The following is a 144,179-nucleotide window of genomic DNA, read 5'->3' as shown; positions in this document are numbered from 1 at the left end:
TCCTATGTATCCTTTCCCTTTGCCAGCCCATTAGAAAATATAGGGGTTATGCTGTATTCCAATAAGACTAGTCACACAATTTAAAACTTGGCTTGGATAAAAAAATTCCTCTTAGATGGTGTCTGACAAATGGTACAATTTATTTACTGATCAACAAAAAAAGTAAAACTAATTGTGCTGAAAAATTAACCTGGAAATCACAGAAATGTCTCTGTCCACAAAGGATAATGACTTTACTTTCACCAAAGATATCCAAGAACATCCAATGCTTCTATCTAATGTGATTAAAAACACAAAGAAAGCACAGACAAAAGCCCTCAATACCCAGGTATCTCACTTTCCTTCATTTGGGGGCAGTGTGGGGAGCCATATCTCCAACAATGCCCAACAGAATATAACCAGCCACATACAAGTAAAAAGTAACTTTTAAGAATGACTCTATGGCCTGTGCCCAGTTCTTGTCTTCTAATACCACTCTCCAATTTCTCCTTGAAGAAATAGCTGATAGTAGGTGGGACAAGATGAGCCTGCAGCATCTTGAAGTGCCAGAAAGTGTGCAAAAGACAAAAGGACACAGGAGCCCACTGAAGGAGCTCCAAATGGCCAAAGTTGGAAAAATTGGAGCAGCAAAAAATAACATACTATTTCATTATTACTCAAAGTACAAAATAAATATCCAAGAATCCATAGTGAGGTAAATAAGTCATTGAATAAATATATAAATAAATGGGAGATAGAAGACAAGTCTCCCCTACAGGTAAATTCCAAATAAATTATATAAGTAATTATGTAGATACCCCCACCCCCAGGGAGATGAAGCTTAATTCCTCACCCTTTACTTGTGGGCTATGCTTAGTGATTTCTTTCCAAATATTACGTACAGTATGGAATGGGCAGTGGAAGGAACAAGTCACTTTACAGTGGAGAAGACTGGCAAATGCTACCTTTTCTAGGTGATGAAGGTTCACATCACGTGGATCATATGTACCTCTCATTTATAATGTTGAGAATGGCACTTCGCCTCTGTGGTCTTCCTCCCAAAAATCCATAACCCACTTCACCTGAGAAAAACATCAGACAAGCCCAGATTGAGGGACATTCTACAAAATACCTGATCAGCACCCTGCAAAACTGTCAAGGTCATAAAAAGACAAGGGAAGTTTGAGAAACTGTCACAGCCCAGAGGAGCCTAAGGAGACATGAGGATGAAATATAATCTGGTATTCTAGATGAGACTTGGGAACAGAAATAAGAACAATAAAGAAAAACTAATAAAAAATAAAGTATGGAGTTGAGCTAATAATAATACATCAATATTAGTTTATTAGTTGTGACCCATCTGTAATAGTGTAAGATGGTAACAATAGGGAAACTCAGTGTCGTATATATGGAAACTTTATGTGCTCTTTGCAACTTCTCAGGAAATCTAAAATTTTCTCAAATAAAAATTTTATTTAGATATAAAAACGATTGTAACTACTTAAAAAAAGTCCTCATCTTTTAATTGTGAGATAGCTGAGTCAAGACTTGGGTCTTTCATATCCTAAATAAACTCCTAGAAATTTTCCTGACCAGCTTCCTCGGAGGATGACTATGTCAAGTAAGGAAGGCTTCCTTCCTGAAGACAGTATGTGAGCCTTCAGTCTGGTGAGATTTTCTGGTGTTCAGAATGACACTGCACGTAGTTGTCTCAATTAAGCTTGAAAATTCTCTGAAATCCTGAGTTGTTAGAAATTCAGAATACGATTAATAAAATTTGAACAGATAAAAAAAACTGTTACTCTCACCCATTCGGTTCATCTGACCCCTTCAGCTTTGAGTGGTCCTGGATTTAATCACTTTTGAACAAGAAATTTACTGATTTCTATGTGGAGGAATGAGTTTCAATCCATGACTCGGAATAAATTGGATGATGGAAATGATTCCACTCAAAGTCCCTATTAACTGATTGGTAACATACCTACAGTGTGGAAGCCAGGAATGGGATATGGGTTAGGATTTCAGATTTAATCCCCAGTTGTTCTCACATAACCAAATTCAAATTTTAAACGAAAAATATTTTACTCTCTTTTGTTTTTTCTTTGCCTTCTTTCCCCCACTCCCTGCCTCTCTCTCTTAATTTTGGCATTTTTTTTTTCATAGTTCTCCATGTCCTAGAGAGAAACCTGAGGATAGGAGATTTCCACCTAAGCCTGGGTGCCTACTGCTGGCGGGGGTATAGAATGGAATGTGTAAACATGCTCCTGTAGCCCCATGCGATGCAGGGCCAGCCAAGGGACAGCATTACCTGCATTGTGTACTCACACAGCTGCAGAGTCATTGAAATGACCTATGGGCCCTATCACTGCACATATTCAATTAGAACCCTTTATTAATGGGCCAAAGAGGAACAGGGAAATGGGAAAATTACCGTGCAAATTGCTTTAATCCATTCAGTCCTCCTTGGCTGTGCCTTCCCTGATTAGTCTCTAAATTTTTTCTCTTTACTTATCCTCTGTCTATAAAATCTATATCCCTTACTTTGTGGTGTTCCACATTTATTTTTCTTCTATTTACCATGCACACACGTGTGCACACACAGCCCAGAGGTGCACTAATGTTCCCCTCCCTGTGAAGAGTTTCTTGACTATACTAAACTACTCACTCCTCCCTGTGTATAATTTCTTGAACAATACTGGTTAACATAATGTTCTAAATCTCAACAAATGAATAAAGATATGCCCTAAGGTGAGAATTCAGCATTTGACTACAGTTTTGCAGGAATTATATAGTGCTACTTACTTCTAGATAAGAAATTAAAAGCACTTAGTCAAATAGTTCTCTACATATATCCCAACCATGTCCATTTAGAAAATCGCACTGGGTTCAAATTATCATACATCTTAAAGTTCAGAATGGCAAATCAGAGGTCATCTTTTAAAGTAAAATAACTAGACAGAAAAACATACCTACCGATTATTATTTAAAATCTACTTTTTCTGATAAGGTTAAAGTGAATCATCCAGACATTCGTTCAGACCCAAACAATTCTTTCTGGTTGTATAAAAGCAGAATAAATCTCCCAAAAATGTTACTCACATCTAAACTATGGATTAAAGATTGTGAGTCAATGATTTCTGCATTTGACTTTACAGCTATCTGCCTTTAGCCCTGCATAATTTTTTTGTTTTGGTCAACAATTATTTATTTGTCCAAATCTACCATATGCACATATTATTCTATTGGATTAAGTGTAATGGAAGACACAGAGGATTGTAAAATGCAATTTCTACCCTCCAGGAAATTATCATTCATTTATCATATTATTATAATATAAAAAGAACACAATTCTGCCATCATTAATGTGAAGACATACAGGTAGACTGAAAGAGTAAATGTTACTATGACATTCTTCATTGGCACCCTTGCCCCTTCCCATCTGCCCATATGTAAAGAAATATCATATTAAACAAAAAATACTGAGGTTATTTAAAATGTTTTCTAATATTTATGTTTTCCCCCCTTTCCTCTGAAACGCTGTGTGTATCACCTCTCCTAGTCTTTGACCCCTCTATTTTTTAAAAGGTTTTATTTATTTATTTATTTGAAAGAGAAAGAGCACAAGCAAGGAGGAGAGGCAGAGGGAGAAGCAGACTCCCCACTGAGCAGGGAGCCCGTTGTGGGGCTCGATCCCAGGACCCTGGGCTCATGACCTGAGCTGAAGGCAGACACTTAAGGACTGAGCCCCCCAGGTGCCCCTGACCCACTCTATTAAGCTGAAACTGGTGATGAGGAGCAAAGGCCCTGGAATATGCCTGGCTCTGTCTCTTGGGAAGCTTTGTACCCTTGAACAAGTAATTTACTCACTTGGCAACTCAGCTTCCTGGTAATGATGTTAATAATAGAACTCACAGCATTTTCGTGAGGGTTAAATAAATAAACAACAGTATTAAATGTTTGATATTAGATTACAGTGTTTGATATATAACAAGCATTTAATAAATGTTGACTATTATTACTGATCTAGTGGTTTGCTGCTTCTATTAATTGCTTCCTTGGACTCAGGAACTAAATCACCAGCAAGATGCACCACGCTCCTGCAGCCAGATGATGCCGTCGTAAGGAGGCAACAACCAGACCCCTATCACTATGCTCTGGTAAATGGGACAGATAGCCATGCAGAGGGCTATATGTAGGAGAGTCAGATAAAGCTTCACAGCAACATAAAATTTGTGACTTTCCCACACAAATATATAATTATATTGAAATTCTCTTTACAATGCCTCCTTCAAAAATTCAAAATAGAATTGGTTTTCAATATGGGTTGAAAGGACAATGTGTTGTATTGGTCCATGATTCCTCTGTTGGAAATAATTCTGATACATGACCAAATTTTATACCTTAAAATTTGGGTGAAATTTAACTTCATCTTGTTCTTTTATAGCTCATTTTAAATATTACATTTGGTTAACTCTTTGCTCTGAGAGCCTTAGGTTGGCATTTAAAGGCAACTTCAAGTTCTCAACCAGGGAAAGGTCTCACAGCAGATGAGAAATTTGAACTCACAAGAATTCTTATCTCTTGAAGCACAGCCATCATCAGCAGACCATGCATAAAAATATAAAAGGATATTATTCTACTTGTAAAGAATTTAAGCATTTCCACCATCTAAAATAAAGAAAAGCTACATACACAAAGAAGAGCCCAGGCTTCTCCAAAGGGACAGCAATCATTTGGCTTTAAGTGACAAGGATAATTTACATCAATTTACAAATTAACCACCAGTATGACAAACATGAAGCCAGTTGGTATTTGACGTGGAGATATTATTAAATAACTGTCATCTTGCAGTATGTTTAAATTAATTTGTTTCAATTCATTAATTTTTAAATTAATCAGTTCTATATGTTCTTTTGCACAAAACTGGAAGGATTTTCCTGCAGCTCAACATTGCCCTCCTATGGACTAAAAGCCATAATATGATATTTCGGATATTTAAAAAAGAAATAGGAAAATCATACTCCTATAGCACAGGTTTTAAAATAAGCAGTCAGTCTCAGAAATCTGAATAGCAGCATCGCTAAGTGATCATTATCAGACTTGAACTCCTCCTTCCATTGATCAGTTCTGCCCTGGAAAGATTTCCCAGCTTTAGACGACCAGTGGTCTTGTGGGTGGGCAATCATTGCAGAGAAATGAGCAACATCATGACAAATCAGTTATTTCACTGAATCTGGCCAGTAATTACAGGGACATTCCAAGGTGATTTTCCTTACTGGGTAGCAGGTTTTTCCTAAGCTAACAATTTATAAAACCTGGTAGACTTCTGGGAGGTGCGGTGAGCTTCCATATAAAGGATACTTTCCACCAATTAGGATAAGAATAAAAGTGCTTGCCAGTTTGGTAGTCTAGACTGCCTAAGAGAAATAAGCCCGATTCTGTGAGGAACTCAACTGGACTTCTGGACTGAATTTGTGTAAGTGGGAGAGTCCAGTGATTGGGTATGCTAGAAACAACCAGCGAGTCATCAGATGAGATCAAGCTGGATCAAGAAAAAGAAAACAGGAGGGGGTGGGATGATGATATTTTTAAAATAAAAACCATAAAAATAAAAAATCATTATACAGTCCTTTTTTGAAATTACAATATTAAGGAAATGTTTTATGCATATGCAGATGATGGTGGAAAAAGTGGTCCAACAGCAGTCACTTTCATACAAAGTGCATGAAAAGAATATTCCTAAATGATTGTGAAATAATTACAAGTAAGTCCAGGAGAAGTTGTTTTAACCCCTCAGTTTTCTCATCTGTAAAATAGTATTTTCATTCCTGTTTTGCAAGTTTGAGGGTAGAGATAAGAAGTAACCCAGGGAAAATCCCTCACTTAGCACATATATTGGTATAGAGTAGCCGTTGTATAAAGGGCAGCTGATTAATCAACAGTATCCATAATTGTCACCTTAGCTTTTAGAATTTATCATGCTCTTTTACATATATTAACTAATCTTATTAAATATATTACCATTATTGCAGTCACTACTCAGTGGCATAGCTTCCTTCAGAGTAGAGAACAGAGAGATCAATCTAGCTTGGGAAATTTTAAAGAACTTAATGAGAGTAAGCAACAGATTCATCATCTCAAATGCAATTCACAGGAGCAGAAACTTTAACCAAAGTTTTATTATAAAAACTCACACCCACAACTGAACATAATTGACTAACCTTCTCATCACCTTTACAAATCCGCACTCCAAAAAAAAGTGGTAGGAGCCGTTTGCAGGAGAAGCTGGAGAAATGAGTCCAGGCCCTTCATCTTCAGGCCAAAGTGTTCTCAGATGTCTTTTCTGGAAATCGTATCTTTTTCCTGTGTGTTCTTGGTGTGCCAGGATATGAAGCTTCAGCCACTCACTCTACAAAGCCTCCCTTGAGGGATGCCTGGGTGGCTCAGTCAGTTAAGCGTCTGCCTTCGGCTCAGGTCATGATTCCAGGGTCCTGGGATCGAGCCCTGCGTCGGGCTCCTTGCTCGGTGGGAAGCCTGCTTCTCCCTCTGCCTCTTGCTTCCCCTGCTTGTGCACTCTCTCTCTCTCTCTCTCTGACAAATAAATAAATAAAATCTTAAAGAAAAAAAAAAACAAAAACAAAGCCTTTCTTGGGCTTAATAGGCTCCAATCATCTTGGTCCCAAGGACTATTTATGCCATATGCATCCTCTTCAACATCCAGTATGTTTAGGAATTCAAATACTAGCTACAAGCAAAGATGGGGAGGGAAAGGTTCCACTATTTAATTACACTCCAATCACAGAAAGGAGCTGAGCAAGTCTTCTGAGGCAAAAGAAGCTACTTGCAGCACTCACCAAAGATACATTCAAAATATTAGTAGGCATTAACCATCTAAAAGGACATTATCAAAGAACATAGAAAGGAAATGTAAGCCAAGCCATAAAGTGGTTTGAAATAACAAGAGTTAGTATTTAATTAATGCTAAGGCACTGTTCTAAGTCCTTCACATGAAGTGACACATTTAATCACTACAGCAAACCTATGAAATATGAATGTACTATTATACACATTTTACAAGTTTGGAAACGGAGGTCCACAAAGGATAGGTTCCTTACTCAAGATTACACGTGTTCAGTAGGTATACCCATATTAAAACCACGGATAGGGGCTCCTGGGTGGCTCATTTGGTTAAGTATCTGACTCTTGATTTTGGTTCAGCTCATGATCTCAGGGTCCTGAGATGGAGCCCAAGTCAGGCTCTGTGCTGAGCCTGCTTGAGATTCGCTCTCTCCCTCTCCCTCTGCCCTCCCCCACCACCACCACTCGCATGAGGGCACATGTGCGTGCATTCTCTCTCTCTAAAAAAAAAGCAGCAGCAACAACAAAGATAAACCCAATATTCAAATTAAAGGTGTCTGATTCCAGAGCTTGAGCTCTTACCACTCCCTGATACTGCCTTTTTAAATTAGTAAAATTATTGATACATATTTTTTTCTCATAAAACACTCTACAAATCAGATATCTTTGTACTGGTTAGGAGACCTAGTAAGATTTATTTAATGTTTCTCCTTCTATGAGGTAAAGCTCTGAGCCAATGTAATTAGACTTGTACCTTATCAAGAAATGAGGCAATGAAAAATCATGTCTTCTGCTTGGGTGAGGGAAGCTTGTGAACAGTTTGTTTTCTTTTGATGGGTGTAGTCTTTGTGGGAGCAATATGGAATGCCTGATCCTGAGTCACAGACCAGGGTTGCTTTGGATGACATTACATCGTCCCGAATTAGATGCCGGTCAGGGATCCAAATCTACTCTGCTTATCTCTCTGAGATATGAAAAGGTAACTCTATGTCCCTGAACTGTGGTAAGAGGGCATCACTTTCAGCAGCTACAGAAATCAATACTTGTTCCAAGGGAAAGAATGCCTGCCCCTAAAATTAATGCATGCTAGGATAAAGACAATGAAACGATTATAGTTAATGGCAATTTTTTCTTTGTTTATAACCCCCCAATACATAGGCCTCTTTCCTTTTAGTAAGTGCCTGATGTAAAAGTAATTAATTGAGTTGATCCTTTTGTTTGGGGATGGAACAATTTGCAGGAGCTGCTGGAAAACTCGTCAAGCTGGCCTGGAAAGTATTCTGGAACAGCCCCTTAAACTGAGTCTCCCTAACAAAATGCTTAAGCAGAGTGGGACTTGTCAGGGGTCAGACGAGTTAATTTTAGAACTGACTTTCCACAAGTAGAAAGTTAAAGTCAGTTATGGCATACATAAATGAGAATAAAATGAGACTCAATTTTGTTCAAAAGAAAAGGAGTAAAGCATAAGAAAACAGCCTTTCAAAATCTCGAAGATCTGGCTTTTATGGAGGAACTCGAAACCCTAGCAGAAACTTAACCAATTTTAATATAAATTTCTTATTAAAGACAATTATTGATGTCAGAACAGTAATGAAGATTAATCAACTGTAATCACAAATTTTGTTCAGGAAGAGAGCACATTGCTAGAGAAGGAAACAAGGCAGTAAATTAGAAATAATAGTAAAATTCAGGTCCTATTAGCTTTGAAAAAGACACATCTATTTCAAAGATCAGCAAAGGACTGAATTATAAAGGGGAGGGGGGATGTCACAAGGTAAGTATTGCATAATAATAAAGAGGAACACTGAAAATAGTCATCTATCTCAGAAGAGGAAATAGACAATTTTCACAAGGCCAAGTATGACCATTCAGAAACAAAGAAAAGCCAGTTAAAGGGTTTGAGCCTAAAACACATTTATTTTAAAAAGTTCCCACAAGAGGGCGCCTGGGTGGCTCAGTTGGTTAAGCTACTGCCTTCGGCTCAGGTCATGATCCTGGAGTCCTGGGATCAAGTCCCACATCGGGCTCCCTGCTCAGCGGGGGGTCTGCTTCTCCCTCTGACCCTCTTCCCTCTCATGCTCTCTGTCTCTCATTCTCTCTCTCTCAAATAAATAAATAAAATCTTTAAAAAAAAAAAAAAAAAGTTCCCACAAGATTCACAATCCCAAACACTAATCCTGCCTCCAGAGACCAACTTTATATCATGGTCATGCAGATTCCTTCTATAAGGCATATTCGAAAAAAGTTAACAGAAAACTTTTCATGTTCAATAATATTAATTTCAATTAGATATATAAATGTTGTGGGACGCTTTGTCTGGTTTAAAAAAAAGTGAAACAAATTAAATATACCAATGGCCCTGAACTTAACAGAAAACATGGAAAATGATTTGGAAACAGGCTCCAGGTGCCTGCCTTACCTCTGTCTCCTTGCTCTGCTCTCCTCCTTCATGCAGGGAGGTGAGACAGAATGGAGAAGGGAGGGGCAGACAGTGCTGAGGGAGATATTTGGGGGATGAAAGGAGGAACAAGGAACAAAAGGAAGAAGTGTATATTGAGTGGAAAACTGGGGGTGGAGGAAGAGGAGTAGATGGGAAATGGGGATGGAATAAGGAAAAGGACTCTTGATCTATTATTTCCCTAAAAGATGAGATCATTTGAGGAGTTACCTGAGCTGGAGTTGGTTACATTTTCAGGCAATGGCATTGTAAGTTTTAAAGTTGCATACTTTGTAGTTCAAAAAAAGAATCAGTTCTAAAAGAGGAGGCCATTTTTTTTTATTGCATCATCTTGTTATGAGGATATGGTGGTTAAAGGGAAAGTCAGTGTCTTCAAAAGATGTGGAAAGCTACATGGTATAGAAAGTCTGCCACTACCAAGGAAAATCTGGAGGAGAACAAATTTCTGGTTAGGTCAGTTAAGTCCAGTCTTGTACTAAGGTTTTCCAGCTTATTGGCCAGGCTGCTGAAATGGCAATACAAATAAGACACGATTGTTGGTTTGCCATTGAGAATTACAGACTTTCTGAGATGAAAGGAAAACATCAGAGAGATCACAAACCTAAAATCCCCTAGGTCACAAACCAACGTGTGTACTGAGGTCAGGGCCGGGAGTGTCCGAAGGGGGCCCAGTGGGGAGCACGGTGAGCAACAAAGGGGGGAAGAGGGGCAGGTAGCCCCACTTAGCCCCACCTTGTCTTGCCATGTGCAACCCAGGCTCTGCATGGCCAGAACTTCTAATCTCTCACGAGAAACTAGAAACAGATTTATATGTAAAATAACCTAGTTTTCTTTTTGTATCTGCTTATTTATTTTAATCGACTGCTTTTTGAGCAGTTTTTTGTTCATGACAAAATTGAACAGAAGGTACAGAGATTTCCCATACACCCCCACACACATATAGCTGCAAATCATGTTTGTCTGATTCCAAATGCCATGTTATTTCCAACGTGTCAAATGAATTCTCAATTCCAAATGCCCACCAACAACTTGTTAAATTAATAAACTTGATTTTTTAAAGCAATCTTAGATAAATGGTAACTGATCAGAAATGGAGTGGAAAGTAAGAGTTCTGTGTGCCCTCCTCCCCCACACATGCCCAGCCTCCCCCACTACCAACACTGCCCACCAGAGTGGTACATTTGTTACAACTCATAAACCAACATTAACTCATCATTACCCCCCCAGAGTCCACAGTTTCCACCGAGGTGCACTCTTGGTGCTGTACATTCTATGGGTTTGGACGAATGCCTAATGACATACTGTATAGTATCACAGAGAAGTTTCACTGCCCTACACACATCCTCTGCTCTTTGCTTATTCATTCTTCCCTCCCTCCAACCCTGACAACCCCTGATATTTTTATTGTCTCCATAGTTGTACCTTTTCCAGAACGTCATCTAAGTCTCCAACCATACAGTATGTAGCCTTTTCAGATTAGCTTCTTTCACTTAGTAATATGTGTTTAAGATTCCTCCATGTCTTTTCATGACTTCATAGCTCATTTTGTTTAGCACTGAATAATATTCCATTGTCTGGAATGGACTGCAGTTTATTTATCCATTCACCTACTGAAGGACATCTTTTTGCTTCCAACTGTGGGGAATTATAAATAAAGCTGCTTAAACATCTGTGTGTAGGTTTTTGTGTGGACATAAGTCTTTAATTCCTTTGGGTAAATACCAAGGAATCCAACTGCTGGATGGTATGTTAAGAGTATATTAGGTTTTGTAAGAAACCACAAAACTGTCTTCCAAATTGGCTGTACGATTTTGCATCCCAGCAGCAATGAATTAGAGTTCCTGTGACTCTACATCCTCACCAGCATTTGGTGTTGTCAGTGTTTTGGAATTCGGCCATTCTCATGAGTAGAGGTATCTCCTTGTTGTTATGAGGAGTTTTTAAGTGCTCAAGAATCTTTGGGGCACCTGGGTGGCTCAGTCTGTTAAGCATCCAACTCTTGATTTTGGCTAAGGTCCTGATTTCAGGGTTGAGAGAGTGAGCCCCACCTCGGACTCTGCACTCAGAGGGGAGTCTGACTGAGGTTGTCTCTCCCTCTCCCTCTGCCACTCCTCCATGCTCTCTAAACAAACAAACAAACAAACAAACAAATAAAATTTTTAACAAAAAATAAATGCTCAAGAATCTTTGATTAAAAGCAAGAAGGTAGGAAGGGTGGGAGGGAGGGAGGTAGAGAGGAAGGAAGAGCACTATGTGAATCAAATAAATCACATCTATGGGCTACCAGAGTTCTGATTCCACGCAGCACTTCAGAGACAAGGAAACAAAGAGCTTGATCGATGAGAAGGGAAGGGCTCGGTCAAAATCACACAGTTAGTTATTGGAAGAGCAGAGATCATCTTAGGATGCAGGTCTCCCTTTTCCCAGCTCAGTGCTTGTCTAGTTTGTGCAGATTCAGATATTTTCACAAATTCACACTGAAATTCTTAAGTTTCTTCAGAGCTTGGCAGTGGCCTTGCTTGTGTGCTTCCCTCAATTTAGCAGTTTGGTTGAAAAGTTTCCGGATAAACTCCAGCTCCACAGCCAACGTTGCTCTGGTCCATCAAGTAAATCTTCTCTCAGTCTGGGAGGCAAGTTGGAAGAGAAGGTTAAACACTAATGTTTTATGGAGGATCTAAGAGTTGGAGTCAGTGTAATTGAAACCTTCACTCCATGCTGGGCCTAATGTTTTGAAATCTATGTCTTTTCTTTCTACTAAGCATTTCCAATGTGTTGGTGCTGAGGTGAATATAAAAGCTGTTCCAGGAATAAGTATTTAACAAAAGTTTTAGTTTAGTTTTGTTTTGTTTTGAAGTACTCCGACTTACCTTATGCAGATAAACCTTGGGGACAAAGATTCCATGAGAGAAACAAAGTTCTAAGTTGTCAGAAGCATAAAGATGGTACATAAATGATGATTATAAAAGACCAAAAGGACAGAAAGATGACAAGAGATGAGAAGGAAAAGTTGTGTGCTCAGAATGAATAGGAAGTTAACGCTATTAGGGAACAATATCATTTTATTAACATAAATATGACTCAAAAGGTATTTTTTAGGAAAAGGACCCTTCAATACACCTTCAATGATATACAGGAAAAAGAAATTTTAGGGCAGTATTTGAAAAGTAATTATGTAAAATAAGTGTCTACAGCTTATAGCCCCTTCACTATCAGAACACTTACAATTACTCAGCACCACATGTGTCTGTTTTTTCACTCTAAAATTGGCTCTGCACAGAAACTTAGTAGATTTCTAGAGATTCTAATATAATCATGATTATTTTAGGAATCAGGAGTACTGTGAATTATAAATATTTATATCATATCTGCCTTTATACCAAAGATGTTTACCATTTTAATGTGTGAGAGATTTGAGGACGGCAATATTTTATAATACTGGAAAAGATTTGGTGATCCCTGGAACCCAGAGCACTATTTTCCTCTAGGGAGCTGATGTTGTTATTGTCATTAGAAGTCTCCTTCAAAGACCTGGAGATTTTGATAAAAGCAATACAGAGCTACACATAAATGGGAAATTCTTTCATGAGCATTCAACCAAAAGAATTTAATAAGATATAGTTCCTGTGTTTTGTATTTTTTTTATCCAAATCTTCAGAGTTGTCTATTATTGTTGACAGGTTTAATCAACAAAACAAACATTCTGGGTGGGAAGAGATGTAGGCATAGTATTTACCGTTAAAATTAAGAAAGGGAGGAAAATAAAGGTCAAGGTAATTTGGGTTTGAATTCTTTTTCTCTACCAGTATTAGTAAAGACACAACTTTACGATAATCAAATTCATTTCCAGAAATGTCATTACAAAATTCAGAATACCTTTTATCATACCTCTATAGTGAAGTCTTTTCCTTCTGCTTTGCTTTCCTATCGAGGTGGCCTGTAGTCAGCCTGTGTGGGAGGGACAGAACCTCCTAGGATAACTATAAACATGGAGCTCTCCCCTCAGTTGGCACCTCTTTGAGAAACTTGACCCCCCATCCCACAATTCCTTGGATTGTGTCACTACCCCTGAACCCAGAGACTGCTTTATCTTATGCCCTAATCATCTTCTTGGGGTTAGAAGGGGGGTGGTTCTCACCTAACGGCATGATGAGAAATACTACCTTTATCCTGAAGATTCCTCCAGTCTTCTTTTTTTTTAGGCAAAGTCTCTTTCCTGAACTTAGGCTCATATATCTAACTGTCTTAAAGGTACCTCGAATTCAACATATCCAAATGAGCTCATTATCTTTCCCCGAATACAAACATGCTTTTGTCCCAGGAGAAAGAACTATCCACCCAATTGCCCAAGACAAAAAAATCTGGTTATAAGTATTGGCTCTTTTTTCTCATTCTTTTCCCTGTATCCAACCAATTAGGCATTTTTGTTTTATTCAGCATTCCCATTTGCTTATAATCTGCCGAACTTTCTACATACTTACATTGAAGGACACCATGATATATTTCCTGGATTATTGCCATATCTTCTTAGCTGGGATCTGCTTCTCCATTTTTTAAAATGCCCTACAAATAATTAATTTCTGTAGGCAGATTGACCTTTTTTTTTTTTTTTAAAGATTTTATTTATTTGACAGAGAGAGACACAACAAGAGAGGGAATACAAGCAGGGGGAGTGGGAGAGAGAGAAGCCTTGCAAGACAAGAAGTCTTGCAGCCGAGCATGGAGCCCGATGTGGGGCTCGATCCCAGGACCCCGGGATCATGACCTGAGCCGAAGGTAGACACTTAACAACTGAGCCACCCAGGTGCCCCCTGCATGACCTTTAAAAAATATAATGCAGACCACACTCATCTGCTAAAACACCTCAGTAGTTCCCCATTGCTCTTAAGGTAAAGTCTAAGACACACAAGGCTTACATGGTCTATGTGATCTTCAGCATCCCTTGAACTATTTTTCCCCATTCCACTTCATTCGGTCTCTCCTCCTGACCTAAGTTGTCTAATTTATCATTCTTCACAATTCTGCTTAGATATTGCTTCCCTTGAAAGCTTCCCTGGATATTTCTTATGTGCTTTACTAGCATACTGGACTTCCCTTATCTTAAAATTTACAATACTGTAATGCAATTATGTATTTCTTTATTCAAAAAATGGCTTATTGAGTGTCCACTCTATGCCAAGGGCTATTCTAGATACTCTTAGTAGTGAACGAAACAAACAAATTCTCATTCTCATGGGTTATATTTCAATGGAAGCTATTAAATTAACAAATACATGTCAGAGAGTAGAAAGTGCCATGAAAAGGAACAAGGCAGAGTAACAAATAGGTAGTGTAATTGGAGCAAGAAGAAATATATAGTTAATGAAAACTAGGTAAGGCTTCTCTGATAAGCCAGCAGAGTAGCAGAGACATGAAAAAGAGGGAGCAAGTCATACGGATTTCTGAGGAAGAGGATTCCAGAGAGCAGAACAATACACACAGAGGTACTAAGACAGGAGCTGAGCATAATCTAGGACAAGGAAAGACCCCGGAGGCAAGAGGAGAAAATAAGGGTGAGCGTAGACAAGAGGGAGTAAGGGCAGACAGCACAATCATTACGCCATTGACAGCCCTCACGTACACTCTGGGTTTTATTTTCCCTAGCGTGGAAGCTATAGAGCTTTGAACAGAGGAGCAACATGACCTGACTTAGAAGGATTACTGACTGCTGTTTGGAGAAAAGGGTGGGAAAGAAGAGACAAGGGTGGGAGAAAGAGAATATTTGGAAGACTATTGCAGTCAGTAGTCTTGGCAAGAGCTGATAGTAGCTTAGACTGCCATGTAGTGTTGGAAGCAGTAGGAAGTGGATGTTCTTGGAACAAATTTTGAAGGTAAAGTCAAGAGAATTTGCAGATGTCTGGGACACAAGATGTGAGGGAAAGAGAGGAGTCAAGGGTTACACCCACAGTTTTTATCTGAGCAACTAGCAGAGTAGAGTTACCGTTGTGTGGAGATGGAGAAATCTATGGCAGGGCCAAAGTTAGGAGGGGGAAATCAAGAATTCAGTGTTGTGTGTGGTAGGTTTGAGATGCCCATGAGAGATCAAAGTGAAGATGTAGAGGGCTGGTTGGATATATTAACCAGAATAGATGCAGTTGTCCCGGCTTAATCACAACCTGAAATTGAACTATGTGAGGATGGGGACCTGGTTTTTATTTTTTGTTTTTTAACTTCTAAATTCCTATCCTTAAAATGTGCTTGTTACAGAGTAGGCATTCCATAAGTAATTGATATTTGATTAATAAATGTAGAGGGGCACCTGGGTGGCTCAGGTGGTTAAGCATCTGCCTTCAGCTCAGATCACGATCTCCAGGTCCTGGGATCGAGCCCTGCATTGGGCTCCCTGCTCCGCGGGGAGTCTGCTTCTCCCTCTCTCTCTGCTTCCTCCCCCCGTTCATGCTCTGTCTCTCTCTCTCAAGTAAATAAATATATATCAAAAAATAAATGTATAAATGAATTTCTAGTTTCATGATTTGGAAAGGGCCTCAGGCATTTTTGGTGATTTCAGAGCCACCACCAAAGATTCTATGATTTCATTTGTTTAATGAGAAACAATGCAGATAGGGAATGAGGAAACATTCACTCCAGAAAAGTGTACTCTAAAACAATATAAACAAGACAAAACAATTCTTTTTCACTGGGCAAACCAGCTGGGGAATTGTTTACTTGACAAAGTTCACCTATTCAAGGTCTAAGGGTCTATGGCCTTGTATCCAAGAGATACTAGGCTCTGTTTGCAGAGTACACCTGTGATAGCCTAACCACTTCTTTATAACTATGACGAAGTAGAGACAACTGCCTTCAGTCAGCAGTCACTACCATGTCTGGACAGAAGCTTGCAAACCACCCCCCCAATCGAGGTCTGACTTCATTCAGTGTTGGCCTAGAGAGAGTGATAAAAGACAACTAATTGCCAACTAATAATAAATGATGAGAGAATTTTACTTATATTTGGATTTCTGCTTTTTTAAAAATAACAAAAAATGATAATATTGAACCACACGGGGCCAGCTTTCTCGCACTGCATTAACAGGCTGGCACTGAGTGGCTGCATGCTCTAGGAGGGCTGTGCGCTCATCTGAGACTCCACTCCAGCAAGTGATCGATTTAGCATTATATTAGGTTGACTACAACCCAGAAATTATCTTTCTTAAAAGTAAATAGTTAAAAAAAAAAAAGAATCAGTATTGTCTCCATATTGTCTGGGGGAAAAAAAAGAGCTTCAACCCATACCTCACACCAGACAGAAAAATTAGTTTGAGATGGATCGTAGACCTAAATGTAGAGAGAATATTTTCATAAATTAGGGGGAGGCAAAAATTTTCTAGGCAGAATCTAAAATTAACTATTCTAAACTATTTAAAATAGACTATTTTTAACTATCATTTACTGAAGTAATAAAAATTAATGCAATAGATTATCAAAATTTTAAATTTCTACTCATTAAAACGTTAAATTTCTGTTCATCAGGCTACCACCATTGTGTTCTATTTATTAATAAATTGAATGGGAAAGTCATGGACTGAGAGAAAATATTTCCTATACGTATAAGCAACTCTAACTCAATAAGAGAAAATAACCTAATTTAAAAATGGGCAAAAGGATTTTACAAGCAGTTCACCAAGGAAGAAATACCAGTGGCCAAAGAACACATGAAAAGATGTTCAACACCCTTAGTCATTGGAGAAATGCACATTAAAGTCACAATGAGAAAGCATTACATGCCCACCAGAATGGCTAAGATAAAAAAGACTGATTCCACCAAATATTAGCAAGGATATGGAGCACACGAACTCTCCTACATTGCTGGAGTGTAAGTTGGTAAATTAGTTGGGAAGTTAGTCCGGCAACTTCTTATACAGTTGAACATGAAGCTGTTCTGTGATAAAGAAATTCCATTTCTAGGTATTTACCCAAGAAGAATGAAAAATATATCTCCACAAAACAACATGTACTAGAATGTTTACAGCGGCTTTATTCTTAGTAGCTAAAAACTGAAAATTATCAAATGTCCATCAGCTGCGAATAAAGAAATTATGGTGTAGTCATACAACAGACTAGTACTCAGTAGCTGGTAATATTTAGTGATTGACTGAGAAGAATTTCTAGGGTGATGAAAATGTTTTATATCTTGATTATATGGGTATATGCAAATATCTAAACTCTACAAATTTTATATTTAAATCTGTGGATTTCTCTGTATATTAATTTTACCTCAATTAAATATTTTTCTTTTTTTATTACCAAAAAAACATTGTATTCAATTAACTAAATGCAGTTATCTATACCAAGCACCAAATTAAACATAAATACCCAGTAAGTAAATATTCAAAGAAAACAACAGGGGCACCTGGGTGGCTCAGTAGGTTAAGCGTCTGCCTTCGGCTCAGGTCATGATCCCAGGGGCCTGGGATCGAGCCCCAAATCAGAATCTGGGCTCCCTGCTCAGTGGGGAGTCTGCTCCTCCCTCTCTCTCTGCCCCTCCCCCAGCTTGGGCTCTCTTCTCTCTCCCTATCTCTCTGCCAAATAAATAAATAAAATCTTTAAAAAAAAAGAACCACACAGTTGTTTTCTTCACTTAGTATCACTACCTCAGATATCAGTTTAACTAATAAAACCTCTTAGTGAATTTTGATTAAACTATTATGTTGTTTTTATCAGCTTATACTTTGTACATCTTAGCTGTGTATGAAACCCAAACTCTGACTGGTCCAGGGGTTACTGCAGCTAAACACAGCTTCAAAAAAGTCTAAGCAGAATCCTCCTTCAGCAACAGAGGCCCCAAGGAGCAAGTGAAAGCACATACTTTTTTTTTTTAAGATTTTATTTATTTATTTGTCAGAGAGAGAGAGCACAAGCAGGGGGAACAGCAGGCAGAGGGAGAAGCAGACAACCCGCTGAGCAGGGAGCCCAACGTGGGACTCCATCCCAGGACCCTGAGATCGTGACCTGAGCCGAAGGCAGACCCTTAACTGACTGAGCCACCCAGGCGTCCCGAAATCACATACTTTTGCTAAACATCAGAAGTTCTGCCTCCATCAGTATTTCTAATCCACAACTCCCCCCTCTTCCCTTCCCAATTGGCAGAAATTGACAGAAAATAATTAGGATTATTCAGTTACTGTTTAGTAACTCCCCCCAAGTGTCTTCATCCATTTGGGCTGATTTAACAAAATACTAATGCCTGGGTGGCTTATAAACAACAAACGTTTATTTCTCACAGTCCTGGAAACAGGGGACTCCGGAGATCAGGGTGTTAGCAGATTCCGTGTCTGGTAAGAGCCTGCTTCCTGGTTCTTAGCCAGCTGTATTTTCTGTGTCCTCACGGGTACAAGGGATCAACTGTTGTCTCTTCAGCTGTTGACTTTTGAGATTTTCCTGCTTGCTTGCTTGCTTGCTTTTTTTAAGATTTTATTTATTTATTTGACAGAGAGCCGGAGAGAGCCAGAGAGCACAAGGGGGCGGGAGAGGGGGAGTGACAGAGGCAGAGGGAGAAGCAGACTCCCTGCTGAGCAGGGAGCCCAATGCGGGGCTGGATCCCAGGAGCCCGGGATCATGACCTGAGCCAAAGGCAGCCGCTTAACTGAGCCATCCAGGCGCCCTTTTCCTGCTGTTTTCTAAAGAGGGCACAGTCTTCTCTAGCCTCACTCAGATTTTTGATTCCTCAGGAAGCCTCTGAACTAAACCAGCACTTTTCCTCGGCTTCCCTGAAGAGTGAGTGTAACAGCTTCTGACTCTTCATGGCTCACTTCCTGATGCGGGCACTTTCTGAAACAGCTTGGGTCTCTTATCACAGATGATTACCTTCTGAACAACAGTTTCAAACTAAAACTAAATGAGATTTTAAAAGGATATATGAAATGATTCTGTTTTAAAAAATTGCTATACTGACTACCCAAAGAAAATAAAATCTTTTCTTGCTTACTTTAACTCAGACACTAAAACCCCATATATTTTGTTCCATAAGAGAGGTGCAATTTTACTGGAATCCAGGGCATCTCCACAATCTTTTCAAATTCCATTTTTCCACAATATAAATTTTTCCTCCAGAGGCCAGTAGCCTAGGGTTGATGTGGTGTCCCACCCAGGGAAGGTTGAGAAATTGAATATTTCCACTTTCCAGCCGTGACAGTGACGGGAGATGAGAATTCTGAATGGTTCAGAGGCAGCCAAAGCTTACATCTGCTCATAAACGGAAATTCTGATGATGACACAAAAGAGGCACCAAAACTTAAAATCTATGAATGAAATTCTTCTGTGCAACTATGGAGTGCACTAGCCTTTTGTAATATAGCCTCTCACAAAAGTTTTGACCCTTATCAAGAAAGAGATGAGATATGTACATTGTTTAAATAAAAATAAACTGGAGTGTTGCAGACTGCCTTAAGCTAGGGTCCATCCGATGTTGTTCTTTGGAGAGTACAGCTGATCTCTCAATAACACAAGACAGATGTTGGTCAGATGCTAGATATAGCTAGACTTGACCCCAAATGTGACTTTGCTGTTACTGTGGTAAGTTTCAATTACTGTTCTCTGTGCTTTATTTATCCTAGGCTTGTAAACTAGCAAGTCATGGTAGTCTGTACTCTCAAAATGCATGCATGGAAAGCCTCAGTATTGTCTGCGTGGCACAGACTAAAAGCACATCGGACTGATAAATGTCTCTAGGGAGAAGTAGTGGTAAACTAGGGCCATAATTAGAGCTGGATTACAATGTGACAAAATGCATAATGATTACCTTTTAAAAAGATGATTCTTGATCAAAGTTCAGGTCTTTAGTAAATATAAGTTCCTCTACTTACTAGCTTTTCAAGTATACATATAAATCAATAGACTGATATTTTAATGACCCTTTTCTAGAATTAGATCTCTTTATAGTGAATTTGAGATTTTAAATAGATTCATAAATTAACATCCACACTTTACTTTCAAAATATCAAATTCCTCTTTGTCTAAAGCCATACTATCTTCATTTTCTCTTTTAATAAATATCGATTCTGGGGCGCCTGGGTGACTCAGTTGATTAGGCGACTGCCTTCAGCTCAGGTCATGATCCCAGGGTCCTGGGATCTAGCCCCACATCAGGCTCCCTGCTCAGTGGGAAGCCTGCTTCTCCCTCTCCGGCTTCCCCTCCTTGTGTTCCCTCTCACGCTGTCTCTCTCTTTCTCTGTCAATTAAATAAATAAATAAAATCTTTAAAAAAAATAAAAAAAATAAATATCGATTCTGCTTGCATTTTTTTGTTTATATAAACTTATTTACACAAAAATCTAAAGTGGAAGAGAAAAATGATTTTGAATTGTGTCCAGTTTTGACCACTAAAGATAGGAAACAATAGGAGTCCAACAAGAAAAATGAGGTTACATACATAAAATTTACTATTGTGTTATGTTCCTAAATTCTTAAAATTATTTTTTAACTGAAAGAAGCAAGAGTTGTAAATAAAGATTCAGATAACACTTTTCTAAACACCTGGGTTTTATCTCTAGTATAACAAATAGTACAAGAACACGGTCTGGATTTTCATGGCAGTCCCAAATTTTAAGAGGGCCTTCTAATTACTCTCACATAATAGAGCATGGTTTGAAAAATAAAGCCTTGAATGAAACTTCAGAAAGATAGCCCAATACACATTATTTTATTTTGTGTCTGTGCTTCTTTAAAGCCTTGTGATCTCCACAAATATCTTTTCTTTCCATAGCCACATGTCTGTCACTGAGCAAGGTTTTCCATTTGACAGGTATTTAAAAGCAGGAAAGGTTTTGCCAAAGCTTACAACACTCTTATTCAATGTTAAAGACACCATAGAGAAGAGTTTTCTAGAATGTGCTTATAATACATAGTTCTGCATTTATTTCTGTTTAAAAGACCTATAGCAAGGAAAATAGCTGACAGGCAAGTCCCTAAACCTATTCAATGTTTTCTTGGGAGTTCAAAATGTACAGTAACCTCTCAGAGACTCTAGGAAGTCCTGCTGTAGGGAGACCTGTTTAGCTTTGTTTAACAGGGCTTCCCAACTTTTCAGGCACTGTAATACTTATTAACATGGCCGTGTATGTTTAGGGAATCGCCAAAAGTGATAAAGTTGAAACGGGATGAAATTTTTTCAAATTGCATGTAAATATTCAAAAGTCAATATATCACCATCATCACAATCCTAAAGTACTTTACAGTTTACAAAACACTTTCAAATATGCCATTTCATTTTATTTCTGTAAATACCTTGGGAGAGAGAAAGGACAAGTATTAATCACACCCACTTTGAAGATGAAATAACTAAAGCTTACAAAACTTAAGTGAGGGTTCCTGTTCTGGTGAAGATGAGGTAAGCAACTCTACTCTATCTCACCATCTGAATAGGACCCGAACTCCCTCCCAGAATGCATGGAGTGAATGCTTGATGACAACTCTAAGTAAATGGGAGCACGTGACTTGGGGAAGAAAACCAGAACTCAAAGTACAAGAAATCAGTGGAAAGTTTCCTTGTTTTGTTCTTTTTCTACCCATATCTTTTTGTCTTGGAGTCAGCACAAGTCCCAGAATAGTAGAGGGTAGCAGGCATGGACAAAAAGAGCTCCAAGAGAAAAACAACAATTTTTTTTTTTTGGTCTTTGTACTGAAAAGTGGAGCCTGTAAAAGGAGGACAGAGTGTGGAGAAATTCATGGTCTTTTTTCCTGCTTTCTCAGCTTTATCGCCAGCAAGCCCCACTCCTGAAGCTGCAACCATATGGTGGGGCGGCATTGGCAATGAGGTAGATACAACGAGGCAAGGAGGAGAATCCTCTCTAAACAGAGAAACTGTGTGATCCAAGGACCACGGAGGATAATCTTCATTTTTCCCTTCCATCCTCCTGCCATTTGCATTTGGAAGCAGAGGCAGGCTCAGGACATGTATGCAGTGTAAGCAGGCTGTCAGGGGACCAGGAAGGAAGAACACTGGGAGCCAGTCTAGGGAAGACAGTGGAGAAAGAAAAGGACCCCAAAACATTTTAAATGAACCCTTTGGCTTAATCCTGAGCTGAGTAGTAGATGTGACCCTAGACAGTATACCAAAAGCCTTGAGGACTGAAGTAGGAGGTAGACAACCACCCAGGCCTCAGACTGGCCCCCAGCTGGGACACATGCAGGAGAATGCTGAATAACACAGCAAAAGCTTTAAACAGTATATGGACATTTGAACTACAGTCCACATAAGCATTTCAGACATTGCAGCCAGGACCTAACTGACTCAATTGCCTACTAAAACAAAACAAAACAACAACAAAACATTCTCCATAGGATTTGATCAAGACCCAGATCCTCATAACTTAATATTCAAAATGCCCAGCATCTAACCCCAAACCCCAACTTATAAAAGAATCAAGAAAATCTGACAAATTACCAATGGAAAAGAAACAACAGATATCAATTAATGTGAATCAGATGGTAAATTACCAAAGACTTTAAAGAAGTTATCATAAAACACTCAAAAATGTAACAACATTCTTAAAACAAATGGAAAGATAGAAAGTGTCATCAGAGAAATAGAAGTTTTAAAGGAGAAACAAACAGAAATGTTAGAACTGAAAAATACAATCACTAAAATAAAAAAAAAAAAAGAATCACTGAACAAGCTACACAGCAGAATGGAGAAAATAGAGGAAAAAATTAATGAACCTGGAGCTAGATCAATAGAAGTTATCCAGTTTGAACAATAGAGAGGACAAAGTTTAAAGAAAAAATGAACAGTCTTAAGACCTGAGGAGAACATCAATAGGTCTAACATTTTTGTCTTTGGAGTTCCAGGAAAATAAGAGAAAGGTAATTGTGCAGAAAAAAAAAAAAAAAATATATATATATATATATATATTTGGAGAAATCAAGTCTGAAAACTTTCTAATTTGGGTAAAGATATAAACTTACAGATACAAGTTTAGCAAACCCCAAACAGGATACACTTAAAACACAAATAATACATTATATGTTAAAAAAAAAGAAGAAGAAGATAGCAGGAAGGGAAGAATGAAGAGGGGGAGGAAATCAGAGGGGAAGACGAACCATGAGAAACTATGGACTCTGAGAAACAAACTGAGGGTTCATGGTGGGGGATGGGTTAGCCTGGTGATGGGTATTACAGAGGGCACATATTGAATGGGGCACTGGGTGTTATACGCAAACAATGAATCATGGAACACTACATCAAAAACTAATGATGTAATGTATGGTGATTAATATAGTAATAAAAAAAGAAAGAATAAATACACATGGTCTCTTAAAAAAATTCATGCCCATATACATCATAATCAAACTAATAAAAATCAAAGATAAAGAAAAATCTTGAAAGCAGAGAAAAATAATGTATTACATATAGAAGAGTAACTATGTAAATGATTGTAGATTTGTCATCACAAAGAAAGCAGTGGAGCAAAAATGATATTGTACTAAAAGAAGAGATCTGTCAACCTAGATGTCTCTATCCAGTAAAAATAACTTTCATTCACAAAATAAAATAAATTCATTATCAAGTGAATGAAAACTAAGAGGATTTATCACCAGCAAAAATCTGCTATGAAAGAATTGCAAAAGGAGTTTCTTTAGGTGAAAGGAAAAAATACCAGAGGGAAACAGATTTGGGAATAAAAGAAGAGCAACACAAATGGTAAAAATCTGCATAAGTAGACTGTACATTCTTTGAATTGTTGAAAGTAAAAATTATAACATTTTCTGGTGGGTTTTCCAATAAACATAAAGTTAATGAATATTACAATCGAAACATAAAGGGAGATATGGTGGTAAGGTTTCTACATTCAACTAGAAAGAGTGAAATATTCTAAGTAGACTCTGAAAACTTAAGCATGAGTATTGTAATACTTGGAGCAAGACTGGAAAAATATTCAAAAGGATATATTCAAAACTTAATTGATAAATGGGACACTTAAAATATTGAATTAATCCAAAAGAAGGCACAGTGGAATGAAAAAGGGGACAACAGAAAACAGACAATAAAATGGTAACCTAACTCTAAACATATCAATAACTACTTTAAAGATGAATGGTTTAAACATACTAATTAAAAGGCAGAGTTGTCAGATTGAGAGGAGAGAAATATATGTGGTCTATAAGAAACCCACTTTTTAAAATATAATGATATAGGTAGACAAAAAAGGATGGTAAAAGCTATAATATACTAGTACACTAATTAGAGGAAAACTGGAATGATTATATTATTATCAAAGTAAACTTCGAAGCCAGGAAAATTACCAGAAATGAGACATTACATCATGATAAAAGGGTCAAAACATCAGGAAAACATCCGTGCTAAATGTATGCAACTAACAACCGAGCTTCAAATACATGAAGCAAAAATGGTAATAACTGACAAAAGAAACATGTCAATCCACAATTGTACTTGGAGATCTCAACGCTCCTTTCTCAGTAATCAATAGAACTAGTGGATAAAAAATCATAAGGTATAGAACTGAATGACGCCATCAAACAATTGGGCCAAAAGAACACCCACCAATAGCAGAATACTCATTCTTTTCACATGTACATGGAACGTTCACCTTGAGAGACCACATCATGGGTCATAACACAAACCTTAACACATTTAAAAGAATGGTAATCATACAAATCATGTACTCTGGTCACAAACATATTATATACTTACCACATAATACAGCCATCCCACTCTTAGCTATTGCTCCAGAGAAATGTAAACTTGTGGTTATGCAAAACATGCACATAAATATTTATAGGTGTTTTATTCATAGTCACCTAAAACTAGAAACAACCCAAATGACCTGCAATAAGTAAATGGGTTAGAAAACTGTAATTCATCCATACAGTAGATTACTACTCAGCAATAAAAAGGAACTATTTATATACACAACAGTACTGATGAATCCCAAAGGCAATACACTGAAGGAAAGAAGCCAGTCTCCAGAGGTTACACGCTGTACGATTCCACTTAAAAGCAAAAACTATGTGGAAGGGGAAGAGATTAGTTGGTGTCAGCGTTTCGAAGCAGGGGGAAAGTGAAACTAAAAGGATTGTTTGGTGTGATGCTGCTATTTTATATTCTGATTATGGTGGTGGTTACAGAAATTTACACATATGTTAAAAAGTGCAGAACTATACATCAGAACCAGAAAAGGTTAAACAACAACAATACAACAAAACCTTTAAGTGAGTTGCCCAAGATTATGTGACTTTTATGTGGTGAGTTAGAAGAAAAAGCAGAAGCATTTGTACTGGGCCCTCAAATATTTGTTGAAAGAAATGAACTGATAAATGAACCAGCACTTCACTCTCAAAATAGTAATTTGGCAATATATTAATTCATTGCAAAAACTGAAATCACAATTTTTAGTGTATTTAAATAATGCTTTATACCTTTTAACAATCCTTCCTGCTTCAACAGTCTCTGCCATGTGACTTTGCAGTTTTTCTTCCTAAGGGTTCCACGTATATGTCTCCAACCCTCAGTCTGGGTTCAGCTACGTGACTTGCTTTGGCGAAAGTATAAGGCAGAAGTGGTGATGGGCCAGTTCAAAACCTAGACCCTGAAAGGCCTTCTATGTTTCCATTTGCGCTCTTATGCCTCTATCGGTGCCGTGAGGAACACATGCTGGGATTAGCCCACTAGGCCTGCGAGGGAAATAAGATATTTATAGAGAAAATCCCATTAAACTGAGCCCAGGGGACTCACAGAGCCATGAGTCTTTTGTGTGGCAAAGGCTAACTGCTATCTTTCTAAAGCACAAATTGACCCCTAGTCCCTCACAGGATCCCAGTCTTAGGGTAATAGCAATGAGAATCAAGATATCTAGGAAAGTATTCAGACAAAGGGAACAAGACAAATCCAGTTCTAGCAAATGGAGTGTATGATTTCTCCACAGGCTCAAAATAAAACGTGGTTAACAGATCTGAAAGGAAAAAGTCAAAGGAAAATAAGCATCAATGTTAGCTTGTTACTTGATCTACTTGGGGCCCCCTTAAGCACAGACAAGAATAGAATTGAGTTAAAATCAAGCAAGACTGAATCTCTAGGTGAAAGCCTAATAAATACAGAAATAGGAAAAAAAACAGATGGGTAGCTGAGGAGAGAGGAATGCTTTTATGGCAATATAAAGAGGCCACCACGTAGATAAGCACTGTGTTTCTTCTTTTGACTTGGCTATCAAGGGAGCCGAATGATAAGTTTTACGTGCAATTACCGTAAACTTCTCCACCACTTCCTACAAATGTTTTCTGACCTTTCTTATCTTCAATTTAATGGTATTAACACTATTCCTTTGAATAAAACCCAAAACCAAAACAAAACACTATTCCTTCAGACTATCTATAATTCATTTTACAGATAGGTATGACAGATATTATAAATATCATATGATGCCTTAGCCTATGAACTAATGCCTTCAAAATTGTACATTATGATCATCATCAAGAATGTACTCAATATACCAAGAATTATGGGGGTTACTACATGAGGGCTGCTCCTGGCCTTTTAAATAAAGGGCCAATACCATTGACTTTTGTGAAATTCTCATTCACTACACTGCAATATTCAGGCAATCTTAACAACTTTGAAAAAAAAATTGCCTTTTCCAAATGCCCCAGAGATGCAAATTTAAGTAATTACAGTTGTTCCTCTTAACTCTTACTCAATACTGTGATTAATTTCAGATGTGCCAGACTGAAAGCTTTCTGCTGCCAAACTTTCTGAAGGAACGCTTTTAACAGCTGAAAGATACCAAAAGTCAAAGGACTAAAAAGAAGTTTAATTTGGATATGCCTTACAACCCAGTGTTTTAAATAAAAAGAGAGCCAACTAGCATAGCATTAATGCTTGTTTTGTTTGGAAAGACCTTGAATTTGAAAACCTTTCTTTTATCCCATGCTTACTGGGCCATGTCATTTGCTATTGATGATCCTCCAAGTTTATTCATACTATGATGGCAGGATGCTTTTATATACAATACAAATTATGTTGTGCATAAATTCAATAAGATAAGAAATATTCAATTGAAGTGAATTAATCTTTATGCTTTTTTAAAATCCTTTCCAAACTTTTCTAAACATTTTATGGACATCAATAGCAATTTTAATATTCTAATTTAGTTAAAAATTGACCTTATAAAATTACATTTGGATATTCTGTGAATCCCATTACTAGAGATAAATTACACTGGAACAGAACAAAATCTGATATTTACATTCAAATTTAAAAATTGCATTTAAATATAACTGGAGAGAAACCTCATTTAAAAGCAAAACACATTTTGTTACATATTAGAATCACTGAAACTTTTAAAAAATACCTATACATGGGCCTTCCCTCCAGAGATTCTGGTTTATTTGGTTAGGGCCAGAACATTAAGCATCAGTATTTTTTTTTACTTTTTTTAAAAGATTTATTTATTTTAGAGACTGAGAGAGTGTGTGAGGGAAGAGGCAGAGGGAGAGGGAGAATCTCTTCTGGCAGATTCCCCTCTGAGTGCGGAGCTCAACATCTCAAGGACCTGAGATCATGACCTGGGCCGAAATCAAGGGTCAGATACTTAACTGATTGAGCCCCTCAGGTGCCCCATGCATCAGTATTTTTTAAAAGCTTCACCGGGTGATTTTAATTTGCAGTCTGGTTTGAAAACCACTGACCTAGTATTTTCTTTTAAGTCATTGTGGGATGACCCCTATAAGAACTAATAACCATCTTAGGTGTTCTTTCTAGAAGTACAGTGACTAGACCAAAGGAGGCAACTGGAGCCACTGCAGTAGTCTGTGCCCTACTCAGATGATACACTGGAAGTGTGATGTTGGCAAAGGAGAAAGAAGCAGGGAGTCACAGAGGACAGGATGATGGGATGGTAGCGAAACCTAAAATGTTTACTTTGGAGAGCAGACTTAGGAACATTACAATCCATTTGCATTGCTAACACATGGAAAAGGCATTCAACTTAATCTATGTTCCTCCAGAAAGCAGAACTAGAGCCAACAGGAAGAAGTTAAGAAGGTAACTTGTATCAGCTCAATATATGGAAAATTCTGATAACAAAAGCATTCATCCACCGATGAGCAACCTACAAAATCCTCAAGTAGAGGCCAAATGATCTGTCATCAACATGAGAAGGCGGTTGAACTAAATGATCTTTTCTTTATCGTTGTGCTAATAACCTGAGAGAATATCTTGAAGTTTCATGAACTCTCTCAAACTGTGTTCTAGTGTTTTGGGAACTAAAACAGAAGAAACAATTGACTGCGGGAACTCGGCCGGAACCAAGGCCGTCTATAGTCATGAACTGTTTTTTTATGTGATCACACTAGGTCCAACATGGCCGCCTTAGCACTGGTCAGGTCTCCGGATGTAGTAACCTAGGGAGAAGTTGGTGATTTTGTCTTCCAATATAGAAACCTTGAGATTTTGTTTAGATTGCCATTTGATGATTGATTAGACATTTTCCATTTAACACAGTCCCAATAATTAGCTGAAGATCCTCCTGCAGTAAGCTAAACATAGGTTATAAGTATTGTGTGGTGATAGAAATAACATCTTTGTTAAAGAAAAATTATTGAATGACACCATTAAAGTACAGTAAGGCAAACTTTATTCAGGACCATTGCAATAGGTATAGGGACCACTGCAGGGGGATGCGGCAATGAGGGGGAGAGATTGGGCTCAACATGGAACACAGCATGGGCAGTGGGAATTTATAGCTGAGGAGCAGGGTGGAGGTCAGCTGATGGAAAATTCCTAAGAGGCAACATCGGGGAAAGGGGGAATTCTGGCTAAACCAACCTAACAGGATTCTTGCCGAAGGCAGGCCAGAGGGATCAAACGTCCATGGACATATTGACAGATCATTCCAACTAGAAGGGAGAGTGCCTTCAGTGATATTAACACTTGGCAAAATCAGCAAGCCACCCGGACCTGGAGGGAGGTCCAGAGGGGGTCATACAAGGACTAGTGGAGAATATGATATTTTAAGTGTGGAAAAGATAATCTGGTAAAGCGAAGGGCGTGAAGGGGAGAGAGGAAATATTGGTGATTACTGCTTTAAATAACTGAAAGATAAGCCCATATTAAAAGGCATTTTTTCCTACCATTCGCAAATGCACAAATATAAACTTTAAGCAGAAATTACAAAAGACAGATTTTAGCACAGTTAAGAAAAAGCTTTGTTGTCTCTGTGTCAGAATTCAGGGACGAGCCCATCACTGGATTGTAAAGCAAGGATGATACTGAAGTCATGTCTATAATTTCAGGTAGCATGATGGGCATGTAACCGATACCTAACAAACATTCACTAAACAAAGTTTTCAAGTATAGTCTGGATAATCATCAACCAAGGAAGCTTGAAATGGATTTATTTAGGGTGGGAGCAGGGCAGAGATTGGACTACCTAGCTTTTAAGACTGCTTCCAATTTTGAGATTCTGTTGTCAGATGAGCAAATTAAATCACTAAACCCTACAATAACTCTAGGTTTTTATTATTTTAAAATCAATACATACCTCAATCGATCTTCTCCAAACAAAATATGTATCATTTTCTCAAACATGTGATTGGTTTTATTAGTCAGGTAAAAATAAGCTATCTTGAAAGCCTTGAAACCATAACATATAAAGCTTCATTTCTTTCTCACACACACCTGTTGTGGGCCTGGCACCTGTTAAGGCAAACTCCCTTCCAGATAGTGACTCAGGACCCAGACGTCTCAATATATATATGCTTCAAGGGTCACTACTGTGGGCTCTTAAATGGTTGGCCTTGGGTGATCCATGTCACTTCTGCTCATAAGCCAATGGCCAAAAGCAGTCACATGGTTCAACCTATGAGTGGAAAATCTGGGAAGCATATGGATATTCTGTGAAAAGCACATGAAAGTGTCACAAAAGTAAACCATTATTGAAGATTTAGATTCTGGGCTACAAGCATCTGAGAGTGGATACTAATTAATCATGTCACATAGACGAATACATATTCTGCACTTCTTGTTCTGTACTCACTTTAGAACTTAAAAAAATAGTGTAACATTGGACTAAATATTTGCAAGAAAGTCTGTTGAAGGATGAAACTGAAAAACAGTGCACACAACATACTTTCCAAAAATAATAGAATAATCTGACATCTTAAGGTCAAAACAAATGTCCCAAATTAGCAGATGTGACCCTTCCAATTCATGGCAAGTTAGATGTGGGTTTATGCCCATTTGTCACATTCTTGTTTTGAAATATAATTAGATTGATTATAACTCCTGAATATCATTACTTTCTCCCAAGTCTTTACACGTTTGAATCCACTGTTTGTTACCTTTTACATGTCTCAGATCCGCCAAATCCTTAACCAATTTTTTAAAAAAGATTTTATTTGTCAGAAAGAGAGAGAGAGAGAGAGCACACAAACAGGGGGAGCGGCAGGTAGAGAGAGAAGCAGGAGCAAGGAACCTGATGCGGGAATCAATCCCAGGACTCTGGGATTATGACCTGAGCCGAAGGAAGACACTTAACCCACTGAGTCACCCAGGCAACCCAATCCTTAACCAATTTTAAGTAGTTAAAAATATCTCCTCCATATTTGTATAAAAATACTGCTCCCCAAGTCTGCTTTATTCAAACTATTAGTTACATGCTGTCAAGAAGTTTCTAAGTTCTGGATTTTTCTGACATAATGTCCACCACAACTCTCCTAAACAATTCATTTCTTTTTTTATCAGATTCATACAGGTCCATACTTCTGAAATTATAAAGTTTTAATGCCATTATGCATCACATTTCTAGGACCACACTGAATAGATATTAAAATCATGCTTGGTCAAAATCAACGAGCCACACCCAACAGCAGTGCAATCTGTAACCATGGTAACAACTGTAGTTCCAACAAAAATGCACATCAAGGCCACACTCTCCTTGGAGTTTCAAAATGCACTGCTTTCCCTTTTCCTATTTTATATTTCTCAGTTTAAAGTGGGATGATAAAATACGGAGTTTTAGTCGCTATATAAGCATAATGCTTTTTAAGGCATTTTGTTGAAAACTGCTTTAAGATAGGTAAAACCAAATTCACGCAATTCAAAATATTTATTGAAAGTCTAATACACATATAGCCACTAAAGAGGTTACTCATAAATTGATCACTCCCTGTCTCAGTCCTTCAGCATAAAATGCTGAGAATAACAATGATACCAGTTTATTTTTACAACATCGTAGTATATCATTCTATCCAACTTGAGGCCTCCCACATATCCCTTTATTCAGGAACAAACTTGTACAATCTTTCTCAAGTCTTTACCTCACACATCAAAACCAAAGTACACATTATTAAAAACAGATTTATTTTTATTTTTGGTCTATCTGTTAAATTCAAAACTCCTCTTCCTTTCAGGGATCATTTTGATTCAAATGCAATAAAACCTGACATAAAACCAACTCCCCATTACTTATTCACACAGAAGTGCATACTCTATGCCAGGCTGTATGCTAGGGTCTAAAAGAGAAAAGACTAAATAAGACCCAAGCCCTTTCCTCAAATTGCTTGTGGCAAATTAAAGGTAAATAAACAATGCAGGATGAGGAAAATTAAAGGTAAATGAACAATGCAGGATGTTAGGTGCGCGGAAAAGCAGGCCCAATGAGAGAGGCGAGATAGGCGCTTATCCGTGTTTCAGCTATCTGCGGCTACGTAAGAAACTACACAGAACTTAGTGACTTAAAACAACGTTATCTGTGTTTCTCATGGTTCTGTGGGTTGACCGGGCTTAATGGGTGGATTTTTCTGGGGGACTCACATGTGGTTGCAATAGGAAGTCAACCATGTAGACAATAGCCATCTGAAGATTCGACTGGGCTCATTATATCCAAATAATTCACTTGTGTGGTGCCAAACCATACAGGAGCCCAGCTACCGCCGTCAGCTAGAGCGCTTGCACATGGCCTCTCCATGTGGTATGGGCTTTCCACAGAACGGCACCTGGATTCGAGAGGAGTGTCCTAAGAATGAATATTCCAAGACAGCAAAGCCGCAAGGTCTCTCATGACTCAACTTGCAATATGCAGAGTTGCTTCTCAGAAGACCCACCCAGGTTCAAGGTGGGAGGGAACAGGACAAAGGTATGAATCCTGGCAGTCATGGCTCACTGATGACCTTTGGAGACTTGCTATCACAGGCACCAAATCATTTAGGTTTCAATAATACACACACACACACACACACACACACACACACACACACACGTATACATGTATCTATAAGTGTATATATATAGATACATGTATGTATTTTTTTTTTTAATTTCCTCTTATCTCACAGAAGATCAACAGGGAAGCTGTCTTGGGCCAATGTGAAAATTAATGGAGTCCCTCTGAGTTAGAGGAAGAGCACCTGAATTCTCAGTCAAGCAGCCAGGGCACAGGGTGACGACCCAATGAAAGGAAAGGTGATCAAGAGGATGTGTGGTCAACATTTGAATTCAGGAGAGCTAGAGTAAATTAGCACTATTTTAGTACACCTCCTGTCAACACCTTCAGCAGGAACACATTTCATTAATCCTCAAAAAGCCAAAACGGAGATTATTAACTTTCAAAATTTGTCTGAATCATTCAATTTTTTGTACCACAGGAATCCTGTCCTCGTTACTGCACTTTTTTTTTTTAAAGATTTTATTTATTCATTTGACAGAGAGAGACAGCAAGAGAGGGAACACAAGCAGGGGGAGTGGGAGAGGGGGAAGCACGGAGCAGGGAGCCCGATGCGGGGCTCGATCCCAGGACCCCGGGATCATGACCTGAGCCGAAGGCAGACGCTTAACGACTGAGCCACCCAGGCGCCCCCTCGTTGCTGCACTTATTAGCCCTTTGCTGATTATGAAGAAAAAAATCATTGTGATTTATCTTTGCCCACCATGCAGTTTTTAAAAACATATTTATTTTTACAATTAAACTCTCTGGAACTGTCCTACTGTAAGTTATTTTGTCTACTCAAAACCAACTACTGTATCAGTTGTAGTTGAGTCTGACCACTTCTACACTGATTTTATTATTAGTGTAGGGCCCATATTTCCTAGTGAAATTTGTACAATCTCTCAGGTTTACAAAGTTTACAAATTAGGTTACAAAGTAGGTAAAAGAATAGCAGTTGACAAAGTAGATAAAAGAATAGAAAACAAATAGGGACTTAGCAGTTTACAAAGTAGGTAAAAGAATAGAAAACAAATAGGGACAGCTGGGTGGCTCAGTCAGTTAAGCAGCTGCCTTTGGCTCAGGTCATGATCCCAGAGTTCTGGGATCTAGCCCCCGCCTGGAGCCCCCCTTAAGCACCCACCTAGAGCCCCCAGGGAATCTGCCTCTCCCCTGCCCCTCCCCCTCCTCTCACTCCCTCCCCCTGCTCACGTACACTCTCTCTCTGACACATACACTCTCCCAAATAAATAAAATCTTAAAAAAACAGAAAAGAAATTATTTCCTCACTACTAACTGAAAATAATGCTAGCTATCCCTTATTTCAGAATAAGGTATCTAATTCTTTCTTTTAAAATATTGTATCATGTTACCAAAAGAAATAAGAAATTCCCCCTCAAAATCATCCAATGTTATCATTTTTATTCATATTAGCCTTTAAGAAAAATTTTGAAAGCATAAATTAAAAAAAAATTAAGGTTCCTGCTTTGTTTCATATTTAGACCCTATTAGTTATCTACATTGACCACAAGATGGGGCTGTGATGTCACAATTTGGCAAGATTTATAAAATACATAAATTAAACACAGATTAAAATAATTTAATAAAACAAAGTTTGATAAGATAATGTTTCAAATATCATATATTTTCAATTAATCGATTAATCACTAGTGCTCAGCAAAAAAAAAAAATCACACTGTAATTTGTCCATTTCTCACTTGGAAGTTACTGAACTTTTTCAAATGAAAAATTCTCCTGTGTTGATGCAAAATTATATATATAACGATGTGATTTCTTTAAGGATTCTTGTTAACATTTCACTCTGCACTTTTAAAAGTTACTGGACTTAAATCAGTGTTAAGAAAAATGTCTTTTAGAAATACTTTTAAAATTATTATATAAGCACAGAGTTCATTCATCACAAATCTACATGAAATTTTTCTCTCCTATTCTATCCCTTAATTATTTTTTTGTAATCTAATATAGTTGACCCTTGAGCAGCACGGGTTTGAACCGCACGTATACACTTTGTGAGTTTTTTTCCATACAGTACTGTAAAGGTATTTTCTTTTCCTTATGATTCTATTAACATTTTATTTTCTCTAGCTTACCTATCAGTAAGGCTTCCAATCAACGGGAAGCTATTTATAAACTTGGGGGGAGTCAAAAGTTATACACACATTTTTGACTGTGCAGGAAGTGGGAGTAGAAGGGTGGTCTGGGTGCCATAACCTCTGCACTGTTCAGGGGACAACTGTAATTACTTTGGGTTAAGGATGATTTGAAAGAAACCGTATTTTCTTTAGGTTATTTCTGGCATGCATGATCTTTCCGTTTCATCTGTTAAAACTTCTTTAAGTTGATTACTTGTGTGTTTTGTATTATTAAATAGGCCAAAATTCCTTTCTAATTTTCAAAAGATTATAAAAATTCAGATTTCTTAACCATTTTTCAGTAGAGACACAACAGCATGCCAAAATAATCAGTTACTTGATTTATTAAACAAACACCACCACCTCAAAAATCAGCAAAGAAGCTACTTTCCACGAGTTTTTTTTTTTTTAAGATTTTATTTATCTATATGAGAGAGAGAGAGAGAGAGAGAATGCACAAGTGAAAGAGCACAAGCTGGGGGAGCAACAGGCAGAGGCAGAGGGAGAAGCAGGCTCCCTGCTGAGCAACGAGCCCGACAAGGTCCCAGGACCCAGAGATCAAGAACGGAGGGGAAGACAACGGCTTAACTGATTGAGCCACCGAGGTGCCCCCCACATAATCTATTTTAATATATTAACAATGATACAAAAATATAATTTAATCCTTAAAAGAAAGCTGTCAGGAAAAGTTTAGATTTATAAAGTCCACACATCCCTAGCATGTATACTCATCTTTCCAATTTTTCTAGTTCCTTTTATTAGAATAATTAAGCTGTATTGTACTTCACATTTTAAAACATGTTTAAATGTAGTTTTCTACTCTTTTCATTACTTATTTGTATTTCTCTTCAAATTTCATCCAAAATTCATTGCTATCATTAAAGAGTTTTATACATTTTCCCCTTTTTTCACCCCAGGGGCTTTTTCTTAATAAGAGTTATTCTAAAAGAAGTCTGTAGCTTGCTATTCTGAAAGACCAAGATAAACAGCGCTGTTTGACAAAGCCTGCTTTCATGAAGTCTTACGGACTTTAATTTTCCAAAATAGTCAACATCTAGTCAAAGAGGGCTATTTGCTGAGACTGACTCTCAACTGTGACTAAAAATTGTATTTGGCTTTTCCTGCAACTTGAAGAGATCTGTTGAATAGACCACTCCATATTCCAAATGAATGACAGGCCCCCAAAATGTCATACAAGATGGACTGTAGGGCTTAGCAAGCAGAGAAATTAATAAGTGCAGATGACAGGCAAGAAAAGGAGTGAAGGAATATATAAAGAGATTCTGTCATTAGGATGGACAGAAGGGACTCAATCCGTATGGTAATAGTTTTCCTTATTTTAATTCTGTGAAGGGGTATTTGATCTCTTCGGTTAGTTACCAACGTAAGTAAATTATTAGTGTTTTTCAAAAATGAACCAGAATCAAGAAAATTAATATATTGAGCTACTACTAAAGTATCTGTATTTTTTTCCTTTTTTTTAAATTATTATGTTATGTTGGGGAGAGTATGTGCTATAGTAAAGTATCTGTATTAAGAAAAAATATTCACATTAATTCCTATGCACATTCAGAATTAGGAAAAAAGCCACCAATACGAGCACTTAAAACTCTCAGGGAAGGGCGCCTGGGTGGCTCAGTTGGTTGAGCGACTGCCTTCGGCTCAGGTCATGATCCTGGAGTCCCGGGATCGAGTCCCACATCGGGCTCCCTGCTCAGCGGGGAGTCTGCTTCTCCCTCTGACCCTCCCCCCTCTCATGCTCTCTATCTCTCATTCTCTCTCTCTCGAATAAATAAATAAAATCTTTAAAAAAAGAAAACTCTCAGGGAATACATGTATACACACACACACACAAACATGTATCCATAAACACAAATAGTTACTATTGACCTCAGTATACTTCCATTTATTCAAATTAAATTAGTTATGGGAATTCCCCCCTTTTCTTTCTACTGTTTGTTCTTTATATTAAACAATACACAAATATATATTCACAGTAAAATATTTCACTTCCATAAAGCACTAAAAATAGCAATGATATGATCTAGCAATTCCATTTCTGGGAGTGTATCTGAAAGAAAATCATTATCTCAAAAAGCAATCTGCATCCTCGTGTTCACTGTAGCAGCATGATTTATAATAGCCAAGACATGGAAACAACCTAAGTGTTCACAGGTGGATGAATGGATAAAGAAAATGTGGTATATATACAAGGGAATATTATTCAATCTTAAAAAGGAAGGAAATACTACCATTTGTGACAGCATGGACAAGCCTTGAGGGCATTATGCTAAGTGAAATAAGTCAGACAGAGAAAGACAAACACTGCATATCACTTACATGTGCAATCTAAAAAAATGAACTCACAGAAACAGAAGAACAGATTGGTGATTGCCAGAGCTGAGTGTTCTCCATGCATCCAATCCTACCTATTTTCCATCTTTCCAATTTGCTGATCTACTTACGGGAATTTTTCACACTTTTCCTCACTAATTATGAATTGTTCTTTTTAAAGAGTACATAAAAGTACATTTCATATAATTTCATGAAACTTGGGACAAGAGGGAAGATAGAAAATGCTACTGACTGCCTTGATCCAGTTTCTGAAAACATAGAATGAGATTAAAATACTTACTACAGGTTGCCGCGCATGTGAACCACAACTGAAAAGAACTAGGATCTAGCAGATGTCTTTCTTCTGAAGTGTATCACAAGGGACATTACGCTGGCTTGCACTCTGTTAACAGTTTATAACCAGAGTCTGCTCTGATTGGCTGGTATCCACGACATACAAGTTGTTACATATTTAGAATACCATCCCTGAAGTATAGTAATGTAATTCAGAAATAATAACATGTCTCTTCAACAAAGTTGATGGGCTGTAGGAATTTACTTCGAGTGTTAAGTGCCACCAAAGAAGAGAAAAGAGGTAGAACCCAACTTCCTTATTTCCTAAGTCCATCTTCCAGTAATTATAATCTTGATCATCACTATCTCCTCAGTGCCTAGAACACTGCATGGCCCATAGTTAGGGACTTGAAAAACACCACTGAATACATACATACAATGGAATATTACTCAGCCATCAGAAAGGTTGAATACCCACCATTTGCATCGACATGGATGGAACTAGAGGGGATTATGCTAAGTGAAATAAGTCAAGCAGAGAAAGTCAATTATCATATGGTTTCACTCATATGTAGAACATAAGGAATAGCGTGGAGGACCACAGGGGAAGGGAGAGGAAACTGAATGGGAAGAAATCAGAGAGGGAGACAAACCATGAGAGGCTCTGGACTCCAGAAAACAAACTGAGGGTTACAGAAGGGAGGGGGGTTGGGGGGGATGGGGTAGCTGGGTGATGGGTATTAAGGAGGGCACGTGTTCTGATGAGCACTGGGTGTTATACGCAACTAATGAATCATGGAACACTACATCAAAAACTAATGATGTACTATATGCTGGCTAACTGAACATAATAAAAAAAAAATCCCCCTAATAAATGTGATCTGAAGAGTCAATAAATAAAATACCACTGAATAGATATATATTGAATAAATGTTTTGTCTCTATTTCTTCACTTGTAAAATAAATTAGATCAATCCCTAGTCATTATGAGATTGAGGATAATACAATTCAATTCATAATTCAGTAAGTAGAGTTTTCATTAAGTTATAATATCAGTAAACACACCAATCAAAATGAAAAAAATCATAGCCTATTACATCCAGATATTGCTTTAGGATACTCCATCATACATTCTCTTCTAAAGATAAATCACCAGTAATAAAGAGGCCAACAGAAACTTATTTTAAATTATTTTATTTTTCATAATTTTCTAACACATGGTGTTAGAAAAGTGAATTTTGGCACCATGACTTAGAACTTTATTTCAAGTTTAACCTTTAAATTAAAAACAGTAGCTATAATAAGTATATTTAAACCTCACTCAGAGAAATGGTGAAAAATCAAGTCACAAATTTTTTGTGCTGGGGAATTTTTTAAAAATGAGATTAAGAAAAGGTAAAAAAAGTAGGAAGGATAAAATGGAGACTATGCTGGAAAGACAAAAAGGTAAATAACCTTCTCTAAAAAAGAATAAGGAGGGAGACAAAGGGCAAAGAGAAGAAGAAAGGCTCACCAACTTTATTTTCCTGATATAAAATTCAAGTACTTAACAAAGTGTTTTAAAAATCATAAAATGCTACTACTAATCTCATGAAATTTTCTTTTTCCTCATTATTTTCTAGAATTAAAATCAAAAGCCTGTTTTGACTCAAGGACACCTGCTGATCTTCAGTTGATATTCGATATACTTTACAAAACGGAAAGGCTTGAAAACTTTCCTAAATCTCATACCTACTCAATATAATCCAAATTGATCTGAAGGAACATAGGGTTTGATTTCTAATACAAATGGAACAAAACGAAATCTGTCTAACAATCTAAACAAACATGTTTTCAACTGGCTCTAAACCTCAGCTGTATTCTGTATTAAGTTTCTTGAGGAAAAACATTGTGTAATATTTACTGTTCTTCGTATTCCTTCAGTAACTACTATAAAAGGTACCTATATAGGTCATAAAAAAAGTACTTACACAATTAGTTGCATACAAATTTAGTTCTAACTCCAGTTTTCCAATGTTTCAAAAATTGCCAATTTTCACTTATATTCATTTTGTTTACATGTTAATAAATAAAATTCTTCCCATGCCTTTTTAATAATAAAATATTATTAGTCTCTTGTCACTTGTACATTTATAGCTGAATATTTTCTCAATTGAAACACAAATTCAGAAAACTGTCATTATTCTCAGAGAAAATAAGGCATAGAAATAAATATTTGCTTTTACTTTTTCTTTCTTTTCTTCTTCAATCTGTGTTTTAAGGCTCAGAGCAGACATTAGGAAATATCAATTTTTTACAAAAAGTTTTTCAAATGTTTGGCCCAAAGTGAAGTTGTTCCGTTGAAGTTATTTAAATATTCCTCTCATCTTCTCAAGCACAACTTCAAAGACATGTTCGTCCGTTCCAAAAGAAAATTCAATTCAATGAAAAGTAAATAACTTAGGGGTCTATAAATGACACTGCGATGTATCTTGTTCCATTTTTAACAGGAAGTCCTTCATGCAAATGTGTGAGTCTCCCTGGATGCATGAAGCTCCAGCCTTTTCTGGGTGATTCAATAGAGCAATTGTACCTTAGAAATTTGCATCCGCCTCCCTAAAAGAGATGGAACCAATGAATGTATCAGCTTATGATGTTTAATTTTTAATCAGTGGGAAAATTCAAATTATGCCATCTAACTGGAATCTTAAAAAAAAGGCAAATCTAAAAAAATCTAAAAAAATTAAAAATCATAATGACATACTTCTTTTACAAGGTGTAAAAAATCAAAGCCGTAATTACCTGAAAATCTTCTCCCACGTTATTGAGTGCGATGTTGATGGTAAATGTAGAAGCGTCATGATGAGGGCGAAGAGAGCGCTGTCTTTCAGGGGAGTATTTTACTACAAAATTCAATAGAGCAAACCCCTAGAAACGCAAAGTACACCAATGGATTTGCTTATCAATAAAAATACAATAGCACATTTGTGTAAAAACTAGTAGAAGGTAGACAGGGGGAATAGGAGGATAACTACCTTCGTATAATAACCTGCAAAGACCTTCAGTGTAACGGGTGCAATAAACTCCCGGATAAAATGAAGCCATACATTCTCCAGATCAATTTGCTTCATGTGGATATCATCAGTTGGGACATTTTCATAACCACCAGATATACGGCTATCCTAGAAACAGCATTAATGATGTCATAAAGTATGGTCCACATGCAATTCATATTTCTATTACGTTGGAATTTTTCTCAACCGCAAGATCATAATAGACAATAACAATTGTTCAATTATGGTATACCATCTGCTTTAATTGCAAAACTATCAAAATGACTTAGATAACATGTATCAATAATGCAGCAAAGTATCAGAGTCAGTAGAGTCCTTTCTTACTTATTTAATATATATGTGAGGTCTGACTATAAAGTAAATAAAACATATTTCCAAAGTCCTCCTATTCCTCCTAAAAAATTAGTGTTTTACAGTAACCCTTCAGGCAGTCTTAGCTACTTGACGGACAAAGATTCTGCTTGTCTGCGCTTTGGATCCCCTACCACTGAAAACAAGCTTTCCCGGCTATGTTCCCCACTTGAGTTTTATGATACCCAAAGTCCTTCCATGATTGCTTTTTATGATCCTACAACCTGCTGACTTCCAGTTCTTCCTCATACTTTGAACTTCTGTCTCTCTGGTCAGCTAACTAGCTGGGGTATGAAATTGAGCAGAGACAGTAATATTCCAGAGTATTCCCCTAGAATTCCTTCGTATTGTTAAGGAGCAGGCATCTGTGGATTCCCCAAGGAAAAGAAACACATTGAACCACCAACAGCAATACTTCCTGCCAAGTTTTTGACACTGAATATAAATGCAAAACTGAATTACACCAATGGCATTCAAACAGATTTCTTCTTCCAATGTTTACACACACACATACACACACACACACACACACAGCTTTGGCAATCAACCAGATAAACTTTGTCTGGGTACTTTCACTTTTATAGCTCACTGTGAAAATGCAGAGAATAAAAAGTGGCCCTGGAGAAGACCAATACCACAGAATAAACAGACATATATTACCTTACCATTCCAGCGTGGAGACACTGACCTTTAGAAACCATCCAGTGTAATTACATACATAAATGAGAACCTGAGGCCAGATAGATTAAATGCTACCAGAGTGCTCCTAACAGCCTTGGCTAGCCCCTGCATTTAGGTTTAGGAGTCAGAGATGCATGACAAAACAGATAATCCCCTTTAATTGTCTAAATATCTACCCCTGCTTCTATCCCACATACACATTATAGTTCCTTGTGTGAAATTACCACTTACATGATGTTTCCCCCCAGACCACTGGCCATAATGCTCCATTTCTTCCACCAATTCATCACAGGCTTTTTCAGAAAAGATGGGGAACCAAAAGACATCAGGACAAGGCTATAAAACAAGGCATCACCATTAAGAGAATAACAGTTTGTGTCTTTTAAGTAATAAACGGCATTTCAAAAGTAACAGGATGGGATATTCAATATTCATCTCATTTAGATGCCTTTTTAAGAGGTTTGCCCAATAACACTGACATTACTGTTACAAATAATAGTAGCTTTTCTTTAATGCTAAGACTTTTTTCTTTTTTTGCATTTTAACATCTATAAAATCAAGATGTATCTTAGACTCACATTTGGCCAGGGGGCCACCGTGATGTAGTTGTAATGCTACAGTGTATGTATACTTGGCAAATTTTCATTCTGCCTCACCTTGAGTGTACGTATACATCTGTGTGTGTGTGCCCGTACATGCACGATGTAGCTGGTGTTGCACTTGGGTTGACTTGCCCTTTGAAATGTGTTCAAAATAATTTACACTATGATTTGTCATTGACTGTTGGTGGGAATGCAAGCTGGTGCAGTCACTCTGGAAAACAGTATGGAGGTTCCTCAAAAAGTTGAAAATAGAGCTGCCCTATGACCCAGCAATTGCACTACTGGGTTTTACCCCAAAGATACAAATGTAGGGATCCAAAGGGGTACGTGCCCCCCGATGTTTATAGCAGCAGTGTCCACAACAGCCAAACTATGGAAAGAGCCAAGATGTCCATCAACAGATGAATGGATAAAGAAGATGTGGTGTGTATACACACACACACACACACACACACACACACACACACACACACAGGAATATTATGCAGCCATCAAAAGGAATGAAATCTTGCCATTTGCAACAATGTAGATGGAACTGGAGGGTATTGTGCTGAGCGAAATAAGTCAATCAGAGAAAGACATGTATCATATGACCTCACTGATATGAGGAATTCTTAATCTCAGGAAACAAACTGAGGGTTGCTGGAGTGGTGGGGAGTGGGAGGGATGGGGTGGCTGGGTGATAGACATTGGGGAGGGTATGTGCTATGGTGAGCGCTGTGAATTGTGTGAGACTGTTGAATCGCAGACCTATACTTCTGAAACAAATAATATATGTTAAAAAAAAAAAGATAGCAGGAAGGGAAAAATGAAGGGGGGGAATTGAAGGGGGAGACGAACCATGAGAGACTATGGACTCTGAGAAACAAACTGAGGGTTCTAGAGGGGAGGGGGGCTGGGGGGATGGGTTAGCTTGGTGATGGGTATTAAAGAGGGCACGTACTGAATGGAGCACTGGGTGTTATATGCAAATAATGAATCATGGAACACTACATCAAAAATTAATGATGTAATGTATGGTGATTAATATAACATAATAAAATAAAAAAGAAATGAAAGTTATTATATATACAGTGCTCTATGACATATGATAACATCTATACCTTGATAAGCCTAAATTAGCTTTTCTAATATGTATAAAATAAAAAATTTCTAAATGACTAGAAAACATTGTGTCTTAGTTTAATTGTCAGTATTCTTATTCTTTCTCACAGTACACAAAATAACAGCATCTCAGAATCAAAGATGCCTTACATTCTCTGAAATAAGCTATTAGCAACAGTTTGGAACACTAATCTAGAGTTCATTTAAAAAAAAAAAATCTTTGAAAAGGGACTCTTAAAGTTCAATTTCTTTCAAAGATAAGCTTACTAAATGAGGCCTACACCAAAGATTTGCCAAAGGTTCCTTATTTTTCATGGTTTGAGATAGCTACAACATTTGGAACCATGTCCAAAAAAAGGGCAAGATCTTAAAATTATTGTTCGATCCCATATTCTACATTTTTACAACTATATGACCCTTAAGGCTATAACATTTGTAATTAAGCCACATGATTTTTACCTAAAAGATGGTTTCTGCACTTTCACAACATCCTCTGCTAAAGCAATATCACATTAATATTGTTCCCTTCTGGAAAACAAGGCAAAAGTGCTCTACACATCATAGTAATTATTAATACAAACCTGTTCAACTATATTTTCAGTGAAAATCTTTGAATAATCACGGTTTATATACTTCTCCTTCCAGTCCTACCAAAAAAAAAAATTGCCCAGATTAAAGCAAATACCTTTTTATAAGTAATAGAAAAATCCAAAGTATATGCATTTTAGATATTGCTCAATTTATAAATGACTATGTGTACTGGACAAAAAAGGAATTTTCAGAAATCACAGTTTATGTTTTTTAAACATAGTCTGATTCTGCATATGCTCACATCATTCTACGAAACATCAAATTTTTATTTTATACCTCAAGATTTTAAAATCTGAGTAATCTTACAGCAATTAGATTTATATACTGTATTCTTTATGCATATATACCAGGATAGGTAAATATGTGCTTAAAAGTTAATGATAACAACAAAATCCTACCAACAAATATTAGTAAAAATTAGCAAATTAATAAAGTAGCATTTTACCTGTATATACTTTAATAGTGAATTATCTAAAATAATTTTGATTTCTTAAAATTATTTCAAAAATTTGTTCACTTCAGTTTTTAATATGTATCAAAAATGATCATGGGTTACTAACACTTTCATTTCTTTTAATTACTGAAATTAAGGCATAGAATCATACACTGAGAAATAGCTTCTCTTCATGCTAATTCAGGAACCTGATTCTTCTTTTTGACTAATCTCTGACACATGAACCACATACTAAGATATGTCAATTTTTGTCAACATCAGTTAAAGAATCCTTTTCCTGGGTCAAGTGTTTTATTTAAAAACCACATCTTTAGAGGGTATATATGAAAATATGGGGTGATTTAGTATCAAAAAAGATCTCTTCTTAAATGTATTTAGACATATTTAACAAAATTTTAATTTTCTCTTTACAAAGTACAAATGGAGCCAGGAGGGAAGAACCGAGGTATAGACTCAAAATAATTCCAAACAAAATATGTTGCAGAAAATATTTGTCTGAAATACATCTTTTGAGGTCAGATTTCAGAGAGGCCCTGATAATTTATACGCTATTCTTAGCTTTGCACATCTTTGTTTATATGTAGCTCAGATATTTTTGATATGGAAGAACCAAAGTTATCTTCAAATTCTTCAATAAATTTCATTTATACATAGTATGTAATTATAAGAATCAAATTATTGTATTATCTCATTAATCTCTTCAATAGTGGTTGTTCTCTGATTCCAAATATGGTGGGAAATTAGGAAAAAATAATCATTTATAACATTTCAGAATCTTTATTTCTTTCCTATGCATCATTATTGATTTTTTGAAGTAAAAGGAAAAAATCCCTAAGATCTTACAGTAAGGCATTAACTTCTCATTTTAGGCTACCTTTCAAGTATCATAGAGCAAACTGTGACTTACTCATTTCTTAGAAATTCTGATAATGGGACAATCGTCAAATATTTTGCTATGGGACATCCCTTAGGAGGCATTATCGATCAGGCTAATTTACCAAAAATAAAACAAAGCCATGGAAAGAAAAGCAGTTCCTACTTACTTCTGATGTTTTCATTTCATATTCTCCAAAGATATGAATTCAGACACAAATGTCTACAATTCAGGATATAATTTGGGACATTTTTTCAGGAACTAATATTACCCAAGAAATAAAATAATTCTATTCCTCAAAATAACCAAGAGACTCAGTGCCAAAGTAAAATATGTAATTATATCCTCACCATTTTAAAAAGCCTCTTTTTAATTACACTCCTGTGAAAGATTGATACGAAGCTAAGATGAAATGAAAATACTTTTAAAATACAAAAATGTCAAAAGACATTCTTTTTCTATTGAACAGAGTCTTCAGAGACCAATAAATTTACTATTCCTGGATGTCAACTACTCCTACAAAATAAAAGACAATTCTGATCAGGTGGATTGAGTCTTTGTAATTTAAAACTTTTGCTATTGAAAAGAGGAAAACCATGAACAGTAGCATTATAGAGATGATTAATAAAGAGAGTATTTTCCCTTGAATAAATGTTCCAAACTGACTGAAGAAAACAGGCTCCCGTAAAACAAAAAAGGAGTGAATTCCTGTATGATTCAAATCTTTAAGATACAAAATAATTTTAGAGTTAGAAGGAGATAATTTCTTCAACCTCAGACTTTCTATATATGCTGAATCCCCTTACTCTACAATCTTCTCTGGCTGTCTTTGCTGTACATTCACAAACTTGTTATAAAAAAATAAATAAAATGATAAAATAAAATGTATTTTCCCAAACTAACTTCTTGAATTCTCTTCTTGAAAATCAAAACATAATATTATCATATGTGAGCTACTTGTTTTTCTGAAATTACAATTAAAAATTTTATGATGCTTTTGAATATATAAAATAGAAATATTGAGAGAAATCATAGAAACTGATTAATTTCTTTGCCCACTCCTAGTATATGTCTTAATTTAAAAAAATTTCTTGGTCAAGAAATATAATTAATTGTATCTTTTATTTTATTTTTTTAAAGGTTTTATTTATTTGACAGAGAGAGAGAGACAGTGAGAAAAGAACTGCAGGGGGAGTGAGAGAGGGAGAAGCAGGTTTCCTGCTGAGCAGGGAGCCCATTGCGGGAATCGATCACAGGACCCTGGGATCATGACCTGAGCCGAAGGCAGGCGCTCCTAATTGTATCTTTTAAAGAATAATATAAATAATAATATTTTAAATTATATTATTTTTAAAAGACACAATTAATTATATTTCTTAAGCTGTTTTTTAAACTTTAAACTTTTTAAAGCCTCTTATCACATGTTCATATTATTAACCCAACTGATTTACATCCATTTAAAGTTATAGGAAAAGAAGAAATAAATGAAGTTGAGTATGAAATACCTACCATGGGATTTTCAAAAATCTGCCAGAGGTCATTGTTATAATGGGAAGTATTGTAATTAGCAGTTGATAAAAGTCTTCCAAATTCATGTCTATTAGAAATGTACATAAACACACCCTATGTGCCAAAGAATAACAGTATTAACAATCTTAGAGGAAAATACAAGAAAATAAACTTAACCATAGGAAAAATATATATATGAGATATTAATTTCAACTTTTATATCTCATTCCTGAATATGCATTTTTATTTTTCATATAAAACATGCATAATTTAAAATAAAAGAAAAAAATTTTATTAATTATGAATTCAGACACCACACAAAACTAATTGATAGCACTAACACTCAACTGAAAAAAAGAAGAGGAAGAATGACTGTTTTTGTCCCTTTTTCATTGATCCTAGATGTAGACATCAGGGAAAAAAATTCCTGTTTGAAAGCAGAAATATTTTTGAGACACCAAAGTGCAATGAGTTGTACCTGTTTTGGCTTCTTTCTCTTTCAAAGAAAACGTCACATTTTTAAACAAGAATTCAAATGTCAATATTTCATCAGACTATGTCATTCTTTTTATTGTTCTGACACTTAGAAACTGAACATAGAAATTACTTATTCATTAAAGGCAGCTAAAGAAAACCGGTCTCATTTCCTTGCCCCAAAACAAATAAATGTGGCAAAAACCACTATGGTAAGTTTGTTTCTTTTTGTACCTGTTTTAATGGTAAAAGGGTTAGTTATTAATAAAAAAAATAATAATGAAGAGTACACCCCAATCTCATTTTAGTCAACATGTACTTTATACTTACTCCTACTTTTTCTCTCCCTTAAAAAAAACAAAACCAGAAAAACTAGTGAAAAGGATTTGGGTTTAATTTTCTCATTCGTCAACCACAAAATGTAAATCAGCCCAAAGAACTAAGAGTTGAATAACACATAATGCCCACCCCGAACACACAAAGCATAAACACACATATACAATTTAAGAACCAATGAATACCAACATTTTACCATGCTAAGTGGAAAGAAGACTCTTAAACTTTACTGGTAGGCAATATAATATACCATATCTAGTATTAATTAAATAAAAACAAATAAAAATAAATAAAAATAACACCTTTGGGGGGCTGAGCATTTGGAATGTTTCCGGAGTAGGGGAGTCTTTTTCCCTTTGTAAAGTCTAAAATGAAGAGAAGCATTGGGTAAGTTGACCTGCACACCCACACTCTCTTAGGTATTCTTAGGTAAATAACATTAGCAGCCCTTGATCAAAAGCTGACATTCTGAAATGTCCTTCATAGACAACATGCATAACAAGCAAAGCTTACAGCGCACACAAAGAAACAACTCCAGCCCTTTCTTTTTTTTTTTTTTTGTCAAACATAAATCCAAGCTCATTCCTTAGTAGAATTTTCATTAGACACAAAATTAAGACAAAGGAAAAAATGTGTAAGAGAGGCCATTCCAGGATGCGCTGTTGAGTCAAATTAGCAGAACATGAGCACAAATTACAATCACAAGTACTGAAGATACTCAATATAACAATGCACATAGGTTTGTGGGAAAAACAAACATAGTCAAACAATACATGCCTTATGAAACTAGAAAAAAATACTTGCCAACTTTTCTGATTTTTCCCAAATCACATTTGCTTATATGAATTTGAGTAAAATAACCCAATCATTTCTAAAATAGAAAACTATATAAACATGTTCTAAAACATTTATACATTTTGAAAAACAAACTATTTTCTACAATCATTGGAGTTTTATAATGAAAGTACATTTGTAGAATAGCAATATATCATTACTTTTCACACAGATGAAATATACTACATATCACAATCCCTCTCTCAGTTTACTGATAAGGAACTGCTTTGAGGAGTGTGCAGTTTATAATGATAAAGAGAATAATGGGCATTGATTTCAGAACAAAAGTGTGTTCTTCTTAAATGTATAAATGATTATTTCACCCAGGCTTTATCTAATTAATTTTAATTAAGTCAGTTTTCCACTATAAAATTTCAGATGGAAGTGAAGATAAATTCTTAAAAATGCAAAGCTGATTTGTAACAAATCCATGTTTATGATTGAAATCTTTCTGTTGCTTATGCCTAAGCATGGAACCTAACATTTTCCAAACTATTTCTACAGATAAATGTTCACAAATTATTCTCCATAACTGCTCCCAATTTTTCAATATGGAACCAAAAAAATTGGCTAGTACTTACAAATTAGAAAGAAAAGGGACATCAAAACACAATGACACATCAACTGGTAAAGCAAGCCATTTTATAAAAACATTCAAGCCACCCATCATTGTAGACCCTACCATTTCTCTAGCATTTCGGCACAGAGCCATATCAGGATCCAATTTATCACGAACAAAATAGTTCCTTTCATTCATCTCTGATCGAAGCGTCTTTCCCTTAATTAAGTACACATTAGCCATGTATGGGACATTCCATATCCCCCTGAAAGTAAAGACAAGACATTCCAAAATACCACAAATAAAAAATATTTAAAGGTTTATTTTTATGTTTTCAAAACAATTACCTTGTATGTTTTTAAATTTTGTATATATAAATCATTGAATCAAATTACATGTAAATGCAAACATATGTAATGATATTTAACATAGTTATACACACATATATGACATTACTTGCTACATACTACATTTTTATGCAATAAATCACTATCTCCCTACATTAACTTCATTTTAGGGTTGATACCTGTTTAGCATTTTGGCTGTAATCCTTCACTTCATTATTATAGTTAGAGTATAATCTTCTATTGTACAAAAAGAGTTTCCATTTAGGATTAAGCAGTTTGATAGCAAAAATAATCACATACAACCTGTGGTGTACTGCAGCTGGTTCACACTGGCTCCCAGAGCACTTAGCTATACTCAGTGACTTCACATTGGGAGCCTGAAATCAGCCACTGCAGAAGCATTTACACCGCAGAAACCAGCAAACACTACAAATCAGGGCATCCCTCAACCCCAAGATCCAGTTGTTAGACCTTCAGCAGCACACCACTGAGTACAGCCTAAAATTCTCCTAAAATAAATCCTCTTGACATTCACTAAGCCATCTCAAATTTCTTGAGAAACAGAAGATATGAAGAAATAGAGCTAGAAGTACGTGAGGGTTGGGAGATACTTTTATTTTGTCCTTCATTCTTCTCCACATTTGTCTTTTCACTCTGAACATGACTCATTTCCTAAGAATAGTGAGTAAGGTTTCATCTGAAGGCAAATGCCTATTGCTTTTAGAGAAAGAAAGGAAAGATTTTGACCAAGGAAATTCAGTTAGACATTAAAAGGAATATGATTTCATTTTGTTTTGCTAGATGAACCTCAAGGGAAATAGCCATAAAAGATAATACAGTGTATTATCTGAATTCAAAAACTTGTCACTGGCAGAGTATGCAGTTTTGAAGAAAGACACACACGCACATGCACACGCACACACACACGCACACACACACACACCCATGTGCATACGTATCATAAGATGTCATTCCTTCATGTAGCTTTTGGACATGAAGTGCATTTTTGTGTTAACTAGATCAAAAACCTCTCCCATATTCTTCTCTTTATACTTTAAACAACAGTGACAGGAGGCTATACAAAGTATCACCAGTGCCTAAAGCAACTTAAACTTTAATTCTATATTCTACTTCTGTGAACCCTTATTTCTGTTATACCCACAGACAATATCAGGCATTTGGTCTATACAAATCATCCCAGAGATAACAACATACTTTGAAACAACAGAATATGATCTGAACAGTGTTTTTTTCAGCTATCATGCTTCTTAATTGCAGCTAACAAAAGCTTTAATCATATTTATCATTCAAATTTACTATTACTATTTTCACAAGTAAAACATCTTTTTAATACTCAACTGTTCAACAGAAAGTATGTGGGGTTTTTATTCTAAATTTAGGGGCACATATTTTTAGTCATGAAAGAATGTGTTCCCTTTCTAATTGGGCTGATGTATCTGAGAAATTAGGCATAAGCCTTTTAACATATCAGTCACTCTGGTCCATCATCTGTATGAAGAAAAAGGATAACATTCCACTCTATACTACCTTAGCAAAAAAACACTATTTCAATTCTGATTATTTTTTAGTCTAAAAAATATCAACTGTTGTCTCTGAAATAAATATCAATCATGCATACGCTTTGTAGCAAGTATACTCTTTTTAAACTCTGGAAATGGAAATCAGATATTGGTGAAGAAATTGATCTTTAAAGGAAAATATTAGCTATTTTACACAGAACATTCTTATAGTAGGAAATGCCAGAAGGTAACTCACTGCCTTTGTTATTGATTTTGTTGTTCACTTCAAATTTTAAAAGCTATCAAAACAACTTTCATCCTGGCCACTAAATGAACTAAACTAAATTCCTTTTCTAAACTTTTAACTAAATAATATTAGTCTTCTGACAACCCCCTCACAGCTACTCCCACCTACCATGTAGTATCTCTTAGTATTTCCCACAAGTTAAGTTTGTTCCTGTGAAGATTTAGAATCTCAAAGACAGATTTTTGTAATATTATTTTACACTAGTATTTCAGGATCCCAAATGGTCTCCAGGTTTGCAGATTTCCACTAATCATGAAGAAAAGAGGAACAAAAACTCAGGTAATGTTAACAAGACCACATTTTGAGGTTATGGCACTTTACATTAAAAGACTGACCAAGTAACTTACACTCTATTCCCTTGAACAATATCCACATAATCTTCAGATCGAGCATAGTATCCATCAGGACTCAAGGCTCCCCAGAAGTTGGACCACAGCTTTCCATGACGAGTTACGAGAGGAGCAATGATCTTTCTAAAGACAGCGTGAAAGGAAAAACAAATCCAAGTAATTGTTTATTCTTAAATTACCACAGAATTATGTGTTTTGGGCTTAGCATGACATACAACACTAAAGTTCATTCAATACCCATGAAGTGAGTTAAAAAAAAAAGTAAAATAAAAGATAAACAGGAATTTCTTTCCACTTTTTCTTGAATAAGCACACTGTTGATTTTCAATGTTTCTTAAAAAGGCAAAGTAATTGAAAATGCTAATGAAAGTATAAAAATGAGTTTTAAAAGTACCTTACTTCTATCCAATTAAGTCAAACTACCTTAATTATTTAATTATTTTAAGTATTTCAGAAATTATACAAAATGAAATCGAATAGTTTCATTGTCATTGAGAAGACCTAATAATCCCTGGTGCACTGAAGTATCCAATAAATATTTGTTGAATAAAAAAATGAATAAAGATGAGCTGAGATATTTGTAAATAGGCCAGTTTTCCTAAAGTTAGGTCCTGAATTACTTTAAAGTATGTTTCCTTTTTTTTTTTTTTTTACAACTTTTTAAAATGGGTTGTGCTAGCCCTGGCAACACTGGACATTCTTCTGGCCCTTCAACTATTTTAAAAAGCAAAATAGAGGGTAATCGCCATAGCACTCTGTCTGACTACCTACCAGGAAAGTAGTTCCTTTGAGATAAGCACATGTTACAGATTCAAAATATGTCAGATTTTTTCTTAGGAAAATCTAATTTATAATGTGTCAACACTTTCCAAATGAGGTAATTCTGAGGTTCCTCTAGAATTACTTTAAAAATGAAGTGAATTATAGTGGTATCAATTTTTAAGAAAAGCTCACCCAACTCTTCCATGAGGAAGTTTATGAACCAGGTATTTGCCACAAAAAAAACCTATTTCACTACACTCCAGTCCTGTGAAGACCAGGTGTGCCCTTTCCTTTACCTACAGAAAAGTGCAACAGTCTATAAATACACATCATTCAAAATAGTGATTTTGGTTTATTTTTCGTGGTTCCTATTAAAAGGAAATGTTAACCAGAAACACTTAAATTGTCCATCAACAGATGAATGGATAAAGAAGATGTGGTATATATACACAATGGAATATTATGCAGCCATCAAAAGGAATGAGATCTTGCCATTTGCAACGACGTGGATGGAACTGGAGGGTGTTATGCTGAGCGAAATAAGTCAATCAGAGAAAGACATGTATCATATGACCTCACTGATATGAGGAATTCTTAATCTCAGGAAACAAACTGAGGGTTGCTGGAGTGGTGGGGGGTGGGAGGGATGGGGTGGCTGGGTGATAGACATTGGGGAGGGTGTGTGCTACGGTGAGCGCTGTGAATTGTGTAAGACTGATGAATCACAGACCTGTACCTCTAAAACAAATAATACATTATATGTTAAAAATAAAAGAAGAAGATAGTAGGAAGGGAAAAATGAAGGGGGGAAATTGGAGGGGGAGACAAACCATGAGAGACGATGGACTCTGAAAAACAAACTGAGGGTTCTAGAGGGGAGGAGGGTGGGGGGATGGGTTATCCTGGTGATGGGTACTAAAGAGGGCACGTACTGAATGGAGCACTGGGTGTTATATGCAAACAATGAATCATGGAACACTACATCAAAAACTAATGATGTAATGTATGGTGATTAACACAACATAATAAAAGAGAGAATATCTACAATATTAGAAATGATACTATAAATTATAATCTATATATTATGTTAAGAAATAATTCAATGGTGTTAACTGATAAGATCAAATATATAATAGAAAAAAAAATCTTGTAATTTATAATCCCCGCTGCCTTCCAAAGAAGGTTAGGCAAAGAAATGGAAATCAAAATCCATTTTCGGTGTGCCTCAACAGTTTTGAGTACTGAAATAGAGTAAGGCCCCTTATCCATGGTTTTACTTTCCTTGGTTTCAGTTACCCAGGGTCAACCATAGCCCAGAAGCAGATGATTCTTCTGATGAATCATCAGATCAATAGCAGCTTAACGTTAAGTCACACTACCTGGGTCATTCCCCTCACTTCATCTCCTCAAGTGGGCATTTTATCATCTCACATCATCACAAGAAGGGTGAGCACAGAACAAAAATATATTTTGAGAGAGAGAGACCACATCCACATAACTTTTATTACAGCATATTGTTATAACTGTTCTATTTTATTGTTGTTAATCTCTTACTGTGAGCAATTTATAAATTAAGCTTTATCACAGGTCTGTAAGTATAGGAAAAAAAAACATAGTGTATATAGGGTTTGGGATTATCTGTGGTTTCAGGCATCCCCTGGAGGTCTTGGAATGTATCCCCTGTGTATAAGGGGGACTACTTTATCAGGATAGCAGCTGGGGGATGATGAATTACACTACATTACTGAAGGAGTAAAACCTGGAGTAAGGCAGTAAATAGCAGAGATGGGAAAAGAGGGAAAAGAGAGCTGATGAAATGCTAGAAAGCTACATGCCCTAAAATGTGACCCATCCTTTGTCCCTCTAACCTTCAGTCAAGTCTACTAAATCTCACAAGATTTTTGGTATATGTAAATTCTTTATGAAAACTACATGCTTGGATACAGAAGCAAGAACCATATGTATCATATGAACCCAAACCTTTGATCAGTAACAGAAATTTATGGAATTGGAAAAATATCCTGAGTTTTCTAGCCTTTCAAGGGCAATGGGCCCAGATGGCAGTTGAGTTACTTATGAGGGAATTTTATTTTTTACAAGGTTTAAAACATTAGATTAATATTAAAGGGAATATATGTTAAATACATAGTATGAATTCATTAAATAGTTCACTGTAAGAATAAGTACCTGCAAAAATGTCATATAATAAAAACATATAAATATTATCTAAAAATTTACATTCCATAATATTGAATTTAAATCAAATTAAGAGGCAATTAACATTGCAAATTCAAGAAAATATTACTGAATTCCACTAGGTTTTAAGAGTTATAAATTGCAACTCTATCCCCTATCTCTAAGGTAGCCTAACTGCTTTTCCTTGCCTGATGATCAAAAGGTTATTCATGTTTTGAAAAATTACTTGCAATTTATAGATACACAGTAGGGCTGTATACACAGATTAATACTAAGAGGTCTTAGATTTTGAAGTAATAACTGAATTCTCAAATTGGCAAATCATATTACATATAGAGGAGGTTAGTATAGCATAACAGATTTCTCATATATTTTACTCAGCAAAATAAAAACAGTAATTCTAATATTTCACTGCTAACCATACTATTGGCTAAGAGAAATAATTGTGTTAACATATGTAAATATACTTAAAAACAATACCTGGCATTTAATAAGCACTCATTAAAGGTGGGCTATTAGTAGGAGGATTAATAAACTACTAGTAGCAATAGGCGTAATATAATAAATAATGACTAATATCATTTATAAGCTGGTATAGATGATGTCTTTTTCACACTTCAATTCCACTAAATAAAAATAGGTACTGACAAGTAATAATTATCAGTGGGCGCCTGGATGGCTCAGTTGGTTAAGCGACTGCCTTCGGCTCAGGTCATGATCCTGGAGTCCCGGGATCGAGTCCCACATCGGGCTCCCTGCTCAGCAGGGAGTCTGCTTCTCCCTCTGACCCTCTTCCCTCTCGTGCTCTCTATCTCTCATTCTCTCTCTCTCAAATAAATAAAATCTTTAAAAAAAAAAAAGTAATAATTATCAGTTCAGTCACAGATCTCTGAAATTTGTTTCAAATTCTAAGAACTGATCTCCATTTGCAATAATTTTTTAGGTCATAAGTTTTATGAAATTCTACTTTAAAAATATCTACAAAAAATGTAAAAATTCCAAATTTTACAGATATATCACAATTTCATCTTGCTTTAAACAGAAAAATAGGCCAAATATAATAAACATGCATTTGTGATTGTAACTAATATTAAATACTTCTAATTTTCATCATGTTGTTTTCTATTTGACTCCTTTGAAAGAAAACTAATCAGAATTGGAAAGTTTATAAGGCATAGAAAATAACTTCATGTGAGTTCCCTCAATTCACTAAACATAGATATGTAAGCATGGTGTGTCCACATAGACACAGAAAATGATTATCATTTTAAAAATAAATTGACAATGAATCTTATGTAGTACCTGTTTTGTTCCATCAAAATTTTTAAGGTCCTTGGATTTGTCAAAACAACATCTGCATCCAGACTAAAATAATAATCACAGTTTTCATCTTGACGGCAAAAATCCCTAACATTGAAAAAGAAATAAGAATTAGATAAAATAAATACTTGCTAGTTGAAAAATGTCAACATAAAGCTTATACATAAAATAAAGTTTCTCTAACATATTCTTCTAATCAAAATAGTAAAACAGTCGCCAAAGGGATAAATATTGTCTTAAATTTCAAAATGGTCAGTTTATCAACATAGATATTCACATGGAGATCAACACTAAAAATTTTAGGTCAAGTGAAATACATTTTCAAGCCACTAAAAAGTTTAAGGCATAAGATACCCAGTCAGAATGGCAATTTAGAATTTGGTACTTAGACCTCTTTGAAAGGGAAACATAATTTATTTCAATGTATTTATCAACAACTTTTTTTCACAGATCAAAATGCTTTCTGCACACATATACACACACAGTGCAAAATCTTGCTTATCCAACAAATCAGTTTTAAGTGAATTTTGGAGACACAAGTGTGTAATTCTTTAGGTATTAATACTTTTTAAACTTGATTTGCATGGAATTCTTTCTAAGAAATTTACTCCCTTGCTTCTTATCAGAGATCATGGACTAAGACATATGTTTTTCTTAGTAGGGTCTGTAGCATTTTCATCAGGAACAACAAGGAATGAACTACTTGTGATACATGAGATGCTTCCAAGTATTATGATTTCTACATCTGGGGCTCTCTCCTTTTGAGCTCCCCTCCCTCACTGCTGATCCTAGTTATCATTTTCCGCTATTGTCAGTATGAATCTCTATATCACATTTGTTTCTAAGTAACTGTCATACAGGAAACATTGCTAAACTTGTGCAAAAAATTAGAGAAAATTTTTTAAAAGTTTTGTAATTATGTATGATGACAGATGGTAACTAAACTTATTTTGTGTATACAAATATTAAATCATGTTGTACATCTAAAGCTAATATGCTATATGTGAATTATACCTTAATTAAATACATAAGATAAAATAAAATAAAAAAATAGCCAAAATTACTTTGGAATAAAAACTGAAGGAATTACACTACTTGATTTCAAGATTAATATAAATCCCTGGTAATAAAGTGTGGCATGGATCTAAAATCAACGGAACAGAGTAGAGAGTTCACAATCACTCATAAATATTCAGTCAACTGATTTTTGACCAAAGCCAAGTCAATTACATAGGAAAAGAAAAGCCTTAAAATGAAAAGGAGTATTGAAACAACTGGAATTCCTTTTGCAAAGAATAAAATTTGACCCCCCACTTCACTCCAAACACAAAAATGTATTCAGGATGAATTATAGATTGAAACATCTTAAACATAAGTGCTAGGACAATAAAGATTATAAAAGAAAAATTTCAAGGGATGTTTTCATGACACTGGAATAAGAAAGATTTCTTAAATAGAAAATAAACCCCAAAAGCACAAAGCATAAAAGAAAAAAAAAGAGAAATAGAATTTTATTAGAATTCAAATTTCTTCTTATCAAAAGACATGATTAAAAAAGTAAAAAAAATCAAGCCACCGAATGGAGCAAATATTCACAAAACATCATACACACACACACACACCCCTTGTATACAGATTAGATAATGAAATCCTATAAATAAACAGAAAAGACAACCCAATGTAAACAAAATTCATTCCACAAATGAATACACACAAATAGCCAATTAATATACAAATAGAGAATTCATTGTCAGGGAATTAAATTAAAATACAGTAAGATATTTTTGATACCCAATAAAGTAGCTAAAATAAAAAAGATGGACATCAACTATTGACAAATATGGAGCAGCCAGAGGTCTGAACTATCTGCTGTCAGGTGTGTACAATGGTATAAAGGTTTGGAGGACTATTTAGCAGTTTCTTATAAAGTTAAACATGCATTTACTCTACCCTACGCCCTAGTTAGTCTACTCCTGTGTATTTTCCTAAAATATACTGAAGCAAAATAGGTACACACATACACCCACATATACACTTCTAATAAGGAGTCTTCATTAGCAATCTTATTCAAATGGCTCCAAACTGGACATGATCTAATTCTATCAATAAGAAAGTGTAAAATCTATTTGTGGTATATTCACATGATAGAGTATTAGTCAGTCATGAAAGGAATGAACTGCTGATAACTGCATTGACATGAGTGAATGAGAATACGTTGTACTGAGCCAAAGAAGCCGGACACAACAGAGTATATATTAAAAAAAAAGGAGAGAGAGAGAAAATAAGTTCCAAATGTGGATCCAAGGTATTCTCCAATGAATAAATTATGAAACCATTAGTTTTGTCTTTCTGAGGCCTGTTTTCCTGCCTATGCCTTTATTCCCACACCAGGCACTACCCATCACTCTACAACACAAGAGAACATCTGAAGAGAAGTCACATGATTTATTTATCTTTTTTCTCAACAGCTCTTAACTCACTGCTGGCATATTCAATTAACATTCACTGAAAAATGATCGTTTTTATTATTTCCAGAATTTTACTAGTAATCTGTCTAAAGTATTAAAGGGGCTAAACAAAGGACCTAAAACTTTCTTCTGAGGGGTATAGTTTTATCTAGACCAGTAGCTGACTAGAAAGTAGGAATGCCCTTTATACTCCACAATCTGAAACACACATTTTCACCACACATAATCTTCAGATAGTAAACATTTAGATCACTGCTACATCAGTCATACTATTCATTTGTCTGAGTATCATTTTTTAATTTCTTATTTTAAGTAATCTCTACTCCCAGCATGAGGCTCAAACTCATGACCCACAGATCAAGAGTCACATGCTCTTCTGACTGAGGCAGCCAGGCATCCCTGTCTGAGTATTTTTTGAATCTTGATCTGCAGTTCAATTAATAGTTTGATTAAATATGTTGACTCTTAACCAATGTCTCTCTCTGTATACATGTAAATACACACAAACGTAGATATAGTCCAACAGTGGAGGTGTGTTCATGAGCATACACAGCACACATGCAAACACCCACACAGAGCTGAGACACCCAAGTTCAGGATCCTAATTTTGAAGAAAAGTTGTTTTTCTTTAAATTTCTTTAGTAGAAATTACTTAAATTGATTAAAACATACATTCCCATGTTTCTGGCTTCAGCTTGACTTAGATTTTCTTCTGGTCCTACTATTTTTATAGTATTGATTTCATGTTTAGCTTTATCAAAAAATACTTTGATGTCCTTTTCATGATAAACTTCCTGTAACATATTTTAAAAACAGAAAATTAGTGCAAAAATGAAAATAGGATGACTGAAGTATTCATATGTAGGGATGGCATCCTACTCAAAGTTGTGAATTCCACAATTCACATATTCCCTCAATTACAGATGAAATGATAACCTATATCAAACACATATCATGTGAAGAATCTAAAATAGATAAACATCAATATTTTTTAAATAGAAGATACTACAAAATTCTTCTAACATCTACTCCTGGACAGGTCCTTGAAGAAATATTTAAATCCTGGGTTTAAATTTAAACAAAATGTTTCTGACTTGAAGGAAAAATGGCTTGTGGCCTGAGAATCTCAGACGTGTGCTTTAAAATATCCAAAAAAAATGTCTATTAAACCTAATAGATATTAATCTAAGTTATAAATATAATCATATTTTATAAAATAAATATTATAATACTCTTTGAAGCTGGAGACAAAAATGAATGGTCACATATAAAACTGTATTTTTACAAAAAGAAGGTAAAGTTTAACAAAACTTTATTGATAAATTATGAACATGTCATCAAATTAGTATGATTCAACTGTGCTAAAATTTAGATAAGATTATGTGTCTCCAACAGAGCATTTCAGAGCTTTTTGTGTATTGAGTTTCACTACGTTATTTAAAAGCTTTTCACAGTTTGTTAAAACTATTTATATCATAAAAGCTGCAGAGTTAATTTTATAAAAAAAATTTTATAAATTTATAAATTCATCAAGGAGGTCCTATGAAAGGAGGAAGACATTAATAAATGACACAATATATAAAAACAAAACACTTCAATGTAAATAAATGTATTATGACACATTTTACAAAGCAAATGCTCAATGATTCACCCTTTTAAACTTATTATAGCTGGTTTTCTGCAAATTTAAAATATTCTCTGGAAAAGGCAAACGATAAGCTGACATGTACATTAGGAAGAAAAAACAATATTAAACAAAAAGCATTAGGACAAAAGAGAGAAAATGCATACTTCATAGCTATTGTGTTTTTCTAGAAGATGTTAAGTGTCAATTGTTTTAACAGGAAAGGGACAAGTAAATGGGAAAATATTGAGCAAAAATGTCTTTAAGTTTAGATTATGTGTGGGAGATTTGGGGGAGGGTCTGATTATTTTTGGAAAAAATGACAGTATCAAAATCCTTTGGGGAAGAGCATGCCATTGTGTGATTAATCAAAACAATACTATATCTGGAAGCTATTTTAAGTTCTGATGTCACAATATTAGCTTAAGCTGCAAACAATTTAATGACCAGTTCCATCAAAGAAGGTACTAGAACTAACCCAAAGGCAAAGGAATATGAAGACCTTTGACATTTCTTCACTTATATATTAAGTTGAACCACATGAAAAGAGCTGATATTCCACCATTTTGGATCTACAAAATTGAGTTTAATGTGGCTTATTCCAGTATTATGATACTAGTTTCCAGACTCTAAAATCCTTAGGTCCTAAATAAACAGGACAGTAATTACCCCTAAAATTCCCCACTGTATTTAGCCCAATGTGTTATTTTAGACATAAACAAATAATAGCAAATAGTTCCAAAGAAGGTGAAAAACAATTTTCACATAAAACATTCATTTCTCAAACACTTACTTTGTTATGAATAAAGAGTTTAAGTGCTTCTTTTGGGTAATCCAGTGTCAACAATATGTCCAGAAATCGAGGTAGGAAAGGGGTTGGTTGTTCAATAAAAACTCCTATTGTTACATTTGGATGGACCTTTGTTTTATGGCAAACATAAAAGCAAATTATTATTTGTGTGGGTGTACTCTAAATTCTATTTAAGTCTTAATCAATACAACATAAAATATATTAGGAATATCATGTATAATCTGCTAAATTTCAATTGCCCCATGGCAATTCTCTAACACTTAAAATAACATTCCTATGGCCCCCAACAAAGTGATTTACCTAATCACATCTTGGCATTGTGACTTAGGTTTGAAGAGGAAACTCTCATATTTATTACATGAATGTAATAAAGGAAATTGCCTACTCTACCATTCAATGCTTCCTTTATGATAGTCTTTAAAGAAATCTCCTTCAGATCTGAATCTACTTTGTCATCTTCTTCTAAGAAGTCAGAATGCTAATTGTTTTTGCCTTTTGGTTTCCATGGCTTGGAAGTTCAACATTTAATTTGTAGCTCAGATAAAGCAATCATGGAGGTCTTGAACTTTTATTTCTATCCTTGAATATTTCCTTTAATCTCCTTTTATGGATAGTACTTTATTTTGCTCATTATTATATATAAGAAAACTATTTTCTTTCACTAATATAGTTTATCTTGTTCAATCTATTTCTATAGATTTTTAAAAATCCTTTTTGGGTATGTTTTACAGGATAGTTTATCTTTCATTAATTGCATGAGAACTTTTTGAAAAATTCATCAGATTTGTCAGTCCTTGTGAGGAGCAACATTTAGGACAAGGAGTAAAAGGTTCCTGGGTTTAAAAACTTACAAATTGTTGGGGAAGACAGAAACATAAGTAAATGACCATGTAATAGTGTTATTACCAAAACTATAAGAAAGATTTCATTATTATGCCTTTTTAAAACATGTCTTAAAGTCTGAATTTAAAGATTAAAGATTTTTGTAAGTATCATATATGTTAAGTGCTGAATTAGGTACCGCCTCTCTCCCATCTTTTCATGCATGATGCCTCATATATTTCTGTTATCTGGATCATAACTTAATATTTGTTTACATTGAAGTACAACTTATTTACTGTTTACTTCTTTATCAATTTATTCACTCACTCAAATATATATTACTGAACAAAAAAATACAAACAACTCAAGACAAAATATCTACCCTCTAAGAGTTCTCAATTTAATAGGGGAAGTAAAAAGTTGATCACAACTCTCCCTTATTAAATGAAATAATACATTTCATAATAACCTTAGAGTTACTTACTATTCCAAATTTAAACATGAGGAAAATGGGGTTTAGAGAAATTAAGCAACTCAGAACACATAATTAGTAGGTAAAGAGCTGGGTTTCAATGTGCTACCTTTTCATTATCCATCTAAGTTCTTTTTATATACTAATGATAATACAACAGTTAACATAGATTGAAGGCTTAGCACTGCATATGTATATATAATTTATACATATAAAATATTATTTACATATCTATGTATAAAGTTTCATTTAACCCTCCCTTTCTTTATATAGAAAGAAACTTGCTTATGGCCCACACCTAAGAATATGGTAGGCCTGAGATCTTAACTACCCACATCATTTTAATTTTTATATCCCTATTGCATAATAACTACAAAATTTTAAGGCAAATGTTTTTCTATATTTGCACCAGAAAGTTTATGTAAAAGAAGACCGAACAGATAAAAAGAATTAACCCTCCCTCCAAAGGACAACACTACTTTTACAAAAAAGATCAGGATGAATTTTAAACATCATGGTGCTGCTTCATTCAAAAACATTCTGGCGCTCTTTCCAGATAGGAAATATCCAGTTTGTTATTTGAGAGACCAGCCAAAAAGTCTTATTTTCAAGAAAAGTAGGGCTCTATTCAGAAGCTCCTAAATGTGCACAAGTTACTCTTTGTCCTCCTTTCAGACAGTGATAAGCATAGAAACTATTTAATTCAGGAGGTCAGTTCTTTACAGTAAGAGTATTTTATATTTGCACAGATCCAGGAGTTACCAAGACTATGTAACTGGGAATTTTATTTTTGCTTATATTGGTTCTACCTATCTGGCATGCTGTAGATACTCAATAAACTTATGATGAATGAAGGAAAGAATCAGCCTTAATGACAAAATCATCCCTAGAATCCAACTGTTCATACACATAATAACAGTCTTTCAAGTTACAAGAGCAATTTTTTGGAAGAAAAATGTTACTATAAGATATCCTAAAACTGCTCTGGTTGATGACAGAAGGATGCATCAAAATGTTCTACAGGTAAATATTATTTATAATTGCTCCTTTACCCTCAAAGTGTAAAAGATAAACTACAGCTATAATTCTCTATGAGCTATATATATAAGTAGCACTGTGCCTGGCATATAATATGTACAGGGTCTAGAGCCAGATTGCCTAAATTCAAATCTCACCTCCAATGCCTAAAAAACTTGGGCGCCCTTAAACAAGTTACTTAATTTGTATGTATCTCAGTTTTTCATTTGTAAAACTTAATCAATTAGTACAATCTACTTAAGAGATTTTGTGAAGTTTAACTGAGTTACTTTATGTAAAATACTTAAAACGGTCCTTAATTACATAATCATATATTATTATTTTTTAAATCATCATATTTGAAAATCAAGCACAGATAATACTAGTCAATACAAATGCTAAAGCCTTTTTTCCTCAATGCTTTGGCTAAGTTAGCAGACTAAAATAGAACAAGAGCATCCAATCATAACAACTATTAAATATTAACAACTAAGTCCCTTTTATTGGGATCAATTACTAGCCAGTTTCACTTTCAAAAACAGTTCAGAAACACACAAATCTAGCAATTTTCTGAATCATCGCTTTAGCTTTATAAATCCATTATCTACCATATTACCAAATCTATAAAATAACTTGCTTTTTTTTAAAAAAATCACTGCATTTCATGACACTGTGCTTTTTATTTCTACATTTCACACATAGTCAATTACTCACATCTACTGTAGATAAGTCAATTGTATCCACATCACAAAGAGTGCAGCCGTTATCCTGCGTCCATGCATTTGGTACATAGTTTCCAAAATAATTCAGGAGAATCTAGTAAATGAAGGAAAACTATATTAAGCAAGCCTTTCCCATCAATTCTATAAACATCTATCTTCAAAGCAGGCTTTCTGCATTAGGTATATTCCTTAATAATTCTACTAATATTTAGCACCTAAAGGTATATACACTGAACTAAGTTCTCTCCAGATAATAAATCATAAAATCAGGGCAAATTTTGTCTAGAAAGGCCAAAAAATGCATTATAAATCACAAAGGTCATTTTATTTCAGTAAGAAATAATACCAGAAGAGACATAACTGAATAAATATGTCAAATAATGAAACACAGAGTTTTAATTGAGCTAATGAGACTTAGCCAAAACAACACCAATAAGAGCAGTCATGTGAATAGTAATTTAGTAATAAGATAAATATGTTCAAAGGCCTGGTGCAGACACCTGCAGTGAATGGGGCAGTGCCAATGTAACCTCTTGCCAACCATCACCACACAAAACAGGTATTATATATATACCTTATCACCAAAAAGCACTAAACCGTCCCAGAAACTATACTACCTACTATAAACTAGGCTTCTGGGCAGTGGTTCAGGGGCACTGACTTCAGGAAAACAGAGGTTGAAGATTAAAACAGACCTAGAACAAGGTCCTAATTACTGCCATCCTACAAATCCTATTAACAATAAACTGAAGTACAATACTGCCTCCCCTTTCAAATCACTCAGACATCTCCTTTGTAACTTATCTCCCCCTCTCCTCAGGCATCTATTGGGAATCATTTCATCCGTAAAATCTGAGTCCCTTGAGTGTGTTTTGGGTGGAGAAGAAAATGAGGGAAGGTAGACAGAGGACAGACATAAACACTAAAATATGAACCCTCAAACAAATCCTGAGTATTCCTAGAGTGTAAACATTTTAGAGAAAATTTTGATTTACCTTTAAAAAAATCAGTACACTTTTCCATGCAATTTTAATACCTGTAGTGGTATGACCATTTGTAATTTTTAAATTTTTATGTTTTTATTTCTTTTCAAAAACTATTTCACCTCAAGACAGTAAAGTTGCAGCAAACTAGCTTTAGCTGTGATTTTATATTACTGTGAAAAGGAAGCACCTAAAACCCTCACTATGCTTATATAATCATTAATTTTTCATTAGAAAAGTGAGATGAACTCAAAAGAAAAAAGTGTCAATATACTAAATATGATGGTCAAAATGTATGGTAGTGCCAACTGAATTTTTCTAGCTTTCTAAGACCCTAAAAGATCTTCCAGTACAGAACAGATGAGGTAATTAGTCTAATACCATTTTACCAGATTCCTCTCAAATATTTGGGAAGCCATCCAAATATTTCTATTGTATTAAAACTAAAACAAATGTTGTTGAAACAGTACAGTATTCATTACAATGGGAAAATCTTTGTGTAATCGTAGTAAGATCATAGGACATGGAAAAGTAACTCATTCACATCTCTTTCGAACTACATGATAATTCAGGAAACAAATTACAGGGCAGGAAATATGTACTCATGAAATTCATTAATGACATTTCAAGAGTCAATGTGGTCACTTTAATGGACCTCTATAGTAAAAACAAAAAGTTTTGCTATTGTCAAATTACAAATGCAAACATTAATCATATTCTACACAATATGGTTTTGAAGGAAAAAAATATATTCATGTGAAAATGGATCCTGTGCTAAGCATTATTCTAAAAGAAATTTTAAAACATTTTTTTAAAGGCTAGTGGGAAATATAATTTGTTTAAAATATCCTGGGAAAGAGTTTTTTTTTTTTAAGGAAGAAAAAAAATCCCCCAAATAGTTGGCCATATCTAAAATTCCCAACAATGTGTAAAGACTGGCACTTTCCTCATCTCAGAAATCTCATAAAAATTAAATATTTATTTCATGAATTATTGATCAGTCTATTAGAACCCTTATGTGAATATGAAAATGACTGATATCTTTTAAAAGGTTAGAGCATAAAAGGTATTATTTTTAGTTTTCAGAATTAAGACTTTATTTTTAACCTTTTCACTTTCTACTTTTTGCCTCAATTTAATTTTCATAGATAATTAAGATATTTTAAAAACATTACTTTTGACTGGAAACCCTTCTCTTTTGGATCTCTCACTACACAGGGAGAAGTTATCCATCACCTCCACGCTCCATTTACATCTGTTTTCTTCATTAAAATCTGCAGACATTTATGCTGGTGGCTTTGGAAAGTTCAGAAGACTGTTTATGTAGTTTGGCTGTTCCAGGCAGTCCCCCGCTACTAGGTGGTAGTACTTTCCTGATCCTTCTTCCACAATTATCAAACCCTTTCCAGGAATGATGTCATTTCATTGGCAGAGAAACTTTTCCAACCAAACTTTTCTTTTTTCTTTTCTTTTCTCTCTGTCTTTCTTCCAAATCAGCCAATTTTTCAAGGTCACAGTCACCAAGTATGCACAAAATTAACATCCCTATTTTTATTGCAAATCAAATTAGTTTCAGAAATGCTTGTTTTCATGTGCAAATTAGGTGATTTGATCTTCTTCTGTTCAACTTTAGCTTCTATAAAAATACCACCAATTTCATGATTACCTTAACATGTATATTACCCGATATTTAAAAGAAAAGGTTAGTTATTAAAGTAAGCATCTTATGATGTGTTCCTAACAATAAATGAGCTTCAAGCATAAAAAGTAAAGCGTCAGCCAGAAATCACAGTTTCTGTCTAAAGTTATTTATATCAGATTGTATGTATCTAGCCAAGCATGAAAATAATTATGTAGATAACATATTTTAAATAAAATGAAACTTTATTTTAAATAAAATGTTACTTAAAAACACAAAATTGTTTACACATCATTATGAAAACAAATGAAAAGTATAATGCTCATAGATATAGACTGAAAGGACATAAAAACTGAAAGCAATCATGAACAAAACAATATCAAAGGTTAGTGGGATTATAAGTGATATTTAAAATCACTTATAATTTAAAAATTATTAATTTTTAATTATAATTTAAAAATTATTTGTATTAATAGCATGAGTTTTAGAAAAAGTAACTAATTAACTTTAATAACTTCAGTCCATAAACACATTAAAAACAATTTATCATTTACAGATTATGTATAATTTTTCAATGAAAAAAATGGCTTAAATATTATGTCAATGTTATGCTTCAAAGCCAATGACATTATAATCACCCCTTACTAAATAAAATAATAAGTAAAATTAACTTACAAAAATTCATACAGAATATCCTTTTGCCTTTCATGATGGCTAAAAAAACAAAGTCTGTATCTAGAGAATAATCTGCTTTCTTTCCCCATTAGGCTGGACACAGGAAAATGTAATATATTCATGTGCCTCTAGCTTTAACATAATATTAATAAGGTATTAGCATAAAGTAAATGCTTATTTACATAATCTTTTCTCAAATGTTTATAACAAGTATAATTTTTATAATAAAAAATTTACTTCACTTTGTTACCAAATAGCATCCCAGGAAGACAGGATCATGTCAGAAACTGTGATAGTCCAGACTGAGAATGTTTCCTAGAAGACCTAGACCAGGTCTTTCTAAACGCACTATGGGTTAGGGCTCCTTTTCTTATGAGATGTCCTAAATCAGTCACTCTGTAAAACTCCAGGCAGCATTATCCTGGGAATTGGGAAGGCACTGGTGATACGGCAGTCACTGAACATCAGGCCTTACTCACAACAGCTGAATTCTCAGGCCTAAGCCCCCTCTTTCAAGCCATTTACATTTGATTTAAAAAACTACCAAGAAGAAACAGCACCCTATTTAGTTATAGGAGAGGTCCGGTTGTGCAAAAGCCCCTGCCTAACTGGCACCAAGGGTCTCAGACAGAGGCCTACAACAGACACTGTGAGCGCGCGTTAAGGGGCACAAACACATGCACATGCGCACAAACACTGGCACACGCACACACACTTACTGTAAAATGCTTCGGAGACAAATCTGTCCATTCATCTGCTTATGGAGAGTTACATTTTATGACTTTTTTGACCTGCCAAAAAATAATCTGTCTTGCCACTCCCATGAATAATGCTAGGTCGTTACATTGTTTCTAAACTCTGACATTTTTTAAAGGCTAATATATGCCAGACCGGTGTGTGCTGGACCCAGGGGGGTACAAAAAGTAAATGGGATAGATATGATTTCTATAACTCCTAGGCTAAAGGCCCAGTAAGGGAGACCAAAAAATCAAGTAAGTTCCATCCCTGTCCAGAGTGTGGCAATATGTATTGTGATGGAGGAAGTTCCAAATATTATAAAAGCATGCAGGAGACCGGAGGAGTAAAGACTAAGCTGACACCTAAAAGGTGAAGATTTAGTAGGTGGGTACAGCAAGTGGGAATTGGGGGCAGAGGATTCCAGACTGAGTGAAATGCAGGCACGGAAGACTTGTAGAATGAGGAAACACGAAACTTGCGAAGTTCACAGTAATTCAGTATGGTAGGAGGGGAGGGAGAGAATGAGTGAATATGAGAAATGTATGTGTGGATATTTGTAGGGTCAGGAGTGGGGAAGTAGATGGGACGGTGGACTAGTGACCATTAAACCAGGAGTGAAATTTTAAAAAGAGCCTTAAAAGGCCAGTTGAGAATTTGGATCTTCACCCCGAAGTCCACAGATGCAATTACACAGGTGAATGACATGACTGGCTTTCTGCTTCAGCAGAATGCCCTAGGTTCCAGGCTCCTGGTGGGTGACTGCAAGGAGTGGTAGGGTGCAGGTGGCAAGAACTAAGGAAACTATCATTGGCACTGAGAAAATTAGACAATACATAGGAATCAGAAAAAAATAGCTCTTGGATTGGGAGTGGGAAAGTAACTAGAGCCAAAACAAAACCTAGTTTCCAGTTAACCAAATGGATGAAAGTGGAGGCAGAGCTGAAGGTCTTGAGCTCCAGATCTCATACGATACACAAATAAACCAACTGGGTATTCAGACCTGGAGGTCAAGAAAGATACAGGAGCTAGAGTAAGGATTTGGAAATCATCAACATTAAGGTAGGAATGAAGCAAATTAACCAAGAATTTGTGTAGAAGAGAAAAGGAAGGTGTCTCAGAGATACCTGTGGAACGCTTATCTGAAACTAAACTAAATAAAGGGATTACCCCCAACCACTCCTGAGCCACTCCCCACACACAATGTGTTCGATTTTTTAAATGCATATTTAAAAAATAAAGGGAAAATGAGAGAGGTTTAAGAGGCCAGATAATTAGTAGACAAACCAGCAGAGAATTGTGCAAAGGGAAAGAGGACCACGTGGGATCAACACAGTCAAATGTTATCTTTGGGTAGAGTAAAAATCAGGACTGAAGAGGATGTCACAACACACGTCAGCAGGAGCATTTCCTGGTGTGGTGGGAAGAGGGACTGAGGGAGGGGGCAGTAAGTTGTCTTAACTTTAAAGAGTGTGGCTGTGAAGGGTGGTGGGGGAGGAAGACAGGCAGGCTGGAAGGCAAGGGGATTGAGGAGGATGTTTTAATTTGTTCTGGCTCAGTTTTGTTTTAAGATGGGAAAGAGCAGAGGGTCTTTAAAATGCTGATGAATAGGAGAGAATAGAGCAGGGAAAACTGATCCAAGATAGAGAAAGGAATGCACCCAGCAAGATGGCTTCGTAGGAGGGCCGGAAGGGGACAAAAACCAAGGTGGAAAGATTAACGAGAGAAGAGGAATCTACTTCTTCCAATTTGATGTTGGAAAGGCTGTCAGTATGGGCTTTCCCTTGCATTTCTTCCCATCCATATAGCTTTTATTGGAATTCCAGACTACTCAATATTCTGAGACAGCAGGCGACATCTCCCCACCCTCTCTTCCCACAGTGCAGATCTGTTCATCTCTTTTCTAGGTACTATGAGTAAACTAGGCATCTCGGTATCTCAGAACACTAATTTAAGCACAGTTTTCACAAGACCGATAGATAGATATCAAATTTATCTACGAATTTTTCACTCAGTAATATTTTCAGCAAGCTCAATTATATATATTTGAAAAGCATCCAAAATTTCATTAGTCACATTAAGTCTTTGTCAATTATAACCCAGCAACCTTCGTATAAGATAAGTGCAAGAAGAAAGACAATTATCATACGATCTCACTGATATGAGAAATTTGAGAAACAAGACAGAGGATCATAGGGGAAGGGAGGGAAAAATGAAACAAGACGAAAGCAGAGAGGGAGACAAACCATAAAAGACTCAATCTGAGGAAACAAACTGAGGGTTGCTGGAGTGGAGGGGGGTGGGAGGGATGGGGTGGCTGGGTGATGGACATTGGGGAGGGTGTGTGCTATGGTGAGCACTCTTAATTGTGTAAGACTGATGAGTCACAGACCTGTACCCCTGAAACAAATAATACATTATGTTAACTTAAAAAATAAAAAATTAAACATCAAATCTAAAAAAAAAAAAAAAATAAGTGCAAGAAGAAACTTCCAGCCATATAGTTACATCTCAATCTCAACAGAGCTGTTAAGTGAGAAAATGGTGACTTACAGACCTGCACGTTTCCTATTCAGATAGGATACCCTGCATGAGGGAAATATGGCCCATTCTCACATTTGCTGTTATTATTAAGCACTAAAGTGAAATGTGTTACCAACAGAATGAAAAGGTATCACTTTGCTTAGGAAACATCATTAGTTTGGTGAATCTGAAAGAAACTACTTAATCTACAGTGTAAAAGATGAAGCCAGTAGATTGCTAGCACCAAAATAGCGCCTCTCAAAGACACCAAAAAAGAAAGGAGCAGAAGGTGAAGGAGGGGAGGGATGGAGGTAAAGGAGGAGGAAGAGAAGAAGATGATATTCTACATATTGCTCTAGAGTCTATTGCCAAGAAATAAAGAAACAGGGAAAAGTCACTGTGACTCACCTTGGTGGGTCCATTTCCATTAACTGCCACTGGTAATGTTTCATAAAAGACATTCTTAGCTCTGGCTTTGCCATTTTCAAATTTCAAAACAACTTCATCTGGGTTAAAAAGAAAAAAACAGATTTTAGTAATTTAAAATGTGTATGTATTCATATACACACGTATATGTGTACATTTATATATATCTTCTGGTTATTATAAAATTTCCCACAAATGCCATTCCACATGCCACAACGCTTTTACAAATTTTGCCTATGCTACATCAGAGAGCACCTCAATCACTCCAACCTGGCACTAGCGAACTGAGGTGCTAATCCACTGAGGTGTCTAGCAGAAGGAAAGCATCTTTGCAAACCTGCCTCCAAGACTCTTGATAGTAATGTGATCCAGGATGAACTAAATTATTGTCCGAATTTATTCAGCTGTGAAATGGGATCTTTGCCTGCCTTTCAAAGTTATTATGATGATAATAACAATATAAATATGGTGAATAGAACACTGCCAGACATAAGCAAGGTCTCCACCATTGGCCATCATTGAGAGCATTGCCAGTTCTTGAAAATCAGGCCTAATGCCAATTCCAGGAATACACAAGTCAGGTGGGAGCTGAAACAGCTGGGTGTTTTTGTTGTTGTTTTCCAGTTTCTTCGCATTTCCTAAGCACTCCAAACTAAATGCTTTCATCCTGAGAAATTTTTAAGGTATGAACTGCCTTGAAGAGTTGTACTGAACTGCAATGTATTTTTCATGTTTAAGGTATTAATGCATTAATGAATTAACGTATTTTTATTTTTAATATATTAATTAATTGATGTATTAGTATATTTTTTTCCAAGACATATGTCTACCTAGAAAAACGAATACAGGCATACATGCATATGCACACAAAAACACAGACACACATACACACACACACACACATTCCACAGTATATGTGTCTGGTTACCAGTTACCTTCAGAGGTAAAGTAGTCTAATACTCATACTCCTGAGTAATTCACAATATAAAGAACTTCTACTGAAGAATGTGTAATAATAAGGTATAATTAATTTAAAAATACATCTAGTCTCCAGATGGTGAGACACTAAATTCTAAATTACCTAACGCTAGAAGCTTATCTTTTTTTGCACTAGTCTTAGGACATGATTTTAAGTAAATGTGTTTCACTATATCAAGCTAAGCTCAAGTCCATTATTTTTTAAAAGTTGTAATATCTATACAGTAAACCTTAATCATAGCCCCAAATTGATATGATAAAGGACAGACAGTTGAAATCACAGGTGTTCATTTGTATACATGAGCAATTCAGTATTTAGGAAGCATACCTACAGCTCCATTTAAAGTCTGGAAAATTTTGCATTTGTGATCCAATGTGATGTTAATAGCTTCCTAAAAATGAGAATACAGATACCATTGAAAATGACAATATGCAAACAACACTATCACGTTAATATAGTTTATTCTTTTGCAGAATTTAAAGATCCTATTTGTAAATTATTCCAGCAATTTCTTCAGAAAGACTGTAATTTTATAGTTGATTGAATTAAAGGATAAAGGGAATGGCAAAGTATTCATGCTATTCTCCAAACATTTCCACTTCCCTACCTTATGACTAATTCTGACCAGTGAATTTTTAGCAGAGGTGAAATTATTTCACTTCTAACCTGGAGCATGGAGCTTCCAATTTGAGACACTAGGTGTGCTCTCTCTCTGGCACATGAACTGGTAAAAGGTCTAAGATGGCTGCTCCATCAGCCAGGGTCCCAAGTGAGGACAGTAAGCAGAAACCCTCTGCTGACCTACGACGGACACATAGCAAGAGAAACCAACCTGTGTTGTGTTAAGCTCTTAGGGTTTCGGTTATTATTACAGCATAATCCCCAATCCGACTGCTACAATAGATAGGTAATTAACATAACCATAAAGATTAATCTGCTTTACAAACTTCATGATTCTCAATGCACCAGTTTTTCAGCTACATTTCTCTGTATAATAATACTCTTAAAATTGACTTTGTATATTGTTAGAGACTGAATGTTTATGTCCCCTCAAAATTCACATGAAGCCCTAACCCACGATGTGATAGTATTTGGAGACAGGGCCTTTGGGTGGTAATTAGGGTTAACTTGAGGTCATGAGATGTCCTCATGACAGAATTAATGCCCACATAAGAAGAGACACCAGGGAGTTTGTACACACATTCTCTCGCTCTGTGTGTATGTGTGTGTGTGTCTTTGTGTCTCTGTGTCTCTCTTCAGCGTGAAAGGATACAGCAAGAAGGTGGCTGTCGTCTACAAGCCAGGAAGAGAGTCTTCACCAGAAACTAACCATGCTGGCACCCTGATCTAGGACTTGCAGCCTCCAGAACTGTGAGAAATGCATTTCTATTGTTTAAGCCAACCAGTCTATGGTATTTTGTTATGACAAACCAAACAGACTAGGACACATGCTAACCAGATAAAATCTTAGCCTTCCTGAGAATCTTTTTTTTTTATTAAGTTCAATTAGCCAACATATTAGTTTCTGACATAGTGTTCAACGATTTATTAATTGCATATAACACCCAGTGCTCATCACAACACATGCCCTCCTTAATACCCATCACCCGGTTAGGGTACCCTATCCCCCCATCCCCTCCCCTCTGCAACCCTCAGTTTGTTTCCCAGAGTCCAGAGTCTTGAAAGAATCTTAAACAGGATTTATACAACTAAAAATATTATGAACTCAGCAGTGAGAGGTCAGAGAAAGCATTCTGAAGCAGAGACAACTAAATATGACTCAAAGTACATTCACAGTTGAATTACACCGAGAAAGACAAGCATGATGCTGCACGGGCTAGCACTCATGCCAACAGTAGGTTTCTCCTCCCAGATGAAAGAGCAAGTCCTCAGGTTTGCTCTGTCAGGCACAGAAGAGGGAAAGCAAAAAATGGAGATGAAGAAAAATAAACATTTTAAGAATAAAGTTTCTTCAGTATTAAGTGTCTAATGAAAATATTTAGATGACTGAAATATTTATCTAAGGAACAGAAACAGCTACAGTTGCAAACTCACCATTAACATATACTTTAAAAAACTTGTTTCCAATAAGAGTACCCACAAATTATACAATTCAGTACATTTCAGAACTATATCAGTTCTAAATTATATCAGTTACATACAGTGAATTTATGAAACATTAACTTACATTATGTAAATATACTAAAAATATTCTCAAATTAGGGAACTTTGGTTCTACTTTTCTCCCAAGTTTCATTTAAATCAATCTCAGGAATGTTCTCTCTCAAGGGCCGATAACACAGCTATTGTTCTCTACATCCCCTCCTTAATAACAGAACTCAGATTTTCATTAGGATGTTTCTGCTTGAAATAAAGGCCAACATTTACTTTCCATATTGTGAATAGCCACATAAATATCTTCTGGTCAAAGAAAAGTAAGAGAATTTTTTTTTTCTAAAAAGGTTATTTAAAGAGAGTTGATTCAACTGAGATGGCCCTTTATTTACTACTCTGCCTATTAACTGCCTAGAATATGGATGCAATGGCTGGAGCTCCAGTAGCCGTCTTAAACAAGGAGGTTATATTGAAAATGGGAGCTATTCCATACCCTCTTCAGTGGATCAATGTAAATTTTGGTGTAAAATAGCTGATCATCATCATTGTCCTGGAGATTCCACTGTTGAACTATCTGGTTGATATACGGAGCATAACCAATAAATCCTGCAATATAACAGAGAGAAATTAGAGAATTTAGTAGTCAAAGACCAAAACTTGTGTCTATTAATTCCACTGACCAGTTGCACAGAGTTGTAAAGCCATTAGGCCTAATCCTTAGGTTGGAATTTTACAGCTCACCATGAAAGAAATGTTATTGAGCATCCTTTGTTTTATATATAAACTATAATAGAGTGAGTTTTTACCACCAACTACAAATCAGATACTCGTTTTGAATAAACACATTCCCCAAATTAATTGACACAAGAGAGGGAATAATGTTTGCCAAGGCTCCTAAGGGAAAAAGTTACTAGGAAAAGAACAGAATAAGACAGAAGAATTTTCTTCCTGACCTTCTAAAATGCTCTTTCTTGGATCCTTTGGAGAGGATTCACTGTTTCTGGGGGAAAAAAAAAATCTCTACTACAGTGGTTTTAATGTCAGTGCCGGTGATGCTAACAAAATCAAAGGAATGTTGGAAATGCCACTGACTGCAAACATCTCAAAGAAATTCTATATCTAGGACATTTTGGGAATTTTTCCTTTCCTTGAACTAGTCATTACTGTACCTGCTAAACCATTTTCTGGCCAGATTTTTTGTGTCACAGTCTGGAGAAAGGAAGTCTAAAATTGGATTGTTCCCCTTGGCCTTCAAGCATAAGCATTAAATTTGCCAATAACAGTTGTCTATAAAAGACACAGACAACAGGATCATTTTTCCCCTTTTTGAATCTTCCTCTGCATTTCAGAAATGCAGCCAAGCTGCTATGTTTCATTGACATGCAATACTTTTAAAAAGGGACCAATGTCACTCCTGTGAATTGAAAGAAAACCTAATTTTTTACCCTCAAAATTAAAATTTCCTTGTAGGAATAAAAGAATGAAAAGAAATAAGTCCGGGAATAATACTGTTAACCTAGAGAAAACAAGACAAAATGAAAACATACTTAAACCAATCACTGGTTGCTCATTTTTGTTATTTTCATCAAATTAAAAAATCCTAAAACACTGAAAAATATGCATTTTTAATTCCTATGACCCATCTACTGTGATGAAAAATATGTCCAAACAGTGACACATGACATTTTCCAATGGCTTATATTGCTGTTTTTCAAAAATTATGTTTCCTTATCCTTTTTATAAATCTATTTCAAAAATGAAAAGAAATTTCATCTATTTCAAAGTATGTGAGATATATTTCATATGATTTATATTTTTTATTAAACTGCCATATTATTTCAAACTAATAAAGTTTATAATATTCTGAAATTTTCCTGATTAGGAAACATGTTTTCTTTCCATGAAAAACTTTTTTCAACTAAATGATATAATCATAAACAAAACTCTTGTCCCTTAAATAACTGTCAATATACCATTCATGAAATTACATAAACCTTTACTGAATATATTTAGATTTCCTAGCATCACTTTCATTACTATGACTACAGAAAGCAAAGATCATGTTTTGATGTCCTTATATGATCTCTTTCCCACTTAAAAGCACCTTTTCCTTAATTAAACTAGCTCACAAAGGCACTCACTTGCTAGTCTTCTGCTGTTTCCACAGCACTGTGCATCTGACTGAAATTTAGATTCCTGAATAGATACGTCACTATCTAGATAAATTTACATATGATATTTTACTACATATGTCATGTTTAGAAAAATTAATAAATGTAAAATAAAACTTCTCCCAGAGGTCCATAGCTAAATGGTTTTTAAACTATCTAAGACTTCAGATAAGTTAAAAGTTAGCCATGTGTTACTGAGAACCTGACAGTTTGGAAGCAGAAGTTGCACCAATCCATAAATGAGGGTTCAGACAGAGACGTCAAGAGTGGGCAACAGTCTTAGGAGAAGCTTCATCAGCACATAAACTACAAATGTAAGAGGAAAAGATGGCTAAGGCAATGATGTCGGAGTGACCAATCTGAGAAAACCTAGGTTCTGACTTGAATGTGGAAGTAAAATCCAAAGGTGGTGGATAGATTGGGAGAAAAATAAAATGGTCAAGAGATCTCCCAAACGATAAATTGTGGTTATCTTGAGATGGAGAGAAAAAGTGAGCTGAAACTAGGCAATACAAACTGGAATTTAAGGTTTCAGAAGTGCAGTATTTATAATGGGCTGACAAAGCTCCAAGGTACAACGACGGGAATGGGTTGCTAAAATATATTGCAGGTAAATAGAGCTGGAATTGAGGCACCTCAGAGAAATTATATTACTTGCTAAAGGTTTCATTTCTATAAGTGATTTGAGCAGAGCCTAGAATCCAAAAATGCTGTTACCTCAAGTGGTCCTTACTTGAACTAGACTGAATAATATGAGTTATAGACATGCAAATCACTCCCAAAAGTTTGTTTTCCCAACGTGGCTTGCAATTTCCACCCAAATTGTTTTTCTAACATGTTCCCCATCCTATTTGGTTATGTCTTCTGGTCATATGTTTACATTAATCCAGTCTAAGGAAAACATTTTGGAGTCATAATAATGTCCAAAGTCAAGTTTTATTTTATTTTTTGGACGGAGAGGGGAAATGTGATAATTTGTTCCTTTAATCCATGATTAAAGCTAATGCAGCACTTTATACCCACTCAGTGCCGAGCTTTTTGTCTAGTGATTTCAAGACAAATCACTCATTTACTCTGATATCTTTAAAATATACATAAAATTAAGTAATGCCTGTTTTTATAGCTATATAATTAGTTCGCCCTAAGGGAACTTACTAACCCCATTATCCTATAGCCAGAAAATTCTCAATGAAACTATAATCAGAAGACCCGAAAAGTCACTTAAATTGGGGGAACATGGATTTTCCACTTACAGTCTGGAAATATTTACACCACTTAGTTTTGTTAGGAGCATCAAATGATATGACATGTGGAAAATCTTTTGTCAACTACAAAACCCACCATGGATTCTAAACTGATATTATTTTTTCATAGTAATAAAATGATAATGGTTATTTAAAGCTTCAGGTCTATAGTTACATATACCAAAAAAAAAAAGGTTGTTTCATCAATCTTTATAATTTTCTGTGACTAGCATTAAACTCCTCTGCCAGTATCTTACCCACCTCCCGAATTCAGGTAGCGTTTCCCAATGTGCACAATGGGATACTTGTCTGCTAGTCTTTTATCTGGCCACAGAATTCCATCTGCTGCAAACACCACTTTGTGGTTTGACTTTTGAAACTTTTTTAGAACTTCTTCTGGACCACCAGCAAATATGACATTAAAGCTGTTTAATGAGGGGGGAAAAAGAAGTTTTAAAATACACTTGTCAGAATTTAGGCACATAAACCAAGAAATACTCACTAATAAAGTTAGAATTCAGAATCCAAACTAAGATTAATACCAACGATTTACAGAATATTCCAATTTTCCCTCAAGTTAAATTATATAGATTGTACTGTTATTCATATTTACATTACATTGGCAAATGAAGTCCAAATAAAGACAACTTTTTTAGTACTAGTCTTAGCATCCCCTCAAATCAAAATGCTAAAGCAGCGCTGAAAGGTTGAAAAGTCAATAACTCACTGTATAACTTAATAATAAAGACATAGTCATTGACAGAAGCTGCCATTATAACTGCCTAATATTTCAATGTAATTTGTACCCATCCATTAAAATTTCTGAAGATTTCATTATCTTTAACACAATATGTTTGACTACTAAATGTCATCTATACAAATTTATATTTGAATCATTGTTTAGCCTAAAATCTTAAAATAAAAGTGTTTAGACAAGTGCATCTTTTTAAAGCTCAGTAAATTTGAAAAAAAAAAGTCTAAAAGTTGACACTATAATGTCTATGGTTTCACTGATTTTTCTGGAGACATTATTGCTCATTGTTCATTCACAGAATGACAATGACTTAACAAAATAGGAAGTGTAAAACCCACTACCTGATATGCTTCCACTCTGCAATAAATTCTTTATTCTTGTTACAAACACAAATTGTTTTGCATCTTTTTTTTTTCACATCAGAGTACCTCAGGTCCAAAAGTTTCTAAAGATGATAATTTATTGACCTAACATCCCACGTAGCAAACAATAAGAACAAACTAACGTTCACGAATTCGGCACCAAGTCTTCCTAACAGCCGATAGTCCAGATGCACTGCTGGGGTATGTGAGTGGAGGAGTAAGGAGGCTGTCCCACATTCCTATCCCAGCCACACTTGCTCTCAGCGAGCCTGTTAATATGCCAGGAGGGTAGTACTGCATCAGGCAAGATTTAATAACTTTCTATATATGAATTATTTTATCAAAATAAAACACACTATTGCTCATCTCTATAAAAGTAAACTTCACCACACGAAGTTTTAAAAATTACTTTAGCAAGAATAGTGCAAGTTTATTCTTGTGGAAGAGATGATAACTGAGCCCCCATATACATTCCCAAGCTTTATTTGAATAATGGAATCCCCCTGTGCTAACCAGGCACATGGCCATCCTGCTGAAGACTACTCTGAAGCTAGATGTGGCCAAATTATTAAGTCTATCCAGTAGAATGTGAGTGGGACTGGTGTGCTTCTCTAATCTCCTGGTCCTGTACTTTAAAAAGAAGTTGCTTGCCCTCTTCTCCTTCCCTCTCTTTCCCTTTCATGGTGAACTACACCTCCCAAGTAAAAAATACTTGACATACACACATCCTCACCATATAGTCCACTTCTGAATCTTAAAGTCAAACTAAGAGAGTTAAAATATGACTAATGTGCAACTAAATTTAGTAATTGTACCCAGCCAATTTTTTTAAAGAGTAAAAATAAGGTTGGGATCAGAGAGATAGACTATTTCATTTTATATTGTTCTAGAGGATTTAAATTTTATGATGTGTTTTTTCTTCAGTTATAGAAAATATTACCTCAAAATTAAAACATATCTATATATACAACATTTTGGTACATAGCTTTTTCTTTCTTCCAGAATCAATTGGCAAGCTTCTGTTAATACTGTTAATAACATAATCACAAAGAGACTCAGGACATACAATTTAAAGTCTGCTAGTTGGGTTTTTAATTTCAGCTCTGCCCTGAGCTATCTGAGTAACCTTAAACCAGTTACTTAAACTCTTTATGTTTCAGTTTCTTTATGTAGAAAATGGGGGAGGGGAGAGCTTATCAAGTTATTGAAAAAATTAAAAATTAAGAATACACGGCACATTATAAACACCCAATGGAGTTAAAAATTAACATTATTGTTACTAGAAGAAAGAGACTGCAGTAATGGGAGAGGCAGGAAGAAAACTCACTTTTAAGTTTATACCAATCTGTAGTTTAAAATAATTTTTATTTTTATATACACATGTGTTAAGATAAATTCTAAATCAGAATAAATGTGTTCTGACTAAAACCTCAAACTAACTTTTCCCTGTTGATTTAAAAAACGGAATTAACCTGACTACACAAAATAATATTTATAAAAATATATCAATTTCCTCTTTTCCTTATAAACAAGTACTATTTAACTCCTCAGTATGACCACTTTAGACTTCTGCCTACTAAGATAATCCATCCTCTTTTCTAACAGGGGTAATTTCCTGAAGACTGCTAGTTGTTGATATATTATTTTTAACATTAAAGATTAGGAAAGAAGACCAGCGTCATGGGTAATTGAGCCATGAGAGGCAAGGAAAATAAATCAAACCTTCTGAGACAGAGATTGCCCTGCAAGTTGCAGAAGAACCCCAATACATTGTCTGGACATGGAAAAAGGGGCTATATATAATGTCAGAGAACCACATGATTGGACACTGAGGTCAACTGATTCAGAAATTTTGCAGGTAGCATTGTCTTTAGCGGTATAAATGCACATTTGGAAAGTGAGTATTTTCTGTCTTTATAACCCTAGTGAAGGGATACAGTATCTATCCTGTATGTCTCAAACTATTAGCAAAAGGCAGTAGCTTGAAAAGGAGGATTTGTAGCAACTTTTACTTTTATGATTTAGTAGTTTATAAGCATGCATTACCTTTATAACAAAAAACAATTATTTTAAAGCAAAATGTAAAGGCAAAAATTATGTTCACATAATTTAAGTAAGAATTTGAATAAAAATTTAAGGTTGCTAAAACTTTCCCAACATATTTTAGTGGCATTGTCATTTCTGTGTTTAAGTACTTTAGAAAAGTTCTCTAAATTGATTTAAAACTTTTCAAAGGGAAGAAAGTTTTTCTACTTAAAATTACTTTGGCCACAACAACCCAAATAATCAAATTTTTAAAAAAATGCACAACGGGGGCGCCTGGGTGGCTCAGTTGGTTAAGCGACTGCCTTCAGCTCAGGTCACGATCCTGGAGTCCTGGGATCCGGTCCCGCATCGGGCTCCCTGCTCAGAGGGGAGTCTGCTTCTCCCTCTGACCCTCCCCCCTCTCATGCTCTCTCTATCTCATTCTCTCTCTCAAAAAAATAAATAAAATCTAAAAAAAAAAAAATACACAACGGTCACAAAAATAATTCTCGTAGGAATTTGGTCCATTTAAATATGAAGAATAAAATAAAAATTTCCATAGTTAACTCTGGTAAATATTCCTGGGTCCTGCAAAAAGCATAAGGTCCCACCTTATGTGGTCACACTGAGTTCTCTAACAGACAAGCGTCTATCCTTCTGTGTTCCCTGTTTCTGTGGCACCATCAACCACCCAGTCACCCAAGTTGAAAATCTTTCTTCCAGCCTTGCCTCCTTCCTTCTTTCTATAGCATCTCTCATCAAATATTTCACCAAATCCTATTGATTCCATCTACTTAATCTATTTAGCATTCAAATCCTCTCCACTCTTTCTAGGAGACACTGGACTAGATTAATTCAAAAATCTTACAAGCCCCCACATTACCTACCTCCACCCCACTTCTGATAAGGACTGACTAATATAAACTCCTCTGGAAACCATTCCAGTTCCCAGACTGGATCAGTGGTTCTCAACTAGGTCTAGAGCAGGACTCTACAAATATTTCCTATCTAGTCTTTTACAGAAAATACTTTCAGCTTTGAGGGCAATATGTTCTCCCTCGCAAGGACCCAGTTCTGCTGTTGTGATGTAAGGGCAGCCAGAAGCAGTTGACACAGCTGTGTTCCAATAAAACTATTTCTAAAAACAAGAAGTAGGCTACACCATGGTTTACCAATCCCTGACCTTGGAATAAAGTCTAAATTAATCAGCACCACAATAATAACTTTCCATTAAATAACCTGTTCTGAAACCAGACTGAATTATTTGATCTGTCATCTGTGTTTACTCATAATGTTCCATCTACTTAGCACATCTTTTCCCAACTGGGTCCACACCTTTCACTCCTGAGGCCCATTTCCAGTCTCACCTCTTCTAAAAACTTCTAGTGGATCAACCTAAATGGAAAAGATCATTTCCTTCCTTTAACTCCCACAACTCTTTTCGTTTCTCCTTTCATGAAACATTTTATTTCTTGCTCTTCATGCTCGGAATGCCTATCTTACACGAGACCGCCTGCTCTTCCTTCTTGGGCCAGATCCACATCTTTATTCATCTGTGTATTCCCCTAGCCCTGTATTTTGAAGATAGTCAGTAAATATTTGTTGAACAAATGAATGAATAAATGAATGAATGAATGAGTCATCCCCAGTCTTAACAAGAAGCAAAAGCTATCGGGTAGCCAGAAAAGAAAGCAACAGAAGTGCACCCTAATTTTATTTATTTGTTCCTCCCCAATCCAACAATTTCTTCATCATCACTGACACAAACTTAAGCCAAAAGTTATAATCATCCACACTATTAGCAGCTAGTGTTTAAAAGCTTAAAGTCTAACGAAACTGAAGCACACAAGTAGCAACACACCTGATGTTTTCGTCTTTAATCATGTCCTCACCTTAAATACGTATCTTTATTTCTATAGATTATAGCACAAACCAGTACTAGGAAACCACTCTCCCCTCCCCCTGAAAAAAAAGGCAGTTAAAACTGTCAACCAGGGGACGCATGGCTGGCTCAGTCAGTAGAGCATGAGACTCTTCTTGATCTCAGGGTCATGAGTTCTAATCCCACATTGGGTGTGGAGCCTACTTAAAAAGAATAAGTAAACAAATATTTTTTAAACAACATTGACCCAGTCGAACTTGCAAAATAAATTACAATAAAATCATAGTATAAAATGATAAATAAATTTTCTGTAAGAATTTTGAAGGAAGGAGTAGGAATTAGCTCTTAAAAAGTAGGTACTACTTTAAAAACTAAATATTACTGGGAGGCTGTTTCCTCCAAATGGTATAGACTTTCATTTCCTGTATAGAATTCTTACTGAGGTTGGGTAGAGGTAGGAGTCAATGAGGACACTGCCGAGCTGGAGAGTCATTTTCTCCAGACTGTTTTCTGAGTGGCTAGTGCTACGTAACACCTAACAAAGAAGGCAGCCAAGACGGGAATGGTTGCAAGACATCAAACTGCTCAAGCTGCTAGCTACCTGTGAGGCCACAAGTCACCAGCACTTGTTTCTGGGTCAGTCTCCTTATTGGGAAAATAGTCAAAAGGTGGTTAATTAAATGAAAATTTCCCTCTACTTTTAAATAACAGTTAAGTTTATCTCTGCAACATGAGAACTTTTAAATCTGATACATATTTAGTACGCAGTAAGTATTCAGTAAATCAATGAGGGAATTAAAAAAATTTTAAAAATCCCCCAAACTTATGATTACGCAGCTACGACATGCCAATCCATATTGGCATTTTCTATCCATATACAGAGCTATGGATAGAAAAACGTATCCAGGGGGCAAGATTTCTGTCCCACTCAGCCCGTTTCCCCAACTCCAGTTCCAACCACAGGGGCCAGCACCATATTTTGCACATAACAGATACTTAATACACGTTTACTCAAAAGAACAAACTTTAAGGAGTAGGCAATGTGGTTTGGGAAAAAATTTTATATATATATATGTTATACATTATATACACACACATATATTTGTACACATACATACACAGTCAAAGTAATGCCATATAAGAGTATCATATATATCAATCTACAGATAAATAGATAATACATACACATATACATATATATACATCCAATGCTTCTTTTGTATACAATTTATTTCTTCCTCATTCCAACATACCCACTGATATATTCAGTAAATATTAACAAGAACATTTGAACAATTTGAAAAAGCAAAAATCACTCATTTCCTACATAATTCCTAAACATATTTCAGACTATTCTGGATGACCCAGAAGGCAGTGCAATATATTTAAGTAACAGCTAATGATTTTAATCTTTCCTTCAAAAAAGGGAAAAAAGAAAAAAGCAATACTGAAACTAAAAACTCTGATGTATTTTGGCCTTCCTTCATACTAATATAATGAAATGTTGTCCATTGCTAATGAATAGGTTCTTTGTGTCTGCGCATTTAAATTGTCATCACTGCAGGGAAGGAGGAGTCCATCAAATAAATCTGCCCTAGTTGGTTAAAATTATAGCCATCATACTTGAAAAGCTTTGCTTTCAGAAAATTTTTATTCTGTCTTCTGTATTAACTATGTAAGACAACATAAAATGCAGGCATGCTGGGTATGTAACCTGAACTATGAAAGGTATAAAATATTTATTTCATGGAATAAAATAGAGAGGATCTGGTCATCTATAAAATGAATACATATAAATTATATTTATGACAATAACAATAAAATCATAAAAATATTTTATAAACAACTACCAAAATGATTCAATAAAACAGAACCTTTGACAATTTTCTAAAAGTAAATGATTCTAAAGAGATTATGCCAACATGTGAATTTTTTTTTAACATCCAAACTTTTTTGAAGACATATTATGTCTTTCAAATTAGGTCTGTTCAGTTTTATTTGCAAAATTAGTATAATATAAGAATTCCTTGAGCGTGGGATCTATGTTTATCTCTTCTTTTGAAGTGTTAAGTTTAATGCCTGGATCACAGTCTGCTCAAGATATGTGTACCAAATGCAAAGCGAAAAATCTGTCCACTGATCTCACTTTCTCAGCAAAATAATAGTTAGTAGTCAAAAAAAGAAACATTGGCCTATATCTGGAAGATCAGAAGCATCATTTTCATGGCTTCTGACAATCAAAATTCGTTTTTCTAATGATTTCAATCTTTGAGATTTAGAAAATTTGGATGCTTTCCTACCTTTGTAAATCATTTTATTTCTCTAAGTGAATGAAGAAAATCAATCTTTAAAAACAGTTACAGGGAGCTTGGGTGGTTCAGTCGGTTAAGTGCTGACTCCTGGCTTTGGCTCAGGTTGTAGAATTGAGCCCCACATTGGGCTCCACATGCAGTGGGGATTCCGCTTGAGGTAAGATAAAGGAATTGACTTTGCAGTTTGTAAGCTTTTGCTATCTACCTATAGATAGGTATAGGTTCCTATTCCTCTGTTCCTCCCCTACCCTCTCTCCAAAATAAATAAGTAAATCTTAAAACAAAATTAAAAACAGTTTCAAAACACCCACCATATTTCTCCTCTTGGAAGATCTATTTCTCACTCTTTTAATGCAAGTTTCTGTTACCTAATATTTATCGATACCTTGCTATTTACCCAGACAATATTTAAATCAGGTACATCCCCAAGTTTCACTGTCTAGAAATAAGGACAATTAGAATCCAACATGGTAAGTGAATGGAAGCTAGCGATATACAAGCGGTAAGACATATGTATTAACAGAAAAGATTTGTATGACTAAGATCATCCCTGTGTTTTCAAACAGGATTACTTATCCTCAATCAATGTCCCCATACCAGAGCCAACTAGAAAACTATTATAATAATGGCTTTACTTTATATTCATTTTAATTCTATATAGGCTGTTGTATTGTAACATTGACTACCATTCTAGTTTTTTAAGTTCAGTCTTCCTTACTGCTACAGGTAGATAGCAAGAGCTTATAAACTGTAAAGTCAATTCCTTTATCTTACCTCAAAGTCATAAAGTTAATCATATTTAAACAAATACTTAAATGAACTGAGGAGTCTCTATCTACCAAAATCCTTGGGTACATATTATCATAGAGGAAATAACACTTTTTGGTGAGGCCAATAACCAGCACCAAACATGTCTTTTAAATATTTCATATATTGGGAGTCTTTCAAAATGTAGCACATCTGCATTCTGATTATTGGCATTATATTCAGCATCACCAAAAAAATAGAAATTTCTGCTCAGTCCAAATTCAAACTCAAATATTTACACCAACTTTATTTCTAATTACTTTTCTTCTAAAGAATTTTCTTAAGTCTAAAAGAAAAAGAATAAAAGAAATAACCAAAGTTTTTATTAGACATTAATGTGATACCCAAAAAAAGTATTCTACCACATGCTTATTTTGGAGTCTGGACTCTGCTGGTTTATAATTTATTGTATCTAGTACAGAACAAGCTTGTGGAGATATTCAATTTGTATCTAATTTATTCATAATAAAACACTTTCTGTTACATATTGGCCTATACATTATTCTAAAACAAGAAAAAAAACCTGTTTACTATATAATAATAATTAGATCTGACCATCTGTCTTCAATGTGACTAAAATAAAAGAAATACATAATTTGCAAGGTAATTCTAAAAGTAATGCAATGTACCTTGTAATAAAACTCAAAGTGTTTAGTTACCTTGATTAAGGTAAATTATAAAATCATTATGGAATAATTTTTCTCAAGGGAACTGCAACTACCATGCTACAATATTTGTCCTCAAAATCTTTATGAGCCAATTCCAAAAGAACTCCTCATACTCCTCCATTACAAGTCATCAAATTCATTATAATTATTGGTAGTTGCTCTAATCAAGGAGAGATTTTCAGCTTTACAAAACATCTAATTATATTCACACATACACACACATACATACACACACTACAGTATGAAATAACTTGAAAAAAATTTGTGATACTTTCTCATATGAATAGCTTCAGTTTTCATTTTAAGAACCCAAACCCTTGCCAAATATTTGTTTGTATCTAAATTAAATATGATAAACTTACCCTATAGAGTACATTTATAAAGTACATTTATAGAGTACATTTATAAACATCTAGTCTCTAACTTTAAATGTTCATCCAAAAGACAGTTTAGAAGACATATTCCCATGGAAGCAATGTTATAAAATTGTTTCCAAATTAAGGAGCACAAGGGATTATTTGGAGGTATTAGAAATGTTCTAAAGGGCACCTGGGTGGCTCAGGCGGTTAAGCATCCAACTCTTGATTTTGGCTCAGGTCATAAGCTCAGGGCTGTGAGATCAAGCCCTGCACTGGGTTCTGTGCTGGGTATGGAGCCTGCCTAAGATTCTCTATCTCAGGGCCCCTAGGTGGCTCAGTTGGTTAAGCATCTGCCTTCAGCTCAGGTCATGATCTCAGGGTCCTGGGATCAAGTCCCGCATCGGGCTCCCTGCTCAACGGGGAGTCTGCTTCTCCCTCTCCCTCTGCCTCTCCTCCTGCTTGTGCTCTCTCATTCGCTCTCTCAAATAAATAAAATCTTTCTAAAAGACTCTTTTTTCCTCACCCTCTGCCCCTCTTCCCCCTCATATAAATCTTACTGTTGTCTTTTTTGTCAAGCTGGATCTTAACATATCATCTAAATAAACAAATGCAACCTCAAGAAGTTTTAAGATATCTCAAAGTGTCCCTTTTCTTAAGAGAAACAACTGGCATCTAATTAAATCAGTTTCTTCTAAGGCTAAATCTTAGATTTGGGGGGGGAGATGGAATGGGGCAGGAGGGTAAAGGTAGAGGTTAAGAGGTTTTTCTGAAAACACAAAAGGAGGCTTGGGTGTCTAAAACCATTACTGGCACATATGTGGTAACTTTTACAAGGAGAATTGGCCTCAAAGTCAAAATCAAAACATATGTGTGGCAAGTTCAAGCTGACCAAAATGGTTGTTTGAAATCCACGGTAATTTTAAACCAAACATACTCAATATTTAATCTGAACAGTTATTATGAGCTTCCCACTCTTTTTTCAAGGATAAAAAATATATAATAATAGATTCTGCAAAAAAATTCCTGGTACACAAGCTGACAACAGCTATCCCACATTTCATGTTGCAAGGACAAGTTAGCTATAAGCAGAACTTTATTTCTTTCCTGGGAGACATTAGGGAAATTCTAAAGAAGCAAGTATACAGACGCTCTCAACTTTTAATGGTTGATGGCACCAGGACTTCATTATGTCTATTTTCATTTCAAAATTTATGTCTTTCTTACTTATATACTTGCATAAAAAGCATTACCCTTACTTTTATCTGCATTAATTTATGGTGTTGGATTTTCAAATTGAGGAAGAGATATAAATAATCTTTGCTAAGTTACAGAGGAAAACACAAGATTTAAAATGAGCAATCAAGGACAAAAAACAAAAAGGTAGAAAAAATGGAAGAGAAGGTAGCAACCACTAATGACTCATGATAACCTGACATTACAAAAACTTGCAGAAAGAAGATAAAGAAGGACAGTGGACACTTAAAATTAAGTAGAAGGAAAGTAAAACAATATACAAAAAGATATTCGCACACTAGAAAGGTTTTTCTTTTTAAAAAATAGGCTTTCTCACTTCTCACTTATAACTTTCCATGATCTGTTTCTTTCTGGTTGACCAGGATCCACTGAATTACTTTCCTCAATAGAAAAGCTCAACATGATCTTTCTTCCATCTCAAGTTAGAATTAAAACATGAATTTCACAAAAATGCTAGCTCATGCCATGTTTTTTCATTGTTGCTTACAGTAAATCATCAGATTCAATCCATTAAATAATTATGTCAGACCATGGTTTTATAATTATGAGTAAAATCTACTTTTTAAAACAGTAATTCCTTGAGAATAAAGTAATTTAATATATAATTCACAAATATGAATTTTGACACTTTTAAAAAATAATTTAATGTAAACTTAAAAATCCATAAATTATTTCTCTTACCATTCAGTAAACAAAACAACCAAATCCTCTTGATTGGCATAATGTTCCATGATTTCTTTCATTAATCTCACTTTCTGGCCCCCTCCAATCGTATTAATTCCATCACCACCTCTCCACTCTTCTCCTTGACCAAGGACCTATAAATGAAATCAACATTTATCACCGAGCAAAACTCAAGTTATAACAGTATCATAAAAGCTAGAAGTCATCAGCAACTTGTATAGTATGACACGGTATCCACTCTTTAAACATTTCACTAAATCACAAAATCACGATGCTACAGAGAAAAACACTCAATGCATTAGGTCAGGTCATGATTCTTCAATGTTACCCACCCCATAAAATGCCATTCCCAATTTTACCATTTCAAAAGTAGAGTCTAATCTAAGGAGATCAAGGGGTATGGGGGGCACAAACAATATTTCTCATATCTTATTTCTATTTGTTCAGATAAAATGAAAAAGAAAATACAGAAACTTTCCATAACTTTTCAATCTGGCAGGAAATCTGCATGATGAACACAAAGCTCAGAAACTCCTGAACAGGGCCCTTAGGTGATTTTCCTACTGAACCAAATGGATTGTTCAAGGAAAGACAGAGGACATTAGGTCAAATGTCACCTTCTTTACCTTATAAATCTTAAACTTATATTACTCTCAAAAGCTTAATAATAATTTATCAATGCAAGAAATTGCCTAAGCACAATTAATCAAAGCTAAACTTGTAGCTGTTCTCCTCACTGTTTGCCTTAGGCTCCGCAGTTGCCTCCCACATTGCAAGTGCATGGTAACACTGGGCTGCTTCCATAGTTTGGTGATTGTAGATAATGCTGCTATAAACACAGAGAGGCATGTATCCCTTGAATTAGTGTTTTTGTATTTGGGGGGGTAAAAATCCAGTAATGCAATTACTGGGTCATAGGGTAGTTCTAGTCAATTTTCTGAGGAACCTCCATACTGTTCACAGTGGCTGCACCAGTTTGCATTCCTTCCAACAGTACAAGAGGCCTCCTTTTTCTCCACATCCTTGCCAACACTTCCTGTTCCTTGTGTTTTTGATTTTTGCTATTCTGACAGGTGTGATGTGATACCTCATTGTAGTTTTGATTTGCATTTCCCTGATAATGAGTGATGCTGAGCATCTTTTCATGTGTCTGTTGGCCATCTGGATGCCTTCTTTGGGGAAATGTCTGTTCATGTCTTCTGCCTATTTTTTATATTGGATTATTTGTTTTTTAGGTATTGAGTTGTATCAGTTCTTTCTATATTTTGGATACTCAGTTCTTTATATATTTTGGATACTCACCCTTTATCAGATATATCATTTGCAAAAATCTTCTCCCACTCAGTAGTTGCCTTTTAGTTTTGTTGCTTATTAGAAAATAAATACTATTAGCTCCAACATCACTAAACACTGAACCAAATATAAACCTGGCTGGCAAAGCCCAGATCCTAGCCTCAGATCTCTAGTTATTACTTTATCACCACCTCTACTGCAGGTTGGGGATAAACGCTACCAAGAAAACTCAAAACTGATGTGGATCTGGATTCATTTGGGGGCTAGTCTAGGAGAATTATTAATTTAGTAGAATTATTAGTTTTTGCCCTAAAAACTGGCCTCCTCTGACCCTGTGATTTATAATACTTCCACTCCAAAACCCTTCTGGGGATTTCTCCAATATCATAGTAATACCAGACCCAGCCACTTCCAAGAGCCTACTCTGTGCAGTGCAGCATGCTAAGCTCTATTCTCTATTTTCTTTCCACTCCATCAGTGTGTCAAACTTTAGTATGCATCAGAATCATGTAGAGGGTCTGTTAAAACACAGACTGCATTGGGGTGCCTGGGTGGCACAATCTGTTAGGTGTCTGACTCTTGGTTTCAGCTCCAGTCATGATCTCAGGGTCATGGGATTGAGCCCCACAACAGGCTCTGTGCTCAGTGAAGAGTGTGCTTGAGATTCTCCCTGTGCTCCTCCCATTCGTGCTCTCTCTCAAATAAATGTTTTAAAAAAATCGGGTCCTACTGTGTCTGGCAGGGTCCTACTGCCAGAGTTTGTGATTTAGTAGGTCTGATGTCAGGCTTGAGAATCTCCTTTCTAACAATTCTCCAGATGATGCTGATGCTGGTGGTCTGGGGTCCACACTTTAAGAACTATTGCATTTCATAATTGGGAAGACAGCTAGAGTCATTCAAATGGGCTGGGTCCAAGATTTGACATTTCATAGCTATATACCCTGGGGCAAGTTTTCTTTACCTAGAAACAAAGTAATATCTAACATACATGGTTTCAACAGCATACAATATATAAAATTCCAAACAGCTTCACATATAAGGAACATCCCACACTCTCCCCAAACTCTAAAGATCCCCCCTTATTAGATTTCAGCATTATTCAGCATCATTTTACCCTGATTTCTCTGTTACCTCCACATGCCTCCTATCAGTACATACTACTATATTTTTCCTCTATCCTAACAGACTTCTAACATATTTCTCATTTATCCTGCATTAAACATCTGGTTGTTAACACTAGATCTCTTTTCCAGCGCAGTTTAGCCTCCTTAATAGCTGTTCTATATTAACATCTGTACCTAGTCTCCGAGGGGTTATGTAAGTGAATACTGCCTTCTTTCTACATTACATACTAGAACAGCTCAGTTTTTCCCTAAGCAAAACAATCTTCCCCTCTTTTTTTTTTTAAGTCATTTTTTGTTTGGTTGGTTTGGGTTTTTTTGGGGGGGGTAGATTTTTTTTTGTAAATGTTCAGTTTGTTTGTTGGTTTGTTTGTTTTCCTACTTGGGATACCTCCCCATACACCTCTTATTTGTGTGAAAGACTTGGCTGACAGATCCTCATTTGTATAAAAAAAAAATAAGTAAATAAAAAAGGCAGGCCTTTCACACTCAGTTTACAAATTCTACCAAAGTCCCCAGGTTTCCTCTGATCATTTATCAATGAGATATTCCCCTGGAGGTCAGTCTTTTAAAAAACCTTTTTATACTTTTATAATGTTCCCAAATTTCTCTAAAACAAATAACAGGAAGAGCAACTCTCAATAATGGGACAGAAAAGGTATTCCCCTCACTGCCATGTTTCCAATTCTCTGTAAGTGAAGAAACAGACTATGAGAGACAAACCCATTACAGAAAAAAATTCTTCAAAGTAAGTGAAAAATATTACCGTCAAAGTCTGTTATGCTGTGCTTGTATATGACCCCTCAAAAGAAACATATATATAAACATATTTTTCTGTTGTTTTATGTAACGTGTTTATACAAAGCATTAGCAAATATGAAGAAATTATTGTCTACGTGGCAGAGTATTAATAAGGTCAAAATGTACCCTTAAAACAATCAACTATATATACAAACTCAGTTAACTATGTAACCAAATTTCAACTCCCTTGTGTGGGTTGCAAATTGTGGCGGTGGTATTGTTGTTATTGTTATGAAAAAAATGTACTTTAGTCACATATTCTAACACCTCCATGAATTAAAAGATATACTGTACCTTCACAGTATAATTGAAGTATTTGGCAGACTGCATAAATCGATGGAATCCATCACTTTCTTTTGTTGCTACAGTTATGACTAATAATTTATCTGCAAAGACAGAGGGACTAGCATAAGATGGTTTACCAAGAGGTTAAATGTTCCCACTTTCCACTCCTCACTAAACCCACCCGCCTCCCTCCTATTAATTTTTGTAATGAAGTCTTAAAATCCACAGCAACATTTACATCACGGTCAGGGCATCATTTTTTTAACAAATAAAGGAAGCAAAATCAGCACTGCTCTAGTAAATACACAGCTTTAGTTGCCATTTTATAATGGATGATTATTTTCTAGCCAACATAAAACCACTTCTCAATAGGAAGAGGTAGATTTAAGGAATCATTTTTAAATATCCATAAAAGCTATTAAGAGGAAACCATGTCAGAAAAAGGCATGTTGGAAAATGCCTAGAGGAAACAAGTACATTAGCAGATATCAAAAGTGCTGGGACATTTCTTTCAACCATAGGACATAGAAGGACCCATGGACTAAGAAAGCAGAAGTTAACATCTTTTCAACATTCTAGGCACTGAGCTGTATTGTTTGATCCTCACTTGCTCTTTACCAATAACAAAAAATCCACAAATTCATAAATGTCTGCTAAGCAATAGGCAATTATTAGAAATAGCATTAATGCATTATAGAATTTAATTAGAAACAATTTAATATAAATCAAAGTAATTTTCCATGAAATTTTTAAAATAAATAAAACAATAACATATATAGATGCAATACACATGAAGAAATAACAGATTCAAACATTCATTAGTCAACCAAAAAAAGGAAAACATTTCCATAGAGATAAATATCGTTTTTTTTTCTGGAAAAAGGTATATTTCACATAATTTTCACCATTATGAGAAATAAATAGTCAAAGAAAAATAAGTTATTTTCATAAAGTTGTCAGGCACCAAATCAATATATTTTAAGAGTACTTTTTCAATTATTTTTTTTTTAAATTTCATTTGTAAAGTTTAAACAAGGCTTAAATGATTGAGAAAATGTGACATATTACCATTCACAATAAATTTTGAAAGAGAATACCAGATTTTTATAAATATTTTATACATAAATCATAAAAATTATCTACAACCTTATATTCTGATTAGATGGATTTTGACACTATTTTCAGTATAAAATTAACAGCAAGGACTTTAACATCCTTAATAGGAAAAGTAATGTTGGCCAAACCACTGAGCAGACAGAAATGTTACCTAATCCAATGACTCAGAAGGCAAAATTAAAAATGTATAGTCTATGTCTGGCAGTCTTATGTCAAATAAGGACTCCTGTTGTTTTACTATTGTTGCTAATTACAAAAACAAAACAAAATAGTGAATTAGTAATTTTCTTAAAGAAAGGTATGTTTAATAGCATCATGTATAAGTATCTGTTTCCTCTTACCTGCTATTCAGTATCATTACTATGATGAGAAATAAATCTTACTCAATTGGGGGCAATAAAAGAAGAAAGTGTTGACATGTACTACTTATAAGTTTCACCAATCAATTCAAGAGTCTAACTTGGTCACCATTTATGAAGTATCCTTGTCAAAACCTTAACCTAAATATGATACATACTTGATTTCACAATTGACCTAATGAATCAGTGGCAAAAGGGAAAAAGAATGGAAGGGAAACTAATGTAGTATATTAACAGAATTAAGAGATAATTCAACCAAATGTAAACCATGGAGTTTAGTCGGATCCTGATTTGAAAAACTAACTGTGGAAAGGTATTTTTGAGAAAATTAGGGAAATTTGAACACTAATTGGATATTTGTTGATATAGGAAACTTAATTTTTTATTGTGCTAATGGCATTGATTTTTTTAAAGAGTCCTTATAATTTAGAGACACATATTTAAGTATTTATCCAATGAAATAATATACAGTATTTACAGTTTGTTTTAAAATTGTCTGAGGTTGAGAGGAGGCAATGAAGGAGGAAGATAAAAGATTGAACAAGACTGACCATATGTGATGACTATCAAAACTGGATTCCTTTTCTATATGTTTGGAAATTCCTACAATTAAAAGAGAGTTCAACTTTATGCACAATCCCTAACCTTCCAATCAGAAAAATTACAGAAAAATAGTCAATATAAAACTTTTAATGTCTAAATAAGTAAAAAGGATGAAATACCAGAAATATTCTAATAAAAAATGTAATTTAAACAACTACTATTAGTACTTCACTCAATCCACCCACCACAACCAAAATGATAATGTGAGATGATAGAGGGAGGAAATGGGCTTGGATAAGAGGCACGCATCAACCATTACCAAAACGTATCTATAATGGTGTCAAAAAGCAAATGGAAGCTTAACTGTGACCAAATGTAACCTCTACTGCCACTGTCTCTCCCTATTATAAAATAGATTAATACAGTTTGCATGAGCAAGAAACATGTAACGCATCTATAAAGTGTGGTAGATTAGAACCACCATTTATCAATGAAAATTCACACCATGGCAAAAAACAAACAAAAACTTCTGTAATCATCTTTACAATCTCCCCAAATGCCTATCATTATAGTAAGATTTAATAAATACTTAAGCGGCTAAACATATACCTCTCTATAAAATTCAGATGAATATCAGAATTTCTCAAAAAGAAGTCAATTTATCTAGAAAGGCCAAAAATATGCTATATTCTCTCTTATTAATGCAGTTCTGGGGGACAGGAGAAATGCATTGTTAAAGAGGCATTCTTCTTTCTCCAAATAGGTGTTGCTATAAGAGCAGAATTATCAACATTTAGTGCTGACCTAATTTTTCTTTTCAAAAGCAAACCATGGGTTCAAAATAGAAAGTTTTGTGTAATATACCATTTCCAAATGCTAAAGCAGCACATAAAATTCATCTGAAATTCATTGTCTTAATGACAGTCATCACATTAAGTAACTCAGCAATAGCCCAGCTGCCTTTGATCCTACTATGGGAAGGATAAATTTATCTTTCCAAGAAACTTTCTCCACACAAAGTCAAACCAGTCCTCAATTTTAAATTTGCAGATGTCAAGAAAAATAATTCTAAAACAGGAACTATAAGTATGCTATTCTCACTCTGCAACTAACTCATTTTATGACCAGATATGTCCTTTATCTATAAAGATCAGTGACTCTCAACTTTCTACTGAAGGAACATATCATATCTTCTTAGTAATGGTTAGCATAGCACAGGGGCTAGCAAACTTTCACTGTACAAGGCCAAAAAACAAATATTTTAGGCTTTATGGACCACATATAATCTGTCATGATTCTTTACATTTTTTTAAACACTTAAAATTTTTTTTAATTATTAATTTTCTGGCTGTCTTTACAAAAACAGTGGGTCAGATTTGGCCTAAGAGTCATAGTTTGCCACTGGTGTTGGCCAAATGAAGCTGAAGACAAATACGTGGGTTCAAATCCCAGCTCTACCATTTATTTGTTAGAAATTAGTCAGCTATATGTGTCTCCATTTATGTCTCAACTGTAATATGTGCAATAATAGCACCTGCCTGATACGTTTGTTGTGAGAATTAAATTAGTTAATATATGGAAAGTGGCTGACACACTGTAAAGTCTACATATATCTACATAGATAGTATCTTCTTATTTCTACTCAACAAATGCATGGATAAGGTAGGCTATTGTTGTGCAAATCTCAGCAGGTTATAACTCCATCTCTTTCTCTACCAGAGTTACATACTCAAGAATCTGACATCTCTTCCAACTCTCAAGATTTTATGATGCTAGACTGAAACACACACACACAAAACCAACCTATGTAAAAACAGTTCAGGTTGAAGCTATTTAATCAAATAATTTAGTAAGAAAATGCAGATATGCCTTCTCAAATGTTTACATTTCTCTCCATCTCCAAGCAAGCTATAACACTAACTCCAGTTATGGTCATGACTAGCCCAGGCTTCTGCAACCCACTCCAATTCTACAAAGCAGCCAGAGTGATGTTGTTCCACTGCTAAACATCCTTAAATGGCTTTCCATTGCTCTTAGGATGGTGCCCAAACTCTATCACCTAAATGTGGTCCTTGACAGTGGCCCTCTCCACTGTCACCCATTATCACTCCCTCCTTTCTTCTCTCTGCTCCAACTGCCCTGTCTTTTTTGACTCTCCAACAACACCTGCTCCGTCCCACCCAAAGAGAAGAGCCTATACATCATTATCTAATTCCCCTCCTGACCTCTTCATGGAGTCACTGCCTATTGAAATTTCAGATTCTTTTTCTTTTTAATTTAATTTTATTATGTCAATCACCATACATTACATCATTAGTTTTTGATGTAGGGTTCCATGATTCATTGTTTGCATATAACACCCAGCGCTCCATTCAGTACGTGCCCTATTTAATACCCATCACCAGGCTAACCCATCCCCCCACCCCCCTCCCCTCTAGAACCCTCAGTTTGTTTCTCAGAGTCCATAGTCTTTCATGGTTCGTCTCCCCCTCTGATTTCCCCCCCTTCACTTCTCCCTTCCTACTACAGTAGAAATTTCAGATTCTTACAATAGGCCATTTCCTTAGGGAGACTGTCCCTGACTACCTCTCTTTCAGGGCACTTACCACAAATTGTATATTAATATTCACAATTATTATTTGAGATTAAAGTCTCTCCCCCGCAGCTAAACTATAAATGTCTTACAGGATGCCTTTTTCTCAATAATATACCTCTAAGGTATATCAATGTCTAGCATATAGTAGGTTCTTAATAAACATTTGTGAATGAGTAGATTCAAGGATAAGTAATGCTATGCTTCATGTGAATGTGTATATAAAATAATTTGTTCTCAACAAAATCTCTATGTCATTAGCTTTATTATCTCCAATTCACAGATGAAGAAAGTAAGGTTTAAATAAGTTAAACAATTTTATGAAAGTCACCCAAACATGTTACTAGCAAAGCCAGGAATAGAACTTCAGTTATTTCTCAGTCCATTTCTTTCCAACATTTCACGTGGACTTACTTGCCAGTGAGAAGTTAAGAGACTAGACGCAAACTTTGAGTTTTACTACATGTGTAGAAAAGAGAGAACGTAGCAAGCTGAAACTTCTATCCTTAGAAAGACCTGCGGCAAGGTTGGTCCTTGGCTGCCATCTGGAAAATTGGATTTGGGGAGGGCTCCCACCATTCCCAATAAGAATGGCTCACTGGGCCTAAAATGTAGAAACAATGTACTTATGCTGAACAGCTGCTTTCCTTCTAGGAGCTTGGAATTTTGATACAGAGCTTGCCTATATGACCAGCCCCCACTAAAAACCTTGGGCACTGAGTCTCTAATGAGTTTTCCTAATAAATAACATTTCACACGTGTTGTCACAGTTAGTTGCTAGGGGAATTAAGCAAATCCTGTGTGACTCCACTGGGAAAGGACTGTGGGAAGCTGCATCTGATTTCCCTGATTGGCTCATGTGTCTTTTTCCTTTGCTGATTTTGCTTAATATCCTTTCACTATAATAAATCACAACAATAAGTATGACTTATATGCTAAATCCTCTTAGCCCTCCTAATGAATGGTTGAATCTGGGGATGGATGGTCTTGAGGATGCCAGACCCAACATGCTTCTAGTTACAAGCAGCAAGTCTTCATCTGAAAAAGACATTATGGGCCTAATTAGTTTATGTGTCTGATAAAGGGCTAGGTATTAGGTTCAGGGCTCAAAGGTTATGCTAGAGAGATATAGAAAAGACTCCAAACAGACACTAGAGAAGTATTTGGTACATAAGGCAATCACACTCTGTTCCTCTGCTGAGAGTTATTTTATATTCTTTTATTTTATTTTATATTTCTTTAAAAGATTTATTTGACATAGAGAGAGAGAACACAAGTGGGGGAGAGGGGGCATGGAGGGGCAGAGGGAGAGGGAGAAGCAGGCTCCTCACTGACTGAGCAGGGAGCCAGATGAAGGCTTGATCCCAGAACCCTGGGATCATGACCTGAGCAGAAGGAAGACGCTTAACCCACTGAGCCACCAGGTGCCCCAAGAGTCATTTTATGTTAATGTAAATTGTGACCTGATGCATAATGGAGCAAAGTCTACTTCTTTTAGAGAGGAGGAAACCAAAACCTAAAGAAAAAACAACACTTGTCCGGGATCCTGCAACTCAGTGGTAACCAATCTAGGACTGGAACTCAAGATTCTCAATTACTAAAAACATGGTTTTCCAGGTCCTATTGAACAATTTTGTTGCTTTCTTAAGTCCTGAGTCACCCAAACACTATGACAATTAAACCAAACCCACAGCGTGTAGGTAGCAAGAAAACAAATTGTGTTTTGTGGAATTGTTGAAAAAAAATTCAAAACAAAGTTTTCTCAAGAACAATTAATGCCAAAAATTTCAACAAAGAAAAAACCTAAAAAGGATATGGCAAAGAGACATCAAAGGATTCCTTAGGATTTTTGTAGGAAAGAGGGGAGAAAAGGGAACACTTAAAAAAAAAAAAAAGTAAACTTTCAACTACTAATGCTACATAGGGAACAGCTTCACACATTAGCATTCAAATGGATGCCTGAGCTTCCATAGCCCACTCTGGGCAATGCACAGATATACAGCAAATCAGGAGATGTGCCATGAGGTAGTAGGGGGAAGGTAGTATATAGGGTGACCAATCACCCATCTGCCTAGGACTAAGGAGGTTCCCAGAGCACAGGGATTTCAGTTTTAAAACCTGGAAAGTCCTGGGGCGCCTGGGTGGCTCAGTCGGGTAAGCATCTGCCTTTGGCTCAAGTCATAAACCCAGGGTCCTGGGAATTGAGCCCCATGTCTGGCTCTCTGCTCAGCAGGGAGCCTGCTTCTCTCTCTGCCTGCCGCTCCCCCCGCTTGTGCTCTCTCTCTCTGCCAAATACATAAAATCTAAAAAAAAAAAAAAAAACCCACACAATTAAAAAAAAAAAAATCAACTTGGAAAATCCTGAGCAAATCAGGACAATTTGATCCCTGTAGCAGTATATGCAGTGGGATTAGAGAAAGTGAATGTTGCCAGTTATCTATAAAAGACTGAATGACACATAAATTTCTGGAGCTCCAGGAGCCAAATGGTGGGAGGGCATTAAGTTAAGGATAAACACTTCTAGAACCAGAAGTTCAACCAACACCAGATATCAAGTGAAGCAGGACCAGATTAAGACCGCCAGAGGCCTTAGGCACCTAAAAGGTCAAAGTGGACAGAGACCACCTCTCTCCCTCATAAGTATTTCAAACCATAATATGCATTTTAAACTTTTTTTCAAATAAAAAATTGTACATACACTAAAATTAGTATCACCTTTTTAAAAAAGGTTTTCTAATTTTCTTTTTGGGGGCCCATGTTTCCTGATGGTATATACCCATGTTTAGTTTATTAGGTAACCTAGTAGTGAATGAAAGACAAATTTCAAGACACAGTCAAAAGAGTTATTTAATATTATGCCCAAGAATTCCTAGCAGGTAGTTGATTTCACAGGGCTATGAAAGCTTAAAGGCATTTAAGAATAGCATCCAAACAGATAATTATATTGCAAAAAACATCAAATTTAGTGTATCTGTAGTCAGTAAAACTTGAATAACTATTAGGATAACACTGGAATTTTAGAATGAGGTGAAATTTTTAATATCAAAAATCATGGGCCCCTCTATAACCATATTAATCATAGCAACCATTGAGAAATTTATGAAAAACCTTGACATAAATACATCTTTAATAAATTTAAATAAATTTATATTTAAATAAATGTATATTCACCTAATTACAGAAATATTCACATACTTTAGAAAAACATTAATATGAACAATATAATCTATTCAAACTGTGTTAAAAAAAAAAAAAAGAACAAACTTTGTTCAGAACTCCAATGCAATAACTCTCTTTGGTAATACCCCACCATCCTTCACAATAAATATCCATGAGCTAAATTTTAAGAACTCAACCTAAAGGTGATAGACAAGAAGAAAATTAAAGGAGATCCACTCCTCTACATCCATCCCCATCCCCTTCCAGAAACATGGAGATAAAAATGCAAGGACTTGATTGCAGCCAAAAACTATACACTGAGTTCCAACAAATTGTTTCTGGAGTTTAGAAGGGGAAACTAAAGTTTAAACACCGAGAATGATCACAGTAAGGGGGGCTTCGATCAGGGTAAGACATGACAAAAAAATGAAAGAATAAAAAGTGCCCTAAGTGTCTCTAAGTGAGACAGCTGACTAAAACAAACAAACAAAAAAGCTATCTTGACAAGAGAGGTGATGATCCCTGTGTAATCAGTGCAGCCCATGCATGGAAAATTATGAGATGTTTGACATGCTACACTAAGGAAAATTTTGGCAAACATGGAGTTTGACCAGCATGGTTAGAGGTCTGGCAATTATTTCATATATTGAATAGTTGAGGGATTGAGAATTTTTCTACTTGAAAAAAAGACTCAACACCTCCCAACCTCATCACATTTGAGAAGAAAAAAATAGATTTCCTCTATCTTATTTTAAAGAAGATAACTGGCTGGGGAAGAATTAATGGAGAGAAGGCAGATCTTGTGTCAATATTGTCTTAGTCCATTCAGGCTGCTCTAACAAAACACCATAGACCCTGTAGCCTAAAAACAACAGAAATTCATTCCTCACAGTTCTAGAGGCTAAAAGTCCAAGATTACCCCACCAGCATGGTGACGGCCCTCTTTCTGGTTTACAAGCCAGCACCTTCTCCCTGTGTCTTCACATGGTGAAATGGGTCAAGGTCTCTTTGGAGCCTCTTTTATAAGAGTACTAACCATATTCATGAGGTCTCTACCCTCGTGACTTAAGCAACTCCCAAAGACCCCACCCTCTAATACCATCACCTTTGGGAGTTAAGTTTTTGACATATGAATATGGGGTGGGGGGGACACAAACATTCAGACCATAGCAAATACAAAATATGATTAAAAGCATCCAGGATGAATGGACTGTCTTGGAAAAGCAGTGTTTCCTATCTTTATAAACATTAATACAAAGAGGATAGGTCCATTTTCCAGGATTTATGACTTGGAGGGCACACTTGATACATTCAAAATATGAAATTTATACCTCGGTTATAATATTAATGTCAAAAGGAAAAGGCGTTGCCCCCTAACAGAAAGAACAGATTTTAATCTGTAGAATTCCAAGGGTTCAAAGGTTACAGCAACCTCCAAAGTAGAAAGATGCACCGATAATGAGAACCTCCGTTGAGTGGGCTGGGGTAACCCATCTGCAAGCCAAATGCTTTAGCAGAGACGCTAAATTGCCTGCCAAAAATCTGGTCCCAAGGTTATGTAGTTTGTTCAAACAAATTTGATTTATTGCTGTTTATTCCATATTTTACATAAGCACTAAATATATTTCCCAGACTCATAAGCAAAGGTCATCAATAGTAAAGTTAACAACGAGTACAAAACAGCAGAGGCTGAGATAACATATTCCTGCTAATTCAACTACAAATGAAAAGAAGAGTTGCCCTTGGGCAGAGGCCAACTTGAGATGGACTTGTCACCAAGCAAGCCACGTTCTGAGAGAAAGTTGTAAGGATGAAGTGTCTGAACCAAAATGGCCTTACTCCTCCATAATGGAAAAAGAAAAATCATTATGAAGTCTGTCTAACCTAAAGGAATAAAAATAAATGCATCTGGGTTGCAAAATTAAAAGCACACCAGATAAAGTGTTGAGTGGCTGAAATGGAAACAAGAAAAAAGTCATAACTTTCATTCCTCATCTTCAAATATAAACATTTGCTTCTTCTACTCCACATTGCCATGAACAGATTATAAATACATTTTTTCGAAGAGGGTATTTTCCATTGTATCCATCTTGCACAAAATGAGTACATTTAATCTGAGCAGCAGTCCATCCCCACTCTGTCTGCAAAGTTTTATGGCATCTATTTTGGCAGCTCAGAATCCTCCCCCATTGTTCAACAACTTGAACTCGCCATGTAAGAGATTACTAGAAAATTGAATCTGTATTTTTGATTCTTGGGGAACGTAAAATTAAATGTAGATGATTTGATTTCTACAACTATGGATACCTTCTTCTATGGAATTACTGTAAGACCCCCCCCCAAAAAAAACAAGGAGTTTTATTAATTTGTGTAAACTGTCATAAACTTTCATCTTTATGTAACAGAAATGTCCTATTTTTTTGGAAAGTATGTCCCAGAAAATGTAAGAAACATTCTAGCTCTAGCATTCATTGGGCCAAGTTAGAGATTTTAAAAATATGTTTATGTATACAGATGACTGATTTTTTCCTTCCTCAGACACTCAAATTAGTAATTTAATTTTTTGGACTAGGTGATAAAGTAGGAAGTGATATTCCTTCCCAGATCTTTCTCCCAGACCTCTAGGTGACTTTCTCCCAGGAGCTACCAGTAATGTTGTTCTTACGGATGCTTCAAAAGATGTCAATATATATCCTACACTCCAATTTTGCATATTTAAAATTTTTTATTATTCAATTTATTTAAAATTTTTTTAAAAAGCAAAAAAATTTCACCCATTTTTCCTTCCCTCCCCCAATCTCTGACCTCTGGCAACCACCAATCTGTTCTCTGTATCTATGAGTTTGTTTTATGTATATTTTAGATTCCACATACAAAAGTGATCATATGATATTTGTCTTTCTCTGAGTTATTTCACAAATGGCAAGATTCATTCTTTTTTATGGCTTGAGTATATATGTATATAGGTACTGCATTTCTTTACCCATTTAGCCATCGATGGACACTTAGGTTATTTTCAGATCTCGGTATTGTAAATAATGCTACAATGGACATGGGGGTGCATATGTAACTTTGGAATTAGTGTTTTCATCTTCAAATACCCAGAAATGGAATTGCTGGAGTATACGGTATTTCTATTTTTAATTTTTTGAGGAATCTCCATCCTGCTTTCCACACTGGCCGGACCAATTTATATTCCCACCAAGAGTGCACAAGGGTTCTCCTTTTGTCCACATCCTTACCAATACTTGTTATTTATCTTTTTGACAACAGCCATTCTAACAAATGTGTGGTGATCTCATTGTGGTTTTGATCTGCTTTTCCCTGATGACTAATCATGTTGAGCATCTTTTCATGTGTCTGTCAGCCATCTGTATTTCTTCTTTGGAAAATGTCTATTCAGACATTCTGCCCATTTTTTTAATCAAATTATTTTGTTGTTATTGTTGTTGTTATTGAGGTATATGAGTTTATATAGATTTTGAATATAACCCCCTTATCAGAAGCATGGTTTGCAAATATTTTTTTTCCCATTCAGTAGATTGCCTTTTCATTTTGTTGATGGTTTCCTTTGCTGTGAAGAAGCTTTTTAGTTTGCTGTAGTACAACACATTTATTGTTTACGGTGTTTTTCTTTTTCTTTTTGGTTTTGTGTATTTTATTGTTGCTTTTGATGATTTTGCTTTTGGGGCCAGATTCAAAAAACAATTTCCAAGACCAATGTTAGGCAGTTTATCACCTGTATTTTCTTCTAGGAGTTCTATAGCTCAGGTCTTATATTCAAGTCTTTAATCCATTTTGAGTCAACTTTTGTATATAGTATAAGATAGTAGTCCAGTTTCTTTCTTTTGCATGTGGCTGCCCAGTTTTCCCAACACAACTGATTGAAGAGACTGTCCTTTCCTCATTGCATATTCTTGGCTCCTTTATGATAAACTATTGACCACACATGAGTTTATTTCTGGGTTTTCTATTCTGTTCCACTGATCTATGTGTCTGTTTTTGTGTCAATATCATACTATTTTAATTACTATAGCATTGTAATACAGTTTGAAATCATGAAGCGTGATGCATCCAGCCTTGTTCTTCTTTCTCAGGTTTGCTTTGGCTATTCAGGGTCTTTTATGGTTCCATACAAATTCTAGGATTGTTTGTTCTATTTCTGTGAAAACTGCCTTTGGAATTTTTATGAAGATTGCATTAAGTTTGCAGACTGCTATGAGTACTATGGACATTTTAGCAATATTAACTCTTCCAATTCATGAGCATAGAATATCTTTCCACTTATTTGTGTTCTTCAATTTCTTTCATTGTCTTATAGTTTACAATGTATAGGTCTTTCACTTCCTTAATTAAATTTATTCCTAGGTATTTTTATTATTTTTTATGCAACTGCAAGTAGGACTGTTTTCTTAATTTCTCTTTCTGATAGTTCATTAGTATATAGAAACACAATAGAATTTTTCATACTGACTCTATGACTACAACTTTACTAATTCATTTATTAGTTCCAACAGTTTTTGATGAAATTTTGATTTTCTAGATATAATATACCATGTCCTTAACAAACAGTGACAGTTTTACTTCTTCCTTTCCAATCTGAACGCCTTTTATTTCTTTTTCTTGCCAATTTATCTGACTAGAACTCCCAATACTATGTTGAACAAAAGTGGCAAGAGTGGGCATCCTTGTTTTACTCCAGATCTTCAAGTTTTCAGCTTTTTACCACTACTTTAGTCTTTATTATGTTGCCACACGTTCCCTCTATACCCACTTTGTTGTGGGTTTTTATCATAAATGGATGTTGAATTTTGTCAAATGTTTTTTCTGCCTCTATTGAGATGATCGTATGATTATTATCCTTCATTTTGTTAATGTGGTATTTCACATTGATTGATTGGTGGGTATTGAACCATCCTTGCATCCCTGGAATAAATCCCACTTGATCATGGTGTATGATCCTAATAGTTCAATTATTGCCGAATTCAGTGTGGTAATATTCTGTTGATGATTTTTGCATCTATGTTCATTGGGGATATTGGCCTATAATTTTCTTTTCCAGAAAGACATTCTGCATCCAGGCTTCCTTGCCTGGTTTTACTATCACAGTAATGCTGGGCCTCTTACAATGAATTTGGAAGAGTTCTTTCCTCTTCTATTTTTTGGAAGAGAATGAGAAGGACTGATATTAATTCTTCTTTGAAAGTTTGGTAGAATTCACCAGGGAAGCCTGGTCTTGATCTCCTTATTAGCAATCAGTCTATTCAGATTTTCTATTTCTTCATGATTCAGTCTTGGACCTGGATTTATCTCCTTATTAGCAATCAGTCTATTCAGATTTTCTATTTCTTCATGATTTAGTGGTGGTATATGTTTCTAAGAATTTATCCATTTTCCCAATTTATTAACAAATAATTATTCATAGTATTGATGATCCTTTATATTTCTGTGATGTTGGGACACCTGGTGGCTCAGGTGGAAGAGCATGTGACTCTTGATCTTGGGATCATGAGTTTGAGCCCCACACTGGGTGTAGAGATTACTTAAAATATTACTTGAAATTACTTAAAATAAAATATATATATTTCTCTGTGATATCAGTTGTAACTTTTATATCATTTCTGATTTTATTTGAGCCCTCATTTTTACTTTTTTCTTTTCTTTTTTCTTTTTTTTTTTGTGAATCTAGCTAATGGTTTATTAATTGTATTTTTTTAGAGAACCAGCTCTTAGTTTCACTGGCTTTTTTATTATCTTTTTAGTCTCTATTTCATTTATTTCTACTCTAATCTTTGTTGCTTCTTTCCAGGCTTCATTTGTTCTTTTTCTAGTTCCTTGAGATACAAAACTGGTTGTCTGAGACTTTTCTTGTTTCTTGAGATAGACATTTATTGCTATGAACTTCCTTCTTAGAACTGCTTTTGCTGCATCTCATGAATTTTGGTATGTTACATTTCCATTTTCATTTGCCTCAAGGTATTTTTCTTATTTCTCTTTTGATTTCTTCTTTGATCCATTGGTTGTTTAGTAGTATGTCATTTAATCCCACAGACTTGTGAATTCTCCCATTTTCTTCAAGTTAATTAATTTCTGGATTTATACCACTGCAGTCAAAAAAGATGCTTGATACTATTTCAATTCTCTTAAATTTATTAAAACTTGTTTTGTGGCCTAGCATATGATCTATCTTGGAAAATTTTCCATGTGTTACAGAGAAGAATGTATATTCTGTTGCTTTTAAGTGGAATGTTAACTATTAAGTCTATCTGATCTAATGTATCATTTAAGGTTGGTACTTTCTTAATGATTTTCCATTTGATGATCTATCTATTGATGTAAGTGGGATACTAAACTCACCTAGTGTTACTTATTGCTGTCTATTCCTCCCTTTAGATCTGTTAATATTTGCTTTATATATTTATTTGTATATGTTGGGTGCATAAATATTTACAAATGTTATTTCTTTTTCTTGGAGAGCCCTTTAACATTATGTAATGTCCTTCTTTGTTTCTCACTACAGTCTTTGTTTCAAAGTCCATTTTGTCTGATGTAAGTATAGCTACTCCAGCTTTCCTTAGTTTCCATTTGCATGTAATATCTTTTTCCGTCCCTTCACTTCCAGTGTGTCCTTACATCTAAAGTGAGTCTCTCATAGGCAGCATATAAATGAGTCTTTTTTTTTAATCCATTCTGCCACTCTGTGTCTTTTGATTGCAAAATTTAGTTCATTGACATTTAATGTAATTATTGATAAGTATGTGTTTATTGCCATTTGTTAACAGTTTTTTGGCTATTTTGTAGTTCAAAAATTGTTTTGCATCTCTTTTTAAGATCTACATATCTTTGAGATATTTTCAAATGTAATCCAGCTACACTGTATCCCATCATATAGATAAACTACGATTTAATTAAACACTATGTTAGTGACAGGTATTCACATTGTTTCCAATCCAATCCTATACTAAAAAAAAAAAAATCTGTAATGGATGATTTATATAGGTATTTCTTACATATAAGATTGTATCTGTAGAATAAATCCAAAGTAGAACTTCTGGATCAAATATTTTCCTCCCATTTGTTATTTATCTTTTGACTTTATTTTGATTGTATGATTTTTGCCAGGCAGAATTTTTTTTTATAGTGCTGTTTTTATCAGCCATTAACTCTTATGTCTTCCAGGTTTTAGAAAGACCTTCTACCTTCTACAGCTATACAACAACCTTTCCATATTTTCTTCTAGTAAAGTTTCATTTTTTCACATTTCTTTCTTTTCTCGTATAGCTGATATTGAATAAATGAAGTGATGAACCTGCTGAGATTTCCTCTCATATTATTCCAAACAAGGAAGTCATTAGATTCCACTCTGAATTACCAGAATTTATGATGAATTAACACAAGAATGCTTTATGAAAAATATTACTTATTTAAACCATGACAGGATAGTGACCTGTGATTGTTTTAAAGACAGAATAAACCAAAAGGTAGTTTATATGTCTTAAAGTATGCAAATCCCCAAAACACTAAAAATAACAGGAAGATGACTTTTCATAAAGGTTTTTTCTAAGTAAAATTGGCTTTCTAACACTATTTTAATTGGATATAAAGCTCTATATAGAAGGTTCTCTATATAGAAGGTTCTCTATGTGCTCCCATCTGCCACAATGACAAAAATTCACCTAAGGTGTAATTACCTCTGTCCCAATCAGTTCCCTGTTGTCTAAGGGCCTGTTTTTCCTCCCTTCTTATTTCTTCTCTCAATTTTGAATAGAAACCTACTTAAATTCTGAACCAAGTCATATGTTAAGATACATACATGGATGATTCTCTCTTAGACAAGCCTGGCCTGTGTCTGACTAACCTCACAACCTTAAGACAACCATCCTCCAAGTATGGCCATGGTCACACTAGTCATGGTGCATCAGAACCCCTACACTACACTCCCAGATCTAGGCAAATTCCATGAGGTGGGGATGGTGTGGTGTGGGTAAGCATGCACCTCAACATGGGGCTTAGAACGCTTGAAGAACAGCAGCACAGAAATTCTATACAATTGAACTTCTATCTTATTTCATGCAAAATATAAAACCCTGAACATGTTCACTTTTCTGTTTTGTGCCCATGGTAATACATATGGTAAGTCAGTTATAGCAGGGAGCCAAAAGTCTTTCTGAACATGTGCTATATTCTCCCAGTTATTGAAGCACTGTTTTATTCAAATCCAAAATTAGGGGGGGAAAGTCAAAAAGATCGATATCACATAGTAAACACATATATATGATTAAAATAAGTCCTCATAAACAGAAAGCTATGGAAGTATTTGATTTCAATCCATTATCATTCAGGCAATGAAGAGACAGAAAGATGTATAATGTACAAATCCCCTGTCTTCAAGTAAAATATTTAATTTGACATGTAACACAGAGTAGACACTGTTGACCTTAATGATTTATGTGATAACCAATCCCTCCAAACACTATCCCCGAGGTTGTGTAACTTTGTTCCAGGAGCTCACACCAACCTATTCTCAGTCCTCAGGTTCTTTCAATTCCAAGCTCCTCTGCAGAGATGTATTCCTTTCTTAATAACTGGGTTTCTTGGCCTTCTTCCATCAGTGGTCAGAACTCTATCATGACATCATTTCAATAGGTGGCCAGAATCTGGTTTTGTACCCTCTTCCTTAATTTTAGTTCCTGTCAAAAATTTCCAGTCTTAGAGCTGGTATCTCAAATGCTCACCACCCAGAAAACGACATATGCATTGCCTTAATCTTTGCATGGCTTACCATTCTCAAGATTTGCCTGATGCTAGCACTCAACTTCCAAGTTCCCTGCTAACCATCTATTTTCCAAAATTTACTCAACAAGAAAATCTTTGACAGATTTCTATTCCCTTGACTACCCTTTATCTTGTAGACATACTTCCCAGTTTCTGATACATTTCAGAGAAATGCTTTTGTTTATTCATTCTTGGAACATTCCACCTCCTATACCCAGTTTAGTTTCCTTCTACCCCCAGGGAATCACTGAACCCTGAAGATCCAACTGGATCCTTAATCCAGACACTCCCAATCTGATCAATCATGCCACTGTCCTTGTCCAGTGGTTCTCAAATATTAGCATGCATTAGAAATACCCAAAGGCTTATTAAAACAAAAATTTCTAGACCATGCCCCCAGAATTTTTGATTTGGTATGTCTTGGGAAAAGCTCAGGAATAACTTCTGAGCACCAGGCTTCAGCACAGGAGATGGTGATGATGCTGAACAGCTATGCCAATGAATATACATACTTCAACATCTCCAATTATAGATTATAGCCCAATAAGGAGGTTAAACAATGAAGGAAGAAATCAAGAGTAGTTGGGATATTCCCACATAAGTAAAAATTTTAGGTGGGCCTCAAAGATGGGATAAGACTGCCATCATGGAGTTTACATGCATGTGGTTGACAAAAACCAAACAAAATATTTTCATTTAACTTACCGGGCTAAAAAGAAGGGGGATAGAATAGGGAGTCTTGAATATGTTACAGTTTTGAATAGCATAACCAAATTTCACTGAAGGGGTAACATGAAGCATAGGAAGTGAGCTAGCTAGGCAGACACCTCAGGAAAAGCTTTCCAGGAAAAGGAAGCAAAGAATACAATGAATCTGACTAAGCTGGGTCCAGTCCTCGTATGTCTTTGGCGGAGTGAGGAGAGGACACTACAGGCACCAGAGTGGGCAGAACAGACTAAGCAAGAAAGAAAATGAGATGAGGTCAAAAGTCAGAATAAATAGATTGTGCAGGGCCTAGGAGGTCATTGTAAAGATTTGCCTTTTCTCCAAATACAATAGGAAGCTATTAGAGGATTTTGAGTGAAAGGATGATGTAACAGTGGCTAAATACTACTATTACTACTACTACTACTACTAATAGCAGTGTCTACTATGTAGATACTATTAACTAATTTAATCTAAGTACTACAGTGTGATATAATGATTGGTCAGAAATATATATTTGGTCATTCCAATGACCAAAACATATTTCTCAGATATAATTTGGTCTTCATCCATAGTTCCTAAAAATGCCTCAGAGCCATAAAGGTGAAAATGGGTGTCTTGTTATTAAAGAAGGGGACTTTTGGACCTCACCCAAGGGTGGGGGTTGGTTGTCAGGAGGACCAACCCTGTGATTAGAGGGTTAGAACTTCAGTCATACCTCCTGACCTCTGGGGAGGGGAGAGGGGTTGGAGGTTGAATCAGACAATGCAATCATGACAATGCAATGAAGCTTCCATAAAAATCCAAGAGAACTGGGTTCAAAGAGCCTCTGGGTTGGTAAACACATCGAGATTAAGGGAGAATGGCACATCTGGAGAGGGCATGGAAGTTCTGCGTCCTCTCCCCATACCCTGCCTTATGTATCTCCTCCATCTGGATGTTGACACGTATACTTTACTACGTCCTCTAATAAACTAGTATAAGTATTTTAGTGTTTCCCTGAATTCTGTGAGCCACTCTGGCAAATTAAAAGAACCTAAGGAGGAGTTCACTGGAACCTCCAGTCTATAGCCATTTGGTCAGAAGCACATGTAACTTCGCAATGGGTGTCTGAAGTGGGGGGTGGGAGGCAGTCTTACAGGACTGAGCACTTAACCTATGAAATCTGATGCTATCTCCAGAATAGATGGTGTAGAATTGAGTTGAATTCTCAGATACCCAGCTGGTGTCTGAGAATTGCTAGGTGTTATTGGGGGGCCCCCCCCATAGGCATTGGGTCCAGAAACCTAAAAAGATACAGTTATTCCAATTTTACACTTAAATAAGTTGCCTTAAATTGAACAGACTATAAATGGCAGGACCTAGATTTGAACCCAGACAGCCTGGCTCCAAAGTCTGTGCTCATAACTGCTATACTATACTATGTCCCATAATCAGACTGAAGTTTAACAGGATTACTCTGGTTGCTATGACTGAAAGAAGTCAAGGATAAAATAAGGAAACCTGGTTGGGAGTGTTCACAATAATAATAATCTAGGGTAGAGGCCATGGTGATATGGATCAAGCAGTAGCAGTAAAGAAGATAAAAAGTGATCAGTTTGGATATGTTTTGAAGGTAGATTAAACAAAACTGACTGATAGATTAAATGGGAGATTTGAGAAAAAGGAGTGAAGAACTCCAGATTGTTTAAGAAGACTAACCTTAAAAGATTAGCCTGCTGTGTGGATAAAGTGGTAAGAAAATGTTTAAATTAAAAGCCTTTACTGTGCCTTCTAGATAATAAAAATATCTAACTGCCATATTCCCAATCCTGAAGGGTATACAGTCCCTATAACTTCCCTATAACTTTTCCTTGTCATTTGTTTGCTCCTGAAGGAATTATAGACACCAACTATTAGACAACCTAAATGTAGATTGTTTTGTTATAATGAACAGAACAGGATAATGACTGAGCTCATCCTAAAATGTAAGAGGTTTTTTTAAAAAAAACCTATTTTAGAATAAGCAAGGCATAGCTGCACATTCCTGTATAAATGTCATCACTTTGAGTCATTAGTAAGAAATGTGTTACAAGGATTAGAACACGTACATTGAAAAGCAGCTGGGGAAAAGAAGTATCAGCTGTTGGCAAAGAGCACTGTTGGAGGATGGTCACTGTGAAAAAGCTGATCTCTCCCTCCCTCTCTTTCCCTGTCTCTTGTACAATCATATTCTATTAATACCTAGCTGCAACACATTAGAAATGAATGGTTCAACTGGTTCTTCAAAAAGAAGAAAAACATAGCAATGCATTAAGTAGTCATAAACAAGATGCATATTTAAAACAGATGTTTATAAAATAGCTCCCTTTTGAATGCAGTGTAATCTCAGCAGTATCAATCCATTCAGGGCAGGATGCTCTCAGGTACTGGGTCAGGTTGTATCTGAATGAGTCAGCATTTCAGTCAGAGAACTTCTGTAATAGGAATGAAAATCCCCTGGTTGGAAAGCTTGGCCAGTGTCACATGGGACCCACTGATGTGAGGAGTCCCCCAAAATCCAAACTCCCAAGAGTAAAACAAGGAGACATCCCCACTGCTGAAAGGGTTCTGACATTACTCATCAGAGAACAGCTCCCCAGTCTGACTTCACTGTGACCTAGAAGCAGGGGTAAGCATTCAGTATTTCTTAGTACTGAACACCTCTCCAGCACTCCTCACTTGCTCTTAATTCTGGAATTTCTCAAAGTAGAGAAAACTCACATTGATTTCATAAGTTGGTATATTGTTTATATCAGATATTCCAGATTAAGCTACACTATTCATGTGTCATTTTCCAGAAACATACAATATGGCTTAAAATAAAAATAGAAAATATTTTCTCAAAGTCACAAATGACTCTGTTAGCGTTTTTGGTCATTTAGCATTCCAGTCAGTTAAACCATGGAGCCTTTGATCTTCCTCTAAACACTTAACAGGAATCATTCTATAAAATTCTCTAATTAAGCAGAGAATACCAAATATAATCTCTTCCTGATGTTTCATGATCATTCCTTACAATATCTTCCCATGATACAGGAATTCCCCAAAACACATCTAATTCTATACAGCTATTTATCCCCATAATAAGTTTTTTTTAAAGATTTTATTTATTTATTTGCCAGAGAGAGAGCACAAGCAGGGAGAGTGGCAGGCAGAGGGAGAAACAGGCTCCCCTCTGAGCGAGGAGCCTGATGTGGGACTCAATTCCAAGACCCTGGGATCAGGACCTGAGCTGAAGGCAGGTGCTTAACCGACTGAGCCACCCAGGCATCCCTCCCCATAATAAGTTTTTCACATGCTATTTCTTACCTTTAACTTCTTGGTCTCCATTTTGATGTCTGAATATCAGTATGCCTGGTTCTATCAACAACACAATATGTTTCTCCAGTTACTGCCCCCTTATAATTTTTATAACATATTATGTCCTGAGAGGTAGAAAACTCATTTGTCCATACTATGTATTAAATGAAGTCAATAAATGGTTTTTCTATCTTTAATTATCAGTAATATAGACAGCTGGATGTTTAGATTATGTCCAAAATGAAAATACAGTTAACTATATTAAAATTAAAATTTCTGTATTTCACAATGTTTATCAAGTGATCACTACCACTTGAAGTCTTAGAGATGTATCTTGCAACTTACTTAAACTGTATAAACTCCCCAAATGTGGTTACAAAATAGTATCTAACATTAGGAAGGTTCAGGTTTTTATTGAAAAAAAGTCATGCTGACCTAAAACATCCTCAAGCTGAAGCAGTGAAAAATATCTCAGGCTTCCATGGTATTTGGTGAAAATTTGTGTTGCTTTGATAATTATTAGAATGGCATGGAAAAAATTCAAAATTCCTTCTGGGGAAAAAAAAATGCACAACCATACACGCACACACCCTACCTAAAAACTCTTCTGCCAAAATAAAACAAGCAGTATTTGAAGAGAGGAGAACCCTCTAGACATAAACTCCATTCTCTTCTTCCTTTAGGATAGTAATTTTGGACCTGGTGTGCGTAATGCAAAAACACCTAAAGATCTTTAAACAAACAAACAAACAAACAAACAACAAAAACTGATGCCCCAACCCACCTCACACCAATTAATCATCAGTATCTCTGGATTATTCTTATTTCCCTTTTCAGAGAGGTAGATCACTGTGGTCAGAGAGAAACCCTCGTTCACCAAAGGAATATCACATAGGCAGGGGCACTTGGAAATTTCAGCCTGTGATAGGAGAAAAGAGTCGCAGCCTCAGCAGAAGTTTATATTCCTGAACTACAGATCTAAACCTTGACTGCCCTCTACCTTTGAGCCCTGCAAATAATCATCAATGGCTTTCATCTTCATTCCTTCAACAAAAAGTTATTGATGGGTCTCTGTGAACTAGGCCCCTGTGTGCTAAATGTTAGAGATAAAAGCAAATACCAGAATTTAAGACAATGTAAACTTTAAGAGCTGTGTTCCCAACTCCTAGTTGACACATAGTAGGCATTCAGTAAATATTCTTGGAAAAATCAATCACTGCCTTCATGGATTTTACAATATAATAGGGAGGGGAGTGGCAGATAGTAACAAGATAATTGCATTACTAAGTATAAGTGGAAATTTTGGTAAATATTAAGAATGAATTCAAAGCAAGAATGAGAGGAGAGATTTTAATAAAGGAAACTGTTTTAAATTGGGGGGTTAGGGAAGAACTCAGGAATTCACACTGAAGCTGAGACCTGGAGGAAAGATGAGTTCAGGTGAAAAAAGGTACTGTTTGTATAGGGAGTGGAATTGAATATAATCTAGCAACTTTGACATCGCAGGGGTCCCCTCTTTAAAAGCCAGCTATTCAGGATTTTTTATTTCTGTTCCTAGAGGGTTAGAGGAGTTGTAACAATGTCTCTTACTATATCATTTACCAAATGTACTGTGGGAAAAGTGATTACCAAGATACAACTTAACACAATAAGAAAACATCCTGTTGAAAGTAACAATAAATAAACCACAACTGCAGCTACTACCTACTATTTAATTTCCTTCATTAAAAGCAACTAATTTTTCTAAACAAATTTTTGTCACCTAAATCAACGTGCATATGGTATTTTCTTTTTCTCTGTAAACAGAAAATTATGCAATCCAACAAGTCTCCTTGTTTGATTCAATTAGCAAAAAAGTTTACCACCAAATTCACTGTCTAGATGTATCAAACTAGTCCCTCCAGACATTTCTTTCTACTGTTTTTTCTCTTCTCTTTGCTTATTCGTTTTCAGTGTCTTTTTCTAGGTTTTATCCCTCCATCTCCTTTCAGAAAACTAACAGTGGCACATATCAGAAGCACTGGGGACCTTTTTCCAACTACAGGGTAAGCTGCATGTGTTATGCAAAGGATAGTCAGTGAAAATACTGCAAAATCCAAACCTCTCCTACTACACTATTAATTTTCCCATTGAACTGAATGGAAAGCAGGCTGAGGGGAGTATTTTCCAGGAACATACATCTCCTTCCTAGTGCTTGCCTTTAAACATATTAAGCATGATAAGTAACAATAACAGCTGAATTCAAATAAAGCTTTTTAATTAATACATTGCATCAAATTACAAGAGAAAAGCACTATCAGCACATTCCAATCTCCGATCAAATCAAACGCACTAATGCCTTGGTGCAACCCACAGCTGACTCAGCCCTGAAGCAGCACTGACTGATCTTACAGTCATGAAACCAGAGCTTCCCCCCATTTGTTCCCATCTTCCTTGTTTTGGTTATATGGTATTTCCATAAACTTAAAAATCTGCTGCAAGCTGCTCTGTAATTTTTTAGCACTTTAACTATCATTTTTGCAGAGTGCTCCCTCCCAAACTCACAGTTCAGTGAATCATAGCAGCTGTTCTGGCCTTCCTCCTAGAGTTTAACACTCTCACTTCGCTTACAAAATTTCTCTTGTAGGGGGTCTGTTTTTCGGTACCAGCACTTTACCAAATAAACATTTGGATAACAGTATTATAGACACAAAACAGACTGTAAATTTCAGTAATGGTGATTATTAAAATAACTGCATAAAATAGTTACCAAAATTCCTCAAGGAAGTTCCAATCCACAAATCTCACAAAAGTGAGAAATAAGAATGGCAGCTAGACTATATTACTGACACAAATTTAGGCAAATTTAAACTTTTTTTCTAGTTTTGAGAAATAATTGACATACATCGTTGTGTATGTTTAAGGTGTGCGGCATGATGGTTTGATTTACATACACAGTACTGTCGTCGCCATCTCCCCCTGGCTTATTGGTGGGGGATATGTATCAACACTCCCGGACAAACTTAAACTTCTAACATGCAGAACTCTGACTCCTCTGTTCTGCTCACATTCCCCATCCAATCTATGTGCAAATTCTAGCAGCACTACAGAATCCAGCCTTACCTGTGAGTGGTCTAAATCTCCGTGAGTGGTCTAAATCTGGGCACCATCATTGCTTCTCTGGACTACCAAAATAGCTTCCAGAAGGATCTCCCTGCATTTATCCCTGCCCACTTCAACCTATTCCTTCCACTGTCCCTAAAATGATACATCTACAACTCTGTCACTGAGGGCTTCAGTGTATAGTTGAGCAGTTGTATTCCACAGTCACCTAGCAAAGGGGCTTGTTCTCAATAAAATTCAAACTTCCTACCATAGTTTCCAAGTCCCTAAGTGATCTGGTCCTGTCATTCTGAGCTCCTCTCCCACCACTAGCCCCTCCCTGCCCCTGCTGCCGGCACATGGGAAAACCTGCTAACCCAGGGACACATCAGGCACATTCTAAGGCATTGGTACTTGTGATTCCTGCTGCCTATAATGTCCTTCTGCCAGCAACAATTCCTCCTTCATGTCTGTCCGTAACCAGTATGAAAAGTCCTCTCTGAAAACAGTACCTAAAATGGCATTGCCAACCTCAGCACTCTTGGCCCTCATCCCATTTTATTTTTCTTTGTGATACTTCTATCTACCTAGTACATCTGTTTACGGTCCTTTCTTACGCCACCAGAATGTATACTTCATTGATACGAAGATGCAACTCACGGAAGAAACAACAGGGACAATAAAATGCTTTTATTTTGACAAGGAAAGAAAGAAATCATTATAAATTTGAGAATCAAACTCTTATTTCCCATAAAAACTAGAAGAAAATCTTTTAAAATTAATGCTACTGAGAATTCCACACAACAGACCATTTGGTACCTGCTGGTAGAGATGACAATCCATATAACCTCTGAAAAGCAAACTGATAATATGCAACAAGAGATAAAACAGTTCATATCCTTTGATTTCAAAATTTTGTTTCTTGGACCTATCTTGTAAAAATGGAAACCAAACACTTTTTCAAGAATATCCCTATAATGTTATTTCTGTTACTACAAAATAGAAAAGAAACCATATATCCAATAATAGAGTAATAGTTATGCAAATTATGGCATAACCCCACAACAGATATCAAAATGTTATTTAAAAATCATGACTTGAACAGTATTTTAAGCCATGAGAAAATACTTACAATGTAGTGTTTTGTGAATATGGTAGAATGTAAAATTATCTCTTTACGCTTTTCGATCTGTGTATGTATCCTGATTTTATAAAGAAAATATGTGAAGAAATGTGAACCAAAAAAGGGAAAAATTATCAAAATGTTTTATATTGTTTACTAATGATAGTGGGATTATGGACAAATTTAATTTATTCTTCTTAAATGTCTTCATTTTCATGTATATGTTTACTTTCATTATAACCAAAATATAATTTTTAAATGAAGTTATACCATCTCCATGAAGTCTGTTGTATCTTAGTTCTTACTGACTCCCACTGGTGCTTCAACATGTCTTAGAAAAGATTTGTCACTTTTTACTAGTTTTCAGAATGATTTTGAGATGAAAAGCATGTTTAGAAAGGGCTAAACTAACTGCTTACTGGGCACATGCCATCAAAAAAAATCCAGATTCACCAAAGATTTTTATCTTCATCAAAATGAAAGCAAAAATTTTTAAGATTTATCATTTTAAACACATGTACTTAAAACCAAAAAGCTAAAATTTCCATGGCAGCATATTAAACCTGTATTAGCACTTATTAATCTAACCCATCCATTTCCAACCTAGTTTTGTTTATTTGTTCATTTTAACATTGAAATGTATGTACTTGTCCTCTGGAGTTGTCAAAAATTATCAAAAATAAACAAAACACATGTAATTAAAAATAAATAAATGCCATGTGTAGTTGGCGAAGAGCTTAGAGCCTAGAGAAGTAAAATGAAGCACTGTATGTCCCAACTCCAATAAATTTGAGGAAGCCCACCATTCTAATTATAATTCAAGACTGTCCTGTAGATTTTGCTCAGCAGAAGTTTCAGCCACAAGCTTATTTTTTTGTTTCTGCAATGGGCAAAGAAACTATAAAAGTTTTTTAAAAATTACATGAAAACCAAACTTTCAAATAAAAATCATTAAATCTGTAATTGTGAAGTATAGTTATGGTGATCCAAAAGTTTTCTCCTGTACTGTTGCTTTCATAAATACTTAAGAAGTGGAGTCAAATTAAATCCTTCCTTCCTAAATAAGCCAGATTTTTTTTCCGGTTATCTCTTGACCTTCTCAAATTCCAGAAACCTTAAAAAAGCTCCAGTTGTTTCATCTCTGAAAAGTGACTTTAGTCAGCTATGTAATTACTGAAGACTAATAGGGTGTTGTGTGAGATGAAACACTAGAAAATAAGATGCATGAATAGCTGAAAGTCAAGTAAACATTATAAAATTGTAATTAGAGATAAATTGCACTACACTGTCCTCCACATTAAGTTATGATCCACTGGCCTAAAAAAAAAAAAAAAAAAAAAAAAAAAGAGAGGGTAAGGGGAGATAAAATCCTAGACTTAGCTGCCTCTATTTTATAGTTTAATTTCATTTTCCTCATGATTTTCTTCAGCAGTTGTTCTTAAAACTTGAGAAAGTATTCAAAGATCTTAGAATTTTATAACAGACCTTCATGTGAGTGAGTAGAGCATAATGTTTTATGTAATGCTGACCCCATACTTGGATCCCCACTGTCAAAAAGACATAAAATTCTGAAATTGAATTGTCAACCTTCAAGAACAATACTGAAAAAAAGTCATACAAAAATAAATGTTAAAGCTATATTCCTCCAACTCCTTTGGAGCCAAACTTCTAGATAAAAATTATGGACCATCTTTCAGATTCACGTCTATGAGATGTAGAAAACAGATGGTCTTCTCCCCTTGACCACTGGCTGTTTCTCCTGGGAAGCATGTTTCAACAAGATGTGGAGTTATCTACATTAGTGTTCTAGTCTTCCATTTTGTGTGGGAAGAGGAAAGGGAGAAAATGAAGGAGACAGGGAGGGAGACAGACAGACAGACATGTGGCAGCGGAAGTAGTGGAATTCTGCTTTCTAAAGTCTAGTCACCAACTTCAGGTGAGTAAGGAGTCAGTGGACACAGCTTCCTGATCCCTGAATTATATTTACGGCAGCATATTCATAACTCAATAGACCTATCCTCCAACTATAATCAAGGTAGTAACTTCCTACTTTGGTCAGCTGCTCTGCTGTCTTAGGTGTCAAGGCTGAAGGCTCAGCCTAAAGCCTGCCCTTCCAGCCTTTCCCACAATTGGGTAAGCCCATATCTACTATTGCTAAATCCCTTTTTGCTCCAAATATCTAAAGTGGCTTCCCTTTTCTGAATGGAACTCTGACAGACATAGGTGCCTACCCCTCTCGGTAGTTGTGACTGAGGTGAGCCATGGGTTATCAGACCCCTCTGTAGGATCCACAAAGAAACTTCCAGAGGCATGCAGTTCTAAGGCATAGCAATTCACAGACTTGGTACCTACAGTAAGAGATACTGTCTCTGTCCTCTTGCAGGTAAATCCAGCTGAGAAAATGAAGTTAATTCACATGAAAAGACTGAGAATAATATATTAAGTACTTAATTAAGTAACAGATTATATATTAGCATGGGGGGGGAGACAAAGAACCAGGAGACACCTTGAATATGTCACTTAATACCTCTAGATACAGTTACTTGGATTAGAGAAGCAGGAGGTAGTAAGGGGAAATATTAAAATCAGTCATCTTTAAGAAAGTTCCCAGTTCTAATAAAATGATTTTTGGAGAATACTGTGATAAGGCGACATCAAAGCTTCATGAATGGGAAAGATGGAGGTCTTAAAAAAGACAAGTGGGATTCTGACAGTGGGAAGGAACTGGAAAAACAGATATGACTTAAGAAAGGTGAAAAAGCATGGTATCTTCACTGGACAGTGAGGAGTCCAGTATGAATATAGAGTGAAAACGGGGAAATAATAAATACACTTGAAAATAGGGAAGGCACTGGAAGCTTCTGAACAGGGCAATGAAATTAGAGATTAGAAGAATTTGGAGCCAGCTAGTTCTTTCTTGTGGGGGCTGTGCTGTGCACTGTAGGATGTTTGAGCAGCATCCCTGGCCTCCACCCACAGAATGCCCGTAGCACCCACCACTCATGACAGTCAAAAATGTCTCCAAATATCTCCTGGGCTGGGGGCAAAATCACTCCTGGTTAAGAGCTACTGGACTCCAGAAAGATTAGTGTGGAAAGATGAGATAAGAGTAATAATTTAACAAGCAATTATAACTATCTCATTCTGTGATGTGTGCCCAGATCAGGAGTTGCACACACACATTAGCGAAGAGGCCAGGTGGGAGCTGTGGTGAACACAGGTACACAAGCACCATCCCAAGGAGAGAACCCTCAGCATTGGCCAGCTGGTGTTGCCATGGGAAGGCAAATCCTTTCTTTCTTCCCCACCTCCCCTTCCAAGAGAAGTAAATTCCAGATTTTTAAGTAAAATTTCCTGATTTTAAAAATATAGGACTTAGTTCAAGTTTTCTGGAAAACAATAAACAGGCTGGGTTTAACCCTCAAGCGATCCAAGATCTGCAGCCTGGACTAAGGTGATGATAGCTTGGAGGGCATTCAGGAGGAGAAATTAATGGATCCTGATCAAACAAACCCACTGTAAAAAGACAGTTTTGAGAAAAGGTGGAAAAGTGAACTTCAATAAGCATTAGATGTCATGAAGGAATTACTACTGACTGTGATAATGGTATTATGTTAAAAAAAGACTCATCTGTTTGAGATATTTAATTACATGTTATATATAGATATGTTTTCCATTATAGATGAAACGAAAAAAGAGAGAAAGTAATGAGTGGAATTCAACACATTTGAATATCAAGAATAAATCAGAGGAATGAGGAAAAGCGACTTCAAAGATTTGAATTTGAGTAAATAAAGAACATCACCAAAGAGACTGCACCACTAAATTTATTATTTATTTCCTTTGGGTTCCCCTGGAAAAAATAGTCTTTAAATCTTAACTCGTTAAAACTTATTTTCTAGAATTTATTGACAGCCTATACTTTTCTCCCATTACCAATCAGAATACGAGAATTAATTCTAACCAACTGAGCCACCCAGGCACGACGAGAATTAATTCTATACAATAATTCTAGGTTCCACTTTAGAATAATGTTAATCAGAATTCTGTTTAAAATAATACTTAGTAGCACTTACTGGGCAATTTCTGTTCCCAGACCCTGTGCTAAGGCTTTTACTGGCATTGTCACATGTAATCCTCAAATCAACCCTAGGTGACAATTATCATTATAAAGAAACTATGATACAGAGATCTTAAGTAACTTGTTCCAAGGATAATCAGCAAATGAGTGGTAGAGAAGAGATTTAAATTCAAGCTGTCTGATCACAAAACCCTATCCCCTTAACCATTACACTGTCTCCCACAGGGCAACTTTCATAATTAGCAGGCAAGCAGTTAATTAGCATCTGGCCTTAAAATAAATCATGTATCCCAGTGAGCCAGGCAAGCCCATTTATACCTTCAATTCACAATTAGTGGTGTCCAACCCCCTTCCTATTTGGTAAACCCTCTTTGGCTATATCTAGAAAGCAAACAACCTCTTCTGTACTGCTTAATGTTTGAAGAGTAAAGTAGCATTTCCCTCAAATTCTTAGTACCATATTCAAAATGAAAGTGGCACCAAGACAGCTTTTCCGATAATTCAAAGCACAACAGACTTGTACCTCAGTTTATCAGAAATACCAAGAGATGTGAGGCACCCTCTGCTACCATGAACATGGCCACGGTTGGCTTCACAGAGTCACAGTACCTATGTTCCTGAACTTCTGCTGATCCCCAAGGCAACCAAATGAAAAGTGAATCCAGTACTGCACACTGCCTCTAGTGCGTGTTCCACTAGGGTTCACGTATGCTGGGCTAGGCTAGGGGCCAGGGCATGGCAAGAACGGCTGAGATATACAACTTATTATGGTTAATATGAAATGCTATACCATCAACTAGCATAATCCAGATAAACAAATTCCTAAGTATGAAAATATGCAAACCATATTGCTGCTTGGTGCATATCCAATTTTACATAAGCAAAATTCCCTTTTGCCAGCATTTGGGGCAGTGGCTTCTAGTTCAGAGTTTTTTTAATTACTTGTCTGAACACATTCAAATCACTTATTTTATAATTTTCTCACATGCTTACATGCAATTTCACCTTCCTTTCTCCACTTACCTTCTACCTTCCACCACCTCTTCACACTGAATAGGATTCACTCTCGAAAGGATTTTCTACAACTCAAATATGCTTGAAGCAAATTCAAGTATGGGCTATTCTGATACTTAAGAAAAATTCATATCTTGCATCTACAAAAAATTAAATCCAGTTACAGAAAAGAAGATGTAACTATCAATTGCAGTCATATCTTAAGTTTGCATGTTTTAAAGTACGCTGCTTAGTTTATCTTTTACCACAACCTGAAAAATCTTACCTCTCTATTCATCCATAAACTGTAGCCCATGATGGCACTGCTGATCCTGGTGCAATAGAGCCATTCCATGACTTGCTATGGAGAAGAGGGGCTTGGCTGTTTAGGGTTTTATACCATATGAAAAAAAAAAAAAAACCTTATGCTTACATTTGTGGGATATAAAAATATCAACCATTTTATATTAAATCATAACATAAAGGTTAGTTTATCAGATTTTAAAATAGATCTTTCTTTAACCTAACCTACTCTACAGGAAAAACATCTGCTAATGCTTACTTGCTTATTCAAAAAAATCACAGTTAATCTCCAAAAACAACAGCAAGCCTAAATGGTTCTGTGATTTTTGGTAATCTTACCCTTGAAAAAGCAACAACTGTATATATTTTCAAAATTAAGCCACCCTCTTCCTCCTCCAATTGTTTTATTTGAACTGTTTCCTTCAATTTACATAAAATTCTTCTGCAAACAGTAGGGGGAAAAGCCAAGAAAAGAGAAAAAGCAGTGGGCACCACCATCTCCTCCAAAGATTGGGTCTAAGATAGTACCACTCACAAGATATGTTCCATTCCAGAGGTGCAAACACATGTAAAATAAGTGTTACTATGACAAAGATCGAGCAGCATATCAAAGAAAATTCCAGATCAAAAGGCATTCCAACTTTCTACTCCATTCTTAAGGCTTAACAGTAATCTCCACGGCTAGAGACACATGCAAACACACAGAGACAGATCCTCACACAAATACTTTTCTCCCATAAACTGATTTTCTTTTTATTTACCATGTTTCTAGTTTACTGAATGCAATCATATTTTAAAGATATTTAGTGGATCTAAAAATTAGGTGATTTGATAACTGTTTCGGGAACAATTTGGAAGAGGGCCTCCAATTTTTAAACAGTACATTTCATTTAAAAAAAACCAAAACTTTTTCTAATTTTAAAGAGTTACCAGCATCATTTTTGTTAACCAGTAGGACTTAAATAGTCAAGACTGAAGCAGAAGAATGTAGTTATTTTTTAAAACAGCTTACAGTATTCAAATGTACTGAAGAGTATACGAATCCTTTCAGAAGACAGAAAATAGCTTCATACAAACACCAGACTATTTTCTTTTCTCACATTAAAGCACTTAGAATATTTTTAAATGTAAATTTAATTCCAGTTATTCTTAGATTTACTTTCTTACCTCCAAATCAAAACTTAATTAAGAAAAAAAGCAGTATCAAGACCTGTCCAAGTCCAACTCCTGAGAGAATAACGAGAATATTAAAGTACAAAACAAGTTTGTATCTATGCTTCCTTTGGCATAACGAATGTCTTAATAGTAAGTTTCCTTCAGGCCTGTTTTCTGACTCCTGCAGCCTTTGTCTCTACTCCACATCCTGACACTTAGAATTCAAGAGACATCAAATAACAGAGCTATAAAGATCATAAATTACAAAGGAAGTCTGGAGAAGCAAGGTAATTGGCTCAAGGTTGGTGAACGGAAAGGTCAGAACTTAGATCAAAGTTTCCTGATGCCCAGATGTCAGTGCTCTTCCCCATAAGCCAGGCTGCTTCACCTTAAAAGCTTCTTTGATTTGTTCAGTTTTATATACGCATTATTCCTTCTGCATGAATCTTAGAATTTCAGTGTGGAGCAGGAACTGAGCCTGGTGTGTTTTTTGTTTGTCTTGTTTCATTTTTCTATTTTTCCTTCACATAAGGCAACACAGAACACAGGCAAGTCACTGAATAAATACTAGAATTAAATTTTGAAATATTAATTGTCATATTCAGAGTATTACACAATGGGAATCATTCTTAGCATACATTTGTATCTAGGAAGTTACAATATGTAAATTACCTCTATAAAAAATGTATTCTGGGAGAACTTTTAAAGTTTAGTTAATTAAATAAACATAGATTTATTAAAGTATGTAGACTCATAAAAGAAAATATAAGTTGCTACTCAAAACTAAGAATTAAAGCAATACCAACAGAGTTATAGGTAAAAAAAAAAAAATGCATAAAAACTTTCACTCACAGAAGAAAACAGACTGCCTAATGGCTAGGGCTATGCTGATATGTTCCATGAAACTTTAGAGATATCAGGTCGCCCTATGTCTACGGAAAACACAGTCATGTTTCTCCTCTACCTACTCACACACAATACTTCTGATACCAGATGTGCAGATTTTTTTCTCACAGTGGCCAAGTTTCCAAGACCTCCTCCTCTGGTTTGACAATTTACCAGAGCAGCCCACAGAACCCAGAAAAACAGTTTACTATTGCAGGTTTACTACAAAGGATATTTTAGAAGATGCAAATGAACAGCCATATGAAGAGATAAATAGGATGAGATCTGAAAGGATCCCAAGTGTCCCCATTGATTTGGGGTACACCACCCTCCTCGCACATATATGCAATCACCAACCCAGAAGCTCTCCAAACCCCACACTTCAGGTCTTTTTTGTAGGCATAATCAATTATTAACTTATTTTCTAACCTCTCCCCCTCTTCAGAAAATGAGGTTTAGGGCTGAAAACTTCAAGTGTTTTTTTGTTTTTTTTTTTTTTAAGATTTATTTATTTTAGAGAGAGCACAGGGGAAGGGTCAGAGGGAGAAGGAGAGAGAGAATCTCAAGCAGACTCCCACCAAGAACAGAGCCCCATGTGGGGCTCGATCTCATGACCCCAGATCACAATGTGAGCCGAAATCAAGAGTCTTAACTGACTGAGCCACCCAGGCACCCCTGAAAGCTTCAAGAGTCTAATCATGGCTTGATCTTTCTGGTGATCAGCCCCCATTCGAGAGCCCATCAAGAGTCACCTCATTAGAAGAAAAGATGCTCTTTTCACCCAGGGAATTCTAAGGGATTTAGTAGTTCTATGACAGGTACTCCTATCACTCAAAAATTACAAGGGTTTTAGAAGCTCTGTGTCAGGAACCAGGGTCAAAGACCAAATATTAGCAGGAACCAGGGGCAGAGACCAAAATACATATTTCTTATTATTTCACAACCTATTAACACTACAGACTTACAAAGTCCGTGATTTTATGGACTCCAACCCTGGAGAAGAAAGAGTTGTCTGTGTAAAAGAACATGGTAAGAAGAAGTAGAAATGGAATTGAAGAATGGAGAAAGAAAAGCTAAGCCAGGACACAGAACCTAGGAACCCCCCAAAATATGCCAGGTATGCAGGTCTCTAACTAAAGTCAGAATACGGTAAGGACTCTGAGTCTCTACTTTGTAAGTCTGTTCATTTCTTTGCTTTGGTGGTTTTCCAGTTTGGAGTTTTGTTTTGTTTTGCCCTTGGTTACCTAGTAAAGTCACTGTTTAAAAAATTCCAACCCTGTTTAAACTAAACTAAGAAGAAAAGGAGAATTGTCCTTCTCTAGATGTGGCTGACAAGAATTTCAGAGGGTCTAGACAAGCAGAGCACTCTGGTCACAGTGGTGGTGCCAGATGGAGGCCAGGAAAGACTTAGCACGGCTAGAGCAGGAGAGGGAGTACCTCTGAAGACAAGGGGCCTCAGAGCTGGCTTGGGCATGACTGGAAAATCCCATCAAAGGACCAGTTTGCTCACTGCATAACAGCTCTGTGAGACTTCCCTAGATGATTGAATTAGGAAGGTCATTTTAGCCTGCCTGCAAAATGTTTGCCAGTTTCTTTTCTCTTTTTTTAAGAAATGATTTAAATTCAATATTTGCTGATTTTTTTTTTTTTTTGATGTTGAAATAGCTGCTGGTCTTTATCATCCTGACAGAACCAGGAAGGAAAGGATTAAATGTTTAAAGAACCGGTCGGAGAATGTATTTAAAATATCTAAAAGTAACTGGCTTCCTTCTTAGCACTGTGTGTAGTACCTGTAAGTAATTAGCACCCTAAGGCACCATGAAAGTTGTGGCTTCAAACCAGTCACTAGTCAATGACAGAGCCTTGCTAATGGGACAATGGCCCTGTGCCGAGACTCTGTGTCCACTGGAATTAAGGGGTATAGCTGGAGTTTCTCCTGAACAATGCCCAGAATCAGGAATCTGAGACTGCCGGGATTGCACATACATCTTCCACTTGCGCTGTGGGGACCGGAGGGTGAAGCTGGGTGGCCTGACGCATATTCAACTTAGTGTACTTGTGTCTGGGACTGACTGCAGATGGTGGTGAAAGAGATAAAAATTGCATGTGCTTGGAAGTTCCTTCAGGCCGTAAGAACCTTTCCTTTGTGATGTCCACAGCATAGAGAAGCAGAACCACATCAGCATTTAAATCAGAGGAAAACCCTCTCTCTTTCTCTTTGGAAGGAACTTTAAAACAGACTAACAGAGGGGCACCTGGGTGGCTCAGATGGTTCAGGGTCTGCCTTCAGCCCAGGTCGTGATCCCAGGGTCCTGGAATGGAACCCCGTATGGGGCTCCTGGCTCAGCGGGGAGCCTGCTTCTCTCTCTCTCTCTCTCTCTCTCTGTATGTCTGTGTCTCAAATGAATAAATAAAATCTTTAAAAAAATAAAAATAAATAAATAAAACAGACTAACAGTAACTAGAAAATAAATAGGAGAATTCCTTCTACACGTTTGAGAATGTAAGCCTAAAGAAAATGCAATAGATGACCAGTAAATGTGATACACACTGGGATGTCTTGTGCACCCAAAATAATGAAAGCAATTATTAAAATCAACATAACAATCAATATAACAAGTGATATTTAGAAACTGACGCATTTTAGAAACTTAAACATATTTGTTAGAGACACTTTTCCTGACCATTGCCCTCATTTAGCCCCTCACTTTAACTGTATGTTCACCAAAACTCTTATTAGTGTTAAAAGTTTTATATATTTGTATACTTGTTATAGAGTATATGTAGAGAATATATTTTTGCATTTTCTTTGAATTGTATTAAAATTAAAATGTGGTGGGCTCTTTTCCCTTCATAGTGAAGACTTTGATTATAAACCCAGTAATTCTCCAGAAATATGAGCCTTCAGCCTAAGCGGAGAAGATACTCAGATGTAGTAGACCCTGCCATTCCATCTTAATAATGACTGGAGTGCTCCCATCACTCAGAAATATGCAAAGAAACTGGCTGATACTCCCTCGTAAGAAGAGTAAAATTCAAAAGAACAGTAAAAGAAAATATTTCAGTGTTGATCTTAAATGAGAGCAAAGACTATCTATCTACTACTTACTGTTTAAAGCTTTTCCCTTGTTAGACAAAATTTAATTCTAAACCTATACAAACTAAACTTTAAACGAAATTTCTTTGTGTTCTCTCTCATTCTCTCTAATAAAATAAATAAAATCTAAAAAAAACCCAAATTTCTTGTAGAAGAGAAATAGTAAAGTATATTTCTTTACTAACAAATTAAGCTTTTTCTCACTTAATCACATCTCCTTTAAGATATAAATTTAAGGAACGCCTGGGTGGCTCAGTCGGTTAAGCATCTGCCTTTGGCTCAGGTCATGATCCCAGGCTCCTAGGATACAGCCCACATCAGGCTCCCTGCTTAGCAGGGGAGCCTGCTTCTCCCTCTCCCTCACCTCCTCCCTCTCCCTCTGCTCCCGCTCCTGTGCTCTCTCTCTCGCTCACTCTGTCTCTCAAATAAATAAATATTTTTTTTAAAAAGATATAAATTTAAGGGAAAAGATATATACGTATTTCAATAGGAATAAAAAGTGATTGTTATTTTCCCAAAACTGCTACAGTATGCTCCTAATACAATTTAAGACCTGAAAAATACTTGAGTCAATTCAGCAACTAAGTATATGAATGCACTACCCTGAATTAGTTTTTTTTTAAAGATTTTATTTACTTATTTGAGAGAGAGAGAATGAGAGATAGACAGCACGAGAGGGAAGAGGGTCAGAGGGTCAGAGGGAGAAGCAGACTCCCTGCCGAGCAGGGAGCCCGACGCGGGTATTGATCCCGGGACTCCAGGATCATGACCTGAGCCGAAGGCAGTCTTTTAACCAACTGAGCCACCCAGGCCCCCCTGAATTAGTTTTTTTAATAAAGAGATTTATATTTAAAAATTAAGTAAAATTATTAACAGAAGTCAATTTCCCACTTTTAACATACAAAAGAAAATATGTAATAGAAATCTTTCCTCTGTGTATAAAAATAACATACCTCCACTCTTTGAATTTTGTTTTAAAATAAAGTTATCCTGGGCACCTGGGTGGCTCAGTTGGTTAAGCGACTGCCTTCAGCTCAGGTCATGATCCTGGAGTCCCTGGATCGAGTCCCACATCGGGCTCCCTGCTCAGCGGGGAGTCTGCTTCTCCCTCTGACCCTTCCCCCTCTTGAGCTCTCTCCCTCAAATAAATAAATAAAATCTTAAAAAAAAGAAAGTTATCCTGAGTGGGAGATGTTGAAAAGTTATTTTTTAATTATAAACAACAGTTTTTGAAGAGGCATTATTTTTAAGATTTTATTTATTTATTTGAGAGAGAGATCAAGAAAGCACAAGCAGGGAGAGCAGCAGAGGGAGAGGAGGAGGGAGAAGCAGGCTCCCCGTTGAGCAGGGAGCCCGATGCGGGGCTTGATCCCAGGACCCTGGGATCATGACCTGAGCAGAAGGCAGACACTTAACTGAATGAGCCACCCAGGCGCCCCTTGAAGGGGCATTCTTATGACATAGTTGATAGGATAGTAATAAATTCTGTACCGCTACACCATCCTAACAGCATTTCCAAACACAGGCTGCAACACATAAGCTTTAAGGTAGTAAGAAGTATGTTGATAACAAATCATAACAGACTGTCTATAATTCTACTATTCAGGGTAACTGTTTCTTGGCTAACTATAATCTCAATAGCTCTAAAAATTAGTTCTGTTATTTAAGTTTAATTTAGTGAGGCAAGCACACCACTGCAAATGCAAACTAGTAAAATGTAGAAGAAAAATATGTCACTTTAAAAGCCACCAATTTCTCAGTTTAGCCTAATTCATAGCAATTGTTGAAGAAAAATAAAAGTACTCACTGATAAATGTGCTAATCATTTCCTCCCAGGAACAGAGCCACAAATTCATAAGCAAGTTTCTAGACCAAATTCTAGAACACCCACAAGCTATGAAGAAGAAACATGCATCTCCTTTCCAATCAGCCGTCAGTGTTTTATTCCTTTTTGATCATGAGTATACTCTTTACATCACAGCACATGTCTAGTTAGTATCAAGTGCCATGTTTAAAAAGATGTAACAGAGGAGCTTTATCTTTGAATTAAAAACACCATAGGAATCACTGGAAAGTCTAAAATGAAAAACAGACTGTTCAAATGCCCGGAATCAGCTGCTACTGTCCAGAATCCTGCTCCTTCCAAGACAGCAGCAGCTCAGCATGAGCCATAGCTTAAATGGGAATGTCATCTCCTAAGGCAAGGATCCACAAAGTTCTTCTGTACAGGGCCAGGTAGTAAGTAATCTATACTTTGCAAGCCACAGTCTTTATGGCAACTATAAGACCCTGCCTTGGAGCACCAAAGTAGCCGCAAACAATATGTAAATAAATAAATGTGGCGGTCGGCCAATAAAACTTTATGGACCCTGACTACTGAATTTCATAGAACTTTCACATGTCACGATACACTATTTTTCATTTGATATTTTTCAACCATTTAAAAATGTAAAAACTATCGTTAACTCACCAGCCATACAAAAACAGATAGCTGTGGCCTGCCAGATTTGGCCCACGGGCCACCATTTGCCACTCTGGGCTAGGGCCCAGTTTTCCTTCAGCCTGTGCCAATCCCTTTCCCCTCCATTTACACAAACCTACAAATATGTGCTTTCCTTTTAGCAAAGCATTCCTTTTACTTCTTTAGGGCTCTGATGTCTAGTCTCTATTTATTTCCCAGAGGTCCCAAAAGTCCAACAGAACAATAAGGAGGTCAGGAAAGACATGGAGCACAGTCTGGAGAAAGGACACAAGCCCCACCTGTGTTGCTTTCCAGCTACATGATCTTCTGTAAGTTACATAACCATTCCAAGGTCTCCACTTCACCATCCATAAAGTTTAAAAAAGAAATAAAAATCATGGTATCCAATCACCTGAGAATATTTCTGAAGGTGTGACTTTATATTGAATAAAGTAAGTAGAGCAGAAAAATAGAACCTGTAGAGAAGAGTTGCCAAACCACACTTCAGAAACAAGGCCTTGCCAGATATTTCATTGATAAATTGCTAGATCATGGTAGTATATGGGTCCCCAGGTAGAGAAAGGAAGTTCAGTGAATTTAGTTAAAATCCTGGGAAAATGAGCATCCAGCAATCTCACTGACTGGATGCCACTTTTCAAAATTCTACATGTGGGCCAGACACTCAACAAATATGAAAGAATATGAGAATCTCTGTGTTAGAACACAGAAGACACTGTGAGGAGCACAAAAATAACTTAGTCCCTCATTTCAAAGAATCTACAATTTATTAAACATAAAAATCCATCATACAAAGCAGGTATGATCTATATACCAACTGCATTAAAATGTTAGAAAGTGAGCCAAACAAAAGATAGTGGGGGGGTTGCCTGGGTGGCTCAGTGGGTTCAGCATCTTTGGACTCTTGATTTCAGCTCAGGGGCGGATCTCAGGGTCCTAAGAGGGTCCTTTGTCATCGTCGTCTGGCTCAACGCTCAGCAGGGAGTCTGCTGAGATTCTTTCTCTCCCTCTCCCTTCCCCTCTGCCACTCGCCCCCCTCAAAGAAATAAATCTTAAAAAAAAAAAAAAGATAGTAAGGGGAAGAATTTCCTAGGAGTTAGATTTAACAATGAATAGAACTTTAAGAACAGACAGACACAGAAATTTCAGAGTACTGTACATGTATGTATCTAGAATTGTAGGGTATGTGGATTATCATTTCTACTAGACTGTTCTCCAAAAATGATGTGCTTCTATCAACAGTTTGCAGGTTCCCATCCTTAGAACAGTTGTTATGAACAGAGTTCATTTTTTAAATGCTTTAGTCAACATGATGGGTAGAAAAGGGTATCTCAATTTAATTTTCATTTCCTATCCTCACATTCTCCATAGGTGTTTCATAGGTCCCTTTTTATATTATGAAATAAAAGGCATAGTCTGCTTAAGCATGATGAGTCGTTCTGTGCGGCTGGAGCCCAGGACACAGAAAGTACAGAGAAGACAGGCCTCGCTCTCTCCTTTCCAGAGGTTTCTCCAGGACCTTGGTCTTTTCCTCTCCACCCCAAAAATTGCCAGTTTGCATCAGCAGATGGGACAAACCTTTCCTTTCCTCCCTGAATGTGCCAGAGTAAATTAAAGAGTTCATATATGAACATGGTTGAAAAATACTGGTCTTGAGAGAAACATCTGAAACCATTTCCTCCATTTTTGCCCAAAACTTGGTTTCTGCCCAATTTAGATCATGGAATAGTCAAGGTACCTTAGAAAACATACAGAAATTTTTATCCAAGCCTGGACACCTGGTTTGTAAATATGAGGCATAAATACATCCACTCTCATCCAGAAGGCAGAAAAGTAGATGAAAGATAAATCAGGGTTTTAATCTGATTTGTGGACACTCATTAGGAGGGTTTTGCCTCAAAAGCCCCCACAGGGATAAAATTTTAAGGGAAAATTCCAATAAATAATTCTAGGAGAAAATAACTGTTTTTAACCAAAATCTTATTTAGATTCTTTCCATGCTAAGAAACAAAATGGCAACCAAATAGGAATGAACACAGTACACAGTAAAACCCTCAGTAGGTATAACTAAAAGTGGTATTCTCAACTCTAGTCAACACACAGCATCAAAGAAAACTAGGAAAAAACATATTCCAAAACTTGATCAATGTGATTCAAATAGCACATTCCCTACTAGAGTGGAAAAATGGAAAATCACTATAAACATTTGCTTTCAAAAAGGAGTTGCTAGTATCATTCCAGTAACACTATAATGCCACATTACCTCAGATACACATCGATTTTTCTAATCCAGGGGTTTTCAACCCTGGGCAATTCTGTCCTTCAGGAGACATTTGGGCATTTTTCATTTTGAGACATTTTTCATTCTCACACATGGAGGAGGGTGCTACTGGTATCTAGTGGGTAGGGGCCAAAGATGTTGCTAAACATAGCACAATGCATGGGACAGCCCCACTCCAATAAATAATTATCTGGCTCAAAATGTCAATTGGGCCAAGAAAGCCTGGTCTAATCTATTTCTTCACGGCTACCTGGGACATGGTGACAAACACAGGTGGATAGAAGGGATAAGTACTTTTCTTAAAGACCTCCTATTAAGTGAAACAAGTTAGAGTTCTAAAGTTCACTTGATAGATGGATAAATAAAATTTCCAATTTAGCAATTTTCGGTTGCAATATTTTAGGGAGAAAATGGGACATAGTACATGACTGGCCGTGTTATTGAGCAGTGTATCATCTATATTTATCAGCTCATCACATTCACCTACACAAAAGTTCATAATCAAACTGGCTACTGCTGACTCCATGTACTACAAATTAATATTTTCCTGCATTTAGGCACTAACTGAATTCTCCATGCCTACCCACCAAGATCGACCAGACCTCAGATTTCAGCAGTGGGTTTTATGTGGTCAGTTTCTGAGGAAAACATTCATATCTAAAATTCCCTTTCCCTTATGTTACAATCCATTAAAACTTTACTGTCCAGCTCTATGAAACTTAAAAGCCAGAGTGGGAAAGCAAGATGATTTTGACTGAAAACCTAAAGGAAGCTACAAAGAGATGCCGTCTATAAAAAAAAGGGGGGGGTTGGTAATGCACTGAAATAAAATATACAGAGCTGAAGAGGTCCCTCTAAAAGTAGCAAAACCCTTCGAGGTTATTTTATTTCCCAGTAAGGTTTCCTTGGGTGTTTCAACAAAGAAAGTCATTTTTCTGGGGACTGTTTTTTTTAATGTCTCCATTTCCAAGTTTGCTGAAGGCATTTACTCGTCTATTTTCTAGGTGTTATACTAAAAGAAAATTTTAAAGTTATGAAAAAACTCAGTTCAAATTTAAAGAAACCACAGTGTTCAGAAATCCATTGTGAAACCAACACATTTATCTAGAAGAAAGAAAAGCATCATGTAACTGACAAAAATCCATCTACACGCTGAAGTTTTTCAAAGCTAACAAAGCAAGTACTGTTTGGCAGGAATGTAGAAAGATGGGCAATTTAGCCCACTGAAGCCTTCTTAAACACTTAAAGATGAAGACAAAACTACTGCTTAGATGGACTAACTGGGTTCTACACCAAATGTCATCTTCTGACTGTAAACCTGAAATAGAAACGTGTCCTTGTGCTTAAAGTTCCAACAGAAAAACGCCCTATTTACTTACCAAAAGCAAAAGGAGAAAATGATCCTAATTTAAAAAAAGAAACAGTACAGCACAAGGACATTTAAGTACGAGATCTAATTCCAGAGTGTTGAGCATGGAGTAAGAGCACAAAAGCGGAAAACTCCAAGGATATATCCTGTGCAGCAAACGGCACTGAAGTATGTTTAGGCAAACATGTGGTGAAACTCTTTAATCTTGGTAAATGTAAGAAGTTTTGTTTTACATGAACTTGGCTGGACTCTTCGCAGCAGTTCCAGCTTCTGAAAACAAGAAATGGCACCAGGCTTAGGAAAAGGGTGGCTAAGGGGACATGTGTGTCCACAGCTTCCCTCCAAATCCCCAAGGAGGAAAGCCACCGCCTGGAGGTATTGGGTAGCCAGGGAGCCTTACTGAAAACAACCAAGGTTTTGAGCTTTGTTTTTGGCAAAAGGTAGGTGTTACCGGCTGCTTCCTGGGGGCGCTGGAAGGAATGTGTCACCATCAATCAGAAAGTACACTGAGCCCCGTGTTTGGGTCACAGAGGGACTACTGCCTCTTCCAACACGAATAAATCATGCCAATTCCAGGAAAGGAGGAGAAAGGAGAGTTGCCCGAAAGGTGTTGGCGCCCAGTGACCTGCAAGACGAAAAGGAAACCCCAGCTTGTGCTGAAGAAAACTTCGTGCGCTCACAGGTTGCGGTGAACTCCCAGAACCCAGGAGGGCGGGGTCTCCCACACTTTCCCCGAGGACCAGCGCCGCCCGAGCGCAGTTCTGGGGAAGAACTCAGCGGTCCTGAGTCACTCACCTCGGTGGTCCTGGCGAAGGACAGGCTCCCACCTACTTACCTCTGCAGTCCTGGGGAGGGACGGGCGCCCCTCCTACTCACCTGGCAAGCCCCGCGCCAAGGGCCGGTGGATGAATGAACTGCCCACCCGGCCGAGCCTCCCGGGACACGGGCAAATCGCGGGAGGGCTCACCTGTGGGGATACTGGAAGGCTTCTCCGAATCTGCACACACGCAGGGATTCCAGAGCTGGAAGACAAGCGCCAGCAGCAACAGCTGCGGCTTCACGGCGCAGCACCCCATCTTCGGCCTCCGGAGAGCCCGCGCCAGCTCCGGCACCCCCACCGCCCAGCAGCGGCGCACTTCTCGCGAGAGCGCGGGGACCCCCGGTTCGCCCGGGGCCGACGACTGCGGGCGGGAGCCGGCGAGCCAAGTGAGCGGAGCGGACCGGCGGCGGGCAGCTGGAGCGGCGGGCGGGAGGGAGAGAGGGAGAGCGGCCGAAATGAGGCCGGCGCGGAGGCGCGGAGGAGCGGGCGCTCCCTGGCGCTGCGGGCAAGTTATAGGCTCCCCGAGGGGGAGGCGACAGGGCGGGCGCGCCCCGGCTATTGGCCGCCAGCTGACCCGCCGCGTCGGTGCGGTCGCCTCCGCTCGCCTTCGCCGGCCCCACGTCTGCGACTGTTTGCTCAACTCCGACCTATTTAAGGAGCTGTCTGCGGCTACGTGTAGAGGCTCACGCAGGGCTTCTGGCTGGAACAGGGGAGCGTGTACTTAACTTTGGGAGTGGGCCTGGGAGAGTGGGGAGGAGCCGCGGGGAGTCTGGCGGGCGGGCGGTGCTCCCCTCCCCTTCTTCTCTGCTGCCTCAGCACCAGAAGCTTCCCAGTAGCCTCAGAGGGTGTGAATTTGCTCTTCTCTGAATTTGGAGACTACTCTCTAATCACAAGTGACTGCAAATCCTCAGCAATCTTCGCTGAAGAGACCTCGCCAGACTCTTGAGTCGTGGAAATGGATCGCCCCCCGCCCCAACCCTTACTCGGGGGGCAAGTTTCTTCACTCCGTAGAAGGAAGGCCCTGCTTTTGTTTTACCCTGTAAACCGAAATTTTTTATTGTCCGGTGAACATTTCTTCCTCTTCTGCCTGTGCCAGGAGAGCCATAGACTCTCTCCAGTAATGGCTTGTAAATCCTGCGGAATTGGAGTCCAGCATGTGTAACCTGGGGCTGTGCCTTACAAGATCTTCCTTCAGTCCACATGGAAAATTACTCCCAGAGTTGTCTGAGCGATCTCTCAGGTACCTGGCACGTCCTCCCCTGCTTCCAGTTTTGACTCATGTCTAAGCAAATGCCCTTTTTCTGTACTACATCTCATCACATTTTAGCTAGCCCAGTATTTAATCTGTTGGGATGAGCAGGGGCAAAAGGTACAAGCGTGACAATTTTGCTTGATATATTTCATGACATGAGCTATCTTATGGGAGAAAAAGAATCAGACTGGTAATACGGTGGCATTCTGTAATCTTCTACCTCATTTTCCTAAAATGAAAAAAAAAATCGAGCCAATACCTTTTCCAACTCTGAGCCTGTGAAGTTAAAACAGAAAATTATTGAAAAAGATATCCCATTATGATCACATTTTGTCTAAAATTAGAATGGTATCTAGATAAGATGAGTAGTAAATGGTCGCATTTAAAACAGGTGGAAAAACCTGCAAAGAAATGTTGCCTGGGTGTGACATTTTAGAAAATCATTTCCTGTGCCCAGAACTAAGCCAGTTGTTACTGTTCTGAAGGTTTGGTCTCGGGATTTTTAAAGGAAAATTGGAGAACATTCAGAGAGGGATAACAAATAATTAAAGAAATGGAAAGTATGACCTGTGAGAAGAATGAAATAGGTTTATTTAGCCTGAAGAAGGAAAAGTTAAGGGATGGATTCCTTAATAACATCCTTCAGCGTGTGGCCAGTGCCACTCCATAAAATTAGGCAGAAAACAAACATCAGTCTTCTGAGCCTGAGGACTCTGAAAGGAATGGCTGGTCTTTTGGCCAAATCTAAGTCTCCAGAATTCCAGAACCTGTCAACTGTACCTGAACTCTGCCAAACTCCTTGAATTGGACTTCTTGCTTCCCTGGTTGTCCAGTATCTTCAAGAATTCACCTGGTCATAGCGTACCTCTCTGCCCTGTCACTCCCCCTTTTGCCTCTATACACACTTACAGCCTCTCCACATCACAAGTATGTATTTCAATTGCAAAGTCCATCAATGCCTGCAGGTTACTAGGAAATTTCTCCTCTTTTGAGAGTCACAAGGTCAGGACTATAAGACTTGTATAAAGCAAGTGTTTCTTTGGGATTTTCACAGAGTCAGGCACATTTATCGCTGTCTAAAAGAGCCCCAATTCTGAAACCAAATCCTTCCTGCCTTCTTATATTTCCAGCTGTCTGTTGAACATTTCTGCTTGGACATTCCATTGGCACAAACCCCAGATGTCTTTAACTCATCAAATCCAGATCCCACTCACAGCTTCTTCATCTCTGTTAATGATACTTCTGCTCTCTAACTCACAGACATTTGCTGCTCTTCTCCCACCCCCGCAACACGCAGAATTCGATTCCAAATCTTGTCATTTTTTCCCTTGACATTTTCTCTCCATCTATTCCTTTCCATTCTCACTGCCACCTCACTAATGCACTCCTGAATATATCCTAACTGTGTTGCCTGAACTGTTTCCTAACTGTAGACCTTTCCTGCCCCCAGTACAATACCACTATATACCACAGCTAGATTCATCGTACTCAGATATTCTTTTGATTACTTTATCCCCAAACTCAAAGATTTCATAAGGAATTTGGAAACATTCTAAATCCCTTCATGTAGAATTCAAATTCCTTTACTATCAAACCTAATCACCTCTCCCTATACCTATATACAACCCATATGGCTTGCTTTATTATGTCCCATTTTTATTTTTATTTTTATTCTCTAGAGTTTGGGTAAAAACCACTGTCTTCATTTGAGTTTTTCCAGGGCCAACCCTAAGCCAAGATTCCAGGATCAAGAGTTTGTTGGAGTTTCAAAGAAAAGGGGTAGTTGAGGGTGAAGTGACACAGGAAAGAGAATTTCGTCGATAATGGGTACATTATTAAATCGACAACCATGATTAAATAAGATATCAATCCCACAAAATTGCTGTCCTTACCCCTCAGAAATATCCTGGCCAAGGGGCAAGAGAACAGGGGTATACATACCCCAACACTCATTAGTCATTAAGAGCTGGGGGGCACTTATTAATTCTCAGGCATTCCAGCCTGCTTATGTTCATAGGCACAGCAGGCTCCCAGTAATGATGCAGCTCTTGGCCATGAGTCAGGTTGACACATTCGGAAATAGTAAAAAGCTTTGAGGAGAAATGAGAGGACCACTAACAGCATCTGCAGCCACCATGCCTCTGTTCATGCTGTCCCTCCATCTAAAAGGCTCCTCTCCAAACCTCTCCTTTCAATGGGCTAACTTTTGTCAGGCTCAGGTGCGGCCTCCTACAGGAAGCCCAACTTTGGCGCCTCATCCTACCTTGGACTGAGTTAGGTATCCCTATTCCAGGCTTTCTAACTCCTTAAACAAAACTCTCTCATTAGTGACTGTTTTATTAAACAGTTTGTTTTTTGAATCCAATTGTTCTTCATCGTTGCACACTAAGTAACTGGCACATAGTTACATGTATTCTTTCATTGATTCATTCATTCATTCACTCAGAAAACACTGACTGTGTACCTACTCTGACTAGGCACTGTCCTAGATGCTAATAAAACAAATATATCAGTGATAAAACAAACATCCCTATGCATTGACTCTTACATAAAGAAAGAGGTAATAAACATATAATGGTAATAAGTGGTAGAGAGAAAATAAATCAGGAATGGTAACTAGGAAGGACCAAGGAGGAGAGGGTATGCGGAAACTTGGAATAGGAAGTCCTAGGAAGGCCTCACTGAAAAGATGATGCTTGAGCAAAGACCTAAAAGTGGTGAGGGAAACAGAGTCATTGTGCTGTATGGGAAAACTGTGTTCTGTGAAGAAGAGACAGGGAGTTTAAAGATTCTGAACCTAGAACATAGCTGGAGTGGTAAAAGAAGGCAAGCTAGCAATGAGCAGGAGTTCAGTGACCATGGCTAAGAGCAGTGAGAGATGTAGCCCCTGAGAAGTGACAAGGAGGGCAAAGGTAAGTGGACATGCAGACAGTGTGAGGTCAGTCATAGAGTTTGGTAACATCTTTGCCCTTAAGGACATTATATTTAAGTGAAATAAGCCACTTACATCTAAAACAATCAAACTCATAGAAACTAAAAATAAAATGGTGGTTGCCAGGGGCTGGGGGGAGGGGGAAAAGGGGCGCTAGCTGCTAATCAGCGGCTGTAAAATTTCAGTTATGCAAGATGAGTATGTTCTAGAGATCTACTGAATAACATTGCATCCATAGATAACAATAATCTCCTGTACATTTAAAAAATCTGTTAGGAGGATCAATCTCATGGTAAGTGTTCTCACCACAAGTGAGAAAAGAGAGAGAGAACACCATCCAGATGGTTGTACACATAGTAATGATGTGGTCTGGTGTAGGGTTTGAGAAGGCTCACAGAATCCAGATGCATGGTTAGACTAAGGGGCATGGGAAAATGAAATACAAAGCCTGGAGACGAATTTGGAAGCTAATGCAGTGGTCCAGGAGATGATGGTGCTTTCAGCCTGGTAAAAGCAAGTCAGCTTCTAGGTAGATTTTGATTGTAGAGCCAACAAAATTTGATCATTTGAATGTAGGTGTGAGGAAAAAAAAAGGAGACAGAGATATTTATTCAATGAATATTTGTTGAATGAATGAGAAGTCAAACCTTGGGAAGACATGAAATAGCCCTGGGCGTGGAGAGGAAAGGAGAGGTTAAATGAAATAGATGAGAAGGAAAAACAACCAGACAGCCAAGAGCTGAAACTTGGAGATGACAAATGCTTTAAGGGGAAGAGGAGGAGTCAGCAAAGGAGACTGATAAAGTCAGAGAAATAGCAAACATTCTGCAAAAGAGAGACGGGATAGAAAAAAGCCTGGGAAAAGGTCAGTGCTTTTAGCACTGTGGACATGAGTTTAAGCTCAAAAGCTTAGATGGGAGCAGAAACCACAGAGAATGTAACATACACTAGAGATGAGGGCATGGAGAACACTGTGCAACAGAGCTCTCCGGCTGCCCCTCTGGTCTAGATCAGCCTCCCGGCAGACGTCACAACCAGCCTTTCTAAATGTAGGGTGAGCAAGTTGCCACCAAGCTGAAGGTGCCTTCTACGAATGAGAGGCTCGTAGCACACTCTGTAGGTCCCAGCCATCTTCTTTTTAAATTCTTCAAGCTGCAATTTGAGGGGAAGGATTTCCAAGGTGACTTTTTCAAGAGTTGGCTATCCAGACAAGACCAGTATGAGAAAATAAACATATGTTTAACATATGGTAAGCAAAAAAGCTTTCAACAACAACTTTTATTTATCACAGGGGAAATGTGCATGGGCTGTTTTCTCTGAAGTTTTTTACTTCTCTGGCTTCTTTTTATCTTCAGGAAAAGACAGAAGCCCCTTTTAAATTCAAGTTCCCATTCAGCACGTCCAGCCACTTTTTTTTTTAACCTTCATTATATGATTTAGGCATCTGAGCATGACTGTATAGAATCTCCCCCTAGGCTAGGTATGAATTGTGAAACCCTCATACCTAGCAAAATGATGTCAGACCTAAAGCTAAACTCAGCCAGATTCAAAGTAAGAAGAGAAGACCAGGATAGTAAAGAGAGCCAGAGAGCACACAAGGACTCCAAAGATGATCCTAACAGATGTTTTATGACTATTCACACTGTCTGGGCCATGAGTCACCCTACAAGGTCAGCAGAAGAAATGTGTGGCTTCTGCATTCAGTCTTCTAAACAATTTTGCCAAAGTTCCATACCGAAGCTGTGACATATTGGCTGACATAGGTGACGCCAGAATGACATTAATTCTGATTAACCACAATATAGTGTCAAAAATTTCTTGTTCAACAGTAGTATGTAATGATTTCCTATTTCCTATTTTCTGGTCCCTCATTCTCCCAGACCTGCTTCTTCTCAGGACCATTTAACACCTCTCTATGGAAACATCTCTACCTAGAGGCACATTTGCCCTGACGCTAACAGAGTGTAAGCATCAGTACCCTCACTTGCAAGAGCCCCTGGGCGTATTGGGAGAGTCTGGGAATTGTATAATATCCTGTGTTGAGAAGGAAGCAAGGTTGTAATCAGGAACAGGTACTAAAAAAGCATTTTGCAGAAACTACCAAAGGAGATCTTAGGGAAAAAAATGGAGACCTGAACCCCAAAGATTCCATCAATTGTTAGGTTTACTTTTCTTACCCTAAATAAGTACTCCCTCTTTACCTTATTTTATATTTGTAACTCTATGGTCTTTTTCTTCTTAAAAATGCCTAAACTGATATAAACTTTAAACCTTTGGTTTTTTCATTGTCCTACCCCTAAATCTAGATCCAATCCTTTCCATAAGTATTGAGAATATATGGAATCTATAATCAGTAATTCCTGATCAGCTTGGAGTTGCACCTTCCTGAGTCAACTCTGATCTTATTATACCAGGCCCAGTTTCTAAAAATGACATTGTCACCTTTTTCCTATGTGACTGGGCTCTTCTTTGCATACCCTAGCTCAAGTATTTAGCTATATCTTGGGTCCCTGCCTGATAGCCTAGTTCATCGCAGACCCAGAGCTTTCCTTGTCCCATAAATCTCCAGAGAATGGAGTTCTTTAGCTTCGCCAACCTCTGAACCTCCTGAAGGCCTCCTGCTGGCACCATCTTACCATCTGCTATTGGGTGCTTCCTTATGTTCTCTGCCCCACCACTGACTGGTCTGATTCTGAACATCCCTGTTCTGGCAGAGCTGATTAAGGCAGAACTGAACTTAGCATACATTGATTATGAGTGTTTGACTCAGCCAGAATACTATGAGTAAAATGATTGTATTATAATTTCACTTGGTGAGATCTCCAATGATGTTAATTGGAAATGAATCATAGCCAAGCTAAGAAATACATAGATCCATTATGCAGTAAAACAGATATAAGTAATTTTAATGTTAGGTGTTATAAAAAGAACAGAGAGAATAAAATCATAGAATATTATAAAGCTTTGGCCCCAAGGAAATGAATATTATTTAAACATATGCCATGAAAGCACTAGTACTATTTTTAATTCATCATTCCTAAAATCTGGAAAATGAATTTTGTGACATACATTAAAGGAAATATTTTTGCAATAGAACTGAAAGGTAGGATTTAATTTAAAGGGTGTGTCAATAGAGAAAAGCATGGCATTGGTCAGCATGCCATGCCATGCCCATTCTGAATGCAGCACCCATAATTATAAGTATTGTCTTCTTTAGAGAATTTTCCATTACAGGTTTCCAAAAGAAATGGTTTTCATCTGATGTATTATAGACACAGATCACAATTCACAGAGTACCTTCATACCTTTGAAGGTGGTTGTAATGATCATGCAGCGCACTTGCTGACTGCTTGTGAGCCTCTTTGTATTATATGTGAAATGTTCAGTGAACTCCCTGCGGCATCATATTTTGCAAAGTTCTCTGATATTATCTCTGACACCACTCTGGTATCTGAAGGTAGCCATTTAGTGAGTGCCCTCTAATTTATCTTTACCTTCAATCACAGTGTTTTTCTTAATTACTGCTGTCATGTTACTTTGTTAATGTGTGGCCATCATTTTTTTCCAGCTATTAATGATTCTTAAAAACCACAATTTTAACCTAAAGTGGGAGCACTATTTAGATGCAAAGGATTATCAGCTTAAAAAAAAATGTTTCAGGCGTAAATAATCATGTAAAGAAGTTCTTAAACAAGATTTTTTTCTTAAAAATTTAAAAATCTCTTAAAATGAAAAGTATTATCAAATCAGGTATGTAAATGCCAACCTTTGAATTTTTCAGTTTTTCAATAATTATTATTTATTGCATAAATAAAAACAAATAAATGTTACAACTAGTATCCACACAGCAAAATTGCCACAAATCAGTCACAAAAGTGGAAAATCCCCTTTTCTCTTTATTCCACCCATGTTTTCCTTAAAGTAGATGCACAGTTGTTCATTATTCCGTCAACAAATAGTTACCTGCCAGAACCATATTCCAGACACTACTTTGTCCTCAGGATTTCAAAATGAATTAGACACCTCTCTCACTTTGAATATATTCATGCATGTTTAAATCACTGTGCTAAATAGTAAATTAAATCATATTATGCATTTCTTTAGTCTATAGTATATCTAAATAAAATTCCTTAAAGAAAAAAATGTTCTGAATTTTGGGTAACAGAATATTAGGGACAGATAGACCTTGATGTCCCAGATAAAATAATAATCTGAATTATCCTCTCAAGGTAATATTTTTTGTCATTTCTTGTTTATAAGGATAAGAATAACATTTGTTGTTTACCGATTTTGGTACCCAGTTAAATAATAGAAGAGATATTATGTTCTTTCATGTCTTTTTGTTGTTATCCATGTCAATTCTCAGTATAGCGCACACCTAGGAAATAATTAACTTTGATACTTCAGTTACATAAAAAAATCACAAAAAATGTCATTTTTATTGCAAAACTTAAGCATTGAAAGGTAAGTTATTAAAGTTTTAATATAGCCATTACTCATGACCAATATTACCTATCAGTTAAACTTTCATGTGCCCTAATTTTTTTCTCTGTCACAAAACCAGTTTTGTGAGTATTCAAAATATACTCTGAAGTATACTTTTAAAGTATATGCTGAAGGTATTTCAGCAGTGGTGATATGGCATTATGTTTACCTCAAATCTTCAACTCAGGTCAACCTGGGTCCCAATCCTAATTCTACCACTTGACACCTGTGAAATCTTGACCTGGTTTCTTGACCTCTTGAACTGGTTGAAATTAAAGAAAATCTGCTACTGCACAACCAACGGTGTCCAGAAGCAGGAGGGTCCCCAGGCATAGTGGGTTAGGTCTGTGGCTCTGATTCTTTCTGATGCTCTTGGCCTGCCCTACCTTCGTTCTTGGACTGGTCAGAATGTGTGCCGGCGTCCTAGGCATTACATTGACATGAAGATATACTGAAAAAGGAAAGGAACTGCCATTTTTCATGTCTTTGCCCAGCAGCAGCCCCCAAAAAACATGTCAAAAGACTTCCGCTGGTGTCATTAGCCAGAATTAGGTCACATGGTCATTACTAAACCAATCATGGTAGGGGAAAGGGATTGCCACTCACATCCTGGTCAGAATCTTTCCCTAGAGATGTGGATAGTGTCACCTTTTTCTGAGTCACATGGGAGGGAGTTGGTTTTTTTTTTTGGAAACTTAAAACAAAATTAAGGTTCCATTAGGAGGAATGAGTAAATGGTTGACAGCCAACATAGCCCATTATCTGTTTATTGGCTGGCTACCAAGTAAATTGAGGATTCAGTACTTCAATCTCTCTCTCTCACACACCTCTCTAAACCGCCCAAAATGTGTCATGATTTTAGTTAGATTACTATCTAAATTTGCATGATTATTGTTGTGTAAATAATATTCACTGTTAAGGTAAATAATTTTCTATGGTTTCATTTCCTTTCTTGTATGTTTTCTGTTTTTCCTTGGATTAATAATTATATTTTTAAAAATTTAACTGTCATGGGGCACTGGGTGGCTCAGTTGGTTAAGCCTCTTGAGGTTCTTGATTTCGGCTCAGGTTATGATCTTAGGATCATGAGATCCAGCCGCGCAGCGGGCTCTGCTCTCAGTGAGTAAGCCTGCTTGAGGATTCTCTCGCTCCCTCTGCCCCTCCCCCCCTTCCTTATATTCATCTAATGTGGGTCCCTGAATCCACACCCTCTGTTCGGTATTCTGCAGAGAATAAATTTCCAGCTACTGGTGGAGGAAGGAAGTCAAAGAAAGAGTAGTGTTCTGGCAATGCAGGTGGGACAGGGGATCTGAGGCCTACAGACTTTCTATACAGAGCTTTAACCAAGCCCTTTGTTTGTACCACTCAATCTCACATTCCAAGATATTCGGCAGCTCCAAATTATGAGCCTTTTCTTCACCAAGAACTGTTTTGTTTCTCGTCTGCAGGCACTCAGGTTTCAGCTTCTCCACTCTGCTAGGAGAGTTACTAGGGAGCTATCTGCTTTATACACGTTCCCATAATTCACTGATATCACTTACTCTCAACCTACTTGTATTAGCTTTTGGGTTTAGCCACTTAGTTTTTATTCCTTCCCTTAACGTTTAAGCTGGATTTTTGGAGAAAGACAGAAATGCATGTGTTTAATTTGCTATATTTAACTAGGTATCTGTTTAACTACATTAAGCCTCAATTTCCCCGTCAATAAAATGAGAATGTTAACAGTACCTAGCTCATGGTATGGTTGATG

General features: G+C 36.4%; 1 protein-coding gene across 2 annotated transcripts; it reads right to left on the bottom strand.

Annotated features, from left to right (window-relative positions):
- Nucleotides 1-38,442: 38,442 nt before the first annotated feature.
- On the bottom strand, nucleotides 38,443-134,250 carry PLOD2 (procollagen-lysine,2-oxoglutarate 5-dioxygenase 2). Of its 2 annotated transcripts, XM_025870280.2 has the most exons (20): nucleotides 133,908-134,250; nucleotides 91,532-91,623; nucleotides 88,020-88,156; nucleotides 77,177-77,340; nucleotides 73,994-74,106; nucleotides 71,713-71,776; nucleotides 70,389-70,486; nucleotides 63,418-63,519; nucleotides 60,375-60,500; nucleotides 58,630-58,751; nucleotides 55,472-55,576; nucleotides 51,209-51,334; nucleotides 48,811-48,952; nucleotides 47,597-47,659; nucleotides 46,485-46,598; nucleotides 43,638-43,703; nucleotides 41,582-41,686; nucleotides 40,280-40,426; nucleotides 40,047-40,172; nucleotides 38,443-39,860 (listed from the first exon to the last, which is right to left on the bottom strand). In XM_025870280.2, the coding sequence occupies exons 1-20, from the start codon at nucleotides 134,014-134,016 to the stop codon at nucleotides 39,705-39,707; spliced, it is 2,277 nt and encodes a 758-aa protein (XP_025726065.1). In that variant the 5' UTR covers nucleotides 134,017-134,250; the 3' UTR covers nucleotides 38,443-39,704. The 2 variants fall into 2 exon arrangements, with proteins under 2 accessions (XP_025726065.1, XP_025726073.1); XM_025870288.2 differs by lacking the exon at nucleotides 47,597-47,659.
- Between the last annotated feature and the right edge of the window lie 9,929 nt (nucleotides 134,251-144,179).

Source organism: Callorhinus ursinus, unplaced genomic scaffold (genome assembly GCF_003265705.2).
Source record: "Callorhinus ursinus isolate GAN/ISIS: 27379988/994484 unplaced genomic scaffold, GSC_fseal_2.0 scaffold1, whole genome shotgun sequence".
NCBI classification, from domain to species: domain Eukaryota; kingdom Metazoa; phylum Chordata; class Mammalia; order Carnivora; family Otariidae; genus Callorhinus; species Callorhinus ursinus.
Note: the sequence above shows the minus strand (reverse complement) of the source record. Positions and strands in the feature narration are given on the sequence as shown.

What these genes read in the sequence shown, in the direction of transcription:
- PLOD2 (XM_025870280.2), bottom strand. Translation starts at nt 134,016, where the DNA reads ATGGGGTGCTGCGCCGTGAAGCCGCAGCTGTTGCTGCTGGCGCTTGTC. An exon ending in GTTGTTTTGTTTACTGAATG is followed by an intron (nt 77,341 to 88,019) that starts GTAAGAGAAATA and finishes CTCATTAAACAG; the next exon opens with CTTTAATGTCATATTTGCTG. An exon ending in AAATGCTCAGCCCCCCAAAG is followed by an intron (nt 46,599 to 47,596) that starts GTGTTATTTTTA and finishes TTTGGCACATAG; the next exon opens with GGTGTGTTTATGTACATTTC.